This window comes from Rhamphochromis sp. 'chilingali' (assembly GCF_963969265.1).
Source record: "Rhamphochromis sp. 'chilingali' genome assembly, chromosome: 4".
NCBI lineage: Eukaryota > Metazoa > Chordata > Actinopteri > Cichliformes > Cichlidae > Rhamphochromis > Rhamphochromis sp. 'chilingali'.
Window position 1 is genome coordinate 44,966,762 of NC_137948.1, and position 142,960 is coordinate 45,109,721.

General features: G+C 45.0%; 7 protein-coding genes across 16 annotated transcripts; 3 read left to right on the top strand and 4 right to left on the bottom strand.

Moving 5' to 3' along the window:
- Nucleotides 1-3,278: 3,278 nt before the first annotated feature.
- Nucleotides 3,279-7,207, bottom strand: LOC308395255 (glutathione S-transferase theta-3-like). The gene is made up of 5 exons (XM_080880033.1): nucleotides 6,716-7,207; nucleotides 6,361-6,448; nucleotides 6,135-6,285; nucleotides 5,400-5,576; nucleotides 3,279-3,815 (listed from the first exon to the last, which is right to left on the bottom strand). The coding sequence occupies exons 1-5, from the start codon at nucleotides 6,825-6,827 to the stop codon at nucleotides 3,618-3,620; spliced, it is 726 nt and encodes a 241-aa protein (XP_080736159.1). The 5' UTR covers nucleotides 6,828-7,207; the 3' UTR covers nucleotides 3,279-3,617.
- A 9,893-nt stretch (nucleotides 7,208-17,100) lies between these two features.
- LOC308396132 (glutathione S-transferase theta-3-like) lies at nucleotides 17,101-32,796 on the bottom strand. The gene is made up of 5 exons (XM_080881235.1): nucleotides 32,328-32,796; nucleotides 31,965-32,052; nucleotides 31,739-31,889; nucleotides 28,574-28,750; nucleotides 17,101-17,637 (listed from the first exon to the last, which is right to left on the bottom strand). Exons 1-5 carry the CDS (start codon nucleotides 32,437-32,439, stop codon nucleotides 17,440-17,442), a joined length of 726 nt encoding a protein of 241 aa, XP_080737361.1. The 5' UTR covers nucleotides 32,440-32,796; the 3' UTR covers nucleotides 17,101-17,439.
- A 16,069-nt stretch (nucleotides 32,797-48,865) lies between these two features.
- ddt (D-dopachrome tautomerase) lies at nucleotides 48,866-55,135 on the bottom strand. The gene is made up of 3 exons (XM_080879480.1): nucleotides 54,970-55,135; nucleotides 51,174-51,349; nucleotides 48,866-49,213 (listed from the first exon to the last, which is right to left on the bottom strand). Exons 1-3 carry the CDS (start codon nucleotides 55,075-55,077, stop codon nucleotides 49,141-49,143), a joined length of 357 nt encoding a protein of 118 aa, XP_080735606.1. The 5' UTR covers nucleotides 55,078-55,135; the 3' UTR covers nucleotides 48,866-49,140.
- A 2,349-nt stretch (nucleotides 55,136-57,484) lies between these two features.
- chchd10 (coiled-coil-helix-coiled-coil-helix domain containing 10) lies at nucleotides 57,485-59,397 on the bottom strand. Its single transcript, XM_080879479.1, has 4 exons — nucleotides 59,110-59,397; nucleotides 58,151-58,373; nucleotides 57,893-58,034; nucleotides 57,485-57,600 (listed from the first exon to the last, which is right to left on the bottom strand). The coding sequence occupies exons 1-4, from the start codon at nucleotides 59,271-59,273 to the stop codon at nucleotides 57,581-57,583; spliced, it is 549 nt and encodes a 182-aa protein (XP_080735605.1). The 5' UTR covers nucleotides 59,274-59,397; the 3' UTR covers nucleotides 57,485-57,580.
- Nucleotides 59,398-59,967: 570 nt separating this feature from the next.
- LOC308394880 (uncharacterized protein) lies at nucleotides 59,968-70,921 on the top strand. Of its 5 annotated transcripts, none has more exons than XM_080879477.1 (6): nucleotides 60,056-61,047; nucleotides 62,296-62,426; nucleotides 64,154-64,321; nucleotides 68,117-68,183; nucleotides 68,887-69,059; nucleotides 70,094-70,921. In XM_080879477.1, exons 1-6 carry the CDS (start codon nucleotides 60,759-60,761, stop codon nucleotides 70,133-70,135), a joined length of 870 nt encoding a protein of 289 aa, XP_080735603.1. In that variant the 5' UTR covers nucleotides 60,056-60,758; the 3' UTR covers nucleotides 70,136-70,921. The 5 variants fall into 5 exon arrangements, with proteins under 5 accessions (XP_080735600.1, XP_080735601.1, XP_080735603.1 ...); XM_080879478.1 differs by having other exon boundaries at nucleotides 60,060-61,047; nucleotides 68,887-68,988; XM_080879474.1 differs by lacking the exon at nucleotides 70,094-70,921 and having other exon boundaries at nucleotides 59,968-61,047; nucleotides 68,887-69,806.
- A 7,570-nt stretch (nucleotides 70,922-78,491) lies between these two features.
- Nucleotides 78,492-82,952, top strand: LOC308394949 (uncharacterized protein). 4 transcript variants are annotated; one of them, XM_080879569.1, is made up of 5 exons: nucleotides 78,498-79,117; nucleotides 79,242-79,665; nucleotides 80,292-80,368; nucleotides 81,374-81,488; nucleotides 81,571-82,950. In XM_080879569.1, exons 2-5 carry the CDS (start codon nucleotides 79,392-79,394, stop codon nucleotides 82,593-82,595), a joined length of 1,491 nt encoding a protein of 496 aa, XP_080735695.1. In that variant the 5' UTR covers nucleotides 78,498-79,117; nucleotides 79,242-79,391; the 3' UTR covers nucleotides 82,596-82,950. The 4 variants fall into 4 exon arrangements, with proteins under 4 accessions (XP_080735697.1, XP_080735695.1, XP_080735696.1 ...); XM_080879570.1 differs by having other exon boundaries at nucleotides 79,245-79,665; XM_080879571.1 differs by having other exon boundaries at nucleotides 78,492-79,665; nucleotides 81,377-81,488; nucleotides 81,571-82,952.
- Nucleotides 82,953-85,485: 2,533 nt separating this feature from the next.
- On the top strand, nucleotides 85,486-115,764 carry LOC308394948 (uncharacterized protein). 3 transcript variants are annotated; one of them, XM_080879566.1, is made up of 8 exons: nucleotides 85,486-86,083; nucleotides 89,031-89,122; nucleotides 89,214-89,328; nucleotides 91,649-91,788; nucleotides 98,922-99,012; nucleotides 99,293-99,408; nucleotides 110,885-111,293; nucleotides 113,922-115,764. In XM_080879566.1, exons 1-8 carry the CDS (start codon nucleotides 85,762-85,764, stop codon nucleotides 114,551-114,553), a joined length of 1,917 nt encoding a protein of 638 aa, XP_080735692.1. In that variant the 5' UTR covers nucleotides 85,486-85,761; the 3' UTR covers nucleotides 114,554-115,764. The 3 variants fall into 3 exon arrangements, with proteins under 3 accessions (XP_080735692.1, XP_080735691.1, XP_080735693.1); XM_080879565.1 differs by having other exon boundaries at nucleotides 85,491-86,083; nucleotides 98,919-99,012; XM_080879567.1 differs by having other exon boundaries at nucleotides 85,506-86,056; nucleotides 98,919-99,012.
- Nucleotides 115,765-142,960: the final 27,196 nt, after the last annotated feature.

Consider the following 142,960-nt stretch of genomic DNA (forward strand, 5'->3'; position numbering starts at 1 on the left):
TTACACTAGCAAATATTTACGCCCCTAATGTTGATGATGCAGGCTGTATTAAATCATTTATATCCTCTTTACCTAATATGGATACCCATAAACTGATAATTGGCGGCGATTTTAATTTCGTTTTGGATCCTAGTCTTGACAGACCATCACAAAGATCAGCATCTAAATCAAAATCTGTGAAAACTATCCAGGAGTTCATGAAGACATATAAACTGATAGATCCATTTAGAGCTATTTCCCCAACTCTAAGCAATTTTCATTTTTCTCCTCTGTTCATCATACTTATTCTAGAATAGACGTTTTCTTAATAGATCACAGATTTCTTACACAGACCCAAAGTTGTGACTATAAGGCAATAGTTTTATCTGACCATAGTCCAGTATTGCTACGATTAGCAATAGGAGATAGACCTACTGCACCAAAATGGCGATTTAATAATGGTTTGCTGTTAGATAATATTTTAGTAAATGAAATAAAGGATCAAATCAAGCTATTTATTTCAATAAATGACACACTTGAAGTTACGAGATCCACACTATGGGACACATTAAAAGCCTACTTGAGAGGCCAAATCATCTCATTGAGTAGGTATAGGAAAGAGTCAAACATAACAATGGAACTTTTAGAAACAGATCAGGAATATGCCATCTCTCCTTCATCCAAACTTTATAAAAAGAAGGTCTCATTGCAGACAGAACTTAAATTGCTTTATACAAATGACACAACTTCGACATAAGTACTATGAACACGGGGAAAAAACAGGTAGTTTACTAGCAAGGCAAATTAAAGAAGTTGCAGCTTCAATTCATACAGGTAACGAGTGGGGGACAGAAAAGCTTCTTACAGAAGACGTTACAGGTCTGTGAGAGCCAGAGATTTTCCTTGTTTGAGGTGACCAAATACTTATTTTCCACCCTGATTTACCAATAAATTCTTTACAAATCCTACCATGTGGATTCATGGATTTTTTTTCACATTCTGTCTCTCACAGTTGAAGTGTACCTCTGGTGCAAATTACTGACCTCTGTCATCATTTTAAGTGGGGGAACTTGCACAATCGGTGGCTGACTAAATACTTTTTTGCCCCACTGGATATACACATAACATTTGTGATCAATCTGAAGTATTACTCTCACTAGATGCGGAGAAGGCGTTTGACAGGGTCGAGTGGGATTTCCTCTTCTCAACCCTGTCAAAGTTTGGCATAGGCATGTTAAGCTGCTTTACACAAAACCTAAGGCCTCGGTTAACACAAATAATATAACTTCTAGTCCTTTCCTCCTCCACCGCTCTTGAAGACCAGGGTGCCCTTTGTCCCCATTGCTATTTGCACTTGTCATAGAACCTCTCGCCATTCAATTACGCTCTGCAAAGGATTATAAAGGAATAAGGAGATTTGGTGTAGAACATAAGGTGTCCCTCTATGCAGATGATTTGTTGCTATATATCACTGACCCTACTAAATCATTGCCAAAAATTATGACAGATTTAACTGAATTTGGGAAAAATTCTGGATACAAAATTAACCTAACAAAAAGCATATTGTTTCCTATTAGTTCTTTAGAAAAATTAGACAGTGCTACATTGACTTCGTTTCCTTTTACCATCTCAAATACTTTAAAATATCTTGGAATAAATAATAATTGTATAATAAATGTAACCCGTGAATTCTCTGGCCTTTTCAAACATAATTTTATTAATTTATACCATCAAACTGAGCAGAGCTTGGAAAGACTGTCCAAACTGCCCATCTCGCTTGCTGGCCGAGTAAATATCATTAGGATGAGCACTTCACCCAAATTTTTATTTTTGTTTCAATGTAATAATAATGGATTGCATTTATATAGCACTTTTCAGGACCCCTCAAAGCACTTTACAAAGCCACTATTCAGTCACTCTCACACACTGGTGCAGGCAGCTACAGTTGTAGCCACAGCTGCCCTGGGGCAGACTGACAGAAGCGAGGCTGCCATATCGCACCATCGGCCCCTCTGACCATCACCAGCAGGTGAAGTATCTTGCCCAAGGACACAACGACCGAGACTGTCCGAGCCGGGGCTCGAACCGGCAACCTTTCGATTACAAGACAAACTGCCAACACTTGAGCCACGATCGCCAGAATAAAAAAGACACTTCTCCAAAGACCCAAGATTACAGGAGGAATGAGGTTGCCTGGCTTTCAGCTCTATTATTGGGCCTGTAACATACAGTGAATGCAAAAGTATTCGTCCCCCTTGAACTTTCCCACATTTTGTCACATTACAGCCACAAACATGAATCAATTTTATTGGACTTCCACGTGAAAGACCAACACAAAGTGGTGCACACGTGAGAAGTGGAACGAAAATCATACATGATTCCAAACAGTTTTTACAAATAAATAACTGCAAAGTGGGGTGATTCAGGTGTGTTGACCCAGGGTGAGACCTAAAACCTGCAGCACACCGACCTGCATCCTGACTTTGACTTTCTCTCACCTTTATTATTTATTTTAGAACAACACACATGTCCATGTATGAAAAGAACATTTTCAATAACATCCTTTCTTTGAGTACTTCAGTTCACCGTCCATAAATGTACTTTAATGACAATGACTGCCTTGGAGCAGCTGTTTGTATTTGTTCGGGGAAATTACATTCAAATAAATGTATTTGTCATTTCCACTGAGGTGGTGCTGTGGGTACTGCTTTCCAGCCCTCTGCTGTGGATGTTCACCATAATAAGGATTTGCTGCTGCTGCCTCAATCTCCTTTCTTTCTTAATGCTGTATTTGTTAAGTTCTTTATAGACTTTAATCGGTTTTTTAACATCTCTGGAGTAGGTTGGACTCATAGGATCCTTTTCTGTGGATAAAGCAAAATGTCCCTTTTAGACTGGTCAGATGGTGCCAACCCCACCTCTTCAACCCTGGGTGAACCGAGCTGGTTGATAACCAGCCCTGTGTGAGAGATTATCCTGACCACTAATGTTAGAGTAAGTGAATCCAGACAATGAAGACATCCTGGGTACACTGAACTGGCTTTGTAGTGTAGACCTCTGGTAAAGTAGCATGTTGTGGTGGGCGGCCATCTTTGAAGAACAGTCAATTTCTACGTGAAAGGGCCGTCTCTGCTTGTGAGTACAAGTCTTGTTTGTTCTACAGTATGTCTGTGTATTACACTTGCACTGATTACTGTGCATGTAAATATGAAACACTAGGTGGCAGCAGTGCACCGTCATTTGCAAACATCCACACAGATCTGCACCAACACAGTAAACACAAAGGGAGGAAGCCAGGCTGACAGAGTGCTGCAGACACTTTATTAGGCTTGAAAGAAGATTAACAGCAGCTTCATTATATACGAAGACAGAGCTTTTATAACTGTGCATTTATTCTGAAAGCTCATGTTCCACATTCCTCTGTTACATAATCAGGTCTGCAGAGCCATGTCTGCCTGTCTCCATGGAGAAGCCCTGCACTATGCAACAAGAGTGTACTGAGTTTACTTGAAACATCTGGAATGCATACTACATTATCCTGTTAGTACAGACATACATGTAAGACGTTGTGTGTATTTGTTGTATCGACACATATGAGATGAATCCAAGTCGTTTGCACAGAATCGGTGCCGTCCTGTTCACATGAAGAGCCTGAGGATCTTGGGCTTGAAGACCTGCATCTTGCTGGAGTCCATGCTTTTCACACTCTCCTGTGCTCCCAGGATATACTGGTGTGCCTCATCGAAGAGCTCCTTTCCAATAGCTTCCTGGACTCTGTCCCGCCACGCACTCAGCTTGGGTCTCCCCTCAAACACGTCCACGCCGGCGCCCACAGGCTGCATTGAGACAAGCACAAGAAGAGGATTCAGGTTTAGTCCCCACAGAGATCAGAACCGGTTTGTTCATCGACCTCGTTCCCAGCAGCTGTTTCAGCTCAGGAGGAACTCTGAAAACACCGGGGATGTGTGCGACTAGTCAACAAAGTGTTGCTACGGTTACTAGTCGGTACCAGGCGAACTAGTTGTTGGACCTGTTTATATTTTAATTTAAGTATTGTTGGTGAGAAACACCATTGATCTGGATGAACTGGAAAAAGGAAATACCATTGCTAAAACCAGTGGTTCCCAAACTTTTTTTGCTGGGCCCCCCTTTGTTTCACAAGAAAAATGCCCCCCCCCCCACAAAACAAAAAAACCTTCCTCCAATCACACGCCCATATTTTGCTCCACTGCTGTTTATTTCACACCTCAAACATTTAGTGAACAATTAAGCAAATACAAGTAATCTGCAGGAAGTAATAACATAAACTACTAACTCTGTCACGCTGCGTCCGCACCTACACGGGTGATTTTGAACACGCAGCTGTTTCGCCCACTTAAACGGCGTTTCAAATCACTGAAAACTGAGATTTTTAAACTCCTTTTTTGCGTTTACGTGTGGACGAGGAATACAGAGTTCGTCACGCAGCGTCAAAGGTATGTAACTTTTTCCACGTCACGCTGTGGCCACGTTATTGTTTACATGAGATGAACTGCAGAATGGCAGATAGAGACTAAATACTGTTAATCTGACTATCTGCAGGTTTACACGCAGTTACTGTCCCTCCATTTAGAAAGGCAGAGGCGTCACGGTGTGATTATTTTACATGTGGTTGTTTTTTCCTGTGTAATAATGTTCAACATTGCATCAATACATTTTTCTCTCTGTGCAAAATGTGTTCAAAAACATAAACAGCTGTGGGATCCTGTTTGTCTGTGATTTGAACCGGGGGAACAAACTGTGGCAGGATCAGCCTGATGTTATTTGTATCCTGCTGTAACTTTACTGTATAAAGAGCAAACATCTCCAACATGTCAGGAGCAGTTAGTCATTACAACAAGTGTTTGTGAACTAAAGATCAAGAATGTGGGATCCTGTTTGTCTGTGATTTAAACAGCCCAGCGCTGCTCCCGACGAAGGGGAACCTGCAGGGAGACCTACCTCAGCACCTGTGCAGGTGAAGCCAAAGGGCAGATTTGCGTCACCAGATTTTCTAGTCTTTGGCTCAGAATGAAGTTGGTTTGGAAACATATTCAGCGACGCTTCATCTCCTGCTTTGTGTTTGTGTGGGAGCCCCGTCAAAAACCTGTCCACGATGCTAGCAGTGTCCAAACGTTCTTTGTTTTTGTTTTGTTTTTTCCTTCATACCGCCCCCCCTGCAATGGCTCTGCCCCCCCCGCCCCCGGACTGGAAAATACATTTAAAATGTGATTAAAGGGACAATATGCCAAAAATGCACCAACTTACAAAGAAATGACAGATGTGCACTTAATGATGGTGTGACGGAGACCTGAATGAGTTTAAGATCTCGTGTTTGCTCCTCTCATAGTGGGAACACTGATTCTGATTCCTGTTACTGCGGGTACATTTGGGCCGCTCACCTGCATGATCTCCACAATGGCGACCAGATCAGCCAGTGAAATCTGATCTCCAGCGATAAAGGGCCTGTCCTGGAGGAACTTTTCTTCAACGAGTTTCAGGGAGGAGTTCAGATCGTCCAAGGCCGCGTTCATTTTGTCCTCTGGGATTTCCACGCCCATGACCTTGGGAATCATAAGCTACAGGCACAATGGATTCAGTGTGAGTGAAACAATGAGCTTAATGCTGAACACAATCTGATTCAGGAGATGAATGGTGACACGGTGACTCTGGGTTTTTCTTTGAGCAAATTCCAACAAACTAGAAAAGTAGCATCTGTCCCAAAGAGGTGGAAGGAAGTAAAAGCTCGAACACGCCGGGGAGGAGACGATGTCTGAATGATGTGGATTTTAAGTCAACGGCTATGACATCGCATGACTTTAGCTTACTGGCTCAGAGCAGCTCTCTCTCTCTCTCTCTCTGAGCGAGCAGACCAATGAAATGGCAGTGATGAAACTTTACCACAGAGGTGCACAGTAAGAACTGCTGAACTCTCTGTTTTCCAGCAGTGGCATTTATTGCTGATCATTTTCAGTTGGCCCTCACCAGCTGGCCCAGACATGCTCAGTGACATCACTCTGCACAGTGATTTTACTTCATAACCAGACGAAAGGGTATTTCAACAAAGCTAGAACATGATGGTGATAAGATATTACTAATCTAACAGCACCTACAAAGATCAGTGAAGGGGAACGTACCCGGAGCCAGAAGATCTTGGAGCCGTGCATCCGGATGGCCGTGTGCTGCCACGACAGGTACTCATTGACACGAGCACGCTGCTGGAGGTCAGCTGGGTACCAGAATTCGGGAGTCTTAAACTTCTCAGCCAGGTACAACATGATAGCAATGCTGCAGAGAAGACATCACTGTGACCGTCACGGCAGACCAGCGCTTCCTCAGCTCACGACTTTTTGACATAATCACCTTTCAGCCAGGCAGAAGTCTCCATCTCTGAGAGCTGGGACCTTCCTGATCAGGCTGATCTTCCCAAAGTCCTCCCCATACTGGTGGCCTGGGACCAACACACGCGCATGCACACGCACACATTTTAATAGCAGATATTTGGAAGAATCACATGATCATCGTGGACATAACCAGACAGCGTCAGGCAGTCAGTGCGGACCGACGGAGCAGCTGCTCTGCAAGCAACGGAACCCAAGTTCAAAGAAACCCTGATCTACACCCTCACAACTCAGACCTGTGCTCGTCCAAACCTCCTTACTGCTGCTGTGAACGGTCACACTGGCGACGTTCTTCGTGTCTGCGTGCGTGAACTCACCGTCCAGCAGAGAAAGCTTCTTGAAGTCGAAGCTGATGTTGTTCTTCTTGGCGAAAATGTACACGGAGCGGCAGGGCTGCGAGAACAGGTCCAGGTAGAGCTCCAGCGCCATAGCTGACGGTCCTGTGTCGGCTCCTTCTGAGCAGGGTGCGGACACCAAAGAGTTTAAAGCCCTCTAAGATAGTTGGCGCCCCGCCCCCTGCTGTCGTGTGCCTCACCCTGATAGTGGAGTTAATGGCGACGGTAAAAACATAAGCGTGTTTAAAAAGCACACAAAATGTGTTTAAACACACGTTTTAAAGTGTTTTCAAACACAAGGCGTGTCCAGTGAAACCAGCAGCTGCAGAGCACTGGCTGGGTTCACTCTCCTGGAAACAAATGAAAAAATAAACTGCGCTTTGAATCTACACCAGTAACTTTTACCAACAGCCTTACATGAGACGCACTTAGTATCTCAAAGCTGTGCTTGAGGTCCAATCTGTTTCTATCAAAGGTGAAGTGCATTAAGCCAATGACAAGCCTGCATTATTCCCTAATGACCACCAGGGGGCAGGAGAGCCCGGACCAACGTGCCAGAATGTTTCCTTCGGTGGGCGTTGTTGTGTCTTCACTGCTTATGAAGAAATCGCCTCGGAGTCGTCATATAGATTCTTTTATATATATATATATATATATATATATATATATATATATATATATATATATATATATATATATATATATATATATATATATATATATATACACAACAACGCATCCACGCAACTGTAAACTGCTAAGCTAGCACATGAACACACAGCCGGCGTACCTATCTACTTCCGGTGATTTCAAAATAAGAGTTCGAACATTACGTCTCCCTTTAACAAACAAAAAACGCTTCTCTGGTAGTGAGACTATAATAAGATGTAAACAATATACTTCTAGGTTTCAATATGCTATGCTGCTGTATGTGTATTCTAAACATTTTTTATTTATTTTTCAAACATTTCAACACTCTTTTTAGGTTCTGCTGTATAAGTATCTCTCTTTTCTTTTTCTTTTTTTTTGGGGAAGGGGGGTTACAAATCAAGGACCTGCCTTGGCTTGATGGCACGGTCTGGTCTGGATGGGCCTGGGCCCCCTTGCCCTGGTGGGTTCCAGAGTGTGGGGGTGCCTACTGGGGTCAGCGGGGGAGCTGGCCCCAGGGTGGGGCCGCTTGCCCCTCCCTTTCTTCCCTCCCCATCCTCAGCTGCCTCCCTATTCCCGCTCTACCACACCCACCCACACACGCAGGGCTTGGGGTGCAGGTATGTCACCAGGGTGCAGGGGAGGCACGCCCCCTCTGTCCCCTTCTGGCCGCCTGTGCCTCAATTTTATTCTGCAACCTAGACATCCACATTACTCACACTCTCACATAACACATACATATAGGGCCTTGGGGGTGGGCACGTTTTACAGCATCCAGAGGATGGTCGGTGTACTCCAACCCACCTCTGGCGCTGGTGCCCTACCCTCAATTTTAAATGCATATAGACACTGAGGGTTTTCGGGAGGAGCCGTGCTGCTCTCTGATAGGAAGCAGGAACCATGCTCTCCTGAGTTTTAAATGCACTTTAGAACAGCACACAGCAACACTACATATGAGCGGGCGTAGGGAGGTTGGGTCTTAGACTCAACCTCTCTGGGTACATCTCAGGCCTTCCAAAGTACGGAGGCCTATCTCCCCTCACCACACTCCCTGCCGGTGGCTGATGCCCTCAGACGTTGGTGTGTTGGTGGTTCTTGTCGTCTGGGGCTGGGCGCTCATGTATGTACCGGCTCACTCCTGGTGGCCGATTGGCGGGCCTGGCGCCTGTGGCCCGGCTGGGCCCCTTCCGGGGGGTGGGGTGCCCTCAGGCCTCTGGCCTCTGGGCCTGAAGCTCGGTCCTCTCTGGCACAGCTGGCTGCCGGCAGAGCCCGCGGGCACGCCACTGCAACCCCCTCTGGCCTCTGCTCCGTAGCTGCGGGGTGACCTCTCATTTGGGGCTCTACTCAGCTCTTCCCAGGAGGGTGGCACGGTTCCCCCCCTTTTTGGTGGTCCTCCTCGGGTCCTCTGGATGTCTGGGGCCTGGATCTCCTCCATACCTGCTTCATTCCCTGGGGGACGGGGCTGTGGCTCCCCACACTCCCTAGCAGATCGTTACATGGAGAAACCTTTGGAATGCAAGCATGCTGATCCACACAGGTGTACACACAGGTGTGCACACAGGTGTACACACAGGTGTACACACGGGTGTTCACAGACGCGGACTACAGCTTTCTTGGCTGCTGCCTCAAAGCACATTGTGCGCTGTCTATCTTGCGTGCTGCACAATATCGTTTGTTATTTAGTATCTACTGTTATCTACTGCTAGCTAGTTTATTGTGATGGTGCTGTTTTTATGTTGCTCTTTTTTTGTTTGCTTTCTCTTCTGTTTTTTTTCTTCTCCATACAGGTGATCCAGGTGTTTTGTTTGTTTTTGTTTTTTTTGTTTGTTTTTCTTTCTTTCTTCCCCCCTTTCTCCCCGTCTCTTCTCCCCTCTGGTTTTCTTTCTCTTTCTCTCTTTCTTTCATTCTTTCTCCCTGTACTATCCCCCAGTCATGTCTGTCCCGTTTGTAGCAACCGCAAATAAAATAAATACATAATTATAATAAAGGTCAATCAAATGGACCAATATGGCAAGGCCATGATGATCCACTTGGTAAAATAAATCCGCTTGGCATCTTTCTTGGCCTTAAGACAACAATTCTGACGGCTAAAGATCCAAACGGGACAAAAAATAAATAAATAAAAAATAATAATAAACTCAGCCGTCTGCTCCTTGCTATCTAAAATATAACAGGACACTGGCGTAAACTCTCGACCATCTCACACTTCTGTTTAATCAGTTTTCTGTTTGACGTTTATTCAGCTGTGTGAATATCCCGGAGGAACCCAGATGGATTAATAACGTTTTATTTAATCTAATAATCTAATAACTTTGATCTCAGCCAAACCGATTTACTCCGGAACAAATAAAACACCGAAAAATAGGCAAACAATTACATTTTTAAGTTATCCGAGTGACTTATATATCATGTTTAACCTGAGTAGCGAAAGAGCGGGGATCAGAAAATGATGAAGCCGGGAGTCCGCTGCTCTCGCCAGCTCGAGTGACCACTGAACCCCCCGCCTTGCTATCGAGCGGGTGGCTAACAGACATCTCCGAAAACGTCGGCGCACTTTTGCAAATATGCGATGTCTTGATAAACCAAGCAGATATTTGAAATGTACACAACTGCTTTCTCACCTGAAAATATGTTAAAAGTTTATTTTGTGACCCAGAAAGAATAATAAGACTAATTTTAAAACTTAGTAGCAGCCGCCATTGTTGGCAACTGAAATTTGGCTGGGCCGCGCTATGAATTCTGGGATATGGTGGGCCACGAAGGACACACCCGACCCATCCTTCAAAAATGAAGGACGCATTTGAAGGAGTCGACGAATTGGGACAGCCTTTGTCGCCTGACTGTGACGTAATCGGTCTACAAATGGTGCCTCTGGAGGATGCAGCCGACGTTTTGGGACACAGCTCTGGTCTCTGGAACAATGTCTTGAGTGGTTTGCGTGTCATCACAAACGCCAGTTTGTGTGGGATTTCGTGGCGACGTGTCCTGGGCGCTGACGAGGTGTCGGCGATTGCGTCTTAGGAATTGACCGTCACCTGTTTTGATGTGATAGCTGCGTGGGGTCTCTGCTGGTTTGACAATAGTGGCTGGCTGCCATGTCCCATCTTCTTGTTGGTAGCATATTAGTGCTCCAGCCTGCAGTGTCGGCAGGGGTCGGGCGGATGTGTCATAATGTCTTTTCTGACGCAGTTGACATTCCTCTCGTCTTTCTTGCACAAGGCTTTGTGGGGTGACCTGAGGGCGGAGCTGTGTAGTTGTTGAGGGCAAAACGGAGTGCAATCTACGGCTCATGAGGATTTGGGCTGGGGATTTAAGGCCATCAACAGGTGTGTTCCTGTACTCCAGCAAGCTCAAGTAGGGATCCATCCTGTCCTGTTTTGCTTTTGTCAGAATACGTTGTGCAGTTTGGACAGTCTTTTCAGCTAAGCCGTTGCTCTGGGGGTAACGTGGGCTTGATGTAATATGCTGGAATCCCCAGTACTCTGCAAAACGTCTCAACTCTTGTGAGCTGTAACATGGTCCGTTGTCGCTTATGACTTTCTTCGGAATGCCATGTGTGGAGAGTGTGGCTTTCATCTTGTGAATCACAGCTGCTGTGGTGATCTGGTGAGGAGTGATGAGAGGCGCGAGTGGTAACATCTAGGAGGAGCTTCTGTCTGTGTTCACACAGCAGAACCAAGCACAAATGGAGCTGGAGTCTTTAAAGAGCAGCCCCACCGCTGGCTGATGGTCAGAGCATCTGCCTGAAGTGAAGGCATTTCAGGATTGAGATGTGAATGTACTGAAGAGCGATGAGTGTTGAAAAGCTGGAAGAAGTGCTTTAATCAGCTGATGAATGAAGAAAGTGGAGGACAGCTAGGAAGAGCAGAGGATTAGTAAGGAGGAGGTGAGGGCAGCTATGAAGAGGCTACTCTAGAGGACGATCCTGTGGAGTCGGTTGTTTAGGAGGACAGTGGACTAACCAGGATTTTCACAGGAGGAGAACTGTACTGGTACAGATCTGCAAGCACCAGGGTGATGTACAGAGCTGCAGTAACTACAGAGGGCTGATGAGCCACAGCATGAAGATATTCAGATGTCCAGGTGTTCACTGGGAGTGAGCAGGATGGACAGGACTAGAAATGAGTCCATCAGAGGAACAGCTCAGAGTCAGAGAGGCTGGGATGATTTGCACATGTGCAGAGCAGGGAGGGTGGATGTACTGGACACAGGATGATGAAGATGGAGCAGCCAGGCCGGGGGAAAGAGGAAGACCTCAGAGGAGGTTCATGGATGTAGGGGTGTTGGTGTCACACAGGGGGATGCTGGGAGAGGCTGAGACAGAGGCTCCTAAACCGACCAGCTGAACGTCTGAAAAATCACCCGAGATCCTAACTTTGTTCCTCGTTAACTTTTATTATGGCCCTAACCAAAGATCAGTCACGTCTCCACTGATAACTGGTGACCTGCGTGATTACGTTTTTGTCTTGTTCTGGCTGCATTAAAAGTCAGTGTTTCCTGCTCATACACTGTGACGTTTAATATCAGGGGCTCTCTGCAGGTTCGTCTCACAGCTGCTGTGAGCCAGATGATTCAGGGAGTTCAGTCCAACGGGGAGTCCTCGTGCTCCATCTCTCTGCTCTCTGAGCTGCAGAGCACTGGGTGAAAGGTCATCTGAGCATTTACATAACTCAGAGCTATGCTCCTGTTGTTGCTCTTTCAGGGACAGATGAGGGTCAGTAACCTCCTATGACAAACACTTGCTAGCATGGACTGCCTTCATAAATGTACCCGTGTTCACTCAGCTGGTGAAGTCTTACAGCTCATCATTGTGTTAGTCAGGCCAAAGCAGCTTGTTTGGAACATCCAGTTATTCTCTAACCCAGATTCTAGAGACTAAACCCTTCACACTGATGTTCATCACTTAGATTAAACTCACCTTTTCCAGTACATTTCCAACTGTAGGATTGAGTATTACTGCAAATGGAGACGGTCCTCTACCTCAGCCAACACAGGAGCTTTCCTCTGCTCTCACACATAAAGACGTGTTGCTCAGTAAGGACGAGGCATTTAGCCATGTCTTCTTTAGATAAGGAATATTAACACATTTAGGATACACATGTAAAAAGTGGCACCTTTCTCACTGATGTGTGTGAGCCAGGAGCTACGAGCTGTACGTCGCACTTCTTTAACGACTGAAATCACCAATGTGCAAAGATGCACATCGAACCTGCTGAACACACGAAACAATGAACATTTTCAGGTGAAGCTGAGCTTTGAGAATCTGGCAGCAGATGTATAACGTGCAGTGATGGCTCCCACGTGTCTGCTAACATGTGAAAGAAGGCAAACACACACACACACACATAAGTGAACTGTGTTTATTTCATCCACATCACAGTAACATTGTTTCCAGAGGAGCCCTCTGCTACATCAAAACTCAAACTTTAGAGCTCTTTCTCTGTGCGCTTCTTCGTAACAAGTATAGAAACCAAGCGAATGTAACAGTCGCAGAGCTTGGGTTTGGTTCAGACAGCAGAAATGATCATGGTGTGAAAATGAAGCAAGTGACCTTTAAACGACTGTGCAGAGGGGGCGGGTGCTGATGTGGTACAGCCGGTCGTTCAGGGAGGCGAGCCTTCACAGGAAGCTCATGACGGTTCCCTTTTTCCCCACTTGGTGAGGCTCCAGCGCGTTGAACACAATCACAATCCTGCCAATCAAACACAGCAGTCAGTCTGCACATCCACATGAGAGCAGCACACTCATCGCTGACAGCAGCACTAATGCTTACTGTGTTTAAACCATCATCCCAGACAGAAGACTGGCCCTGGAAGCAATCTTTCTACCAAATCAGTTCTCTACATCATCCTAATGGGAAATGCTCCACATGTGTCCAGATGATCTGCAACAACAGGAGGAAGAAGCACAAACACAGCACATCGAACACCTCTGCACCAGTGTTGTGGAGCACGGTGGTGCAGAGGTGAGGATTTGGGCTTGTTTTCTGATTGTTGCGAGTGCTCTTGCTCTTGACGAAGGCGGTCGCACTTTTCTCCTCTCCCTTAGCTTCCCTGCTTAGCCTCTTGTGTCCTTGTCTAGTCTCGTGTTTTTTTGTATTACTTTTTATTACTTTTCCGTGGAACACTCTCACAGTCTGTTCTCTAAAACCTAAAAGAGAATTATGGGTTGGATCAACTGGTCCCTGAATGCAATTGACACCCCTTTCTCAACGAGAAGTCTGGGCTCGGGTGAGCCTGAGTGCTGAAGACATCTACCTATTCAGAACCATGGTAACAGGGTTCTTGCTGATCGGAGCTGGCTTGGCCCTGACTTATCGAAGAATTAAGAAAGCAGAACCGGCTGTTCAAACCCCCACAAGGCTGCCCGCTGGGATTGGAACGATGGAAGAGGCGTGAGTTTCTCAAAATGGGCTCATTGAACGCAGCATGGATAAGATCTTGGAGAAGCTTACGGCTGCTGTGAATACTCAGAATAAGATCTCTGAGCCCAAATTGGATGACATCTCGAGGAGGCCCACTGTTGTGAGTTCTCAGAATCGGCTCTTTGAGCACAAGAATGACAACATCACAGAACGTAAGTATGGCGAAGCTCGCGGCTCTCCAACGGGAGATTGAGAGACCAGTGTTGGACTGTAGAACTGCTTTGAAATTCATATGAGCTGTTCGCACTAAAGTAAAAAGCACCATCACTTCATGCGGGTACCCTCTCGGCGCCAGCTGCAGTCGCAAGGCTGGAGCTGAACAACAACACCCTGATAACGACTGTGTTTAGTCTGTTCTTCCCATTCCATGCAAGGCCACCTGGGTTGGCTGGAAGACTGTTTACTGAGCCTGGCAGGGCGAAGGACACTGTCTCAGCTGAACTCTGGACACGCCCACACATACATATACACTGATATGCACACACTCATCCTCCCTCCCTTTCCAAACGCCTTCGATGCTTGTTGCCTCCTGGGAACACGAGGCGGGTCTGAGCCCGCGCTGGATGGTAGCGCTGGGCAGGATGGCTGCTGTGTTTGCTTCGGATTACTCCTCACCCCCCACCCGACCCTGTGGCTGGTCACGTGCTCCATAATGTTGTGCTGTGGACATTTATGTGCTTCTTTGTGCAGAGGAGTTTTGTTGTTTCCTGTTCTCATGCTGTCCTCCCAGGAGCCCAGCATGAGTAGAGGTCTCTTTTTTTCCTCTTGTACTTTCCCATTGTAGTGTATATTTCAGTGTTTTTCTGTAACGCTACCGATCTCTGACCTGTATCCCCATGTGATGTCTGTGCTATGTATGTATGGACGGGAGGGGGGGTCCTATTTCACTACAGGGCAACCTGCACCCGGCGAATAAAGCCTTGATTGATTGACTGACTGACAGGTCAGCTCTTTCCCCCTCTGTTTCTTGTTTGAACAAGTGGAAACACTTCAGATCTCTGCGTCCCGCTTAGACGTTTCACTAATGTCATTCAGACTTTATCCTGGTCTCTCTTACAGAGACAGCAGGCTGTTGGCTTACACTGATTCTGAATCACTACTAGGGTGCGTATCTTTGATGAATCCAACTGTAACTTTGTGTGGATACAGACCGAGTACATGTCCACACAAGTGTAAGTGAATGAGGCCCAGTGAGCCCCACTACAGCAGCATGGTCAGAGTCCAAACCTCGTAGCAGAGCTGTGTGTGAACAAATAGCTACAAATCTCCATGAATCCAAGGAAGGATGTAAATAAGAGGCACGTTCCTCCACAACAGAGACGTCAACTTAGCTACTGACTCACAGGGTGTCCTCAGTCGCTCCCAGAGACTGTGCTCTCTGCAGAGACGCGAGTCCCTGATGCAAAGGTTTTACAATGCACAGCATTTTCACTTTCCTTCTGCTTGATATGGTTCCAACCTTTCCTGTGACTTTGCTCCTTGACACTCTTAACCCGTCGCACCAGCAGATGAAGCCTGCCACGTGTTCCTGACTGTTCCTTCCCATCCCTACACACCCCCATCCTGGATCCTGGACACCTTTGAAGGTTTATCTCCAAGGCCGAGGTCAGCTGGCAGGTCTAGGCCCAGCGCTGGATTAATAGCTGCAGGGCAAGATGGCTGTGTCTACATCGGCTCACCTCTCACCCCCTTACCCACCCCCATTGCTTGTCATGTGGTTTATGGTGTTGTGATGTGGAGATGTTTAGTTGAAGCCGGCTGCCATTCTTTACAGTTTCACTGCATCTGAAAGGTTTCTTAAGTTCTACCTGCCAGCATAGTGATTTTTCCTAGTGTCACCTTGGAGGTGGTAAATGGACTCATTCTTATAACGTGCTTTTCTACTCTCCTGGAGAACTCAAAGCATTTTATACAACATGCAACATTCACACAAGCACTTCCTGCTATGCTTTCCAGTGCTTTCTAGCTGACATTCACACACATTCGTACTCCGATGGATGGTTAGTATCTTGCCCAAGGATATTTGGTATGCAAGTGTGCAAAAAACCAAAACAACCAGAGAACAGAATGATAAAGACACACAACAGTGCAGTAGAAAAGTGCAACAATGACAGGGGGTGGTGCAAAAGTCTGAGCATTGTGCAAATAGTAGCTTGATGTATGAAGGTAGGTGTGTGTGTGTGTGTGCGTGAGATTGTGCAGATAAATAAAACAAATAAGCAGAGTATTTCTGGCTCTTCTGTGAAATCATTATGAGTGAAAGCAGGTAAAACATCAGCATTATAACAACAGCGTGGACTCTGGCCACATACCCACTCTTACTGTTTCCTTATGTCAGGGGTGGGGAACTCCAGGCCTCAAGGGCCGCTGTCCTGAACGTGTTTTAAAGTTCGCTTGGTAATGAACTAATCGTATGATTCAGGTGTGTTGACCCAGGGTGAGACCTAAAACCTGCAGCACACCGACCTGCATCCTGACTTTGACTTTCTCTCACCTTTATTATTTATTTTAGAACAACACACATGTCCATGTATGAAAAGAACATTTTCAATAACATCCTTTCTTTGAGTACTTCAGTTCACCGTCCATAAATGTACTTTAATGACAATGACTGCCTTGGAGCAGCTGTTTGTATTTGTTCGGGGAAATTACATTCAAATAAATGTATTTGTCATTTCCACTGAGGTGGTGCTGTGGGTACTGCTTTCCAGCCCTCTGCTGTGGATGTTCACCATAATAAGGATTTGCTGCTGCTGCCTCAATCTCCTTTCTTTCTTAATGCTGTATTTGTTAAGTTCTTTATAGACTTTAATCGGTTTTTTAACATCTCTGGAGTAGGTTGGACTCATAGGATCCTTTTCTGTGGATAAAGCAAAATGTCCCTTTTAGACTGGTCAGATGGTGCCAACCCCACCTCTTCAACCCTGGGTGAACCGAGCTGGTTGATAACCAGCCCTGTGTGAGAGATTATCCTGACCACTAATGTTAGAGTAAGTGAATCCAGACAATGAAGACATCCTGGGTACACTGAACTGGCTTTGTAGTGTAGACCTCTGGTAAAGTAGCATGTTGTGGTGGGCGGCCATCTTTGAAGAACAGTCAATTTCTACGTGAAAGGGCCGTCTCTGCTTGTGAGTACAAGTCTTGTTTGTTCTACAGTATGTCTGTGTATTACACTTGCACTGATTACTGTGCATGTAAATATGAAACACTAGGTGGCAGCAGTGCACCGTCATTTGCAAACATCCACACAGATCTGCACCAACACAGTAAACACAAAGGGAGGAAGCCAGGCTGACAGAGTGCTGCAGACACTTTATTAGGCTTGAAAGAAGATTAACAGCAGCTTCATTATATACGAAGACAGAGCTTTTATAACTGTGCATTTATTCTGAAAGCTCATGTTCCACATTCCTCTGTTACATAATCAGGTCTGCAGAGCCATGTCTGCCTGTCTCCATGGAGAAGCCCTGCACTATGCAACAAGAGTGTACTGAGTTTACTTGAAACATCTGGAATGCATACTACATTATCCTGTTAGTACAGACATACATGTAAGACGTTGTGTGTATTTGTTGTATCGACACATATGAGATGAATCCAAGTCGTTTGCACAGAATCGGTGCCGTCCTGTTCACATGAAGAGCCTGAGGATCTTGGGCTTGAAGACCTGCATCTTGCTGGAGTCCATGCTTTTCACACTCTCCTGTGCTCCCAGGATATACTGGTGTGCCTCATCGAAGAGCTCCTTTCCAATAGCTTCCTGGACTCTGTCCCGCCACGCACTCAGCTTGGGTCTCCCCTCAAACACGTCCACGCCGGCGCCCACAGGCTGCATTGAGACAAGCACAAGAAGAGGATTCAGGTTTAGTCCCCACAGAGATCAGAACCGGTTTGTTCATCGACCTCGTTCCCAGCAGCTGTTTCAGCTCAGGAGGAACTCTGAAAACACCGGGGATGTGTGCGACTAGTCAACAAAGTGTTGCTACGGTTACTAGTCGGTACCAGGCGAACTAGTTGTTGGACCTGTTTATATTTTAATTTAAGTATTGTTGGTGAGAAACACCATTGATCTGGATGAACTGGAAAAAGGAAATACCATTGCTAAAACCAGTGGTTCCCAAACTTTTTTTGCTGGGCCCCCCTTTGTTTCACAAGAAAAATGCCCCCCCCCCCACAAAACAAAAAAACCTTCCTCCAATCACACGCCCATATTTTGCTCCACTGCTGTTTATTTCACACCTCAAACATTTAGTGAACAATTAAGCAAATACAAGTAATCTGCAGGAAGTAATAACATAAACTACTAACTCTGTCACGCTGCGTCCGCACCTACACGGGTGATTTTGAACACGCAGCTGTTTCGCCCACTTAAACGGCGTTTCAAATCACTGAAAACTGAGATTTTTAAACTCCTTTTTTGCGTTTACGTGTGGACGAGGAATACAGAGTTCGTCACGCAGCGTCAAAGGTATGTAACTTTTTCCACGTCACGCTGTGGCCACGTTATTGTTTACATGAGATGAACTGCAGAATGGCAGATAGTCAGATTAACAGTTTTATATAATTCCCCAACAGCTTGTGTTAGAACAAATGACCAAACATCCTCCAGCTTCTGTCTCCTGAGGGGCACCAGGCAGGGATGCCCACTCTCCCCTTCACTGTTTGCAATTTTTATTGAGCCACTAGCAGCAGCAATTAGACAGAATTCAGTAATTAAGGGCATAAAATGTAAGAATATAGAACATAAAATCAGCCTTTATGCAGATGATGTGTTACTTTTTCGCCAAAATTCACAAACCAATCTCTCTGGGGTAATTGCATTGATAAATTCTTTCTCAAGTGTCTCAGATTATTCAATTAACTGGTCAAAATCTACAGTCCTTCCGATTAATTGCTCCTTCCATAATTCTTCTTCTACACCACTGCAATCGGGAAATATAAAATATTTAGCTATTAATGTTTCTCCTAAGCTTTCAGAATTAACTAAATTAAACCACATCCCACTTTTAAAGACAGTAGAAGGCGATCTGACTAGATGGAAATCTCTACCCATATCACTCATGGGAAGGGTCGCCACTATAAAAATGATTGTCTTACCAAAAATAAACTATTTATTGTCAATGATCCCAAATAAGCCATCACAAGATTGGTTCAGATCTCTAGACTCGTATATGTCTAAATTCCTTTGGAAACATAAACATAAACCCCCACATTAATCCAATACAAAATATTACATAGAGTGCACTATACATCATAGGATGTTCAAGATGGGCTATACGCCTTCCAACAACTGCTCACACTGCACAGCAAATACACCGGACAATTACATCCACGCTCTTTGGTTCTGTCCACCAGATCAGAAGTTTTGGCGCGAGATATGTGAAGACTTATCAAAGTGTCTGAAATGTAACATTCCAGCCTTTAGTGTGCTTGCTGGGCAACTTGGATGAGGTCAGTGCAGAAATAAACACAGCTCACGTTGTTTTTACGGCCCTATGCATTGCCAAGAAAATGGTCCTCATTAACTGGAAAAATAAAAATAATCTTAATTCTAACCTATATAAAAACCATCTAATCGATCACATTAGTCTTGATACAGCCTCTGCCATCACATTTGATCAATCCCTTTGGGCTCCTTTGATCGGCTTCATCACCTAGTGGGGGTGGGGGGTCATGGTTTGGTCCTGCCTTCGCTATTGTGGTTGATGTGGGGGTAGGGACGGCCTTAGGGCGTCTGGGGAGTCCCAAGGGATGTTTTCCCTGGAGGTCCTAAGCCAGGGGATGTGGCTATGACCTGGTTAGGGGCTCTGGGGGCTCTTAGATGGTGTTTTCCTTGTGGCTGCATACAGCAGAGATGGGGGAGGGTCTGTGCTGGCAGACGTTGGTTACTGGCCTGGTAGCCTGGCTGCCCCTGGGTGGGTTCGGGATGGGCGTGGAGGCTTGGGGGTCTGGGGGTGCTCCGCCCCCGGTCTGGGGTGCTGGCTGGGCCTTGGGTCCTGGCTGTTGTGTCGCCGGAGCTGTGGGCGGGTGGGTGCAGGGGGGCTCAGCCCCAGTGCAGGGGGACCTCTGGTGCATCGGCCCAACTAGGGGGCTCTCTAACTGGTGGGGAGGTTGTTGTATCTTTGCAGGTGGTCTCCTCACTACAGGAGCTCACTCTGCAGGTGGGGGGAGAGATATAGGAGAGGTGGAGAATGAACTCAACCTGGGTGTCTATTGTCTAGAGCCTTCCAGTCTGTTGCACCAAGGCTGTGGAACAGTTTACCACTACAATTACGTTTGCTTGACTCTGTGGATTCTTTTAAAAAAACAGTTAAAAACTCTTCTGTTCAAACAAGCCTTTTGTTGATCTACATATTTTATTTTATTTTATTTTTTTACATTATTTACATTTGATCTTTTACATTGTATATAATGTCTATTGATTTTATTGTTTATTTTAATATTTTAATATTTGTGTACAGCGCTTTGTGATTGCCTGTCTGCGAAAAGCGCTTAATAAATAAAGTTTACTTACTTACTTACTTGTGTACAGGGATTAGGCAAATGAGTATTTTGTCCACATCATCCTCTTCATGCATGTTGTCTTACTCCAAGCTGTATAGGCTCGAAAGCCTACTACCAATTAAGCATATTAGGTGATGTGCATCTGTGTAATGAGAAGGGGTGTGGTCTAATGACATCAACACCCTATATCAGGTGTGCATAATTATTAGGCAACGTCCTTTCCTTTGGCAAAATGGGTCAAAAGAAGGACTTGACAGGCTCAGAAAAGTCAAAAATAGTGAGATATCTTGCAGAGGGATGCAGCAGTCTCAAAATTGCAAAGCTTCTGAAGCGTGATCATCGAACAATCAAGCGTTTCATTCAAAATAGTCAACAGGGTCGCAAGAAGCGTGTGGAAAAACCAAGGCGCAAAATAACTGACCATGAACTGAGAAAAGTCAAGCGTGCAGCTGCCAACATGCCACTTGCCACCAGTTTGGCCATATTTCAGAGCTGCAACATCACTGGAGTGCCCAAAAGCACAAGGTGTGCAATACTCAGAGACATGGCCAAGGTAAGAAAGGCTGAAAGACGACCACCACTGGTTTACTATTCAAAGTCTCGTCTGTCTGAGATTTACCCACAAGTGATGGATCAGTGTGAGAGATGTCATGCCACCCCATGTGACCTAGGCCATATGTTCTTTCTGTGCCCAAGACTCCATGGCTTCTGGAGTCAGTATTCAGTTATTCTTTCCAAGGCTCTTGGGACCCAAATCTGCATGGACCCTTTTCTAGCTGTTTTTGGGCTTCCAGTCAACACTGGTCTAACCGACCCTACACACTTCAAAATTTTAGCCTTTACATCACTTTTGGCTAGACGTTGCATCTTACTCCTTTGGAAATCTTCATAGCCACCTTCAGTTTCTTTTTGGTTTAGAGATGTGATGTCATTTCTTAAATTGCAAAAGATAGGCCTTGTGGCGAAGGGCAAATACAGAGAATTTTATCGTATCTGGGGCCCCTTTGTAGACTATTGCAAGTCATTACACGCTCTACCAGCTGATTAATATCATATCTCTTCCCCCCTTCTTTTTTTTTTTTTTTTTTTTTGTGTGTTTTGGGGTTTGTTGTTTGTGTTTGTTTTGGGTTTCTTATTAGGTTTTATTTTGTTTGTTTATTTAAGCCTGTGTGTGTGTGTTATCGTATCTGTTCATGTAAGAAAAACTAAAAAATATGTGAGGGGAACAGATTGTATTGTCATTGTAAACCACTGTACACTTGTCTCTCAATAAAAATATGAAAAGAAAAAAAAAAAAAAAAAAAAAAAAGACGACCACCACTGAACAAGACACACAAGCTGAAACGTCAAGACTGGGCCAAGAAATATCTCAAGACTGGTTTTTCTAAGGTTTTATGGACTGATGAAATGAGAGTGAGTCTTGATGGGCCCGTGGCTGGATTGGTAAAGGGCAGAGAGCTCCAGTCCCACTCAGACGCCAGCAAGGTGGAGGTGGAGTACTGGTTTGGGCTGGTATCATCAAAGATGAGCTTGTGGGGCCTTTTCGGGTTGAGGATGGAGTCAAGCTCAACTCCCAGTCCTACTGCCAGTTTCTGGAAGACACCTTCTTCAAGCAGTGGTACAGGAAGAAGTCTGCATCCTTCAAGAAAAACATGATTTTCATGCAGGACAATGCTCCATCACACGCGTCCAAGTACTCCACAGCGTGGCTGGCAAGAAAGGGTATAAAAGAAGAAAAACTAATGACATGGCCTCCTTGTTCACCTGGTCTGAACCCCATTGAGAACCTGTGGTCCATCATCAAATGTGAGATTTACAAGGAGGGAAAACAGTACACCTCTCTGAACAGTGTCTGGGAGGCTGTGGTTGCTGCTGCACGCAATGTTGATGGTGAACAGATCAAAACACTGACAGAATCCATGGATGGCAGGCTTTTGAGTGTCCTTGCAAAGAAAGGTGGCTATATTGGTCGCTGATTTGTTTTTGTTTTGTTTTTGAATGTCAGAAATGTATATTTGTGAATGTGGAGATGTTATATTGGTGTCACTGGTAAAAATAAATAATTGAAATGGGTATATATTTGTTTTTTGTTAAGTTGCCTAATAATTATGCACAGTAATAGTCACCTGCACACACAGATATCCCCCTAAAATAGCTCAAACTAAAAACAAACTAAAAACTACTTACAAAAACATTCAGCTTTGATATTAATGAGTTTTTTGGGTTCGTTGAGAACATGGTTGTTGTTCAATAATAACATTATTCCTCAAAAATACAACTTGCCTAATAATTCTGCACTCCCTGTAGTTTGGGAGATGATTGGATGATGGGGTGGGTGCAGTTTTCTCTGGGGTGGAGTCGGGTGGGCTGCCCCGGACTCTGTGGGGCTGGTCGGTGCTGCTGCTGCGGGCCCTGGTCTGAATGGGCCTGGGCCCCCTTGCCCTGGTGGGTTCCAGAGTGTGGGGGTGCATACTGGGTTCAGTGGGGGAGCTGGCCCCAGGGAGGGGCCGCTTGCCCCTCCCTTTCTTCCCTCCCCATCCTCAGCTGCCTCCCTATTCCCGCTCTACCACACCCACCCACACACGCAGGGCTTGGGGTGCAGGTATGTCACCAGGGTGCAGGGGAGGCACGCCCCCTCTGTCCCCTTCTGGCCGCCTGTGCCTCAATTTTATTCTGCAACCTAGACATCCACATTACTCACACTCTCACATAACACATACATATAGGGCCTTGGGGGTGGGCACGTTTTACAGCATCCAGAGGATGGTCGGTGTACTCCAACCCACCTCTGGCGCTGGTGCCCTACCCTCAATTTTAAATGCATATAGACACTGAGGGTTTTCGGGAGGAGCCGTGCTGCTCTCTGATAGGAAGCAGGAACCATGCTCTCCTGAGTTTTAAATGCACTTTAGAACAGCACACAGCAACACTACATATGAGCGGGCGTAGGGAGGTTGGGTCTTAGACTCAACCTCTCTGGGTACATCTCAGGCCTTCCAAAGTACGGAGGCCTATCTCCCCTCACCACACTCCCTGCCGGTGGCTGATGCCCTCAGACGTTGGTGTGTTGGTGGTTCTTGTCGTCTGGGGCTGGGCGCTCATGTATGTACCGGCTCACTCCTGGTGGCCGATTGGCGGGGCCGGGCGCCTGTGGCCCGGCTGAGCCCCTTCCGGGGGGTGGGGTGCCCTCAGGCCTCTGGGCCTGAAGCTCGGTCCTCTCTGGCACAGCTGGCTGCCGGCAGAGCCCGCGGGCACGCCACTGCAACCCCCTCTGGCCTCTGCTCCGTAGCTGTGGGGTGACCTCTCATTTGGAGCTCTACTCAGCTCTTCCCAGGAGGGTGGCACGGTTCCCCCCCTTTTTGGTTGTCCTCCTCGGGTCCTCTGGATGTCTGGGGTCTGGATCTCCTCCATACCTGCTTCATGCCCTGGGGGATGGGGCTGTGACTCCCCACACTCCCTAGCAGATCGTTACATGGAGAAACCTTTGGAATGCAAGCATGCTGATCCACACAGGTGTACACACAGGTGTGCACACAGGTGTACACACGGGTGTTCACAGACGCAGACTACAGCTTTCTTGGCTGCTGCCTCAAAGCACATTGTGCGCTGTCTATCTTGCGTGCTGCACAATATCGTTTGTTATTTAGTATCTACTGTTATCTACTGCTAGCTAGTTTATTGTGATGGTGCTGTTTTTATGTTGCTCTTTTTTTGTTTGCTTTCTCTTCTGTTTTTTTTCTTCTCCATACAGGTAATCCAGGTGTTTTGTTTTCCTTTCTTTCTTCCCCCCTTTCTCACCCTCTCTTTCTTTCATTCTTTCTCCCTGTCCTATCCCCCAGTCATGTCTGTCTCGTTTGTAGCAACCGAAAGTAAAATAAAATAAATACATAATTATAATAAAGGTCAATCAAATGGACCAATATGGCAAGGCCATGATGATCCACTTGGTAAAATAAATCTGCTTGGCATCTTTCTTGGCCTTAAGACAACAATTCTGACGGCTAAAGATCCAAACAGGACACAAAAAGAAAAAAAAATGTCGTGGTTCCCAAACTTTTTTTGCTGGGCCCCCCTTTGTTTCACAAGAAAAATGCCCCCCCCCCCCCCCCACAAAACAAAAAAACCTTCCTCCAACCACACGCCCATATTTTGCTCCATTGCTGTTTATTTCACACCTCAAACATTTAGTGAACAATTAAGCAAATACAAGTAATCTGCAGGAAGTAATAACATAAACTACTAACTCTGTCACGCTGCGTCCGCACCTACGCGGGTGATTTTGAACACGCAACTGTTTCGCCCACGTAAATGGCGTTTCAAATCACTGAAAACTGAGATTTTTAAACTCCTTTTTTGCATTTACGTGTGGACGAGGAATACAGAGTTCGTCACGCAGCGTCAAAGGTATGTAACTTTTTTCACATCACGCTGTGGCCACGTTATTGTTTACATGAGATGAACTGCAGAATGGCAGATAGTCAGATCAACAGTATTTTCTCTCTATCTGCAAGTTTACACGCTTACATATAAACACGCAGTTACTGTCCCTCTATTTACAAAGGCAGAGGCGTCACAGTGTGATTATTTTACGTGTAGTTTTTTCCTGTGTACTGATAGTCACTGCTCACCTAATGCGGAGTTTTTAATGGTCAAATGCAGACCTTATTACCTCCCCAGAGAACTCACTTCGATCATACTCACTGCCGTGTATATCCCCCCCGACGCTAATGCTAGGTTGGCCATGAAAGAACTTTCTGCAGCCATTAACAAACACCAGAATAAACACCCCGAGGCTGCTTTTATTGTTGCTGGCGACTTCAACCACACCAACTTAAAGACAGTCCTCCCCAGATTCCACCAACATGTCTCCTGCCACACCAGAGGAGACAAGACTTTAGACCATGTGTATTCCAACCTGGCTGGAGCCTACAAAGCCACACCCCTCCCCCACATTGGACAATCGGACCATCTCTCCCTGTTCCTCACACCTCGGTATTCACCACTCATCCAACGTGTGAAACCTGCTGTGAGGACAATTAAAGTGTGGCCAGAGGGGACAGACGCAGTGCTCCAGGACAGATTTAAAAACACAGACTGGAATATGCTCACCCACACAGACCTGGACCAGTACGCCTCATCTGTACTGGATTACATCTCCGAAACCACAGACAGTGTCACCACCCAGAAACGGATCACCATGTACCCCAACCAGAAGCCTTGGATGAACCGGGATGTTCGTCTCCTCCTGAAGGCCCGCAACACTGCCTTTAGGTCAGGAGATGCACACGCCTACAGCACAGCCAGGGCTAATCTAAAGAAGGGCATCAAAAAAGCCAAACACATTACAAAAAGAAGGTAGAAGAACACTTCTCCAACTCCAACCCCCGACGCATGTGGCAAGGACTCCAGACCATTACAGACTACAGGACCACCAAACCCTCTCCCGCATCCTCTGATGTCTCCTTCCTCAACGAGCTCAACAACTTTTATGCTCGTTTTGAGCGAGGGAACCCCACAACCACAACCAAAGCAGACATGACGCCAGACCACCAACCTCTGACTCTCTCCCCCACCGATGTAGGAGCGGTGCTGAGCAGGATCAATGTCCACAAGGCTGCAGGCCCTGATGGCATCCCCGGGCGTGTTCTCAGAGCGTGTTCTGGGGAGCTTGCAGGAGTGCTCACAGACATATTCAACCTGTCCTTGGCCCACGCTGTGGTACCGGCCTGCTTCAAATCCACCTCCATCGTCCCCATACCCAAAAACTCCAACCCATCTTGCCTCAATGACTACCGCCCAGTAGCACTCACCCCCATCATCACTAAGTGCTTAGAGCGACTGGTCCTAGCACACTTCAAATCCTGTCTCCCCCCCCACCCTGGACCCCCACCAATTCGCATACCGCCAGAACAGGAGCACAGAGGATGCAGTCTCCATCGCACTGCACTCTGTCCTCTCACACCTGGACAACAACAACACCTACACCAGAATGCTGACTTCAGTTCAGCATTCAATACAATCCACCCCTCACAACTCATCAGGAAACTGACAGACCTGGGCATCAGTTCCCTCATCTGCAAATGGTTACTGGACTTCCTGACCAACCGCCCCCAACATGTCCGGCTGGATAACCGCTGCTCATCTACCATCACAATGAACACCGGTGTACCACAAGGCTGTGTGATGAGCCCTTTCCTCTACTCCCTCTTCACCCACGACTGCAGACCTGCTGATGGTTCCAACACCATCATTAAGTTTGCAGATGACACCACGGTGATTGGCCTCATCAGTGACAACGATGAGGCCGCCTACAGGGAGGAGGTGGATCGTCTGGCTGAGTGGTGCGACAGAAACAACCTGCTGCTTAACACCGAGAAGACCAAGGAGCTCATCGTGGACTACAGGAGGAATGCTGACCCACATCCACCCATCCACATTAAGGGGACGGCTGTGGAGCGTGTGAGCAGCTTCAAGTTCCTGGGAGTCCACATCTCCGAGGATCTCACCTGGATGACCAACTGCTCCAAGCTGGTCAAGAAGGCTCACCAGCGCCTCTTCTTCTTGAGGACTCTGAGGAAGAACCACCTGTCCTCAGACATCCTGGTGAACTTCTATCGTTGCACCATCGAGAGCATCCTGACCAACTGTATAACAGTCTGGTACGGGAACTGCTCTGCCTCGGACCGGAAGGCGTTGCAGAGGGTCGTGAAAACTGCCCAGCGCATCGCTGGAGCACCACTTCCTGCCATAAAAGACATCTACAGGAAGCGGTGTCTGAAAAGGGCTGGGAAAATCATCAAAGACCCCAGTCACCCATCACATGGACTCTTCACCCTCCTGCCCTCTGGGAGGCGCTACAGGAGCCTCCGGACTAAGACCACCAGGTACCGGAACAGCTTCTTCCCCACAGCTGTCAGACTCCTGAACTCTGCCTCCTGACATCTGACCCACGTTAACACATGGACTGAACATACACACACCCACAATGGACAACTGTACCCTCAAACACACAATAATAACATGGACTGAACCACCACTCACAACCACCAGCACTTTATAGCCTCTGTAGAAACTATCTACACCCTCACTTATCTTAACTGCACTACTGTATAGCTCTGTGTAAATAATCATTCTGTACATTCGATAATTTTTAACCCTACAACTGTTTACAACTTGCATAGTTCCCATTTCTGTATAGCTGTATATCCCAGATTCTGTAAAGTTATTTATTTCATATTCTGTATAGTTTTTCATATTTATATCCTGTTCATAGCCTGTACATACTTATAGTTATAGAATATTCACAACATACTTCATACCGTGTGCATTATAACATACCATAATAGACCTATTTCTGTAATATACTCACATATCTATATTATTGCTAATATATATTGTAATATATCTATATCACTAAAGCACTTCTGGATGGATGCAAACTGCATTTCGTTGCCCTGTACCTGTGCATGTGCAATGACAATAAAGTTGAATTCTATTCTATTCTATTCTAATAATGTTCAACATTGCATCAATACATTTTTCTCTCTGTGCAAAATGTGTTCAAAAACATAAACAGCTGTGGGATCCTGTTTGTCTGTGATTTGAACCGGGGGAACAAACTGTGGCAGGATCAGCCTGATGTTATTTGTATCCTGCTGTAACTTTACTGTATAAAGAGCAAACATCTCCAACATGTCAGGAGCAGTTAGTCATTACAACAAGTGTTTGTGAACTAAAGATCAAGAATGTGGGATCCTGTTTGTCTGTGATTTAAACAGCCCAGCGCTGCTCCCGACGAAGGGGAACCTGCAGGGAGACCTACCTCAGCACCTGTGCAGGTGAAGCCAAAGGGCAGATTTGCTTCACCAGATTTTCTAGTCTTTGGCTCAGAATGAAGTTGGTTTGGAAACATATTCAGCGACGCTTCATCTCCTGCTTTGTGTTTGTGTGGGAGCCCCGTCAAAAACCTGTCCACGATGCTAGCAGTGTCCAAACGTTCTTTGTTTTTGTTTTGTTTTTTCCTTCATACCGCCCCCCCTGCAATGGCTCTGCCCCCCCGCCCCCGGACTGGAAAATACATTTAAAATGTGATTAAAGGGACAATATACCAAAAATGCACCAACTTACAAAGAAATGACAGATGTGCACTTAATGATGGTGTGACGGAGACCTGAATGAGTTTAAGATCTCGTGTTTGCTCCTCTCATAGTGGGAACACTGATTCTGATTCCTGTTACTGCGGATACATTTGGGCCGCTCACCTGCATGATCTCCACAATGGCGACCAGATCAGCCAGTGAAATCTGATCTCCAGCGATAAAGGGCCTGTCCTGGAGGAACTTTTCTTCAACGAGTTTCAGGGAGGAGTTCAGATCGTCCAAGGCCGCGTTCATTTTGTCCTCTGGGATTTCCACGCCCATGACCTTGGGAATCATAAGCTACAGGCACAATGGATTCAGTGTGAGTGAAACAATGAGCTTAATGCTGAACACAATCTGATTCAGGAGATGAATGATGACACGGTGACTCTGGGTTTTTCTTTGAGCAAATTCCAACAAACTAGAAAAGTAGCATCTGTCCCAAAGAGGTGGAAGGAAGTAAAAGCTCGAACACGCCGGGGAGGAGACGATGTCTGAATGATGTGGATTTTAAGTCAACGGCTATGACATCGCATGACTTTAGCTTACTGGCTCAGAGCAGCTCTCTCTCTCTCTCTCTCTGAGCGAGCAGACCAATGAAATGGCAGTGATGAAACTTTACCACAGAGGTGCACAGTAAGAACTGCTGAACTCTCTGTTTTCCAGCAGTGGCATTTATTGCTGATCATTTTCAGTTGGCCCTCACCAGCTGGCCCAGACATGCTCAGTGACATCACTCTGCACAGTGATTTTACTTCATAACCAGACGAAAGGGTATTTCAACAAAGCTAGAACATGATGGTGATAAGATCCCAGATAGCAAGGAGACATTGAACAAATGTTGATTTTCCATCTGAACCATCAGAATCGTCAGGATTGAAATGTCAACACAAAACCAATGTTGAAACAACAAACCTGACACTGACATTGAAATAACATTGATTCACTGTTGTTCTGTCATCGTTGATTGTTGATCTATTTATAGTTGACAAGGTGACAACAATCACGTTGAAAAACCATCGATTTATGGTTGAGCGGGAAATTAAAGCTGCTACCACTTGGACTATTCCATAGCACCCCCTCTCACAGTGGTACATCCCGCCAGGTAACCATTGTCTTGTACAGTACAGCGGGACATTAGATTTACTCTCAGCGGAATTGACCGGAGAAGGCATCAGTTCATGCACTGCACTGGCCTGCACCACGATTAGTATAAGGTAAGAATGAATGACTTTTGTTCTATTCGTTATTTCCACGGTTGCATTTGAATAACAGTAAAAAAACCAAAACAAACTTGTTAATGTAAAGTTTCGGATAAAATGTGGGAGCCCGAAATTGTGTCTACTTTCATCTTACAATCCGGCAACTAATAAATTGCACTGCAAACAAAGTCTATCAACAAAGAAAACATTTTCGTTTCATACTTTTCCGTTATATTCCCTTACAAAGCTAGCTTTAACGCTTCGAGGGTTCCTTTGTTCTTGCCGTTGCCTTGGCGCTTGACCCAGACTTTCACTCTGTAGTTGCTTTTTAGCATAGTACTACAAAAAATTGTAAATCTGTGATATATGATTGATAAACGTAAAGGTAACTGTATAAATGTGTTCAATGACTTTGTTACTTTTAATGATTGGAGAGCACCCGCTTCGATTCGCACTCAATTCAAACTTTACGTTGCACGCTCACCTACCTTGCGTTTGCACCTTTTGTCCACACGTAAACTGCGTTTTATTATTTATTTATTAGTTTTTCGCCTCTCACTGCTTAAGCCATTAATATTTCTAGAATTGTTTTTTTTAAACAGATGCGACCTCACAAAAGATGTTAACTATGCTGTCTGACCTGACGAGAGCTGTTAACGAACTCCGTGAGGAGGTCAGAGCCATCCGCCATCCCTGCTGCAATGAATCTGTAGATGCTGGGGTACTGCCTCTGGATTTGCCCTTGCACAACATTGAGGAGCTAAACAATGCAGAGCCAGCTCTTCAATCACAAGAGGCAAATAAGGCAATGGTAAGTATATAAAGGTTATGTACACTTTGTAACTATAAAGTATAATAGCTGTCAGATGTGATTTAAATACATAACAACGGCCTGTTGATTACACACACAAGCACTTGCATACACATTAAAGACATGAGACACGCTAATTCCATCTCTTAAAATGTGTCTATAGGTGAGACGCTTTGCCTTGATTGGAGGGACCACACTGGAGGTGCAAGTCCGCCGTGTAATGGCTTATGCCATTACAAACGAGCTGGCCTCGGTACTAAACTGGGCAGGGGAAAAAACCAAGGACCAGACAAAGCAAAAAAGGGCATTTAAAGATACCAAATATGCATTTGCAGAGCGCTGTAAGTTTTACCGTTTTATTGCTATATTACTTTTTCTTTCTTAATAACAAGACTTTCATGTCCAGTTAATCTGGAGATGGAGTCTTTGGTCTTTGGCTTGTTTAGTCCTCGGGTTGTAGTTTGTACAGCCCGAGGACCCCATGTTTATTTTGTTTTAAAGGATACACGGTACACCATGCTAAGACTTATCACTTTTTCCGCTCATAGCTCTTTGGGAATCAAATGCGGCAGTTTGCAGATTTACGCCTGGTGACTTTCATGTTTATCAGCCTAGGAGTTTACATACTTTCTCCCAGCTGAAGACAGTTAACAAGAGCTTATTCATGTGCTCTAATTCACTTTTTTTTGTGTGTGTGTGTGTGTGTGTGTGTGTGTGTGTGTGTGTGTGTGTGTGTGTGTGTGTGTGTGTGTGTGTGTTAGCAAACGAAACATGCCTATTGACCTTTTTTGGTTTATTTTTTTCTCTGTTACATCACATGCAATGCTTTCTTATTTTAGGATATTAATATTGACATGATACATTGTGAGACATTTGGGGTTTTTTTATAAAGGGTGTCCAATTTGAGGAATAAGTACAATTATGTGTTTAGGTGGTTGAAGTATTGATGGAAACATGCAGTAGTTTAGTATTGGTTAAAATACCTATAAAGAAAGGTAGATTTCCAGTCATGATTTAACTGTTGTTTTAATAAAAAGCAACTGTGCGAAAGAGGTGGAAAATCAACACCATAGCTCAACAGTGTTTCAATATCAAAACCTGACGTTGTTTCAACGTTAAAAAAGGGTGCAAGAGTGACGTTAGGTCAACGTCACACTTCAACGTTGATTCAGTGACACAGCCTGATATTGACTCAACATTGTTTCAATGTTTCCTTGCTATCTGGGATATTACTAATCTAACAGCACCTACAAAGATCAGTGAAGGGGAACGTACCCGGAGGCAGAAGATCTCGGAGCCGTGCATCCGGATGGCCGTGTGCTGCCACGACAGGTACTCATTGACACGAGCACGCTGCTGGAGGTCAGCTGGGTACCAGAAGTCGGGAGTCTTAAACTTCTCAGCCAGGTACAACATGATAGCAATGCTGCAGAGAAGACATCACTGTGACCGTCACGGCAGACCAGCGCTTCCTCAGCTCACGACTTTTTGACATAATCACCTTTCAGCCAGGCAGAAGTCTCCATCTCTGAGAGCTGGGACCTTCCTGATCAGGCTGATCTTCCCAAAGTCCTCCCCATACTGCTGGCCTGGGACCAACACACGCGCATGCACACGCACACATTTTAATAGCAGATATTTGGAAGAATCACATGATCATCGTGGACATAACCAGACAGCGTCAGGCAGTCAGTGCGGACCGACGGAGCAGCTGCTCTGCAAGCAACGGAACCCAAGTTCAAAGAAACCCTGATCTACACCCTCACAGACTCACAACTCAGACCTGTGCTCGTCCAAACCTCCTTACTGCTGCTGTGAACGGTCACACTGGCGACGTTCTTCGTGTCTGCGTGCGTGAACTCACCGTCCAGCAGAGAAAGCTTCTTGAAGTCGAAGCTGATGTTGTTCTTCTTGGCGAAAATGTACACGGAGCGGCAGGGCTGCGAGAACAGGTCCAGGTAGAGCTCCAGCGCCATAGCTGACGGTCCTGTGTCGGCTCCTTCTGAGCAGGGTGCGGACACCAAAGAGTTTAAAGCCCTCTAAGATAGTTGGCGCCCCGCCCCCTGCTGTCGTGTGCCTCACCCTGATAGTGGAGTTAATGGCGACGGTAAAAACATAAGCGTGTTTAAAAAGCACACAAAATGTGTTTAAACACACGTTTTAAAGTGTTTTCAAACACAAGGCGTGTCCAGTGAAACCAGCAGCTGCAGAGCACTGGCTGGGTTCACTCTCCTGGAAACAAATGAAAAAATAAACTGCGCTTTGAATCTACACCAGTAACTTTTACCAACAGCCTTACATGAGACGCACTTAGTATCTCAAAGCTGTGCTTGAGGTCCAATCTGTTTCTATCAAAGGTGAAGTGCATTAAGCATGTGAGTGAAGTTGGCCCCCCACCTTCTTCAAATCCAACAAAAGTGGTATCAAACGTTTGTGCTGCAAACATCTTTGTTTGTGCTGCTATCATTTTAAAAATATTAATAACATAACATCTTGATGCGTGCTTAATCTTCCAGGTAAGTAAATCCCAAAAGGTTGGTTCCACACGCATGCAAACAGCTCGTCTCCACTGCTTTAACTGTTAAACAGAGGCAACACTGCGGCTGGCAGGGTTTATTATGTGGAGCAGCAGCTTGTTTAGTTTAAACAGTCTGCATTAAGCTGGGCAAACACTGCGATTTTTTTCAGTCCCGTTATTCAGCTGCTGCTCAAACTGTACAATTGAATCTCAGGGGTTAGAAGTTCATAGGTCACGATGCAGGTCTCACACTATACGGCCTGATGCTCTGATGCGACCTGAGTGCTCACACTGTGCGTCCGTAACATGAAGCTTATCATACAAAAGCTGTCTCTCGCTCTCCCTCGCTCTGTCTTTCACACACACAGACACACACACACCATCAACTTTGCAACGAACAGGTGTACCTGGCAAAGTGTGTGTAACCCTCAGTGTTACTGACATGTTCCACACTGATGCACAACAGTACTCTGGGCCCCACACTGTTTTATTAAGTATGTCTAATCACTGTAGACATTACATGTACCTTCTTAAAGGAGAGGTCAAAGGTCAGCTACCTTTATAGGTTCCTGCTATATGTTGTGACATATACACAGCACAGTTGTAGGAATGATAGTTTCTAAGTTCTAAAGCTTTTTGTCAATTTTCAACCAATAAATCATCAAGTTGACCTTGAAGACCACAAGTTTGAATGGATTGTTAACATGACCCCACTCCACAACACAATCCGGACTGACTTTAACAAATGTGCTATAGGCTCACCCGGAAAATAGTGAGCTTTACAAGACTGATTTTGTTCCAAAGGCTTGCACAGACCTCAACCAATCCTAAGGCTAATTAGCACGGCTAGAATTTTAAAAACATTTGTTAAATGTTGTCATTGCTAACATATACCTGTTTTAGAGCATGGTGAGTAGCCAGAGTGCAAAGTTATTTTTACCTCTAAAAAAAATGTGAAGATGTGATATTAGCATGTACGGAGCCCCTCTGATGACACGGTCCAAAAATAAATAAATTGTGGCCACAAAATACTACTTCGTGGCCACGAAATGGGTATAACGTGCGCACGAAATACTTATTTGTGGGCACGAAACACTTGACCGATAACCGTGATCCTTCCCAGGCCCAGTTGGTTGACAATAAAATCTACCCCAACGTCCGGATTGTACTTACGTCTGCAAAGCAACTGGGCTCTCAATATCCTGTTTAAATGTCTCTCCATAATAATGATTCCTTTCAGTGCCAGGCTTTTCAAAATGCATCTGTAGCTCAGTCCCAGCCTAAAATTGTCAGGGATCTGGGTCTGAGGGACCTAGACCTATTATTGTATATTGTTTACTTCACTGTAAATAAACGCACTGCATTAATCCGCATTTTGGGTCCTCCTTCCCCACACACCCACGGTCTGCCACGCAGACCATGACAAAAATATGCCTGTTTCTCCATCACAGCTCTGATGATCCAGTAAGGACATCTCCTGGTTTCATCTTCATGTTTCCCTCTCACCACATATCCAAACCGACATCATGACCAGCAGCTTTACAGCTGTGGCTCCAGCAAACATCAGCTGATACTAGAAATTAATATTAAATAAATTCTGACAACAGCTGATCAAATGTGCTGCTGTTGTTTAGCGCGACATTTGCTGGTTTCCTCTTTCTGGCTCGAAATATAAACAAACAAGAGAGAAAAGCGATCAGCTGATCACTGATCAGTTTCATCATTTAAGTAGCAACAGGAGAGGGAGGGGGGAGAATGGGAGAAGAAGAGGCAGCTGCAGCGTAAAGACACAGAATAACTCCAGCTTTGTGTCTTTTTTTTCATTCAAGCTGAAGTCTGGACAAATCACCTTCCTTTTCAGCCCAATACGAAACGCGGCCGGTCCGGCGGCCACCACGGGTCTCTCCTCCTCCTTCCTCCCCTTTCCCTCATCCACCTGCTGTACTCAAAACTTGTACTCAAGTACAAGTACTGTTACACTGGTTAAGTTGTACTCAATTACAAGTAAAAGTACTGGTGTTAAAAAAATACTAGAGTAAAAGTACAAAGTACTGTTCTCAAAAACTACTCGGAGTATTAATTACTTTTTAACAGACTGATGTTTTATTCTGTCGTCAACAGCAGGCATTCGACTCGATTCACCAGTATAAATATTTATGTTCAAAGCACATTTCTCAGATGAACAAGGTATAGAAAGGTAACTTGTTTTGTAAATAAATGTAGATATAAAAGAAGGAATTTTGTTTGTTAAAACAATGACAAAAATGTTTCTGAACATGCGTAGAACCGTTTAAACTTTTCCCCATACACTGAACAACAGGCAGGTAAGTGTCTTAAAGTCTTAGCGTTTCTGTCACACTTTACTTTCTGAACCTTTTGTTCAGTTTCAGCACGAGCTGGTTTTCTAAATTAACAGAGGCAATCCGACTTCGTTTGGCAGTGAAGAGTAGACCAGCACAGCTAAAAAGTCGTTCACACGCAGCAGAAGCAGGCAGAGCTGTGTTCAGTTTAAGAGAGAGGCTTTTGATGGCTGAGAAGGAGTGCAGCAGCTCCATGGTGTCTGTGGCACAAGCAAGATAACCATCAAGCTCAGCTGCACTTTGGTCTGGAGAAGAATTCATCTTCATCAGATGACTCTTTGCTGATCCTCACTCTCATGCTCTGTCGTTTCAAGATGTTGTTTGATGTATGTCAAGGCTGTAATTGCAAGTAGATAACACAATTTTGTTATTTAAATTTCAGTGATTATTCCTGAACACAAATTTAAAATCGGCAAATTCTCAAAAAGGATTGTTTAGCATTCAGGACAGACCATCAATAACTTACAACGTATTAGGTGAAATACTCACTTAAGCATGTGTTCAAATGTAAGATTACACAAAAGTGGGATCACATGAATCCTTACCAGCCTCTATTACATCTGCTCTGTCAGTCCAGGAAGTCTTGAACTTGGGTAAGAGGACTGCAGCTGCAGCCAACTCTGGATCCTCCATCATCGCTCCAAAACGCTTTTGAAGGCCATTTTGCAGGGCTCTGATGAGTGGCACGCATGTCGTGCTTGATGTCTCCAGCCTGCTAAGTTTGGACAGTAGTTGTTGGATTACTGGCAGGAGCCATCCCATAAAGGAAGTGGACTCAGACTGAAGGATGTTTGCAGCTTTCACCAGTGGCTTCATGGTGGTACAGTACTCCCTAAGGAATGCAACTTCTGCAGGACTCAACCTGTAAGACACAACAACAAAACCCACCATGACTATAATAGGGATCTTCTGATTTAATATTAAGAGTCTGCTCACGTTTTTAACCATCCATTAAGGAAAATTCACAAAATTTGCAACCATATTGGTAGGTGTCCAATCAAATCAAATCAAATCAAATCACTTTTATTGTCACATCACATGTGCAGGTACATTGGTACAGCACATGTGAGTGAAATTCTTGTGTGCGAGCTTCACAAGCAACAGAGTTGTGCAAAATACAAGAACGTAAACAAGCAAAATACAAGAATGGCTACATCTGAAACTAATAAATATATGTACAATATATAATAGTATATGCATTTCTGGATGTGTATACTAAATATTTTTCTACGTGTGTGTGTGTGTGTGTGTGTGTGTGTGTGTGTGTGTGTACACATATTTTACAAATTAAATAGAGTCAATAAATAAAATATATAAAATATACAGAGTGAGACATGTGCAAAACAGTGGCGTTACTGTACAGTATGGAGTGCATAATGTTAAAGTTCCAGTAGTGGAGGTGAGGTGTCCAATTTTACTCACATTTTCACCTTGAACTCCTCACAAATGCTCCTGATGGCATCTTCCTCCTTCTCATCAATGATGCGTATTATCCTTTCAATGGCAAGGTAGGTTGAATTCCACTGTGTTGCATTGGGACAGATGATCTGTAGCTCACACTTGTCCTCTACCACTTCATTAGCCAAATGAGACCGGCCAGTTTTGTTCCAAATGGCCTGGCATTTTGCAAAGCTTGCATGGGAGAGCCTCTTGTAGGTGTCACTCATGCTCTCTGCTAGGGCAGCGTCAGATGTTGCCACAAGGTTTAGCAGGTGACATGCACATCACTGATGAGGCGGGAGTTGATACTCCAAACCAGAGTCTTCATCAAGAATTGCACCTGCCTCATGGTAGTCAATATGGTCAGTCAGGTCAAGAGTTTCTGGGTCTGCTTCATCTTCAGCTTCATCTGCATCATTTTGTGCCCCAAACATGTGGAAGGCCTTGACAGAGTTGGATCCATTATCAGTTGTGTTCTTACAACTTTGCCTCTAATCTTGTATTGGCAATGGATATCATCAAGCGCACCAGCAAGCATGTCAAATGTGTGAGACCCTCTCAATCTTTTGCACGCTAGTGCTGCAGACTCTTCCTCTATCCAATGGCATGTGACTCCAAGGTAACTTTTCTGATGAGCTGACCAACAATCAGTAGCAACAAATTTGACTTTATCGAATGCTGCAACCAAAGTCATCTTCATGTGATCAGCAGCTTCACAGATTCTGGCACGGACAGTGGGTCTGGAGATGACTTGAGGTTGTAATGTGGTAACCAATTCTTTGAAAGATGGCTGTTCTACCACTGCAAATGGCTGTAGACCCTCACATATGAAATTGATGACAAGCTTGTCAACAGTTGCTTGTGGAACATGTTTGTTTGCAGCTCTCAACATCAGGTCTGGTAACTTGTGTATTTGCTGAGAGCTTGTTTGGTGTGGCTGTGGTCTTTCGCTGACGAGATGTTGATGCCACAGTGATATTGCACTGCTCAATCTTCGATGGATGTTTCCTCTGTAGAGATAAATATTATCATATGTCAGGTTCATACATTACTTCATAACCTCACTGTGATTAACACTAAAAGAAAACACATTTTTAAAACATCATTCAACTAGACATGAGCTAATCTTTGATTGTTGAGCATAGTATAAAAGAGTGGTGAATTGGTCAAATTTTGCAGATATATTGCTGTATTTATTCACAAGTGTAAACCAATTTTGAACGATCATTGCAAAAAACATGAATTTCTGTATACATTCTAAGTTCTGTAATCTGTATACTATCTGTAAAAAGAGTATCGACCAATGTATCAGTATCTAAATTTTTAAGTCCTTTTTATCAGTATCACCCTAAAGTTTTCAGTATTAGTCAGGTCCTAAAAATACTAAGAGAGCAAAATATGTGTATCTAGCAAATCTAATTTAAGAAAAGGGATCACATACACAAAAATGCTGCCCATACAGCTAACAAATAAAACCAATCCACATTATGTTCTTTAAAAAAGATATCATATTGGGAAACATATAACCCTACTGATTAAGAGCCACGTCACTATGATAGACCTATATCAGGCCAATGATCCTGATCAACTGATCCATCAATCGGGCTCTGGTACGTGTCAGCTGAGAGCTGGAAGATTAATTTGAGATGCAGCTCAGCACTGTGTTCAAGTTTTGTTTTTTATATAGGCCAGCTGATTGTAGGCCTGTGAGTTTTAAATGACTACAAGTTTAATTTATTGTAATGACGGTGGTTATCCAAATAATAAGCTAAAACATGCACACACACACGCACATTAGCTAGCTCCGTCTTATTTTAATATCAGGCTAACCAATGGCGGTGACAATATCTTAGCCAAAATAACCTTAACACACATGGAAAATAAGAAAGCAATATCATACACGTATAGTTGTAAAACCTCTTACCTCAATGTGTGTTTTTAAGATTAGACGCTGAAGTCTTGTAAGCTGAAATGACTGTAGAGGTCAAAGTTGGCACTGCATCTGGACGCTGTCTCCGTTTCTCCCTCTGCACATGAACAATCCCTCCAGGTACGGCCACGGGCACGCGGGTATGGCCACGGGCACGCGTCCTCCGTCTTTTCTGCTCGTTCTCATGGTTGACAGTGTTGTCCTCTGTCTCCGTTTTGGCTTCTTTGTCTCCAAATCTTCGGTCTATAAAGTAGTTTGTACTCCACCATTCAGCACCTCCAGACTGTGCCTGCTGCTGCAGCGGAGTTTATTCTTTGCTTACGTCTTAAATTGGCGCGGTTGCGATTGCAAAAATGCAGACGAAAGGTTTGAATATTAAGTCAAATTGTGGGCGTACTCAGTAGCGACTTTTGATTTTATAAGTAGCGAAGTAGATTACATGGTGTAAGTTGTACTCAAGTATGAGTAAAATTACACACTTGAAAAATTACTCATAGTACAAGTACCCAAAAAAATCTACTTAATTACAGTAACGTGAGTATTTGTAATTCATTACTTCCACCCCTGACAGTAAATGACCATAAATGAACTGTAAATTACACCGCGGTCAGCTCCATTCATATAGTTCTATCAGTGCACGTGTACACACGTTGACAACCGTAACCATGGCAGCCGAGGGTATTTAAACGCTGCACGAGGCTCCAATCGTCCGTTTACACTTGCTCGTGGACTTGTTTCGACCTGCTCCAACCTCAGCCTGTGGAAAGCTAAGTTTTGCAAAACATTTGACTGAAAGCGGATATAACTTGAGAGCACAACAAGTACTTCATCTGTTTGTACTTGTTTCTGTTTTTCAAGTTTGAAGATGGCTCGCCGTGGACCCGGACTCCTCGACTGTCACCTGGACTTCGCTGCAGGTACGTTTGAAAATTTCTTTAACTTTAAATGACTGTAATAATTTAACAAGTTCCAGTGTGAATATCAAGTTTTAACGTGATCAAATATGTGTATTCAAGATTGTTTCCCGTAAATTGTTTGTATGCTTTAAATTTTCCGGGAGAGGTGTAGAAATTATTAACGACCGGTGTATGAATACGAAAAAAAGGTGTTACTTTGATGTGAAGGCTTCAAATTTGACACTTTTCTTTAAAATGAAATGGTTAAAAATAGCTTAATGGACTAAAATTTGTAAAATGCCCAAAAATCCGTTTCTGTGGTAACGGCATCTTCAAGCTGTCATGGCGTCAGAACACGCAGGCGTAAACACACAGATCCAGGTCCCCTCCTGACATCCTTTTCTTCTCCGGATCAAAGGCTTTAATGACAAACGATATTTCTTCTCTGCTGCAAAACACAAAGATAAAAAAAAAATACAAATAAAATAATATGAAAAGAATATGAAAACAGTAGAAATAATGGCATTAAGACCCATCTTCTGTTACGGTAATGCTTTTAACCTTATTGGATAGCAGAGAGAGATATTGTACACGGGGATATTTCCACAGGGATATTTCCACAGGGGTAGCATGTTTACCACAGATTAGATGTGTCTGTCCTTATGGCAGATACAGTCCTTGTGCACATTTCTAAAAATGTGGATTCTGAGTTAAGAGTTTCTGTTTGTTTGTTTGTTTGTTTTTCACTTGACCATCATTTTCAGACATACCTGCAGAGCTTTGTGTGTGCAATTTTTACTCTTGCCAAGGAGGTTGTGTTTTTATTTAAAAAAAAATGCGATTGGTACATGTGGTCTAAATGTTACATTATGGTTTGCATAATGTAACATTGCTTAGGCTGCTGCCCCCGCGACCCGGCCCCGGACAAAGCGGATGAAGATGGATGGATGGTTTGCATCCACATATTTAACCTCTGAGCTTTTTTCAAAATGTGTGACATCGTGAATTGTAAATAAAACAGGAGAATGAGCTGCATGGTTAGTTCTAAATGTACTGTAGTATATTTATATAATAAGTTACTCATGTTCGGCTATTTACAAATCAATACTTATTATCCATTACCTATTCCAACATAGTGTTTGCATAAAGGCTTACAAAGAACAAATAAAACAAATTGAATGTACACTAAATACAGTGTCAATATAGTGTCACCTTAAAAGTACACAGAGTGAGCTGCCTTGGTGGAGGTTTGGTGGTCTTCTATTAAAAAACTTCACTTAAAGATTGAACAAGTAGAAGTGTCATTCAGTCTGACATAAAATGCTTTTCTCTCATGCTCTGCTCAAACTAACAGATGTAGGTCTGTTGCTTTAACACTGGGTGTCTATTACATTCCTAATCTTATTTTAAAAATTGTTTCCTCACAGGGCGTCTTGACTATGTGGTTGAACGCCCTGCAGAAGAAGGCCTTCCTGAAGTCATCAGGATCCTGGATGACAGTCTCCAGAGCACCACCTCTTCTGGTGAAGCTCAGGACACTGATACCCAGCGTATCAGCAAAGGTGAGTATGGTGAGTATTTTTCCCCTCTCTCACCCTCACCCTCTTCTGATGAAGCACCAGATGCTGATGACGGTGAACAGCAAGGTGAGTATGGTGAGTACCCCCCCTACCTACCTGTAGATGATGAAGAGGTGAGTGAACAGACTGACAATTCATCTGACTGGAACGACTCAGAAGAGTGGGGGGATTGGCTTAGCGATGACTCGGGGTATGACACCATGGATGAGAGAGATGATTCCCCTCTCATCCGGGAGCACCCTCCAGGGCCGTTTTGGCACGATTGGCAACATCCTATTGCTCCAGGTGCTGCCCCCATCGCCATGCCGCCTTTTGGCCAGGCCAACGCCCCACTCTTCTCTCAAGTTGTTGCCCCAGTTGGTGACCCGCCAGCTGCTCCTCCCTCAGCTGCTCCCTCTGCTGTTCCTCCCTCAGCTGCTCCCTCTGCTGTTCCTCCCTCATCTGCTTCCTCTGCTGCTTCTTCCTCATCTGCTCTCTCATCTGCTTCTTCAGCTGCTCTCTCTGCTGCTCCTTCCTCAGAAAAGAGAAGCAGAGAAGACATCTGCACCGAAGAGGTAAGTGCAAAGAGGTGCAAGGTAAGTGACCAGTTTGATGCCCCTTCAACATCCTCAGGTTGTTTTGGAGTCAGACGTTTCTGGGAGAGGCTTTTTAGCCTTTCCCTTGATGACAGTGACTCTGATTAGTTTATGTTAGAACGTGTTTTTAAACTTTGCCTTTGTGTTTTTGTTTTTACAGATATAAGAACATCTGACTCACACATGTGAAATGTATTGTTTTTTTCTTGAATAATATATGTTTTTCCCAAGCCCTAATTCACCATGCAGGACAAAGGTACGTCTGTACTTAATGTCAACACAAATAAGTAGAAAAGGTTTAAATATGATGCAGTGAACTGACTGTAGTCTCTTGTTTTTACATAAGGTATAGCCTGTGGCTAAGAATTCAACACTTCAGACGCTCAACGTCCAAGATGGAGCAAACACCCCACCCAGAAGACAGCCTTACCCCGACCAACCCGATGAGAAGGATGGATGACCAAGTGAAAAACGGGAGAGTGGTGCTGTGGTCCAACTATGTAAGTTATCACCTCACATTGACAACAAACTGTATTGAAGGCGAAATTCTTCCAATAGTTGGTATAAATCATCATCCTCTGTCAGCAGCACTGTAGGTTTAGGTTTATTTATATTTTTCATGTGTATACGTTGGGTTTAAAATTGCTTTTTAACAACATACTGCAGCTGCCAACAATGGAAATGCTGTTTTGTGTTAAAATGACAGCTTTCTTGTGTCATTGCTTTGCAGGGCAGCTGAGAGTGGACAGAGCTGCACAGAGGACCAAAGATCCACTCTCAGCACTTCATACCTGACTGGCCACAGCACCACCCCTCCTCACCCAGGGTGAGGAGGGTCCTGACCCCGCCTGCACAGAGGGAGTTGTGAACATGCACTTCTGTGTCGGTGGGTTTAGGATCCTCCTCACACTCACACTGATGAAGACTGTCACTGGAAGATGTCTCCATTGCATCAGCAGGACGTAAGCATTTGTAAAATATTACAGTTTGTGATGTTTTATACATATTTTTATTGCATCATTTAAAACTATGAGATATAAAATAAACCAATTTTCATAACATTTTCTGTGTATTTAGTTGTTTTCTTAATAAGTTATTTGGAACATCATCACAACCTGTCAGCTTTTTATTGAGGATTTAGAAAGTTGCTGGTGGCCCGAGTGTGTGGAGTGGGGTGTTGTTTTTGTCACATGGTGAAAGTGACCTCAGGGGGAGCAAATAGAACAACTGCACAATTTGGGGATTCACAGACTTTGGTAATCGCTAAAAACAATTAATAAAAATTGTTCTGTGTGTACTAAAAGCTCAAATATAAACCATCCTGACACACTGACACAAATGATCTGCTGTTTATAAGCAGGACGGTGTTTTCATGAGCCTGGGTGAAGCTCATTTGCATGAGTTTAACCTCCTGGTCAAAAACTTGCATGACTCTGATATCACTCTAACTTTCTTCTGTTTATTTATTCATTTCTGCTAATTGTAGTAGATTAATATGTTCACCAGCTGATTCTTGGCCTGAATGTTTGAATGTTTGCAGTTTCAGGTCCTACTGATCAGTTTTAAGTATTGTAGAAAGTGAGCAGCAATTCAATCGAGTCCTGGGATGAAATGGGACAAAAGGGTAATGTGACAGCCACATTAGTTCCCTTCCCTCGTTTAACAATGTGTAAGCAGACTGCTTTAACCTGCAATTTACTGCATGTTGTTAGGCTGCATGGTACAACCACAGGCTGCTAACCACCCGTGGTGATCGAAGGTTTTGAGGTCTTGCTTGAGCTACTGATGAAGTTTTATCAAAGCTTGTTAAGTTTCCCAACCACATTTCATCCTGATGGTCCAAGGCTTACATCTTTATGCTCACAGACGTACTTCTGTAATTAATCAGTGACCGATTTATTACTTTAAGTTACAGTGTGAGGGGCATTAATGAACATAAATCAGATTTAACTGGATTATGTGTTTAGGTCAAGAGACACAGACCTTCATCTTTAAGAGGCTCTTCCCGAATGTCTAATCACGATGTTTGTGTTTGTCTGCAGCAGAGAGGGTATAACACAAGGCCACAGTCATGTGGTATTCTTATTCTTATGTATAAAAAGGGTTCACAACTGAAAGTAAAAAGTAATACAGTTAATGCACATTCATCTTAGTTGACATAAGCATAAAGACAATGTAAATAAGATATGGAAATATTTTAAAAGTTATTATTTTTCATGTTGCATCAGTGGTTGTCATTTTATTCACCAGAACTGCGATCTGTACAATACTAATCGGCTAGTTTCTGGGATCGATTGGTAGTGTCTCCAATCTCCACTAGGGGGCTTTCGCACATTCTCCTCATTGCATTAAACTACTCTGTGAGATAACAACACAAAATCACTTGTGATTCTTTCCTTCCTGTTTTCAGGGGTGTAATAATGGCTGCATTCACTGAGGAACGTAGAGGAACAGTTAATATATGACAGCCTATATTTAGTAACATCGGGTCAGTGCAACACAACCAGGCACCTTTACATCGATAGCTCAATTGTGTCCAGCAATATTGTCAGAAACGTTTTGATACACAGACTTTGCTTATCTCATATAAATGATTGACATTAAATGCAGTCATGGGGGATCAGTTGGGCTTCAGAGGTGCAAACATAGTGTCATCAGCTGTAGTCTGTTATGTTGAAGTTGCCTCGTTCTAATGTTTTCTCTGAGGCTGCTGTAAATGTGAATATATTTACTGTGGGTTTTGCTTGAAGAAGCTTTACGTTGTGAAAAACTGAAATCTTAAATTAGAATTGTTGTGCCTTATTTTGTGGATCTTTTTACATATATTTGAAAATACTAAAATTTGTATATTTATGTATTTTTGTTTGTCTGATAGCATTGATTTATAAAATAAATCAGACATTTCAAACAGTTACTCGCTACTTACTCAGTACTTGAGTAGCCTTTTCACCAAGTACTTTTTTACTCTTACTCGAGTAACTTTTTTGACGACTACTTTTCACTTTTACTTGAGTAATAATATTTTAAAGTAATGATACTCTTACTTGAGTACAATTTTTGGATACTCGACCCACCTCTGCATCCAAGTGACTTCTTCAGTCTCAGCTGACTGCAGGTTTCCCCAACCTTACAAACACATGTGAGTGAAGTTGCCCTCCAACCTTCTTCTAATCAAACAAAATTGATGTCAAACATTTGTCCTGCAAATTATTTTGTTTGTGCAGGTTGTGTTTCTCTAATTTTATACACAGTACATGTACAGTGAGAGAGAGATGTTACATCTGTCTTCACTTGCATCCCAGTCATAGAAGCGTTGGAGGTCGTTCTTTCTCCCACTGAAAATGTCCAGATGAACAGAATCAACCTTTTGGGATTTACTTACCTGGATGATTAAGCACGCATCAAGACGTTATTTTATTAATATTTCTAAAATGATCGCAGCACACACGAACATTTTTGAAGCACAAACCAGCACAAACGTAGCAGAAACGTTTAACATCGTGTTTGATTTGGGTAATGTGGGGGGGCTGGTTGACCTTTTGACCTTTACATTTTCATTAATATCTTTAAAACAGAAGCAGCACAAATGACAATTTTAGCAGCACAAACCAGCACAAACATAGCTCAACTGATTAACACCAATTTTGTTTGATTCCATTAATGTGGGGGGGCTGGTTGACCTCTGATGACCTCTAGAAATTTTTATTAATATCTTTAAAATGATAGCAGCACAAACCAGCACAAACGTTTGATACCACTTTTGTTGGATTTGAAGAAGGTGGGGGGGCAACTTCACTCACATACATGAAGCCAATGACAAGCCTGCATCATTCCCTAATGACCACCAGGGGGCAGGAGAGCCCGGACCAACGTGCCAGAATGTTTTCTTCGGTGGGCGTGTCTAAGATATGACCACACTGCCAGCATAAGAGGAACTGGTATAACAGCAGTTTCATCACACAACATATCAGAATCAGAATCAGAACACTTTATTCATCCCGAGGGAAATTAGGGTTACAGCAGGCAGCACGCTAATGGCGCATGCGCACTTACAAAGGAACCTTCTGACCAACTTTACACAAACATCACATTGGGGAGACATGTCAGAAGGTAGGCTGATAGGAAAAAACAACGAAAATACATAACATGAGGTAAGAGGAGGAGAAAAAAACTCCACTCAGACTGAGCTCCTAGTGGGAGAACAGTTTGATAACAGAAAAAACACCTCAGCACAAAAGCACATGACTATCAATACACCATAGAAACACAAGACCAGCAACAGGTAAAGGGTAAGAGAGAGCCGGTGTACACAGCGCATCCGGTCCTGCAGCATCTGCGCTGGTCCAGTTGACTGCTATCATCCCCGGTAGGGCACAAGCATCGAAGGCGTTGGAAAGGGAGGGGGGATGAGTGAGTGTCTATCAGTGTAAGTGTGTGTGTGTGCGTGTCCATAGTTCAGCTGAGACAGTGTCCTTCGGCCTATCAGGCTAAGTAAACAGTCCTCCAGTCAATCCAGGTGTCCTTGCATGGGACGGGAAGAATAGCCGTAACACAGTCGTTATCAGGGAGTGATTGTTCGGCTCCAGCCTTGGGCCTGCAGCTGGCGCCGTGATGGGGATCCGCAATGTTCATGTTGATTTTGTTAATATATATTTTCAGTCATATTTTGATGTGTTTTGTTGTTTTCATCACTTTTATTTGGTCTTTTTAGTTGCAGAGGTAACCATGGTTCTATGAATGAGTTTATTACAGCTTGAGACACGTTTAAGGACCAGGCAGGACAAATATTTCACAATATACAGCAGGTCCCAGAATATTCCTCAGTCTGATGAAGGCAGAGAGGTGGTTGGTATGATGGAGAGAAGGAAGACACATGGATGTGGGCACGCTGAACTCCAGCTGAGCCACCCGTCTGTCATCATTGCTGCACTGCTGGTAGTGCCTTGCTTGCATTAGCTTGCACCTCCTTCCCTCTGATTCATTCCTAGAGAGTCGTCTGATTGTTTTGGTAGGAAGCCAACATGGGCAGTGTTTCGGCATCAAACCTGAGAGTCAAGTTCAACAGACATCTGGCTCTTATGTGGAGCGTCAGACAAACTGAGACTGATGAGGAAGTCTGGCTAAAGAACGCTGGAATCTCCCACCTCGACTGATTCATGGATAAATAATCTACCTGTGGATCCTGGCAGATGTTTGAATGTGAACTGAGAGAAATCCTTTTGACTGTGGTTTTGTGGTGATCTCATTAACCTTTTATCACCTAAGTAGCATACAGGCGACCTGGAATTATTTTGTCATTTTCACTGTAAAATTCTGAGTCCCATTCTTCAGGAATCATCTGAATTTCTTCTCTAGCTCAGAATAGTTGAGGAGTGATGAGAGGCGCGAGTGGTAACATCTAGGAGGAGCTTCTGTCTGTGTTCACACAGCAGAACCAAGCACAAATGGAGCTGGAGTCTTTAAAGAGCAGCCCCACCGCTGGCTGATGGTCAGAGCATCTGCCTGAAGTGAAGGCATTTCAGGATTGAGATGTGAATGTACTGAAGAGCGATGAGTGTTGAAAAGCTGGAAGAAGTGCTTTAATCAGCTGATGAATGAAGAAAGTGGAGGACAGCTAGGAAGAGCAGAGGATTAGTAAGGAGGAGGTGAGGGCAGCTATGAAGAGGCTACTCTAGAGGACGATCCTGTGGAGTCGGTTGTTTAGGAGGACAGTGGACTAACCAGGATTTTCACAGGAGGAGAACTGTACTGGTACAGATCTGCAAGCACCAGGGTGATGTACAGAGCTGCAGTAACTACAGAGGGCTGATGAGCCACAGCATGAAGATATTCAGATGTCCAGGTGTTCACTGGGAGTGAGCAGGATGGACAGGACTAGAAATGAGTCCATCAGAGGAACAGCTCAGAGTCAGAGAGGCTGGGATGATTTGCACATGTGCAGAGCAGGGAGGGTGGATGTACTGGACACAGGATGATGAAGATGGAGCAGCCAGGCCGGGGGAAAGAGGAAGACCTCAGAGGAGGTTCATGGATGTAGGGGTGTTGGTGTCACACAGGGGGATGCTGGGAGAGGCTGAGACAGAGGCTCCTAAACCGACCAGCTGAACGTCTGAAAAATCACCCGAGATCCTAACTTTGTTCCTCGTTAACTTTTATTATGGCCCTAACCAAAGATCAGTCACGTCTCCACTGATAACTGGTGACCTGCGTGATTACGTTTTTGTCTTGTTCTGGCTGCATTAAAAGTCAGTGTTTCCTGCTCATACACTGTGACGTTTAATATCAGGGGCTCTCTGCAGGTTCGTCTCACAGCTGCTGTGAGCCAGATGATTCAGGGAGTTCAGTCCAACGGGGAGTCCTCGTGCTCCATCTCTCTGCTCTCTGAGCTGCAGAGCACTGGGTGAAAGGTCATCTGAGCATTTACATAACTCAGAGCTATGCTCCTGTTGTTGCTCTTTCAGGGACAGATGAGGGTCAGTAACCTCCTATGACAAACACTTGCTAGCATGGACTGCCTTCATAAATGTACCCGTGTTCACTCAGCTGGTGAAGTCTTACAGCTCATCATTGTGTTAGTCAGGCCAAAGCAGCTTGTTTGGAACATCCAGTTATTCTCTAACCCAGATTCTAGAGACTAAACCCTTCACACTGATGTTCATCACTTAGATTAAACTCACCTTTTCCAGTACATTTCCAACTGTAGGATTGAGTATTACTGCAAATGGAGACGGTCCTCTACCTCAGCCAACACAGGAGCTTTCCTCTGCTCTCACACATAAAGACGTGTTGCTCAGTAAGGACGAGGCATTTAGCCATGTCTTCTTTAGATAAGGAATATTAACACATTTAGGATACACATGTAAAAAGTGGCACCTTTCTCACTGATGTGTGTGAGCCAGGAGCTACGAGCTGTACGTCGCACTTCTTTAACGACTGAAATCACCAATGTGCAAAGATGCACATCGAACCTGCTGAACACACGAAACAATGAACATTTTCAGGTGAAGCTGAGCTTTGAGAATCTGGCAGCAGATGTATAACGTGCAGTGATGGCTCCCACGTGTCTGCTAACATGTGAAAGAAGGCAAACACACACACACACACATAAGTGAACTGTGTTTATTTCATCCACATCACAGTAACATTGTTTCCAGAGGAGCCCTCTGCTACATCAAAACTCAAACTTTAGAGCTCTTTCTCTGTGCGCTTCTTCGTAACAAGTATAGAAACCAAGCGAATGTAACAGTCGCAGAGCTTGGGTTTGGTTCAGACAGCAGAAATGATCATGGTGTGAAAATGAAGCAAGTGACCTTTAAACGACTGTGCAGAGGGGGCGGGTGCTGATGTGGTACAGCCGGTCGTTCAGGGAGGCGAGCCTTCACAGGAAGCTCATGACGGTTCCCTTTTTCCCCACTTGGTGAGGCTCCAGCGCGTTGAACACAATCACAATCCTGCCAATCAAACACAGCAGTCAGTCTGCACATCCACATGAGAGCAGCACACTCATCGCTGACAGCAGCACTAATGCTTACTGTGTTTAAACCATCATCCCAGACAGAAGACTGGCCCTGGAAGCAATCTTTCTACCAAATCAGTTCTCTACATCATCCTAATGGGAAATGCTCCACATGTGTCCAGATGATCTGCAACAACAGGAGGAAGAAGCACAAACACAGCACATCGAACACCTCTGCACCAGTGTTGTGGAGCACGGTGGTGCAGAGGTGAGGATTTGGGCTTGTTTTCTGATTGTTGCGAGTGCTCTTGCTCTTGACGAAGGCGGTCGCACTTTTCTCCTCTCCCTTAGCTTCCCTGCTTAGCCTCTTGTGTCCTTGTCTAGTCTCGTGTTTTTTTGTATTACTTTTTATTACTTTTCCGTGGAACACTCTCACAGTCTGTTCTCTAAAACCTAAAAGAGAATTATGGGTTGGATCAACTGGTCCCTGAATGCAATTGACACCCCTTTCTCAACGAGAAGTCTGGGCTCGGGTGAGCCTGAGTGCTGAAGACATCTACCTATTCAGAACCATGGTAACAGGGTTCTGGCTGATCGGAGCTGGCTTGGCCCTGACTTATCGAAGAATTAAGAAAGCAGAACCGGCTGTTCAAACCCCCACAAGGCTGCCCGCTGGGATTGGAACGATGGAAGAGGCGTGAGTTTCTCAAAATGGGCTCATTGAACGCAGCATGGATAAGATCTTGGAGAAGCTTACGGCTGCTGTGAATACTCAGAATAAGATCTCTGAGCCCAAATTGGATGACATCTCGAGGAGGCCCACTGTTGTGAGTTCTCAGAATCGGCTCTTTGAGCACAAGAATGACAACATCACAGAACGTAAGTATGGCGAAGCTCGCGGCTCTCCAACGGGAGATTGAGAGACCAGTGTTGGACTGTAGAACTGCTTTGAAATTCATATGAGCTGTTCGCACTAAAGTAAAAAGCACCATCACTTCATGCGGATACCCTCTCGGCGCCAGCTGCAGTCGCAAGGCTGGAGCTGAACAACAACACCCTGATAACGACTGTGTTTAGTCTGTTCTTCCCATTCCATGCAAGGCCACCTGGGTTGGCTGGAAGACTGTTTACTGAGCCTGGCAGGGCGAAGGACACTGTCTCAGCTGAACTCTGGACACGCCCACACATACATATACACTGATATGCACACACTCATCCTCCCTCCCTTTCCAAACGCCTTCGATGCTTGTTGCCTCCTGGGAACGCGAGGCGGGTCTGAGCCCGCGCTGGATGGTAGCGCTGGGCAGGATGGCTGCTGTGTTTGCTTCGGATTACTCCTCACCCCCCACCCGACCCTGTGGCTGGTCACGTGCTCCATAATGTTGTGCTGTGGACATTTATGTGCTTCTTTGTGCAGAGGAGTTTTGTTGTTTCCTGTTCTCATGCTGTCCTCCCAGGAGCCCAGCATGAGTAGAGGTCTCTTTTTTTCCTCTTGTACTTTCCCATTGTAGTGTATATTTCAGTGTTTTTCTGTAACGCTACCGATCTCTGACCTGTATCCCCATGTGATGTCTGTGCTATGTATGTATGGACGGGAGGGGGGGTCCTATTTCACTGCAGGTGTAAACTTTGCATGTGACAAATAAAAGGCTTGATTGATTGATTGACTGACTGAGTGCTGCAGTGGCATTGATTAGTGCTGGGCTCTGCTGGGATCGGGCCCAGTTTGACTTTATAGCATTCTGCAGAGTAGTAAACGTACACGCTCTTCTTTCCAAAGTATATTTATACAACAGCTGTCTACATTCAGAAAAGGCTCAGCGGCTCATGTCCGTTAGTTTATTCAGTTAGTGAATCATTAACATTCACAGCCTTTACATGTGATCACTGTCAAGCTGTTAAGGAGACAGCCTCAGTAAACAGGTAACTACAGCGAGTGTGCACAGCAGACTCACCTGTCTTGGCTCAGATCGAGCTCCTTGGTCAGAAACTCAAAGATCTTGGCGCTGTGCTCCTTGTTCTTCTCGGCGGTGTCAGTCACACCGATAGCAGACACTGACAGGATCACACACGGAGAGGTGGAACCTGCCATCAGCATCGGCAGCCCCGGCGTCACCACCACGTTCATCCGCTGGACCAAAGACACAGACACTCGCATTGAAGCCCGACTGAGAAAGAAGGCTGCACGGGCGAGGCTTCATCAAACAAACTAAGTGTGCTTACTTCCACAGAGGGCAGCACAGGTGCACCAGTTACTCCTCTGTGTCCTCGCTGCACACGCAAAACATGACGTAGCCTTAAACACGGTCACGAGCATCAGTGCAGTTAATCCACTGAATAATACAGTGTTCAATAGTTTGGTGTTATCAGACTTTGTGCAAAGGTACAGTTCGTGTTTCTCTAAGCAGAGTCACATTCTTTCATGTACATCTCTGAGGGGTAAAATATTAGTGTTTAAAAGTTGTGGAGGTGGACACAGTAACTCTGACCTCTGACCTCCTACAGTGGCTATGACCCTGACCGAAGGTGAAGCGACGCCCTGTACGAACATTCTGCTCTCCATACTTCTGCGTTGTTTGTTGGCAAGTCTTTCTTATCTGAGAAGGTTTAAATTTTTATCATTAGCTTTTCCTTCTTTTTGAGTTGAGACAAAGCTGTGTGAAATTAGCCACGTTCCTCGCTGCTAGCACAGTAACCTGATCTGCTGGATGAAATGTATATTTTCATAGGTATTTGAAAGCTACTTGTGGCACATTGAACTGCATGCTGACAAGCCCTGACCTAACACAGTATCCCAGTTTAACTGCTCTCCTGTAAACTGGTGAGACATCGTCCTCTGTCCCGGCTCCAGATGTGAGCGGTCTCTGCCAGCATGTCATTAGGTTTGGTAAAAAACAAGAGTTCAAGCAAATGCACATACATGTTAATATTATCATTGGATCCCGATACACACGACATGCTGATTAAAATGCTGTTCATGTGTTTGTGCTCCATGGAAACTAGTTTTAGCAGCGTGCTCTTCTTCACTCGGTCAGTCACAGTTCTGTTACAAATGCAGACAAAAACACTGACAGCAGATCTCCAGAACATCACCTCGACATCCAGGTTTGTCCAAAGTCTTTGTGTTTCTCTGATGAGCATCAGTATTAAATGTGGATTCTTATTAGCAGCTTCACTGCTTGTTGGCTTTAAAGCTTTTATAGCTCTCCAAGCCTGAGTGGTCCTACACGGAGTGCGTTTGTAGCTGCTGGCTACAGCTGGAATAGGGCATTTACTTTATTCTTTACATCAGAGCAGGTGTGGGGAACGCCAGGCCTCGAGCGCCGGTGTCCTGCAGGTTTTAGACGTGTCCTTGATCTGCATGGCTAAATGACCTCCTCAGCATGTCTTGAGGTTCTCCAGAGGCCGGTGTTGTGCCAAATAGTGATTGTCTGCCAAAAACTGATTGGTCGTATTTAAACTAGAGATGGCACGATACCACTTTTTTATGTCCGATACCGATACCGATATCATAAATTTGGATATCTGCCGATACCGATATGAATCCGATATAGTGTTTTTTAATCAACAAAACTGTTTTTTAAAATATCTTGCTGCATTTTGCAAGTCTGCAAGTTCATACTCAAGTTTAAAACAACAACTACACTAAAGCTATTCTGTTATACCTGTATACAAAAAAAATATTTCATAGTTCAGCAATACTGATCAATCTAATAAACTTAAACCTACACCATCCTCCCTATTCTGGTATTTTAAAGAGTACTTAGCATAAATATTAAGCAACCTAACTAATAGGGTTCCAACTCCCAGCAACAACAAAAATAAATAAATAAAAAATAGGGAACCACCCCTCACGCTCCACCTCATGATGCTTAATCGACGTAATCAACCTTAATTTGATGCAGTGTGAAAAAAAATACACAGAAATCAATTATTTTTCAAGAAATATTAAATAGATTCAACATCTTTCTTCAACAAAATTGCAGACTGCACAGATGGTACCTTCCCAAAGTAAAGAGTACTATAGCTTACTAGGGTATATATATTAGACTTAATAGTTACTATATACAGTAATGGACTTCTATTCATTTTACATCAAATTAAAACTTTGGGTGTCAGATAATTATTTATTAAAAGCTAGACATTTTAAATGAGAATAAGAAAGAAAAGTATGTCTTTGTGCCCCCTTTTCCCAGTTAATGGCCTATCGGCCCCCCTGGCTAAACTTTGCTAGATCCGCCCCTGCACAGTTACCAGCCGTCAGCTGTAGAAAAAGATCCTCGAGTAGAAAGTAATAATAAATAAATTCTAACAACAGCTTATCAAGCTTAAACGTGCTGCTGTTGTTCAGCCGCTGGTTTCCTCTTTCTGGTGCAAAGTGGACCAAAAACAAACAAGAGAGACTCACGACAGAAAAGCCGATCAGCTGATCATTTAAGCAGTTTCATGATTGAAGTAGCAGCCGGAGAGCGAGAGGCAGTCGCTTGTTAAGCTTAACGCAGGAATGCTTTACAAACATTCAGAGATGGACTTACACACTTGCTTTACTTCTCTCGGGGATAACTTTGTCGGAGATGAAATGCCAGGTTGCTAGCGAAGCTCCAAATGCTATCCAGACCACCGACAGGTCCCGCATGCCACAGCCGCTCTATCACGTGATGCATACTGCTCCGACGTGCTAACGTTCTGAGGTGAGTTACGGCGTGTTGCAAGTTTTGTGAGGTGCTTTCGTGATATTTAATGGATCGGATTACATTTTTTTATTTTTCTCCGATATCCGATCCAGTAATTTAGGTCAGTATCGGACCGATACCGATACGTAATATCGGATCGGTCCATCTCTAATTTAAACTGCTATAAATAACTTGTTGGGCTATAATATGTGAAACATATGTCAAATGGATCCCTCATGGATAACATAAAGCCATCTTTGGCCACAAACAACATTTGTGTAACAAGGTAGAAGCCGCAATCAGTTTTTGGCAGTGACTTTTATATGACCTTTATTTATGCAATTCTCATTAACATTAAAAGTCTCTTGTAAGAGTAAGTTGGCCAAGAGGACAGCAGAAATGGCAGCAAAAATTACAATAGTTCTGTAAACATATTTTAAGTGGGGCTAAAGGACCGAATTTGTTATAAAGTAACTACAGTAACACAGAGTTATACAGATACTTGAAAAACTGATAATTTTTTAATTCAATTTATAATCCTTTTGTAAACCCTGTTCACCGAAGTCTATTACCAACACATGTAAAGATTTTACTCATAAAAAATACACAGACACATTGGAAATCCGTTTTTGGCACAACACCGGGTAACAAACTCATCGTGCGATTCAGGTGAGATCTAAAACCTGCAGGTCCCCACGCGTGATCCAGAGGCTGCAGCTGCAAGAATAGAAACTACACCCTCGTTTCAGACACGTGACTATAATCCAGCGCTATCAGCCTGTGCTGTGTCCTGCTGATGGAGCTGTGATACTGAATCAACTTTGTTGACAAAGCGGCTCTTCGACGCGTGTAAAAACACTTTTGACGCTCTTTCACTGCGCGTGACTTTCACCGATTCACGCGTCATATCCAACTCTTCCCGATCGGTGCTTGTGATTGGTCACCTGTCGTACGTGGATCAGGGCTGAGAGGGTGATGAGAGAGCTGATCAGCGGACACGTATCCTCGGTGTGCGGCGCTCGCTCGCGGGCCTGTCAGCCTGGAGGTCGGGCTGGGTTCGTGTGTGTGCCGTACTCACGTCCTCGGGTTTCCCCAGAGCCGCCGCGGTGCTGGAGCACAGCCTCTTCAGAAAGGCCTCCGAGAACTGGCCGGCGGGCAGGTTGCTCTGTAGCTCGATGAAAGGCATGTTGCTGGAGCTCGCACGGACGTGGCCGTGGGAGGCTGAGACGGATGTGTCGTAAGAGCTGGCGAACCCGGAAGTAAACATGTAAAACCTTAACTCTTTACCTGGGCTGGGAAACTACAACTGTGATTGATGACGTCAGGTGTCATCAATCACAGCCCCCCCACTCACATGACTGCCCGCATGTTGGATCGTCGGATCGCTGGTTGGGGTCCAGAAAGTGATGTGAGCACTTTGGACAGAGCCGCTCTCACTTCTACAAACCTGGACAAATGTGTTTAAACATAAACGAGACCGTCCACGGCTGCAGTGTGTGTGTGCTCCCACGCTTCAAGTCAAAACGAAACAAGCGCGAGCACTCACGGAGACCAGGTAACTTCAGCGTGGACTGTTAAACATCAGGTTCTTATGAAGCCCTACGGAGCCTCGCACGGGACTGTCCAGAGCACTGTTAAATCAAATCAAATCACTTTTTATTGTCACATCACATGTGCAGGCACACTGGCACAGCACATGCGAGTGAAATTCTTGTGTGCGAGCCCCACAAGCAACAGAGATGTGCAAACACAACAACACAAACGAGCAAAATACAAGAATGGCCAACCTGAAACTAATAAATATATGTACAATATATAATAGTGTATGCATTTCTGGATGTGTATACTAAATATTTTCCTACGTGTGTGTGTGTGTGTGTGTATACACATTTTTACAAATTAAATAGTAAAAAAATAAAATAAAATAATAATAATAATAATAAAATATACAGAGTTGAATATGTGCAAAACAAGTGGCATTTATATACAGTGTGGAGTGCATAATGTTAGTGAACTTAACCAAGACTGACAGGGAAGACTTTGTCCCGGACGGCTGGTTTAATGTGCTCATAGTTCAGGCCAAGCGGCCGTGTCTTCCATCGCGGTGGTTGTTTCCGAGGTCTCAGTGCTGACCTGGAGGCACGTGGACTTAAAACACTCTTGCAGGATCTCACACAGCTTCAGTTCCTTTCTCTAGTGGACCTTGCGGGGCTCCGTAGGAGCTCGTTTCCTGTTTGTGCTGTAAAGAGAAAAGTGGACTGAATCACAAAAATCGCTTTCAGGGATGTTCCAGATCAGACCTTCACACAGTCATTAGGGAGCGTTTGCATTTTAAATATATTAACCCCCAACCGGTCGCAGCAGATGCCCCGCCCCTCCCTGAGCCTGGTGCTGCTGGAGGTTTCTTCCTGTTAAAAGAGAGTTTTTCCTTCCCGCTGTCACCAAAGTGCTGCTCGTAGGGGGTCACATGATTTTGGGGGTTTTCTTTACCTTACGATATAAAGCGCCTTGAGACAACTGTTGTTGTAACTTGGAGCTATATAAATTAAACGGAGGACTAGCGCTATCAGAAAGATTTCATAAATCCTTATTTGCTATCATTTTTGCTCCAGCAGTTGAATGATGATGGAATTTGGTAACAAAGAGTTTGCAGTGGCTGGGAGGAACAGACTCCTGCATGAGAGTAAGAGGGCTTCAGGGGGGATGACATGACCTATATGTATCCTGGGACGACCACATCGACAGGAGGGACGAGCAACACAGAGGCTGCAACAAGAAGGTGATGAGGTGTTTGCTTTTCAGTCACTGCGGGGAGATCGGCTCACACCAACAAACTGAATGAAGGCTGCCTCTGTGCTGCAAACTGGAAGCTGTGGTGGGGAGCAGGGCCCTGAACAAACTGGTATCCATCATAGATGATCTGCACCAACCTCTGAACAGGCAGTGCAGCAGACTCAGCTCTGCTGCCACACAGGACATCATTCAGACACACAGCACGTGTGTCGGGCAGAGCTGCAACGATAACGATCTGTTAGATTCAGTGTTTCTGGAGTTACAGTCAGTCTTATTTTGAAAGCAGTGTTGTGTGGCTCATGCTGGGAGCTAACACACACAGACCTCTGTGCAACCTTACTGGCTGCTTCTTTCAAACAAACATCTATACAGGGACGCTCAGCTGTTGTTTGCAGATCTCACAAAGGCTCGATTCATTTTGTGGGTTTTTTGCAAATTTAACGGGACTATTAAAAAACACCTGGTGAAATTTAAAATGCAGCTTTCATGTGAAAACATTTCTGTAATGTTCAGATCTGTGTGCTGTTTACATTAGTGCAGTGTGTGGCACACACACCTGTGAGTATCCAGCTGCTAGCAGACTTACAGCACCAATCCAGCAAACAAACCTTTAATGTTCACAGTGTTTACCCACCATCATCATCATCATCAGTTTCCCACACTGAAAATAATCAAAGCAGGAAGTGAACATTTGTTTCGCTGCAGCATCCCAAAGTAGGACAGACCAACACGTGACGTCAACAGCAGCTATTTATTAAAGAGTTCATCACTGTTGTACAGTCAACACACACACACACACACACACACACACACACACACACACACACTCTCTCTCTGAAGGACAGCGCTCCCGTTGGTGTCACGTGATCTTCACCATGATTGTGGGGGTCCGTTCATCACACCAGCGATGTCACACCTGCACAATCACAAACAAACACGAGTGAGCGCCCTGCAGACATCAGTCGTCTCCTGACACCATCAGCGCACTTTGTTTTAAAGGGAACTGCTCCTAATGAGGGAACCAAAATAACCAGGATCGATTAGAGGTCCTGAATGTTTGTTTTCCACTGACTACCCACCCCCACTGATCACGTGACTGCACACTCAGGGCAATCACATGAAGCCGGTGGGCTGTTGTTGCAGGTTTTCGTGGCGTGCTCCCAGTAGAGCTGCAGTATGAGGCTCCACGCCTCCTTTACCAGACTTACCATGGGAGAACTTGCACTGTTTGAGCGCCTCGTTGAAGCCCTCACAGAGAGTGAGGTCTGTATGGTTGGTGGCACAATCCAGAAACTGTTTGACTTCAAAGTGACAGGGGCCTGGCTGGGCTGGAGCAGACCGGGGGGGCTCCTGAATGAGAGCATAAAGAAATGTCACACTCGTGGCATTTCAAACCACAGCAGCTGCAACATTAGAGCTGAGGCATGCTGGGCGTTGTCTGGGCGGCATTTCCAACCACCTCTTACCTGGTATGTAGCTTTGGCTGGTTCTGGACTGCTGCTGCTGCCCCCACCGAATGCTCCCGTGAGGGCGCTGCCAACCACGTGGCCCACAGCTGAGCCAACAGCTACTCCTGCAGCTGTGGTAGCCATCTGGGCCATGAGTCCTGGACCCTGGGACTGAGCAGGAGCTGGGGCCAGCGAGGCCGGAGGTGCATGAACAGGAGCTGGAGCGTGGGATGGAGCTGGGCTACAGACAGGAGAAAAACAGTCATGCAACACTGCTGCTAGCAGGACAAGAGCTTCCAGCTGCTGAACGCTCTCTGTGCTGCTGTTAGTTTCTGAGGGTAGGCTTCACATCAGAGTTAGCAGGTTTGGAGTTGGTTAGCATGCTGTGTGGATTTGTGATACGTCATCCGTCGCAGATCAAGTTCTGTTGCAATTCAAATTCCCAGATGTGCTCCGGCTCCTCCCGTCCTATCCAGGATGCATTGATGGCGGTTGCCTGCGTGGACTCAGTGCAGCCAAACATCCCAGAATGCATTCAGTCCAGAAGTCACACGTCACTTCGCTCATTCCTAAATGTTAGTGTTTGGTTTCTTTGCTCCTGACTAAAGTTCAGCTTCATAACTGGATCATTTTATTTCATTTGGAGAGGTGTCAGTACATGTTGAACTGAATATTACATCAGATATGACAGGTGAAAACTGTGCTGTTCTTATTTCAACAGCTGAATTCAGGCTAGCATTAAACACATTTTAGTTCAGAGATGATCAAATTATGTTTTTAATATTTGTATAATTGTCCAAGCTCAGAGCTGTTAGCTGAAGCTGCTTCACTCACCTTTTGTGACGCAGAAAAATGTCAGCAGTGTTTCAGGCGCACGTCACCGTGAAAGTCACGTGTACGGCGGGATCAGCGCTGCGTTTGCACTAATGCAGCAGCAGCGCTGAGATATTAACACACAGGTACTGTGACAGTCTCACCTGGCTGGAGCCGAGGGACGGCTGCGGCTTCCTCTGGCCATTGGAGATGATTTAGCGGACAACGCAAAGCCTGGACACGCCGACCTGCTCGCCTCTACACCGGCTCGACTGACCTTGTGCAACTCGCCTGTAATCCCCCCCAAAGAGCAACTGGAGGCAAACATCGCGAGATTTAGGCGTTACTTTAAACTCCCGTAGTGTCTCCTGGCGGGGAGGGTGGGGGGGCTGCACTTCTTGGGTTTTTAAAGTTTCATTGGAGGTTGGTAAACAGCAAAACGGCGCATTAGCGCCATCAGCTGGTATGTGGATGATCCAGCATGTTCAAAACCAGCAACACTAAATCTCAGCTGCTGACAAGCGTCCATGGCTGCAGAGCTCCGTTTGCAGCAGCTCACTGAGATCTGGCCAGTGTTGGCCAAGTTACTTGAAAAAAGTAATGAGATTACAGTAACGCGTTACTGCCCATCTCTGGATCTGGCTGCCTCTTTGTCTTCTTGTGGTTTTGGGTCACTTCAGTGACGCCTGTCCTTCGCACAGTGGTCACAGGGCCCTGAATGAAAACTGTGCTGCTCCCTCCCGTGCGTCTCATTTCTCTGTGTTTGCTGGATTTTCTGAAACCATTGTCCTTTCCTTTCTTGCTCCTTTCGTTAGAGTTTGCGCTCTGATGTCTGAGCTGCAAACTGACCCGTGGTCTTGTATCGTCGTCCGGCTGCAGAGCTCAAAGAGCCCATTGCTGATCCTTTTCCCTAATCTGACATGAAACTGGGACAATAAATCACATCACTTTTTTTATTGTCACATCACATGTGCAGGCACACTGGCACAGCACATGCGAGTGAAATTCTTGTGTGCGAGCCCCACAAGCAACAGAGATGTGCAAACACAACAACACAAACGAGCAAAATACAAGAATGGCCAACCTGAAACTAATAAATATATGTACAATATATAATAGTGTATGCATTTCTGGATGTGTATACTAAATATTTTCCTACGTGTGTGTGTGTGTGTGTGTGTGTGTGTGTGTATACACATTTTTACAAATTAAATAGTAAAAAAATAAAATATAATAATAATAATAATAATAAAATATATAAACGCTGTGTGTGAGGCAGTACAGATGTGGACAGAACTGTAACACTGGTCCATGTCTGTGTGACTGTGTGCCGGTGTAGAAAAGAAGCAGTAATGGAAGATACACCCCACGGCAGTGCTGCTGTCTGGGCGACTGTCCACCCACAGCTCTGTGCTTCTCCTCATTTTCACAGGTTTCTGTAGTTTGATGTCATAACCAAGGATTTCATCTTTTCATTCTGTCCCTTTACAGCTGTTCACTGTTACACACAAATCATGAAAGCAGCCCGTGACTGCAGCGTGGGCTGGCTGTGTGCTCTCGTGCAGCAGCGCGGGGAGTCCTCTCAGCTCTGGCTGTGGTGAGCGCTCACAGGCAGTACCGCCCCTGACCGCAGGGGGCGCTGTGTGCTGATCGCCGGGGTTCCTTCTGGAAAAGCTCCGTCGACGTTAAAGCTTCCGAAGAGCGTCCGTCCTGTGAGCCGAGGTGCAGGTGGTGGTCCCGGGTTATGCATGTCAGATAGCAGCAGTAACAACGCACAGGCTCCGCCTTCTGTGAGAGGGCCGAAGGTCTGAAGATGTCTGCCGCCGTGGACTTCCACTCTCAGATCGCCTCCATCATGGAGGTGCTGGCTAACGCGGCCGTGGCGGAAATCTGTAAAGTTGTGGACGATGGATACGCGGTGGTTCACCTGGAGATGTCCCGGAGCCAGAAGGAGAACGAGTTCCTGAGGAGGAAAATCAAGCTGCTGGAGCTGCAGATCGCCCGGTACCGAGCGGAGAGGGTGAGGGGGGCAGAGGGCTCCATCAGCAGCCGCTTTCCCGGGGTTCGCCTCTTCAGCCGGCAGAGCAGGGACTCGCAGGCGGGTATGTAGCACCGGCACCGGGTGGTGAAGCATTACCGTCATAGGACAGGCTGGCAGACACGATCAGGACGCGGTGGGAGGGCAGTGTGCCGTGACTCAGCGTGACACAGTCCACTGGGCACTCGGTGATTTTCGTGTTTGACCACGGCCGCGGGCCTGTCCTGTGTTTGGAGCGTCCTCCTCTGTAGCTTGGTGGACTCGAGTGTCAACGCCACGGGCTTATTATATCCAGGCGTACTCACACCCGAGGGATATGTTTGCAGTTCCACTGTTTCTGTGGGCTGATTATCGTGTAGTCCATAGTAAACACACCGCTGACCTCTGACCTCGGTGCCTGAGTCAGCGATTTCACTCCTGTCTCTGATTCGTTGGCTGCCATTGGAGGAGAACGTACTGGCGGCTGCGCAGTAACAAAGCAGGGCAGGGCCCAACAAACCCACGACCCTGGCTTCCCTCATCCACGGTGTGGACAACATGTGACCAGTCACACTGGTTATTGTACTAGCAGCTGATTGGTTGGTCCAGTTAAAGCACTCAGTAGAGTGGGGCGGAGCTACTGTAGCCTCAGTGCTGATTGATGGTTTGACTGTCAGTGATAAACACAACACACAGGTTACAACTACGTGCTGTAAAATAGTTTGCAGCCAAGAGAAAACAAAGTTTCCTTTAAGAATTGATATCAGACGTTAGAGCAGGGTCCCCAATCCCAGGCCTCGAGGGATTACATCTCACCCTGGGTCAACACACCTGAATCACATGATTGGCTCATTACCAGGCCTCTGAAGAAAGTCAAGACATGTTGAGCAGGTCATTTATACATTTAAATCAGCTGTGATGGATCAAGGACACATCTAAAAACCTGCAGGACACCGGCCCTCAGGGACTGGGATTGGGGACCCCTGCGTTAGACTGTCGGCACACACGTCTCAGGGATCTCCCAGGAGTGGCTGTTTTCTGGAGATCTGATTGGTCAGTAGGTGGTGATTTGTACCTGTTCACCTGTGATGAAGTCTGTTTGTCCAAACACTCAAATCCAGTTTAGCTGTTACGATGATCTACTGCGTCAGCCGTCGGTGTAAGGAGGGCTGACTCGGAGCGGCGAGCCTCTGACTCTGTGGACATGCAGCTTTTTAATACATAACGTGCACATGTGTTTGGCACGACATTAAACACCTGATTGTTTATATGAGTCTTTATTTTGAATGATCAGACTCACGAGCCTCTAATCATTCTTCTGGTATCCCATCAGGCCCCTCTCTGCAGGGCAGGACCAGGTTTCTGAACCGAGGGCCAGGAGCTCATCAGTCTGTGCAGAAGATCCAGCTCGTCAGTCTGGACCAGGATCCTGATCAGGAGGTTGTGACCACCACCAAAGCCGAGGTAAATCCTCACCCACACACGTCCGTTTACACACCAGTCCAAACTGTTCACACTTACAGACTGTCACACAAAGTTTTTATAGTTTTAAGTTGTTTTTAAATGGTCATGGCTGGATCTGTGACTGCGAGTGACCACAGTGGCCCCGGCAGACCTCCCTTTGTTACTCTACCCCCGTTTAAAACATACGATCCATGAAGGTGTAACACAGACAGGCTCAGAGCAGATGCCTGATGTAACCCACACACCTCACCACCGTCTCCTCGTACGTGTCCTGCACCACCTCACACACTGCTCTGACACTGCTGACCTCCATGCAGCACCACAGTTCCTCTCTCAGCAGCCTGTCATCTGCTTTCTCTCATCCTCAAAGACACAGTGAAGCTGACCTTCTCTGTTCTTCTCCATCATCACCCTCAAAGCAAACATCTTCTGCTCACTGATCTCTGTAACCTTGCTTCAACAGCTCTGTCCCACGTCTGCCTGCTGTGGCTCATCGTCCCTCTGTAGTTACTGCAGCTCTGAACATCAGCCTCGTTCTGGCAGATCTGTACCAGTACAGTTCTTCTCCATGCTTCAACAGCCTCTCACAGACACCTTCATACCTGCAAAGGTCATCTGGACCAAGTGTATTTCCACTCTTCATCCTCTTGTAGCTGACCTCACTTCCTGCTTATTATTCCTCTACACTTCCTGATTCACTAACTTCCCCCCACCCTCCTCCTTCCATCGCTCTCTGTTTTTCCAGTCGTGGGAGGAGCTATGAGGACTCCCTGGGCTTGCAGGGAACACAATAGAACAGATGTAGACATTTCTATAATAGAGTGTGAGTGTCTGTGACCACAGTCACATGTGCTTTAGTTCTTTCATGGTGTGTGTGCTTCAATGCACTCTCTAACAGAGTGTACTCACACTTCTGTCCCACTGCCTGTGAACACTTTCCCCTCACGATGTGATGTTTCTTAGCATGTCTGACGTCATAACGTCCACAGACAACAGTGACAAACATTATTGGCTTTGTCTTTCTTCCGGTGCGTTTTCATTCAGAGGTGGTAGCAAGAACACCTACAGCAACAGGAGCTAATGTGTCTGCATTTAGCAAAAGCCTGTAAATGCTCACTTGTCTCTGTTTTCCAAGCCAAATTTCTTCACTGGCAAAATATGTGAGGGTTTGTGTTTGCAGCTACCCTCAGTTGCTGTCCACAGCTTTGCTGTTAGCGTCCTCCGTGATACGATAGCCCTCCAGCTAGCTGCTGCTGTCATGTGGTGCGTCCCTCATTTAAAGTGAAAAGTGTTCTTGTCGTTGTTGAGCGTGAATAAGAAATCTAATGTTGGGTCCATAATTATCTGGAGGATGACGGCACAGTAGAGAAGCAGCACAACGTCTCAGGGAGGAAACGCAGTATTTGTTGATGCCTGTGGGCTTCAGACTGTCGTCATTCACTGCAAACTAATACAAACAGTCCTAATATTTAAAATGTGCACAGTCTAGTTACCTGTCTGCCTGTGAAAATGGGCCTTTAAAACCAGAAACCAAAACATCACGGTGGGTACGTGGAAGTATCAGCTGGATTCATGCAGACAGGCTGCAGCTTTGCTCTGCATGGAAACAGTTATGTAACACGTTACTATGTAACTATTTATTTGGACGTGTGTTGTAATGATTACATTTGAAATAGTTTGATGATGTGAAGAACAGTGTTGTTCTCAAAGTGGGTGTGTCCTCTCAGTCAGCAGAGCCTGAGGGGGAGGGCGAGCTGCTGATCGTCAAGGTGGAGGGAGCAGTGGACGCTGGGTCTGTTGACCACAAGCTGCCGAGACGAGATGCTGCCTCCACCACTGCTACGTCACTCGGCGTCAGCGACGGCCAGACATCCAGACACCTAAGAGGAAAAGAGGTCAGTGGATCCAGCGTCGTCGGCTTTGTTGACGGTGGGACGGCTGAGATTGAGGGCGGCGACACTTTTCACAGTTCCCAGCCGCAGCAGACCGGAGCAGGGGACCGTCGGCCTTCGAGTAAAGGTGCTGACACCGGGCTGGGTACAGCTTCCTGTGAGGACCACAGCAAAGATAACCAGGCGGCGTTGGAGCCCTCCAAGTGCCCGCTGCCAGAAGTGATCGTCATTGATAGGGGAGGGGCATCGGACAAGGAGACCGCAGGGGAGGGGGGTGACTCGTCAGATGCAATCCAGACAACCAGAGGACGAGACGGACACAAGGACGCGACTCGGTCCTCGGGTCTGTGCTCAGCCGGAGATGGGTCTGTGCTTCCTCACAATGACCCTCCAGGAACCTCCAGCATCAACTCCTCCAGTGACACGCACCTCCTGACTTTACACCACCCTGCGGTCCAACACAAAGCCCTCCCTCTGTCCTTCTACCAGGCCGTCACAATGGAGCGTCCGTACGGCTGCACCATCTGCACCAAACGCTTCTTCATGGAGTCGGACCTGCAGAAGCACATGGCCAGGCACACCAGGGAGAAACCCTACATCTGCCTGCTGTGTGGCAAAAGCTTCGTATGCCAGAGCCAGCTGGATATCCACCGCAACGTGCACACCGGGGAGAGACCTTTCAGCTGCTCCGTCTGCAACCGGCGCTTCTCCCACCCCAGCAACCTCAAGAGGCATCAGAAGATCCAGCACTGAACCCAAAGACGAACTCTCCACAGCCCGCTGCACCACAGCTTCTCCTCCAGAGGCAGGCTTATACACTACTAACCTTCCTCAGCCTTAACTTCATGAAACAGGACTGGATGGTGGGAATGTTAAACCAGAATATTATCACATGAGCTGCTGTCACGTCACCCACACAGTCCTCTGCAGCACACAAAGGACACACACTGTTGTTGATGAGGGACAGGATGCAGTATGTGAGTGTGTAAGGATGAGTATGGAACAGCAGCGCACACACAGACACAGACACAGACAGACACAGACACACACACACAGACACAGACACACACACACACAGACACAGACAGACACACACACACACACACAGACACAGACACACACACACACAGACAGACAGACACACACACACAGACACAGACAGACAGACAGACAGACACACACAGACACAGACTTACACACACAGACAGACAGACACACACACACAGACACACACAGACACACAGACAGACACAGACAGACACACACAGGCGCACAGACAGACAGACACACACACAGACACACACAGACACACACAGACAGACAGACAGACACACACACAGACAGACAGACACAGACAGACAGACAGACAGACACACACACACAGACAGACACACACACACACACACACAGACAGACAGACAGACAGACACACACACACACAGACAGACACACACAGACAGACACAGGCACACAGACAGACAGACAGACACACACACACACACACACACACAGACAGACAGACAGACAGACAGACACACACACACACAGACAGACACACACACACACACAGACACAGACAGACACAGACAGACACAGGCACACAGACAGACAGACACACACACACACACACACACACAGACAGACACACACAGACACACAGACAGACACACACACACACACACAGAGACAGACACAGACACACACACAGACACACACAGACACAGACAGACAGACACAGACACACACACACACACAGACACACAGACAGACACAGACACACACACACAGACAGACAGACAGACAGACACACACACACACACACACACACACACACACACACACACACACACACACAGGCGTTTCCATGGAAGTATCCAATCAGACCATGAACACTGTGAATGAGCTTGTAACTCCTGAACTGTGAGCAGCATGAATCAGCTGGCACATGGCAGACACATCATCATCATCATCATCATCATCATCATCATCATCATCATCATCATCATCATCTCTAGTCCTTTATGAGCTCCTTGCAGACGGCCGGTACATCAGAAATGATGTCACAACTGTTGGTGTGTGGTGCACTTGTTGCCGTTAGTTTGCTGCACCTCTGTCTTTTGTAACCTGCTTCCTGTGTGTGTGTATTTACATGAAGTCTAATCAGTTTAACACAAATGTTCTGCAAAAAGCACCAAAGCAACATGAGCGTCAGCTGGGGACGGGCACAGACTGAGTGATTAACTCCATCACTGAGACCTCCTGTATGTTCTCGCTGCCTCTGCTGTGAGAGGCTGCACCGTCTCTGAGCAGCACATCAGAGACGTCACATCATGCAGATTCATTGCACGCTGTCTGGTCAAATGTTTGTCATGCTGGAGGTGTTTCAGTGTCCCACACACCAACACAAATCCCAGTGACGACACATGTGATGTTTGTCTTAGTGTTTAGGTCTGAGCACTTGATCGTCTCAGGTAGAAACGGAGGCTGACTGCTCGTCACGTTGTTACCTGATGAAGGCTCTGGCTGCTGGTCTGGGGTCAGCACACACTCTGCTGTAGCATCACTCTGGGCTCTTAGCTTAGCGTTAACATGCTGCCTGTGGTGTTGGCTGTCTGCATCATGCTGACACTCAGACACAGGATGCTGGCAGTGGCTGCGCTCATCATCCTGGTGCCTCTACACTGATGAAAGAACTAAAAAGGTTTCTGTGCTCATAAAAACACGGCCACGTCTGATAAGCAGGTCAGTTTCAGATCCAGCAATCAACCAAGAACCATCATAGCTGCTGCTGAGCTGAGCACCTGTATGGACATCAGACTGACTGAATCCAGACACATTAAGTGTACAAAGGCACAGCTGCTGTCTTTAGCAGCAGAGGCTAACTTGCTAACCCAGCTGCTTTCTTCTTTTGACTGATGAAAGTTTCTGTGAACTTGTCGAGACTTCATATATAAACCTCCCCCACCTTTAAATCTATCATCACACCTCATGGCTGTCCTGGTGAGCTTTGTCCCCATTAATCTGCAGCGTTGACTTTAATATCAGATTATTAGTCCACACCAGGTTAACGGGAGCTCCTGACACGCCCCCTGTGTGTAACGGGCTGTGTGAGTTGATGGCTGCAAAGAAGCCTTCGTTTGGTTTCCTTCATTTCTTTCATTTGGGATATGAGCCAAAGTCATGACATCATCACGAACATCTCCCTGTTAACGTACAAACTTCGCTTCACCTTTGAAATGAATTCATGAAATCTGAGCTATGAGTTCAACAAAGAAGAGAGAAACATTGTCACTGCTTTGTACTCGTGAATATAGTGACATGTAAATTTGCTAATAAATTGTATTTTCAAACACTTGTATTTTGTCGTTTCCTGTGTCGTACGCTCTGGACTCAGTGGTCCTCGGCCGAGCTCACGCTCGCTGTCGGCACCGGAGCGGTGCATTAGTGCCGGTCTAGCTTGGATGGGTTGTTTTAAGCTGGCCTGTAAGCAAAATAGATGCACAGATTCCTGCAGCTACAAAAACGAGACTTAGTGGAGAAAAACCAAACGCTCCTCCAGGAGCTCCTCCTCCTTCACTGCTCCAGGGCTGTGCAGGTGTACTGTCCCCCACAGCCCTGCCGTTAGGACTGCACCGAGTCAAATACAAGTATGAGATGTGATGGTGCTGTGAAAGCACGGTTCATGTCACAGCCATGTTGACGTCAGTTGACGTCCACAGCCTGTCATGACCCCCCCCCCACTGTGTGAGCGCCCCCTGGCTTCTCTGTGTCAGCTAAACGCCTCCCTCCTCTTTCCAGGGTCAGGGGAGTCTGAATAACACGAGCAGCTCTCAGATCCCGGAGGAAGACGTGGATCAGGTCCAAGGTATCATCTGTTTCTCACTTACATTGTTTCACGTGCTGCCAACCCCACGAAGGCTGTTCACCGACTAACCATCGGCCCTGGTCACTGCATAGACGAACAGAGCAGCCAGTGGCACCACGATGTCTGTAAGAAACCAATATTTGAAGAATTCATTACATTACAAATGATTGTGGTAAAAACCCGAGTCAGGAAACACAGATCCCAGAGAGGTGATGGTACCTGAAGCTTCATCGTTAGTACTCAGCAGCACGGTGTGTGGGACTGAGCCAGGAGAGAGTATCATCCAGTGCCAGGGTGGCTGAGCTCTAACACACTCAAGACTAACATACACCCAGAATAATGTGTATTTTTCATCATAGGACTCTCAGCTGTAGGCAAAAACTCCACACTTGATTTCAGTCTTAGTGCCTGTGTGAGAGCTGGGACAGTTTGGGTGAGCATGCACGCTGCTGTGGAACATCCTATCCTATGGTTCATATTCTTTCTGAATGAAACTATCATGAAACCTAGAGACTGTTCGAGTGTTCAGAACTTGCAGACGTTGTACCGGCGCACTGGAAATGTAAGGCTGAGACTAAAAAAGTATCCAGATCAGTTAACAAAGCACTTTGGCGTCTCACTGAAGGTGAAAAGGAGAAACTTGTCAGGTATTAACCTGAAAAATGCCGTTTCTAATCCTGTTTCTTTGCTGTGGGCTCCTCAGGCTCCACTCCAGGGAAACAGTCCCTCCCAGGGGCAGCTGGATTGGCAGGAGGACATCAGGACACAATGTCACCAGGAGACCGAGGCCCTGTACAGGCTCTTGGTAAATGCATTGAGGAAATTAATGACTGGTTGTGCCACAATTTTCTCCAGCTAAACAAAAACAAAACTGAAGTAATAGTCTTTTGCGCCAAAGAAAAACGATTACAGGTCACCAGAGAACTTCAATCTATACATCTAAAAACCACAAACCAGGCGAGAAATTTGGGTGTAGTGATGGATGCAGACCTAAACTTAGAAAAACACATTAAGACAATAACAAAGTCAGCTTACTATCACCTCAAGAATATTTCAAGGATAAAAGATCTGATGTCTCAACAGGACCTGGAAAAACTAGTCCATGCATTCATCTTTAGTAGGCTTGATTACTGTAACAGCATCTTTACAGGTCTACCTAAAAAATCAGTCAGACAACTACAGCTCATTCAGAACTCTGCTGCTCGAGTCCTCACTAAGACCAAAAAAGTGGACCACATCAGTCCAGCTCTGAGGTCCTTACACTGGCTGCCTGTCCGTCAGAGGATAGACTTTAAAGTTCTGATGCTGGCCTATAAAGCTCTGAATGGTTTAGGACCAAAATACATCAGTGACCTCCTGACCCAGTATGAACCTTCCAGATCCCTCAGGTCATCTGGATCCGGTCTTTTATCAGTTCCCAGAGTCAGAACCAGACACGGAGAAGCTGCATTCAGCTTTTATGCTCCTTATATCTGGAACAAACTCCCAGAAAGCCTCAGATCAGCTGAAACACTCAGTTTATTTAAATCCAGGTTGAAGACTCACCTGTTCTCAGCTGCATTTGAATAAAGCACCAAATCCACACTTTAAGCTTAAATTTCAAAACTTACATTTAACTACTGATTTTATCTATTGTTCTGATTTTATCTGTTTTGATTTTATATACTGTTGTTTGTTGTTTGTTTGTTAATTAGTTAGTTAGTTTATTTGCTTGTTTTAATCAATTTTAAATCATGCTTTTTATTTGTTTTTGTTTCTAATGTCTCTGTAAAGCACTTTGAATCACCTTGTTGTTGAATTGTGCTATACAAATAAACTTGCCTTGCCTTACGGAGCAGCATCCTGTTCTAAACTCAAAATTGCATCAGTCAACCAAATCAGTTCAAAGCCAGCCTCTGGTTTTCCACCAGGTTCCAAGATGGCTCAGAGTGGAGCTCTGCTGCGAAGCTTGACGGCGCTGCAGTCGGCTTGCTGCCACGTGGGGCTGACAGACGTGGTGGGTCGTGGGTAGGAGGTGGAGACGAGGGAGCGCCTCTCAGCAGAGCTGAGTGCTGACATCATCAGCCGGAGGTGTGGGGTTCAACGCCTCTCCTGTTGCCATAGAAACAGTGGACTCCCAGGTCCAGCTAACATGGCCATCGTGGTCGCAGATGCAGCAGATGGACAACTTATCGAGTCCGAGCAGCAGTCAGGAGCAGGGGTCTGGCTCTCGCTTGGTGTGTTCGGAGCGATAATGCTTCTTTTGCAGTGCAGCTGTCTTTGCACCAGTCTTTCACCGATGTAGTGTGTGGACTGTGTGTGAACCAGTATGTGACTCAACACCAATGGGCTATTTACTGACAGGGTGTAGCCTTCAGATCGTCATCACCAGGTGTTCCTAATACACTCTGGGGTGACCCGGCCACTGTGACAGAAAACAGCCTTCATTTAGTTTTCCTGACACGTTCAAAGGTGACTCTGTGAATGATGGTCAGACTTTCTACCTCAGGACTTTCTGGTAGAGAGCAGAATTCATGGTTTCATCGATTACAGCAAGTCTTCCAGGTCATGGAGCTGCAGTTCACCCCAGAGCAGGGGTCGGCAACCTTTCTGATGATGAGTGCATCTAAACTTTCCTCAAAAGTCAGTGTGCCATATGACTGCATTAGCAATAAATGTAATAACGCTCTATACTAGCAGTCCTTCACAAACAGGGAACAGTCTGTCTATTCTCTCCATCTGTCAGCTGCTGCTGGCTCTTCCTCACACACTGCTGAGTTTGTCCTGGTGGATCATCAGGGCTGCAAAGCCTCACAGATGATGTGCAGCAGTGGGTCCCTCAGTCTGTCCTCACTCTGGACACTTGCAGTCGTCACACATGGAAATCAAATGTGTGATAAGCTGCAGGATTCAAACACAAGTGTAACTTGCTTCAAGGAGTCCATCATTGTTCCTGTCCCGAAGAAACCCCACCCTGCTTCTCTCAATGACTATCGCCCTGTAGCCCTCACCTCAGTAGTGATGAAGTGCTTTGAACGCCTGGTCAGAGACTTCATCATTTCTTCACTACCAGACACACTGGACCCACTACAGTTCGCTTACCGTCCAAATCGTTCCACAGACGATGCCATCTCTCATCTCCTCCACACATCACTCACTCACTTGGACACTAGAAGGGGGAATTATGTTAAAATGCTCTTCATAGACTACAGCTCTGCATTTAACACCATAATTCCCTCCACACTCACCACCAAGCTGGAGCATCTGGGACTCAGCTCATCTATGTGTCAGTGGATCTCCAACTTCCTAACTGGCAGACCACAGGCAGTAAGGATGGGCGGACATGTCTCAGCCTCCACCACTCTCAGCACTGGAGCCCCCCAGGGGTGTGTTCTGAGCCCCCTGCTGTACTCTTTGTACACATATGACTGTGTGGCCACTACCAGCTCCACCACCATCATCAAGTTTGCTGACGACACCGTCGTGGTGGGCCTGATCTCTGATAACAACGAGACGGCCTACCTGAAGGAGATTAGGAATCTGGAGAACTGGTGCCAGAGGAACAACCTCCTTCTGAACGTCAGTAAGACAAAGGAGCTGATAGTGGACTTCAGCACTAAGCAGGAGAGGAACTACCAGACCCCCGTCATCAACGAGTGCCCAGTGGAGAGAGTGGACAGCTTCAAATACCTCGGAGTTCACATCACGCAGGACCTGTCATGGTCCTGTCACATCAACACCGTGGTGAAAAAGGCCCGTCAGCGTCTCTACCACCTCAGACGCTTGAGAGACTTCCAACTGCCCTCCAAGGTGCTCAGGAACTTTTACTCCTGCACCATAGAGAGCATCCTGGCGGGAAACATCTTAACCTGGTTCGGGAACAGCACCATGCAGGACAGACGAGCTCTACAGAGGGTTGTGTGGTCAGCTGAGCGCACCATCCGCTCCGAGCTCCCTGACCTGCACTCAATCTACAGCAGGCGGTGCTGGACCAAGGCCAGGAAGATGGTGAAGGACCTCAGCCATCCCAACAACAGACTGTTCTCTCTGTTGAGGTCAGGAAAGCGATTCCGCTCCCTGAAGACCAACACAGAGAGACTGAGGAGGAGCTTCTTCCCGCAGGCGCTACGGTCTCTCAATCACACCACCACACAGTACTGACCCACACATATGGTTCTTACACACACACTGGACTTTCTGGACATTGTTTTTGCACAACACTGGTCACTATATTCTTCATTTCCGGTTAATACTTGTACAGCTGCTGTTATTGTGTATATATTTATTTAGATTTCTTCATACATTCTTATATAGTTCTATATTGTGTATTTTGTTGTACAGTTATTTTATTTTCAACTTAAATTTATATATTTTATCTTATTCTTCCCAGTTAAATTTACCCTTTTTAATTTTTCATATTTATTTCCTATCTTATTCATAGCCTTTTCCTTTTTTGTTTTCTTTAGGTCACGAGCAGTTGTCCAAGCATTTCACTACATATCGTACTGTGTATGACTGTGTACGTGACAAATAAAATTTGAATTTGAATTTGAACTTATAAACACATGTTCATACTTTTATTCCACAATCAGAGAGAAAGAAACAGAGAGAGAGTGCAGGACAGACAGACAGGTGACAGTCTCAGGTGTACACACTGCTACACAACAGCACCAGAGAAGCAGGATTTAGTGTTTGTGTTATTACGAGTGTAAACAAGAAGAGTTCCAGATGGTGCAGTGGACACATGTGTGACTGCTGTGATTAAAGCATCTTTCTTTCAGCTTAACGAGTGAACCGTCAGCTCGTTCAAACACACGTTAAAGTGCGTTTGGCTCGACACCACCGAACAGAGGCAGCAATATAACACAGCTCACATTAACAGTGCAGTGAATCCTGCTTGTGCCGTGATGTTCAGGACTGCAAACCGAGCAGCATCACTGACTTTCAGCCTGTTGTGTTTGTGGATATATGACTGACTTTAATTATCCACAAAATCATCACATTCTCTGTAAGATTAAGGTCGACTATTGTATTATATTTTAAAGGCTTTAAAACCAAGTAAACGCTGAAAGTACAAACATCGCTAATGTCACATAACTTTGCCGACATGTGGCCAACAGGAATGTTTTAATGTTCCTCATTATTAAACATTTGCACATAAATAAGTGACATAATATTCAGTACTTACTTTTAACAGTTTACTCTTCGGCCGCTCCACCTCCACTTCTGCAGCTGCCAGTCAAAGCTGCTATGATAACGTTTCACCCCAATTTAACATCACCGCGGTAGGAATTAGAATCAAACTTATGGGAGAGGAGACTCATTGGACATCAATCAGCGTGATGAGAACTATTGATAACAAAAGAAAGAATCTTTGGAAAAAGTTTTTCTTAGGAGAATTAATTTATTTTAGTCTGACCACAGTCCCATCCGCTAACATAGAGGAGGCGGGGTTTATGACCTATACTGCAGCCAGACACCAGGGGGCGATAGAGACGTTTTGGCTTCATTTTTGGGACGCTGTCACGTCATCCATCTTTATTACAGTCATTGGTGGTGATGAAGGAAAACGCTGGGTTGGCATGTAAAGGGGCATTTATTCCTTTCAAAGACCTGCAGTTCAAAAAAAGCGCCCCTCGACAGCCAAACCCATCTGTTCTCTGATTGGATTGTTACATTTGTGATTGACATGACATTGACCAATCAGATGAAAGGAAGAAAAATAGGGTTAAAATTCGTACTTGTAACTTGCAGGGTTTTTTGGCTAAGTCCACACACAGATTCTTTTTACACATACAAATCCTGATTTACATGTACAAAATATTTATGACCCAAGAGCGTAGATTTGGTTTGGGCATTGGTGGGGACGGATGATTCAACCACCGAACCCTGCCCTGTTTTTGTTTTTTGTTTTTCCTTCTTGATTAACAAAAAAGGAGAAATATACTTGCCTACATATGCTATTCTACGTGTTTTTAAACCATTTAAAATTACAATTCATAGTTTTATATGTGAATTATATAATGTTAAAGTACTATTAAACAAATGACTGAGTATTTCAGGCTTTAGTTTACTTCAGCCATATTCCATATAAATCAGGTATCATACAAAAATAAAAATAGCTTCAAATACAGTCATGACAATAAAAGAATATGACTTTAAGGACTTAACAACATTACTTCAGTTATAGTACACCAACATCTCTGATACATCAGCACTAAGGGAACACTGAGTGACCTGCTGGTTTTTGTCCATAAAACTACTCGTCTAAGATGACCACAAAGTAACAGATCTCTCAGCAAAATGATGCAACGTTTGAGGCACTATTGCCCCGATTAACTCAGTGAGCTGCGATCTTTTATTCTAAACATGAGCTACTGTTACAGCAACAGACATGGACTACATGCCCCACACAACAACTCAATGTCCACTATGTGAAGCAGCCAAACACAGGCCTGCTCCTCTCACTAACTGAGATAAACTGCTGGCATATTGGTTTTACATCTATACTGTCCGGTCTCTCCTGGTGGACATGGCAACACGTTATTCATGGTTACATACAGTTTTAGACTGATGTGGGCCAAAGCCTGGCACATACTTGCCAACCTTGAGAACACAGAATTAGGGAGACATTCAAACACACACACAAAACTTGAATTTTACAATGTTTATTTATCGGATAAAATAAGTTAAATGTCACCGTTATTATTGGCCGGGGCCAGAAACAGGATGGGGGTGTCCAAATTCAGAGGCTGCGTCCACCTGAGAACCAGGTGTTGTGATTGCCTGCCAGAAACTGATTGCTTGTATTTAAACTGCTATAAATAACTTGTTGGTCTATAATATGTGAAACATATGTCAAATGTATCCCTTGTGAATGATATCAAGTCATCTTGAGCAACAAACAACATTCCTGTAACAAGGTAGAACCTTCAGTCAGTTTTTGGCAGTGACTTTTATGTATCCTTTATTTATGCAGTTAAAAAAATTCTTGTTTACCTTAAAAATGTCTCTCTTAAGAGTAATCTGGCCAAGAGGACAGCTGAAATTGCAACAAATGCAAAAATAGTTCTGTAAACATATTTTAAGTGGACAAAAGGAAGCTGGTTGATTATAATGTAGGTACAATAACACGGTTACAAAGATACTTGAGGAACAGGTAATTTTTTTATTTTATATATAACCACTTTGTAATACCTGTTCACAGAAGTCTATTTAACATCATATGATATTACACATAAAAAACACACGAAAACATTGGAGGTCAGTTTTTGGCACAACGCCGGCTCAGATATTTGAAGTTTAGAATCAGAATCAGAATACTTTATTCATCCCGAGGGAAATTAGGGGTTACAGCAGGCAGCACGCTAATGGCGCATGCGCACTCACAAAGGAACCTTCTGACCAACTTTACACAAACATCACATTGGGCAGACATGTCAGAAGGTAGGCTGATAGGAAAAAAACAACGAAAATACACTACATGAGGTAAGAGGAGGAGAAAAAAAAACTCCACTCAGACTGAGCTCCTAGTGGGAGAACAGTTTGATAAAAGAAAAAACACCTCAGCACAAAAGCACATGACTATCAATACACCATAGAAACACAAGACCAGCAACAGGTAAAGGGTAAGAGAGAGCCGGTGTACACAGCGCATCCGGTCCTGCAGCATCTGCGCTGGTCCAGTTGACTGCTATCATCCCCGGTAGGGCACAAGCATCGAAGGCGTTGGAAAGGGAGGGGGGATGAGTGAGTGTCTGTCAGTGTAAGTGTATGTGTGGGCGTGTCCATAGTTCAGCTGAGACAGTGTCCTTCGCCCTATCAGGCTAAGTAAACAGTCTGCCAGCCAACCCAGGTGTCCTTCATGGGACGGGAAGAATAGCCGTAACACAGTCGTTATCAGGGAGTTGTTTTGGTGGGCTCCAGCCTTGGGCCTGCAGCTGGAGCCGTGGTGTCCAAATGTAGAATATTGTTGATTTCTCCTTTGTGAGCAGCTCGAATTCTAGCACTCCGAGGCTGGTCTCTCGATCTCCCGTTGAAGAGTCGCGAGCCTCCCCATGATGGTATCAAACTTCTGTTCCGTGGTGTTGTCAGTCTTTTGATTCTGAGACCTCACAACTGCAGTGATCCGTTCCGCGATGTTTTCCAACTGTCGCTCAAGGGTGTCATTTTGAGCAGGCCTCTCTCTGATGTTTCCCCTCATACGCTCAATGGTGTTGTTTTGAGCCTTCACAGCAGCAGTAAGCGTCTCCAAGGTGTTGACCATATTACGTTCGTTGTGAGAGGTCGCACCTCGTCCCGTCGCTTCGAATCCAGCGGGCAGCCTTGTGGGGGTTTGAACAGCCGGTTCCGCTTTCTTATTTCTCTGATAAACCAGGGCTAAGCCAACGCCGATCAGCATGAACCCTGTTATCATGGTTCCGAATAGGTAGATATCTTCAGCGTCCTCGATCGACAGTCCCGCCAGGCACACGGTCCTCCAGTTCTGCCACCCGTCCATCATGTAACCGGCAGGGAAAGTCCCTCCAGGGCACTCAGGCTCTCCCAAGCCCCGACTTCTCGTTGAGAAAAGGGTGTCAATAGCACTCAGAGACCAGTTGATCAAATCCATAATTCTCTTTTAGGTTTAGAGAACGACAGTGAGAGACTGTTCCAGGAAAAGTAAATTCACACAAGACAAGACAAGGACATTCTCGCCTGAAAATATGTTAAAAGTTTATTTTGCGACCCAGAAAGAGAAATAAGAGTAATATTAAAGCTATGTAGCTGCAGTAGTAGTAGCCATTGTTGGAAACTGGAATTGGCTGGGCCAATCTGGAATATGGTTTTTCAATTTTGTTGTCCGGGTGGAAAATCGGGAGAAATTCGGGCTCCGGGAGACCTTCGGGAGGGGCACTGAAATTCGGGATTCTCCCAGAAAAATCGGGAGTGTTGGCATGTATGGCCTATAGCCTGTAACGTTATTGTGACACATTTTATGAGTGAACTTGGCTTTAAGTGACTCACAGGTTTCTTTGAAAAACACTTTCTTATATCCAGCTTCTTCCTCTTTGCTGCCGTCCTCCTCTCCTCCTCGCAGCGCAGGTTTTAGTGATGGGTCGTTCGCGAACGAAATGGCTCTTGGAGCCGGATCTTTGACGTGAACGACGCGAGCCGGCTCCTTATCGCGAGCCGTCACGTGTTTTTTTTTTTTTTTTCCTTTCTCTCAGCCTCTCTCTCGCACTTTTTTTCCGCTTCACTCTGCACGCGAGCCTTGTGCTTTACGCTGGGCAGAGGGGGGAGGGGCGGTAGTTACACTCAGTAGCACAGGAACAGAGCCAGAGAGAGAGAAAGAGAGGCAGGGACAACAACATTAGAAAGGTATAGTAATCATCCACAACTATTTTCGGTTGCAGATGATAAAGGATTGAGAAAGTTTATTCATGCAGGTCCATATGACAGAGAATATGCATGTTCTTTTAGTTTTCATATTATAATTTATATTTAATTGTGTTGTGGTTTGCAGGTGTTCTTTTCACTTTAAATTTGTGAAAGGAAAAAGCTGAAAATTTAAATAGTTAAAACTTGAAATGTGAATAGTTGATTTTTGTATTATATGATTTATTTATTACATTTTATGTGGAGTGAATAAATAAAAGTATATTTACGGTGGCCCCTAGAGACAAAGCACATACAAACTTCAAATCACGTACGAACTCTGAAGCATGTACAAACTCCAAAACACGTAAAAACACGTACAAACTCCAAAACACGTAAAAACTCCAAAACACGTAAAAACACGTACAAACTCCGAAGCACGTAAAAACTCAGAAGCACATAAAAACTCAAAACACGTACAAAAGACAACAGAAGTGCTCCAGGATGCTGGGCGCAGTGTTGAGCCTTTGTTATCTTGTGGCTACACAAGCCAGCAAGTACCAACGACCGGATTTGGTGTGTGGTAATAACAGGTAAATGAACTTTTTTTTAAATTATTTGAATATATATATGAGTGCCTGTGTATAAATACACAAACAATACACACATGCTTTCAATTGTGTAATTTAAGTGATCTAGTAGCTCTGCTTTGGAAGTTCAGTTCATGCTAGAAATGTGTTTTGGAGTTTGTACGTGTTTTGTCTCTAGGGGCCACCGCATATATTTATATATAAACATATATAAATAAAACCACTTGTTTTTACGTTAGTAATTCCTTTTGTGCATTATTTTATATTATTGTTAATAATAAATTAATTAAAGCAACAAAACAACCTGAAGAGCCGGTTCGGAACCGAAAGAGCCGGATCTCTAAAAAGAGCCGGAAATCCCATCACTAGCAGGTTTGCCGCTGCTGAAACTGAACAGAGCTCCCTGAAAGGCTCAGCCAATCACATTGGCCATATTTGTCACATGACGTAGGACTCCAGTAGAGGACGTGATTTAACTCTTTTTGCACCGCTGGGTGAATCAGACGCTGACGGATCGGGTTTTTTTTAATCGGGTTTGTTTTTCTTTACTCGAAGAGATCAAATTATTGGTGGGGACAATTCAGTAATCGCTGGATATTGGTGGGGACGTGTCCCTTCCGCCCATGACAATCTACGCCCTTGTTATGACCACATTTTGAGCCCATATAATCGGCCTTAAAATGCAGCTTTAAGGCTGCAGACCCTGAATTGGGATACAGCCAAGGTTTCAGGTGAACCCACTGTGAAACCTGGCACCGCCCTATCATGTGATTTCCTGAGGTTAGATGGCCCATGAGGTGAGTGGGCGTTAAGGCGTCAAGAAGGATCTCAAACTGGATTACAGATGGCAGACTTGTGTAGCAGCATGAGACGCTGCAGAGGTGACCCGCGTGTGTGTGATGAGCCATCACAGCCCCTCCACAGCACACACGCACCTGCATCTTGCACAGGAGTGCCATGGTAACACTTCCTGTCAGGATTTAGACCTCAGAACGCCTGATGATTAAGGTCTGTGTCTTTAACACACACACACACACACACACACAGAGGTGGTTATTTTTGTGACCTGATGCTGTCACATGTGGGGCGGCAGCCTGCGACATGATACTAAACAACAAACTGACGTCATCAGCAGGCGACTCCCACCTGACAGCGCCCAGGAGGCCGACGGGGAGCCTGTGCATGTCTTCGGCCACACATCAGTGCGCGGATCTCCTGACGCCCGTGCACCGCAGCGTCTGCCGCGCGCATCTGTCCGTGCACTCCGACAGCGCGGGCCACGATGGCGGACTGCGTCGGCTTCCAAGCGCAGATCGCCTCCATCATAGAGATGCTGGCCAACTCGGCGGTAGCCGAAATTTGCAAACTGGTGGACGACGGTTACGCGGCGCTGCGCTCTCAGATGGAGCAGGAGCGGGAGAAGAGCGAGAAGGAGAACCGAGCCCTGCGGCAGAGGCTGCGAGACATGGACGTGAAGATGCGGAGCTGTGAGAGGAGGATGAGGAGACGGAGTCAGCGCGAGGAGCATCACACGGCTCATTTTAGGCCGCCCAAAGGTAGGGGAGCGGGACACCCTGCACATCCACCCATCCAGCTGTGAGCTCAGTAATGATTATACTGCTGCATCCAGCCCCGTGTGCTAGTCGGAGAAATTCGTCCTGTCTCCCATGAAGAGCATGGTAAAAGATGGCTCGCATGTTTTGTCCCAGCAAACCTGATTCAGGTGTCCTCAAATGCTGGTTGGTGTAACATGCACCTGCTGATCTGCTGGGCTCTTCCTGCACAGCCACCTGTGGAGTTCAGCAAAAGGCAGAATATCCAGTGAGTTCTCCGGGTGAAAAGGTGTAGTTGATGTTAGAGCAAATCAGAGCTCGTTACAACCGAGGTATGCAGAAGAGCGGGGCTGAGTGCACAGCACATCGAACAGATGTGCTACAGCAGCAGAAGAACAGGAAGCCACTGCTCACACAGGCGCAGCAAAACTGGAGAAGAGTGGAAACACTGCCAGGTGTGCCGAGTTTCTGCTGCCACACGGTACAGCTCGCCGTGCGTCAAATATGACGGCAGATCATAGACATCAGACGTGGGGATGCGTGGCGTGTCTGTCTGATAATGTGGCTGCGTGACACACAGCTGAAACACGTGGGGGAGCACATGTTCAATGTCCTGTGTTATTTTTCAGGACCTGATGACCATCAGCCCCTGGCACCCCCTCCTCTGGCTCTTTCTGAAGGCAAACCCTTTCATCCAGTTTCAAAGGTAAAGATGAATCGTGCACTAGGCTAGCACGTTATATAACCTCAGCTCTCTGCACTTTGTGAACCTCTAATCCAAGATCAATCTGTTTTTGTTAATACAAGAATCCAACATTATTTTCGTCAGTGTTGATCTGTGACCGTGTGACAAAGAAAAGGTCCACATCCTAAGGTTAGACTCAGATGTGTCTGAGTCCACCCTCTAACATATGTTTCATATGTTATTCACTCTAAAAACATTACTTTGTTAGGTTCAGGATCTTTAAAGGGTTCTATTGGTTTAGGCCCTAAAAAGGAACAGTTGGAGTTAGGAATACAACATAAACTGAATTAGAAAAAGCTCATGGTTTGGGTTCAAATTCTGCTTTATTTATACAGCTCCAAATCACAGCAACAGTCACCTCAAGGTGCTTTATACTGTGAGGTCGACTCTACAATGACACAGAGAAATCACAACAATGAGCAGCACTTTGGCGACAGTGGGAAGGAAAAACTCCCTTTTAACAGGAAGAAACCTCCAGCAGAACCAGGCTCAGGGTGGAGCCGCCACCTGAGACCAGTTAGGGGTGAGTGGAGGAAGACAGGATAAAGACATGCTGTGGAAGAGAGACAGAGATGGATAACAACTAAGGATTCAGTGCAGAGAGGTCTATTAACACATAGTGAGTGAAGAAGAAACACCCAGTGCATCATGGGAATCCCCGGCAGCCTACGTCTATTGCAGCATAACTAAGGGAGGATTCAGGGTCACCTGGTCCAGCCCTAACTATATGCTTTAGCAAAAAGGAAAGTTTGAAGCCTAATCTTGAAAGTAGAGATAGTGTCTGTCTCCTGAATCCAAACTGGAAGCTGGTTCCACTCACAGTGTGCACACGTGCAGTTATTTCTATTTTGGATGCAAAAAGTCTTGAATGTCTTCCTTCAGCGTCCGCAGCGTCTTGGCTGCTGTGTGGGACAGAAATGATTGATGCAGTAGCTGAAACTGTGAGACTCGTTTGTCTTTTCTCAGCAGGAGGAAGCCAAGATGTTGACACTGGTGAAGCAGGAAAAAGAGGAGAGAGATGACTGCAACTTGGATGTGAAGGTGGAGGTTAACATAAGGGCGGAGTGTGGCCTCTCTGCAGGTGAGTGTGGCCCCCACACAGTTACATCAGTGTTTTGTTGGCTGCTCACATGGTTTCAGTGTTACTGTCTGTCCTTCTACAGCTTTGGAGCCCAGCGAGGAAAGCCCCCCTGCTGACACTGTCCTCGACACCAGCGTCAGCAGCCTCACATCCTCCACATCACAGCTGTCCTCCTCTCCTGCTGATGCCACGATGGACCTGACCTGCAGGCCTCGAGCAAAACGTAAGGCTGCTAAGCCCGTAGGCAACACTGAGGGGGTCCATGCCTCCGAAGCGGCTCGCAGGGACCCTTCGGGGAGCCTACCTGATATGGCTCTGAAGCCAGAGGTCCAGACAGATGAGCTCACAGAAGATGACCTTCATCCCTCTCAGCTGTCGGCCACTATAGCCTCTGATGAGTCGAGCTGCGACCGCCTCAACAGCCTGGGCCTGGATCTGGCCTGGATGCAGGAGCGTGTCAGCCATCTGGGAGCAGCCTATGCAGTAGCACAGCTGGGTTTGGGGAACACGGACAGCGGGCACCCTTCTGCCTCCTTCCCCTCACAGGGAGGGGGAGAAAGTCTCGACGGCCCCCCGACTATGCTCTTTACAGGCGGCGCTCACGAGATGGCTGCTTTTGCTGCCTCCTTCGACATGGCTGCTGCTGCCGCCGCCGTAGTAGCTGCACCCCCTCCACCTCCGCCCCCTCCCCCTCCTCCGACAGCTCCCACTGGCACTGCCAGCAGCCAGAGGCGGCCTTACAGGAGCAGCACCGCCGCCGCAAAAGAGCCGGTGGCGTGCGCTGTGTGCGGACGTGTGTTCCCCAGCACGGCCGGCCTGGAGTTGCACCAGCGGGTGCACACCGGGGAAAGACCTTACACTTGCCCTCACTGTGGGAAGGGTTTTGCCCAGCCCAACAACCTGCGGGTTCACCTCCTCATCCACACCGGTGAGAGGCGTTATCGATGCACGCTGTGCGGGAAGAGTTTCATCTCATCGAGCCATCTGAAGAGGCACCGTACAGTTCACACACAGGAGAAACCCTACAGCTGCTCGCGCTGCGGCCAGTCCTTCAGCCAGATGTGTAGCGTCCGCAGACACCGGCAACAGTCTCAGTGTGGCCTGTAGCATGAATGCTGTAGCAACATCTGATACACTCGGGACTCTGAATGGTGAACATTTAAAGATGGTAGCTTGAGCGTAGATGAGGTGATGTCATGATGACGTTCAGAGTAAATGTTTGTAAATGTTTGTCCTAAATCAGTTCTTCGGTTGGTCTACCCCACACTGTCTTCATATTGGTGGTTTGACAGTGAGACACGGTCACACAGGTGAGTTTGTGATAGACTCTGAGACTAGACTCTGAGACTAAACTCTGAGACTAGACTCTGAGACTAGACTCTGAGACTAGACTCTGAGACTAGACTCTGAGACTAAACTCTGAGACTAGACTCTGAGACTAAACTCTGAGACTAGACTCTGAGACTAAACTCTGAGACTAGACTCTGAGACTAAACTCTGAGACTAGACTCTGAGACTAGACTCTGAGACTAGACTCTGAGACTAGACTCTGAGACTAGACTCTGAGACTAGACTCTGAGACTAGACTCTGAGACTAGACTCTGAGACTAGACTCTGAGACTAAACTCTGAGTCTAACAATAAACTCTGAGAACTCGTTCGAGTGAGCTGTGACGAAAACCCCTCCTTAATAAAACCGCGATGTCGAGAGCAAATAAAAGGGCAGAACCTCTATTTTAATCTCGTGGCCCAAGGAGCATGACTGTGTACCAGTTTGGCTCATGCTTTTATCAAACATCGGTGTTCATGACTAGATGAAGCTGGAAGCTGACAGTGCAGTGTAGTGGCAGCGACACGGCTGCTGATTCCAGCATGTTGTATTTCATGCTGTCAGCAGCTGTAAGTAGCAATGACAACAGAAAGTCTGACTTTTGCTGCGCAGACTCTCCACCTAACTGTTGTTACCTGGTGCTATGTACATAAAGCAGTGATGGCAAACAGCATCTGCACATCTGTTGAAGGTGATCGCTCTATTTAGAAGAGTGGACTTTATTCCATCCATTAAATATTGGTTGATAAAGTTTGCAAACACAGAGCACTTTCTTTAGTCTAACATCAGAACATCGGTCATTAATGGGACTCTCAATATGCCAAATTCATGTTTGAATGTATTATTAACATAATGAACATTAGTCAATCCTGCACACAGAGAGTGTGCTACATGTGGCACAGTAACAGTACCTTAGTTATGTCTCAAGAACCAAGAAGGGAAATCCCAGAACGTTGTCTGTGTTTGTGTGGATGCTGCGCTTTGTTTGGGAGAAACGTTTCACGGCCCATCCGGGTCAGGCTGCAGCTTTCCCACCGTGCACACAGCACAGCTGACACGAGCACCACTAGCTCCGTTTCATAAACATTAATATGCAAATTGTCATGAACATTGATCGCTGACCACGAGTGCGATTCACAGAGTCAGGACTGGCAGCATTCACGGCGCTGACTCTCGTCCCGTGGATGGGCTGCAGCTTTCCTCAGTCCTGTTGGGATAATCGCCTCGATCTCTTTGACGGTCCTTTTCTGGGCTCTGCTTTCCAAAGTCCAGAGTTCCAATCAGAGGTCTTTATGGCCCGGATAAGGTGAACAGTCGAAAGGAAAAGTGGACATAGAAGGCACGTTGTAGCGGGACAGTGGGTTTCATCTTATTTTAGCTGATATGAAGAAGACGCGTGTCCTGGTTTGATGGGAGGAGCTGCGAGGGGCGGGCTGCTGCAGGAAGGCTAGGATACCACAGCTGTGCAGCGGCTAGGAGTCCATGTTGCTGCACGATTACAAAAGCTATAACAAACTGAGTAATGTTGTTGTAAAAAAATTCCAGACTCTTCCGTTGAAGCACTTTAAAGGTTCCCCTTTGTTAGAAGGGAAAAACTGGAGTCGCGGTTTGATTCCATGCTCTCTGTATCAGCGTCATCATGACAGTATCGTGGACGAGTGGCCTTCTCAGACCTGTGCAGTGACTCTGACGTGTTGGCACTTTGTTGAAACACATCTTGTTGCCCAAGCTCGCACCTCCTCGTTGTGCTGACTACATTTATGTGTGTGCACTTCACATTCATATTGAATTGATGGAAATGTAATAAGCTGTTGTGAAGAGAGGGCATTACATTTGGATTATTGTTATTATTATTTTTGGATGCAGAGCCTGACTGGAGAAGCTTTTTCCAGGTCCATGCCTGAAGATGAATCTTTTAATGTCAGACATTCATTGTCCACATTTCAACACATCACAGGACTGTAAAAAGATGTAAAGTGAAACATATATATCAGAGTCGTGTTAGTGTGTGTTGGTGTCTGACTGTAATCGGCTGTAGCAGCTAAAACAAATACTTTGCCTTCGAGTATTCTTTCATGACATGTTTCAGTGTTGATGTCATTAAATATGTAGGAGGTTTGCAGTGAACCTCGCCATGCTGTGCTCATCATTTCTGCTGTGTGCTGTCACTTTGTCATTTGTATGTTCCAGAGCTGTCACTTCAGAGGTGGCTACACTGACTTGACCCGAACCACCGTTTACCTGCACATCCTCTCTGTGGAGACATTCTGCTTTATGTACGAGACGACAGCAGTTAGATCTTTGTGCGTGTCTCAGTGTTCCACAATTGTAATGATTACATTTGCATACACACCCAGTTATCATTATTTTTTATAATTTAATAGATAAAAACATGACAGCAGAAGGTGTTGTGCTTAGCAGTAGGTGTGGCTGTAGCTCAGGAGGCAGAGATCACTTACTAACAGGAAGGTTGCTGCTGTATCTTTATGTGTGGCTGGACAAGTTGTTTTTAAAACTATCAGCACAGCCAGATGAAATGAAGTTGTGTCATACAGTACACTCATACCTGAGATTATAAAAGATATTGAGATATTGTTATCCAGCCACAGTCTGATGTTTCTCTGTTATTTTAGCCGCTGTTACAGAATTAGACAAATTCAGAGTCGTAGCTAAATCAGGTGATCTGGTGACAAACACACATCTGAACAAGTTGGAGCTTTAGTGCCACCGAGCTACGAGCAGCATTACATCCTCCGGAACAGAGGGTGGCGCTGTTACGGCAAACTGGCTGTGAGCCGCCGTCAAACAGGAGATGCACTTTAGCGGTGAGGTGCTAGTGTTTACCTGCTAGCTGTGCTGCAATGCTGTGAACGACCTCCAGTAGTTTCTTAGTCCTACTCGAGCAGTGAAAGAGCAAAGACCGAGCAGCCAGCGGCTAACAGCCATGTCCAACCGCCTGGCCTTCCAGACCCAGCTGGCCTCCATCATGGAGGTCCTAGCAAACGCAGCGGTGGCGGAAATCTGTAAGCTGGTTGACGACGACTACGCGGTGGTGAGGTTGCAGATGTCTCAGTGCCAGAGAGAGAACAAGGCCCTGAAGAGGAAACTACACCTGCTGGAGCTGAAGATGGCCCGGGGAAATGCCGAGAGAAGGCTCCGGGAGAGTGCCCTGAACAGCAGCCGGCCGAGGGTGCAGATAAACGGCAGCGACAGGCCCCGAGAGCCCTCCACCCCCGCCGGTACGGTCAGCACGAATAATCCGAGCAGTAAGAAGAGTCCAGTCTGAAACCACATCAGGCTTTCTTCACTCACACGTTTATTATGTTGTAAAAAGTCTGGGCCCTGGATAGAGCCGGGGCTACAGTGTGCCTAGCTCGTTTTTCCGGTGTGCAGAGAGGGCACAAAGTGGACACACGAGCATCTCTGGTTCATTCATGCAAACTCAGAAACCTCTTCATCGAGACTCGATGAAATGAACGTCTCCGCCCATCAGCTGTTATACCGGTACATTACAGAGCACATGTAGAAGCCTCCTACATCAAATCTGCATTTACATATAACCCCATCTTCTTTTCTGATCGGCTGTTTTCAGCTTATTTGTACCTTGTGACAATGAGCCTCCCGTTCTTGGCTTTGGGACAAACGCGATCTTGGTTCATGTTTGTCACCCTGCGCTGTGATTTCAGACACGTCACAGGGCTCTGACTAAGGCTTCCCACGGTTGCACTGGTGCGCCTAACGGTTTTTCTTAGCTGCACCAGGACAGAAGATAGGTGCAACTGCATCACTTAACACCGCAGTTTTACATGTTGACTTAAAAAAATTGCTGTCCATACAGACAATATTGATTTGTAAATGATTAAGTTCTTTATTTGGAGCTCAGTTCTACAAGAAACACAAGTTACTGACAAAGTGCTTAAAGCGCTTCACTGAGCTGAAATTTAACCTCAAAACATCTCAAGACATTCAATGAAAAGAAAATCTAAAAGGACCTCAAAGTGTCTCACGGGCTTCAAACTGAACATCTCGGTGTCGGCACAGCTTGATATCTTATGGACTGTCCTCCATTGCAGTCACATGGCCCTCAGATGGCCAACTCCTGTGATTTGGCCTTTTTCTTCTTTTCATCTTTTCTCATTACCCACAGCTACATCTGCTGCTGTCAGGCCGAGGCTGCTCACCTCTCTGTATCCGCCTGCACTTTCAAACGTACACACACACATAGGCCTACAGGAATATCTGGACCATGGCCAATCAGAGACTATCTTTGATTGGTTAGACCATGATATGGGCATAATGTGTGTCTGTTGTTGACCGCATGGAGACTTTCAGTGTTGTGGGGACTGGCTGGTCTCACCTGTGTGACCTAGGATTTTTTGTTTGAGAAATTTGGTCGCACTCTAGAGCCCTGAATCAGTTGAAAAAGAGGTGCAGGTGGGAAGAGACTACAAACAGCAGAGGAGACGAGAAGATGGTCACACAGACGGTCATTTGGCCAGCCCTCGTTACATGGATATGACAGCAGAGGACTCTAGTGTCCCCCTGCAGTGCCTGGCATAGATGTGTGTTGTAATCTGTTGGTGCTACACAGAGCTTTGGTCCCAAGTGACACCAACACGAACCTCTGTCCTAATGAGGACACACATGTGATCTTTGTCTTAGTGTTTAGGTCTGAGCACAGAGCAAAGATGGAAACCAGCACAGAGACTTCAAAGTGATTCAGGTAGAAACGGAGGCTGACCGCTCCGATTCTACCTGGGTTGCTCGCTTGGTTGCTGTTTTGATCACGTAAACGATGTATATCTCTGCCCCCGTCCTGATCCAGTTTGAAATCGATGTGGAAGAAGTGCAAACTGAATCCCAGCCCTTCTCCATGAGCTATCAGTTAGTCAGATTTTGTTGCTCTATAAAATGACTGCTCAACATAAACCAACCATGATGTAACCTTTTTAAGCTTTCTAACCAGCTGTTTAAAGTCTCTGGTTCCCACCATTTGAATCAAATACTTGGCAAAACACTTGAGTAACCACGTCGCTCGAGTGACGCTCGGTGGAGTCCTTTATTTACATTTGGGTGGCACATTAGTGGCTGCTAGTATCTCCAGCTTCATAGCCTGCACTCCACGCTGTCTTTTTGCCTCAGGTGGTTAAACAGGGCTTTGTTGTTTCCACGGTTGTGCGTGTCATGCGAAGTGCCGTCAGGAGAACGTTGACGTAGATCCTTTGAAATAAATCTGCCTCTGAGGCTGACGCGTTTGTGTCATCGTTCTGTGCATTAGAGAATGTAAATGCCATTATATCACAATGTGACACTTTATTAATCACATAGTGTTGGCCGTGCTGCAGGTTAGCATCTGAAAGTGTGTTTGAGATGGAGAGGAACAGCTCAACACTTTCACTTGGATCAGGAAGTGTACACAGTTTAAATGGCAGGAATAATCAAACACGTGATTTATGCAGAACGCCAGCTGATGTTTGAGTGTGAATGCATGGCACGTGCACAAAAATCCCCAGCAATGTACACATCACATTTTAGACAAAATCAAACTGAAACAAATGTTTAGCAAAAAAACATAGTATTACATAATAAGACTCTTTTTTTTGTTTGTTTGTTTTCTAATTCAGTTTTATTTACACAGCGCCAAATCACAACAACAGTCGCCTCAAGGTGCTTTATATTGTACAGTAGATGCAGAGAAAACCCAACAATCATATGACCCCCTATGAGCAGCACTTTGGCGACAGTGGGAAGGAAAAACTCCCTTTTAACAGGAAGAAACCTCCAGCAGAACCAGGCTCAGGGAGGGCGGGGCCATCTGCTGCAACAGGATAAAGACATGCTGTGGAAGAGAGACAGAGGTTAATAACAGGGATGATGGGGAAACAGGAAGATGAATATTATGGATGCATGTTCTCAAAATACTTCAACTGTAACATTGAAATATTGAATAAAATAAAGTTTCTCTGGTAAAATGCTGATACAGCTGAACACAGTAAAATAAGTAACTTGTGCCTGTCAAACACACCGTCACACCCACATCATGGTTAAAATAAACAGGTGGGCTCTGCCATTACTGCCCTATAGGGACGGAGGGGCGGGATCTATTTACACTGACACAGAGCCGTGTTAGCGTTCACTTCCAATAGTGTAATATGTGAGCCAAACATGAGAATAACATCGGCATTTGAAGACAGCTGCTTTTCTGTCGTGTAGGTGACGTGTTTGACCAGCAGAGGGAGGTGCTTCTGTGGCCCAGCGGAGACGCAACCGGTGAACTGATCCTGTCTGAAAGCATGCACAGTAAGGTAGGCACATCATCACAGGTTAGCGTATGTGCACGCTGCTGTGTGAAGCTGCTATTGGCTGACTGAGAGACGATTCCGTGTTGCTGTGCAGTCTCCAGATGTGGAGCTGGTGGAGCCGGAGGCAGTGCTGGTGAAAGAGGAGAAGGTGCAGGCAGCCACGTCTCGAGATGAAGCGGAGCAGAGTACGTCACTTATAGGAGATGATGGTGAGTACAAACAGAAACACTAAGGCTGCTGAGTGGACGAGTACTGACACTGGGACATTTCCACGCAACATGCCGTGCTGCAGTTTAAAAATCTTAACACCTTCGATCAAATCGGTCGTAGTTTAAACCGCACATGCACGTGGTTGGAGGCGTCGCCTCAGAGGAACAAGGCTCGGGGTTTGCTCCTCCCACAGTCCACACACATGCATGTTAGGTTAGTTGGTAATTCTGAAGTTGACCGTGGACATAAAGCATGAGTGGTCCCAACACAGACACACAGCTGAGCGTGTGGGGATTCCCACTGGGAGAGCACTCAGAGTGACCGTGATCAGATAATAACAATACTAACCCATCCAAAGAGACGGCACACAGGTCTGTCATGGTGAACAAATGAATGAATGAATGAATGAATGAATGCTTTATTGGCCATATGCAGGTTGCCCCACAGAGGAATAGGACCCCCCCTGACTTACACACACAACAACAAGACATCACATGGGAATACAGTCGGAGATCGGCAGCGTTGAGAGAATAACACTGAAAAAATTACACAACATTGGGAAAAGTACAAGAGGAAAAAAAGAGACCTCTTCCCACGCTGGGCAACCTATGGGAGGACAGCATGAGAACAGGAAACAAAAAAACTCCTCTGCACAGAGAGCACATTAATGTCCACATCACAACATCAGAGCACATGACAAGCCACAGGGGATGGATAGGGGGGTGGGGGGTGATTCGAAGGAACACAGCAGTCACTACTGTCATTTAACTGGATGCAACATCTGTACAACATCTGTACAACTGAACCCTTTTATGTGTCATTAAAATGATACTTTTTAAAGAAAACGTCCTAAATGAGTAAATAAGTGTGTTAGTGAGTGACAGGTGTGACCTGTAGGTTTAGACGCTGGTGTGCACAGACAGTATTCAGGTTAGGATGTAGGTGTCAGTAAAATAGTTTCTTGGTCACATTTGTGTTTGGATTGAAGCACTCAAGTCCTCAGAAGGCAAAGCTTTACATTTGTAGAGTAGGTAGGCTCACATCGTACACATTTGTAGCTCTGACTGTACTCGTACAGCCTAAACTCGGACATGAAGACGGTGCTCTGTCCTCCTGGAGGAGTTTTACATGAAGAGGAGGAACAAAAAGCTCAGATCTGCTGCATCAGATCAGAGTGTGTGTGTTAGCCTCACACAGAGCGAGCGTGTGGCTGCTCTCAGGTTTGCTGTGCGGTTGCGTGTTGTTGTACGCTCCTACAGCAGGTCTGCTTTTAGGCACAAATGTAAACTGCAGCTCTAAGCAGCGTGCTTACAAGCTGCGCTCTGCATCAAATGCATCCAAGCAAAAACAATGCATTGAGGAGTTTTTATAATTTCTACAACAGAGAGGTTCACATATTTCAGGACATGAGTGCTGCAGGTAGAACAGAGCACAGCAGGGTTTCATATCCTCTAAAGCTGTTTGTTTGGATATGAAACATGTTTGACCATGAAAGAGTTAAAACACTGTAGAACAGCTCGTATATTAAAAACATTAAAACAATGCAAAGCCAAACAGGACACGCTGTTACAGCCATGTTGCTTCATAACAGCTGTGACTCCTCCCACACCGAGTGTGATGATGAGCAGGGGCAGGTAAAGTTCACATGTGAAAGTCGGTGGACATTTCCTTGCATATTTTATATCCTGCTTAGACCGTCATGGTAAGAAAGTCGTCTCTTATTTCTGAGATTTGATGTGTCGTGTTGTGAAACTGCAGAGAGCTCAAACAGCAGTAGTTTCTGGTCTTAGGCTGTAAGCTCAGATATCGATGTGGTCTTCAGTTCTCCAGGCTCCTCTGTCAGGTTTGAGCCCACGCTGCTTCAGTAACGATGGGCGGTGTGACCGCCCAACAATCAATATGCTGCCAGTCAGACTCTGTGCAGATCTGCTAAAATATTTTCATACAAGAATCTATTTAACATATTAGAGACCTCAGAGGAGGTTTCACAGTGTGGTGGTTAATGGAGTCACTCACAAAGGGAATGATTGCTGGTTCTTTCTTTGGCCCCCGGTGAGGAAGGCCATCCGACAGAAAGCTTCCGTGGCGACTCTGTGACGGCAGCAGCCAACGGTATCTGTTAGAGACTTTGGAGAAACGTTGTTGTGCCTCGTTCTACATCTGTGACTCTGAAAGTCGTCTCCCTGTTTTCCCTGAGAGTGTGCAGAGCTGCGTATCCACACGTGTTACAGCCAGTACTTAAATAGCAGTTAGCATTATAGAATAGTGCTCTACTAATTGAGTGTAATGGTAAACTGAGTTTTCTTTCTGTGTTTGAAGGGCTGATGGAGTGTGTCCCTCATGGAGCTGAAGGTCAGATGCCTGGCCCCGAGGACCAGGACGCCCAGTCCGTGTCTACTCGATCCCAGTCGCAGAGCCAGGCGTGCAGGACGAAGCTTACCGGCAGCAGGGGAGTGGAGGTCAGTGGCTCCTCTCCTCTTAAGTGTGAACTCACTGCTTCTGTTGAAGGCAGAGACTCGCTGCAGGAAGTGGCGATCCCACACCGGTACGTCGACGATGGCAGCAGCGACTCAAAGTTTGACGTCTTGTGTGACATCGATAAAACCGGTCACTCGTTGGTCGGGGAGTTTTTTGACGAGCCCTCAAATGTTGACGTGGAAGGAACGAGTCCGTCGTGTTCGTACTCGATGGCGGCCGTCGATTTGCCGTCAACTTCTTCCGGTGTTAATGGCTGGAATCGCTATGACAACGTGTTTTCCTTGCCCCGGCCCTTCACTGACGGCAGCAAAGCGTTCCCGCGCACTGGCAGGGAAAGACTGTTTGCCTGCAGCTACTGCGGCAAAGCTTTTAACCGGCCCAAGAAAGTGGAGATACACCAGCGTGTCCACACAGGGGAGAAGCCTTTCAGCTGCTCCACATGCGGGAAGATGTTCTCAGAGGCCGGGAACCTGAGAAAACACCAGAGAGTCCACACTGGGGAGAAACCGTACACCTGTGGGGTGTGTGGCAGGGGATTTGCCTGGATAAGAAACCTGAAAACACACCAACAAAAGAGCCACGCTGACGTTTACAACGCAGAGACCTGGGAGGGTAAATGAGCTGCATTTGTGTGAAAGGTGCAGAGACACTGGAAGGCCGCTTTGTGCTGGACAGAATGGAAAGTAAATCTGTGGCGACTACAGTCGTTGTTTTTACACGAGTGAAATTTACACTCCTCCCACATGATACTCAACATTGGAATCAGGGCAGTGTGTCAGCTAGCCGTTACAGCAGAGCTGTAAAGCAGAGTGAAGCTCTGTTTGCTTCCACATCTGTGTGTGTTTCTGTAAAAGCAGGCAGCCAGGCCTCCTCTGATTGGTCAGGTCCAGTGTCCTGGTTCTCGCTCTGCTGGTTTGTGTATGCCCCCGTGCAGGCGTCGTCTGTAAGCCAGACGCTGTGGTGTTATAGATGTATGATTTGTAAAAAAACACATCAACATAGCATTTTGTTTCATGGCGTCTAAAATAATAACTTTATGATAAAACAAATCGTAGTTTACAAAAAGATGCTTGAAACATTTTCAGGAGGCTGAATAGAAAAGGTTGAAGTTACATCTCCAGTCGTAGAACCAAAATCAGCACCCAGGCAGGGCTGTAAGACAGGACGCTATGTCTCTGATGGCGATATAAAAACGTCGTTTCATTTTACACTGTCGTTTGTTTCATGGTGTCACACAATAAAGTGTTTACAGCAATATCATGGTCCTGATGGTCGCTGTAGTGGCTACATTCATTTCTTAACGTTCTCTGTTTCTCTTATATTTAATATAACCACACTACGGACGGACAAGCGCCTGTTTTTACATGTTGTCGTTAGCAACAACGACGGTAAACCCAGCATGAGGCTCCGCCGTCCTCTTGTTTATTTTCCACATAAACCTTTCACAATAAAGCTTAAGATCCTGTTGAGATTTTTCAAAATAAACTGAAATGATGACAAACAGAAGGACCAGTCCAAACAAATCGAGGACCTTATTGGTAACCGAGGGGCCACCTCTGTAGCACGGACGTGGTTTGGTTATGAAGAGTCTGACACGGACCAGAACAATCATGGTGCAAACTGGTCTCAGACTCAAACATGACAAACCTCTTCTACCACCTACTGTTACGCCCCTGTCGAGGGGTACAGGAACGAAGCATAAGCTGAAAGAAGAGTGACCCCGCCCTGGTCCCCAAAACCACACCACAGCCGATTTAGATGTGAAAGTGGTTTATTGTGCCTAAACTGAAGCGTGACTCCGGGCTGAACAAAGGCCAAAATAACAAACAAAACCAGTCAAGGGGGTGCTACCTGAACCCTACGTGATAAAAAGAACAAACCAAAGACAAATGCCCCAACTGAATAAACAGGAGAAAATAATACAGAAAATAACAAGGCAGCTCACCCTTCGGCTTCAGTGACTATTTACACGTGACTCTAAACTACACACTACATACAGAAGCTCAGCAATCCTCAGGAGCACACACGCGAGTAACACAGGGTCTGGAGGCCAAGCATGGGTCTGCTGCTGCTGTCAGTGTTGCCAACTCCTCAGTAAGGAAAATCGCTATTGGCTGTCCTAAAAGTTGCTAGAAGTCGCCAAATGACGTCATCGCCTAATCTGCATAATTGGTCATGCTAATGTAATTGTAACCTATGCTGTTGGAGAGAGAAATAACATCGTGGAAGAGACATAAAGTGAGTAAAAAACGTCCTAAATGCAGTTAGAATTTATTTAGAACTACGAATTAAATTTCTTTTAGCAGTTATTGTTTTTTAATGTCACAATTCCAACCCTGCTCCTTTACCCGGGCTTGGACCGGCAAAAGTGACCCGAAACAGGCACTCTGGTGGAGTTACTTTGTGTGTGTGTTTATAAGTAGTTTTAAACCTTGTGATCCACAAAACAGCATAAGAGTAAAAGAAGAACTGACTGCGTTACAGTCAGTGCGGGAGCAGCGGCTTCGCTCATACGCGATTCATTTGCCGTTTGGATGCACAGGTGTGAACATCTCCTGCCCTGATAGCAGCTGGGGAGGACTATCGTCCGCCCGTGAGCGCTTTGGCACGGGTGAGGTGTCCACGGCAGCACCGCTGCTTGTTGAGAAAAAGAGCGATACGCATTTTCACGTCAAAAAGTCGTCATAAATAAGTCTCCAGTAACACCAGAAAAAGTCGCCAGATTTGTCGCTAGTCGCTTTTTAGAAAAAATGTCGCTAAGGGGTCTGAAAACTCGCTAAATATAGCGACGAAGTTGGCAACACTGGCTGCTGTCAGCTGCTGGTGACAGATTTTCAAAGCAGCCACATGATCAGGGGACCAATCAGCAGCCGTCAGCTTCTCCAATCAGGGACCTGCAGAGACTTTTAAAGACACAGACAGGCAGAACGAAAAACAGCCACCACGACACATTATGGCCAGGGCCGTAACACCTACACAAGAATCCCCTGACAGAGTACGGAGAGAGTTTACGGACGAGAAGCAAAAAGAGCCGTCAGGTGCTCCAAATAAACCTTAGACTCTCTACACTCTGCAGGCTGTTTAATGCATCGGTCTAAACACTCGACTGCAGGTACACGACGCCCAGCTGAAAACACTTCACGCAGGTCGAGTCGGCCGAGATTCACAGAATTTACAGCAAATTCACTATTTTGTGATATATATGGTTGTGATTTGGGATTTTGGTCATATCGCACAGCCCTACACCCGGGTTAAGAGCACATGTTGTTCAAAGGCTCAGCACTGTGCTACCTTTACCTGTGCTGCTGTGGATGAAGCTGCATTAGTTTGATCAGTGAGATGTGCAGACAGCAGATTAATGTGTGTATCACTACTGTACCAGGGGACAAACTGCAGCGCGCTCTCGGTAGTGAACGAGCGCGTCAGCCAGTGCAACGACGTGACTCGCCCTCACTGTGGCACAGAGGAATACGATGTGTGACGAGACCTGAAACCGTGCTGCCGTCAGTGCACGTAGTGACCTGCTGTCAAAGGTTTGTGGCCCACAAAAGCACGTTTACATCAGCTGTTACATTAAAATGTGTCCAGTCACATTTACAGACTGGCTGTTTTAACCTTTGGGAGGGAGGCTGTGCTAAGCATGAACACTGCTAACCTAGCAGTTAGTAACAGTGATGTTTGTCACACGCTGTTGGGTTGGAATTGATCTGAAATGGCTTTGTTTGAATTGCAAAGTATTTTAGTTACCGAGTCTACATTTGTTTGTAGCTCATGTTAGCGTCAGAGCATTGCTCATTTTGGTAGGTTTCCACTTTCTGCATGCATCATTTCATTAAGGAATAAAATGTTGTCTTTTACCTCAAATGCGTGGGTTATTTGTTTTCAGACCCTGCAGAAACATTACAGCTGATAAATGATAAATAAAGCTTCAGATGTAACCCTTGACACCTGCATGAAGGCGTCCTCGGCTGTTGTACTGCATACTAGGCTGGGTATCGTCACTGATTTCTAGAATCGATTCGATCCACGATTCCATTCGATTTGAGTCGGGGAAATTTTGCCTCAGACAGTCAGAAATATTATAAGTCAGATCATGCATCAGTACATTTCCATATTTTTATATCTATAAAAAGAAAGCTGACACTTGTGAGACTTTATCAAAGGTGTGAGCATCACAGCAGAGGCCTTTGTGTCAAAGTAGCTGAAGATAAAACACAGAAAAGCATGAAGGAGATTTTCCTGCCCTGGATTTTATAAAAATATTCTGCAGTAGATCAAAAATGAAAGAAGACCATGAATCAACACATGAACATTACCTGATGCTGCTGAAGTGAAACAGAGCAAAGTTACAGAGGTTTTAGAGACACAGCGTTTTGCAGTTTTGCATAATTTTAAAAGTTTAAATTTGTTCAGTATTGAACGGCAGAAATTAGGTTTTCTTTTCGGAAGTAAGTAAAAGGAAAAAAACAGCGTCCGACAGGCTGTAAACAACGGTAGACTTGTGCGTAACAAGCAAGCGAATAATGCAGAAAACAGATTTTTAGACGGGAAACTGTTGTTGGAGAGAGAGAGAGAGAGAGCTGTGCATCGTGGTGGAAGCAAAACAGCAAAAGTCAGAGTGAATTCATGACGATGTTTATGTGAAGCGTAGTTTGGATCTTCTTTTGCTGCTGGTTCGGTCAATATTGTTTGGAGAGCGATAAAACTAACAGCTTCAGAATCAGCGCAAAAAGGGCGTGAACACAAAGCTCGACCCGCCGACACATCAGACTCAGCGAGCTGTCGGCTTTCAGCCCCGACCGTGTCCGTGCCGTCAGGTGAGAAAGGCGACATCTCACTGATCCTGATCCGTCGGCGGGTCGAGCTTTGTGTTTACGTCTTTGTGCAGAATCCGTGTTCCTGCTCTCATTTACTGTTTGAGCTGTTTGGTGGTTGTTGGAATTTTGTGAGGTTTAACCTGAGATTCTGGCGTTTCGGGCAAAATAAATTTACATTTAAAAATCGATTCAGGATTTTAATGAATCGATATCACATTATCCAAGCCAGAATCGATTTTAATTGATAAATCGATAATCAAAACCCACCCCTACTGCAGAGGTTACTTCAAATCAGTGATAATAACACAGAAATCACATTTGTCCATTCATCCATTTTCTAACAACTCGTGGGGGTGGCAGTCAAGCAGAAAACCCAGATCTCCTGCTCCCTGGCCATCCAGAGGTGCTCCCAAGCCACCTGAGAGAGGTTGCAGGAAGTCACAGCTCTACTCTAGTGCTTCTCTACGCTGAGCACTCAAAGATTTTTACACAGCATCCATTCATTCAAGCATTTTTACTATACTTAAGTGCTTTGTATCTAACAATTACGCTGAAGAGCAAGTTAGTATCCTGCCCAAGGATACTAACTAGAGCAGGCAGGGATCACCGCCAACCTTCCAATTCGGCAGTAGAGGAGGAGGATGACCTGCTCTACTTCCTGAGCTAAAGCCACCACATGACCTCTTGGGACCACCAAAAAATATACCTTCCAACAGGGACGGCTCAGGCAGGCAGTATGGACCAAGCTGTCACTGCAGTTCTGAGGGACTAAATGGACCAGACCACATACTCCTGAAGCCCCGCCCACAGGATCCCCTGAGGGACGTGACTGAATGTCTCTCCCACCGAACACCTGCAGACTGATTGGACAAACTCCCTCAAATAACCTGAAGAGGATAACGAGCTAGTCCGGTTTTGACCAAGGTGGAAACCAGTAAATTGTTGTTTACTCATATTTCTTGACCTCCGCGCTGCGTTTGATTCTGTTACCATAATATTTAATAGGCTCAGTGTTTTGGCTGGTATCTCCAGCTCAGCACTAGACTGGTTTTCTTCTTATTTATCTGGAAGGACATTGTATTTGGGTGAGCAAGTTCTCCTTTTATACTGCATCTCTAAGCTGTGGGGCTCAAAAGGTTCAGTGTGGGGCCATTGTTGTTTTCCTTTAACGTCCTTTTCTAGTGTTTCTTGTTTCTGTGGCGCAGACAAATGTTTGAGCCTCAGCAGCTGGATAGGCTGTCCACACTAGTTCACTGTTTATCCCAGAATTGTGACCGCCTCTCCAATAATAAATATATATATTATCTTTAGTTCCAACAAGACTGAGGCTACATTATAGCTCCTGCTGATATGTATTCAAGAATCAGCTCCTCTGTGAAGACCCGTTTTCCTAATCTTGATGTCATGTTTAATTCTGAACGTTGGCTCACATGTATAGGGTCGATGTCACGCTCCTGTTTCTTTTCTACTCTAAACTGTGAGCTGTAGTGTTGTGCTCTGAACCAGAGGAAACCGTTCATGCGTCAGCGTGCCTAGACCACTGTAATGCTTTTTACCAGGATATGTGTATCGTCTCATTCATGCCTCCCAGTCATACAACATGCTGCACCTAGCAAGTTCACATTACCCTTTTATTAATTTTCAGGGGCTTTCAGTTGATTTTAGATTTTCAAATTCTCACACTTACATACAGACAAGCTCCAAAATACTTGCTGTCTGCGGTCTTTGCTCACAAGCTCAAAACCTAATAGTTTTTGCTCGTATAAGACTGAAGACTGGGCGGCACAGAGCGCTTGAGTCTGTTCCCGGCTCTGTTCAGTCAACTCTGTGGAGTCTTTCAAAACACAGTTCAAAACTTTTCTGTGTAATCCGGCTTTCTGCTGACGTCCTTCGGTTTGTTATTCAATTCAGTTTTATTTACACAGCGCCAAATCACAACAACAGTCGCCTCAAGGTGCTTTATACTGTAAGGTCGACCCTACAATACTACATACAGAGAAAAACCCAACAATCATATGACCCCCTATGAGCAAGCACTTTGGCAACAGTGGGAAGGAAAAACTCCCTTTTAACAGGAAGAAACCTCCAGCAGAACCAGGCTCAGGGAGGGGCGGGGCTTTTTTCATGGTTCTGTATTGCTATTAATTGTTTTGGAGTGATTGTACAGTACTTTGTGACTTTGATGTCTAAATAAACTTCACTATACTTGAGTTCGTATTCTTTTTTCACAGTTTTCACTGGTATCGTGTTGTGTATTGCATCAGACAGTTCCTATGTTTTCTTTGTGTGGGCAGAAGGATGAGGAGCCAGATGTGGTGCTGGTGAAGGTGGAGGAGGTGGAGCCAATGACGAGACCTCGGAACCGGCCGTGCCTCAGCATACAGGAGGGTGAGCAGACCCGTTCACTGTGAACTGTAGATCAGTTTAGGAAGTGTTCTGACTCCGACTACAGCAGCCTGATGACATCAAACGTGTCCCCTCGAGGGCTACTGTTGCTGTCATTTGGTGCTATATAAATAAAATAGAACTGAGTCGTCAGTCATCATATTGCATCATCTGATGTTTTGCCCTACATCAAGGATTCTCGCTCCAGAAAACCCTGTGAGAATGTTGAGTCCATTTAACCCTAGCTGGGTGAGAACTTGACTCTGAATCTGTCTGTGTCCAGGGTTGGTGGAGTCCAGTACAGACGACTGCAGAGGAGTGCTGTCCTTTGATGAAACCACACAGATGTCCACCAATTGGCTGTCCGACCTGCAGGACTCTGGGCGGGGCTTCTCAGAGGTCAGCTGTGGCCATTCTTCGCTGTGGACTAATAGGGGGGGCGGTTACAGTGAGAGCCTTCCAGGGCTGTCCTCACACTTCGCTCCACTCTCATACTTGCCTGGCACACTCACTGGAGGAGAGCCTGGCAGCTCTGGGAGGGGATCGGCTGCTGAGAACGCAACAGAGAGGGGATCAGCCGCTGAGAATTCTAGAAAGTTGCCCACTTATCCCTTTGAGCAGAAGCTTCCTGTTATTGATCTGTCAGATGAGTCCAGCCAAAGTCAGGTGTCAAGTCAGACGCAAGCAGGACACCTGTCAGTCCAGGGGTCTCAACAGTATCTGCACCCAGGTCCAAGTCAGGGCCCAAAAAATCCCACGAAGAGGGATTGTGTCTGTAGTTTCTGTGGGAAAAGGTTTCCTGCTCCAGCAAATTTGGAATCTCATATGAGAACCCATACTGGAGAAAAGCCATATGGCTGCACCATCTGTGGTAAAAAATTCTCCCAGTTGTGGAATTTGAAGATCCACAGGAACATCCACACAGGGGAGCGACCGTACCAGTGCTCGCTCTGCCCCGAAAAGTTTTCTGACCCCAGCAACCTGAAAAAACACCTAAAGAGACACCATCCACAAAACATGGCCATACAGTCAGGAACATCTTAGATGAAAGGGCTAACACACTGTTAATGAGTACTGTATTTTTCAGACCATTAGGCGCACTGGATTATATTATAATAATTATATACTCATTCTTCTTGCTTCTTCGACGTCCGTACCATTGATTCATTAATGCTGTATTCAATCACAGCTGCTCTATTCCCATGTTGTTGCAGTATATTAATGACTAACCTCGTATTGTGGATGAATAATCTCAGTTGTTCTCCTGGCTGAAGTTTGGTCCTTTTACAGCATCCTGCCATGCGACTGCATTTGTCTCTAACTATCAGGAACCCTCACATTAACTTTTATCGAGTGGAAAAAAGTTAACATTCATCCTCCAGCTTCACTGTTTATATTATGCTAACATAGCTGTGTTGCTAGCAATCACGTAGCACATCATTATATACCAGCTAGCCCAACTTCAGTAACCCTACAAACATCACTGCTGTTTAGTTTTCTGTCCTCATTTATGTTGGAAGTGATAGCAGAGCTGTACGTTTGAATTTGTTTCAGAAATCTCTCAGTCAGAACATGGTATGTCATGTTTAGGTGGAAGCTAGCGAGCTAACTTCCTGCTAACTTCTAGCTTCATTAAATTTTAATAAATTTTGTTTTCATGGATGCCAGGATGTTAAACTTAATTGTTGCACCTGGTAAAGCAACAAAGCTGATGATTTTATTACAGATGAAAGAATTTAGACAGTTTTTAACTCTCAGTGATGCCGCAGTGTTCGTTTGACTTTGGGACCTGAAGTGGACGGAGTTTAGGACCCAGATTACTCTGCGAGGCTCCTGACTACGGTAGCCGTAATGCTCCAAGCGGTGCGCCTTCGTAGCTTACCAACGTCGTACTAAAACACTTTTGACAGATTTTCCAGCGCCGTGTAGCACATAAAGTCGGATCAGGTCAGTAAGCACAACCAGAATTCATACATAAGGCGCACCAGATTATAAGTCGCGCTGTCGAGTTTTGAGAAAATTAAAGGATTTTAAGTGCGCCTTATAGTGCAGAAAATACGGTAGCCTTATTTTAAAAATCGTGTCCTGGTGTGATTAGTGGGGATAGGTTAATTGATTAATCTAAATTGCCCATAGGTGTGAATCTGTGCGTGAATGTGAGTGCGAATGGTTGTCTGTCTCTGTGTGTTGGCCCTGCGACAGACTGGCGACCTGTCCAGGGTGTACCCCGCCTCTCACCCTATGACAGCTGGGATAGGCTCCAGCACACACCACGACCCTGGAAAGGATAAGTGGAAGTGGATGGATGGATGGTGCCCTGAGGTTAAAATAGGCTTCAGGAAATGTAGCGTGTACCCTGGCTGTTAGTGGTGTAAATTGACTCGTTCTTAGGTAGTGATTCTCTATTCAAAGCACTTCTACTTTTTCTATGCTTAAGTGCTTTCTGTCAAACATTCACTCCAAGGGATGCATCAGAGAGCAAGTTGGGTTAGTCCTGTCCAAAGCACGTAGACTGGAGCAGCCTTCACATGATTGTGTCCTGCTCTACCTCCTGAGCTACAGACATCCTAAATAATATATTGCATTTAAGTGAGACACTCAGTAAGGGCATTTGTTGGGGTTTAGCATTGCTTTGCTTGGTTTGGCCTGTGGTCTCCAAAGTCAGACGTTTACCTTGAGTATATTAGCTTCACCTTTTGAAAACACAACACTTGTTTTGTTTCAGCTTTAGCATGCTAGCAGGTTATTAGGCCTCTAAAGATGCAGATCCAGTTTTTTATGTAACTCATGTTGTGTAAAGTCATGCTAAGTGTTGCTGTGTGTGCCCAAGGGCAGTTCCAGTCAAATCTATTCCATACTGTTGACAGGAAGTGAAAGCAGTAAGTGTTCATTCTCACAGCTCTAAAGCTCACCATGAGAACATTTGACTGAAAGTTTTTGATTCATTTTTTAACTGAAGCCTTTTGGTCATTAGAAAATGTGTGTGCTTTAGACCGGAGTGATAAGTGAGCCACTGTTCAACATTTACAATTTCAAAATAAAAGCAGAAATCTTTATTTTATGTATGTGTGTTTTATCCATGTAATAGATTGTTAGCCCATTCTGGTGTCATGAATACAAACTCTTAGGAAGCCCTTGTGAGTATTTCTTGAAGATTGGCACACATGTTTACTGGGACTGGTGGTCAGAGGTCAAGGTCACTGTGATCTGACAACACAGATTTTTGCAAGCACAAAAATTCATACACTAATTCTGTCAAATGTGTATCTTATGTTTAAAAGTAATAACTGAACTTTTCTGGCTGTTTGTCTGCATCATAATCCTATTTCACATTTGGTCTTATATTAAATTGTTGACCTTAATCTTTCTGCCACTTGGAGGTGACTGTTGTTGTCATTTGACACCATTTAAATAAAATAAAATTGAACCTCGTAAATTCATTTAGTCTTTACTTTTACAAAAGTCTGGACAAACATGGACACAAACTGCAGCCTTACTGGTTTCCAGTGGTGTGCAATAACCTGGCAGTTCTCCCGTTTCTACTGCTCTCTGCTTAGAAAACATTCAACTTTGAGCTATAACATTGCACATACCCATTAATTTATGTTAGATTACACGTAGTTTCATAGGTGTCGCGGTTGGTGGTTAACATGAAGAGGACCAGATGATGGAAAAAAACAACCACAACAGACTCGAGTCGTTTTCCAGAGCTCTGAATATATTTCTCTTACAGATACAAAGGTTCAAAACCATCTTAACATGAACACCCCAACTCTGCTCCCCACCACACACACACACACACACACACACACACACACACACACACACACACACACACACACACACACACACACACACACACACTCCAGCTACAAATAACATATACAGTGAAATGCTGCACTCATGTTAACACACCACACATACATCTGACTGAAGGAACAATGGGCTGGGAGGTCAGTTCCTTCATTAATATGCAAATTGTCATGACCATTGATCAACAACCACTGATCAATAACCATGAGTACCATCCACAGAGAGTTGGGGAATGGCTGCAATCACAGCATTGTAAGATGGTGACAGATGTACCCAATTAGGCCCCCTCCTCAATTCAGAGATGGTCTTTCCCTTATCATGGTGTAAATGGCCTTGTACTGATGTATAGCAACTTGAAATACTCCTAAAAATGGCACTACAGCATGTAAAAATATAAAGATAAGCTCTGGCTCTTGGTTCTATGATGGCGCTTAAAGGGTTAACTCATTGGTGTGTGTTATCTGGCTTCATGGACAGATAGAGCTGGGTGTCATCTGCATAGCAGTGTAAATGTATGCTATGTCTTCTAATGATGCTGCCTAAGGGAAGCATGTATAATGTAAACAGAATTGGTCCTAGCACTGAACCCTGTGGAACTCCATAATTAACCTCAGTGTGTGAAGAGGACTCTCCATTTACATGCACAAACTGGAGTCTATTAGATAGATATGATACAAACCACTGCAGCACAGTACCTGTAATACCTACAGCATGTTCTAATCGCTCTAATAGGATATTATGGTCGACAGTATCGAACGCTGCACTGAGGTCTAGCAGGACAAGCACAGAGATGAGTCCACTGTCAGAGGCCATAAGAAGATCATTTGTAACCTTCACTAAAGCTGTTTCTGTGCTGTGATGAGCTCTGAAACCTGACTGAAACTCTTCAAATAAACCTCTGCAGATGATCTGTTAGCTGTTTGACAACTACTCTTTCAAGGATGTTTGATATGAAAGGAAGGTTGGAGATTGGCCTATAATTAGCTAAGACTGCTGGGTCTAGAGATGCTTTTTGAGTAAAGGTTTAACTACAGCTAGCTTGAAGGCCTGTGGTACATAGCCGATCATTAGAGATAGGTTGATCATATTTAAGATCGAAGCATTAATTAATGGCAGGACTTCTTTGAGCAGTTTTGTAGGAATGGGGTCTAAAAGACACGTTGATGGTTTGGAGGAAGTAATTATTGAAGTTAACTCAGAAAGATCAATTGGAGAAAAAGAGTCTAACTTAACATCAATGGTACTAAGAGTAGCTGTAGATAATATTACATCTGTGGGATGATTATTGGTAATTTTTTCTCTAATGATAAAAATTTAATTCAATTCAATTTTATTTATATAGTGGCAAATGACAACAACAGTCGCCTCAAGGCGCTTCATATTGTAAGGTAGACCCTACAGTAACACATGCAGAGAAAAACCCAACAAGAAGAAGAAGAAGAAACCTCCGGCAGAACCAGGCTCAGGGAGGGGCGGGGCCATCTGCTGCCACCGTTTGGGGTGAGAGAAGGAAGACGGGATAAAGACATGCTGTGGAAGAGAGACAGAGATTAATAACAGATATGATTCAATGCAGAGAGGTCTGTTAACACATAGTGAGTGAGAAAGGTGACTGGAAAGGAAAAACTCAATGCATCATGGGAATCCCCGGCAGCCTACGTCTATTGCAGCATAACTAAGGGAGGATTCAGGGTCACCTGGTCCAGCCCTAACTATATGCTTTAGCAAAAAGGAAAGTTTGAAGCCTAATCTTGAAAGTAGAGATAGTGTCTGTCTCCTGAATCCAAACTGGAAGCTGGTTCCACAGAAGAGGGGCCTGAAAACTGAAGGCTCTGCCTCCCATTCTACTTTTAAATACTCTAGGAAGAAGTTCTTGTGGACTTCTTCCTAGACTTTTATTTGTGAAGTTCATGAAGTCATTACTAGTTAACGTTAAAGGGATGGTTGGCTCAACAGAGCTCTGACTGTTTGTCAGCCTGGCTACAGAGCTGAAGAGAAACCTGGGGTTGTTCTTATTTTCTTCAATCAGTGATGAATAGTAAGATGTTCTGGCTTTGCGGAGGGCTTTCTTATAAATCTCTGTTGGAGTAGCGTTCAGATAGCTGCTCTGCTCTATGTTGGTACAGGGCATTGAAGATGATAACAGTGGGTGGATTATATTCTTAAACTTAGTTACAGCGCTTTCAGAAAGACATCTACTTTGATAAAGTCTACTCTCCACCGCTGTGTAATCAATTATTGTAAATGTAAATGTTATCAGGAAATGATCAGACAGCAGAGGGTTTTCAGGAAACACTGTTAAATGTTCAGTTTCTATGCCATATGTTAAAACAAGATCTAGAGTGTGATTAAAGTGGTGGGTGGGTTCTTTTACAGTTTGACAGAAGCCAATTGAGTCTAATAAATATTTTCACTCAGACAGTGAGAAATATTATAATTCTGATCATTTATCAGTACATGTTCATATTTTTGTATCTATGTATAAAAACAAAGCTGACGCTGTGAGACTTCAGAGGTGTGAACATCACAGCAGATGTCTTTGTGTCAAAGTAACTGAGGATAAAACATGAAGGAGATTTTCCTGGATTGGCTTTTATAGCAGATAACCTTAAAAATATTCTGCAGTAGATCAAAAACTAAAGAAAACCATCAATCAACATATAAACACAGTGTTGGTCAAGTTACTTGAAAAAAGTAATCAGTAACTTCCCCCAAAAAGTTATCCCATTACTTTACTGATTACTTATTTTCAAAAGTAATTAATTACTTAGTTACTTAGTTACTTTTTAAAAACACGATTTACACCCTGAGTAGGTGATAAAGCGATAGATCTTTCAGCCCAATTCTACTTTTTCTGCATAATCCATCATACAAAATGTAATCAAATGGAAAAGTCTCTTTTTAAAACTTGTTTTATTAGTTTTAATCTTTTAACTTTATGCATCAAGCAAACATTAAATTATATGCAACATTCTCTGACTGGAAGAAATTAGTTTAACATTTAAACCTATTTTCTGCACATTCCAGCTCATAAAATAAAATATTTTGTGTGTTTACACTCAGTCTTTCAAATAGATACAAGTGAAACACAGCAGAAAATAAATAAAGTCAAAGACTCAGCGGTCCTGTTGCTCTATTTTCACCTGTAAAGCAGGAGCAGGGTAGGCGGAGGTTTACCCTGGTGCAGGTGTGCAGCGGTCAGTGGAAGAATCCGCGAGTTTCTCTGTGAGTTTCCCATTACGTCGTAGCTACTCGGTGCTTGTTGGAAGTTTAGGGGTTTTTTCGCTGTAAAAAGAAGTTTTCTTCCCACGCACAGCGGACACTAATGTTTTTGTCACTTTTTATGGAATCAAACTCAAAGTAAGGTCAGTACTTCCACGCTTTAAACGCTGCACGCTCATACTCTCTCCCGCACTCGATATATGATCCATTGTTGATCTGCACACAGCTGTTGTCACGAACGGCGCACTCGCTTACGTCACTGTCATGAGACATTCTCGCAAAAAAAATCACGGTTTTAGTAACGCAGTAATGCAGCATTCCTACGGGAAAGTAACGGTAATCTAATTACCGTTTTTGCAATAGTAATCCCTTACTTTACTCGTTACTTGAAAAAAGTAATCGGATTACAGTAACGCGTTACTGCCCATCTCTGTATAAACATCACCTGATGCTGCTGAAGTGAAGCAGAGCAAAGTTATAGAGGTTTGATTACAGACACAGCTGAGTGTAAAGTTTCTATTTCTTCGATCTTAAACTGCAGAAATGAGGTTTTGTTGTCAGATGTCATTGTTGAGAAAAAAACAGGTGCCAACAGCACTGAAAAGAACTGTAGACTGATGCCTAATAAGCAGAGAGTAATGCAGAAAACAGATTTGAGACGGGAAACTGTTCTTGAAGTACAGAGAGAGAGAGCTGTGCAGGAAGTGTGATTTTATCGTGGTGGAAGCAAAACAGCAAAGGTCAGAGATGACGATGCTTATCAAACATGAAGTGTAGTTTGGATCTCCTTTTGCTGCGGGTTCAGTCAGTTTTAGTCGGAGTTACTCAACCTGCAGCATCAGAATCTGTGAAATTTTCAGCCCTGACAGCTTGTCCGTGTACGTGCTGCCGGGTGAACGATCCACGGTGAATGAAATCCATGTACCTGCTCTCATTTCCTGTTTTAGCTGTTCGGCGGTTGTTCAAATAGTTTTGTGAGCTTTAAGCTGAGATTCTGGCATTTCTGGAAAAATACATTTATATTTAAAAATCGGTTCAGGATTTATTGAATTGATGTCGCTTTATTCAAACTAAAATCGATTTTTTAACCCGCCCCTACTAATAACAGATTAAATGCCATGTTGAGGCTGTCATTTTTAGCATCTACATGGATGTTAAAATCACCCACAATAATTATTTTATCTGAGCTGAGCACTAAATCAGATAAAAACTTTGAAAAATCAGACAGAAACTCTGTGAGGCCCAGGTTGTCACGTCTGAAGGTGAAGCAGACGGCGTGGAGTGAGACCCAAAAACATGATGGAGGCAGAGTGAGGTGATGAACGAAACACAAGCCGTTATTTGGCTGAGCAAAAGTACAAACAAAAGCAAAGAGAGAGAAACTAACAAACACCTAAACTGGGGTAAGCTAAACATTACACACTACCTGAAACATCGAACTAGAACCTGGGATTCTGAGATCTGATTTTCACCCAGGTGTCATCCACATACCTGAACCAAGGACTCGGTGGTGTTCCAGTAACATCTGATGGGAAAACACTGTGAGTCAGGCCTTCATAGTGGAAGTGCTTCAAGGAAACCAGTACTGATGGTGAGAAATGGAGAGAACAACGTACTGGACAAGTTGAAATCGATAATTATGATGACTCCAAATGTGATGTTTGATTGAAGCCGTCATGTCTTTGTGAGGCAGAAATAAGGTGGACACACAAAATCTCCCCTGTTCTAAGCATGGAGCAGAGGCTGTAATGGTTCTTGGGGATTGGCACTGTTGCCCAGTTAATTATAGTCCCAGTAACCACCCTCTGCAAACACATCGCTGATGTCTTCACAGCATCATCAGCCTCACCCTATCCCAGCATCGCCCTGCATCTCCTCCTTCACTACATCCATGAACCTCCTCTGAGGTCTTCCTCTTTCCCGCTCCATCTTCATCATCCTATGTCCAGTACATCCACCCTCCCTGCTCTGCACATGTGCGAACCATCCCAGCCTCTAGTCCTGTCCATCCCGCTCACTCGCAGTGAACACCTGAGCATCTTCAGCTCTGCGTCCTGTCTTTGTGTCAGTGCCACCGTCTCCACATCATACATCACAGCAGCTCTCACTGCCATCTTCTAAAACCTTCCCGTTCACTCTCGCAGCTATCCTTCTGACACTCTTCTCCACCCACTCCACCCTGCCTGCAGCTCTCTCTGGATGGTCCCAGGTATTTAAACTCATCCTCCTTCACTGTCTCTGCTCCTTACATGTTCACCTTTCCTCTGGTCTCATTCACACACGTTTCTGCTGACTTTCATTCCTCTACTCTCCAGGCTCTCCTCCACCCGCTCCCTCATCTGCAAACATCACAGTCCACAGAGACTCCTGCCTGACCTCATCAGCCTGTCCATCAGCGCTGCAGGTCCCTGATGTAATCCCACCCCCAGCTCAAGCCCACCTGTAGCTCCTCCCACACACAGTACCACAGTTCAGGCCGTCTCTCCCTTTATACTCATAGACCTCACACCTCCACACTCCTGCTGTTCCCTCTGACTTGCTGCCTGTCTTCACACTTTCATCTCCGTCTTCATGTTTGATGTGGTGAAGGTTTTAAGCTGGATGACCTTCCTGACACAACCCTTCTCACTTGTTCAGGCTTCGGTGTGCCTCCACCCACACGTATCAATGATTTACACTGTAAACCAGTAAAGGAAATCTAAAAACTGTGGTTTTTATTATCAACCATATCTTGACTTGTTTGTGTTTGGACACAGACAGAAATATCACCCTCACCATAAACCTTCAGCCCCTGTTCTGTGTGCTGTAGTTGGTTCAGATGGTTTACAGTGACCTACAGTCAAACAAACAGAACTGCATGCAAACATACTAGTTTACTCAAAACACTGCAATACTCTGAACTCCAAAAGTAAATGGATTTTGCAGTTTTCAGTCATCTTTGGTCCTGTCCTGTACAGGACAGCTTTCATCTGTGTTTGTTATGCGACTGAACTCTGACCTGTGAATCATTCAGGCATGAACCAGGGTTACATCTACACACAATAGTCAACCAATTGTAAAGGGAGGCTGTCACTAAAACCAAACAAATGTCAAAGATGACAGTTTCACAGGCGTAATATATTTTTGTTGTGTCAAGAAAATTCTCAAAGATCTTTTAGCCAGTAATTTTGCAAAGTGTGGATGACGAGAGAGGAAGTTCCAAACCTAAAAAACTGCAGCAGATCAACAGTATCTGAAAGCCATGTCAGTAAGACATGGGACCTGAGAGATGCATCTGGACCTGCACCTGACCAATGACTGGTCACTAAAGCCTCACCAGAAAAGGTTTCAGTGGCTGTAAAGAAGCCAGAGAAAAGGATCAAGTGTGAACATTAAACAGGAACTGGACTGAAAATCAGTCAAACAGGTCTGATGAAGTGATGACTTTTACATGCTACTTAAACCTCTAAGATCAAATGGATGTCACTATGGAGCAGGTCAGGACAGAGGTACAACAGTGAGGGTCTACAGCCATCTGTAAAACACGGTAGGGCTTCTGGCGTGGTATGGCTACATTTCAACCACTGGTGTTGGGATCTTGTCAAATTGGTGTAATTATAAAGACAGAAAAGTACCATAAAATTCAGACCAACCATGCAGTTGCATCTGAAGAGCATCTGATGGACAGTAGCTTCATTTTTCAGCATGGCAGTGATCCCAAATATGTGAAGTAAAAGCATATCTGGATAGAAAAACACAACGCTGTCAGTCGTGGATGGACCTCCCCATAGCCCAGACCTCAACATCACTGAAGCAGTTTGGGATAGTCTTTTACAGAACAAAAGGCAGAAACATCCAAAGAAGAGCTGTGGATGTCCTTCAAGAAGCCTAGAGAACTTTTCCTAAAGACTACTTATAGAAATGACAGAAAAAGAGGAACATAAATGTGCTCATACCAAATATTGTACTAAATACTTCAGCATCATCAGACTTGTACAAACTGTGCTAAACTGGGAAAATCGAAATAGGTGCAGCAATTTTCAATAAATTTAGCACTGTTAAAGTGCTGAACTAGTGCCATGTTATCGTAAACACAAGTTAAATTGAATTGCAGTATTTTCTAGATATTTCCCACCAGGACCTGTAATGGAAAGTTTCCAGGACTCATTGTAATCCAATGGCAAAACCCCCTGACTCCTTTTAAAAGGAAGAAGCAGCTACATTTTCCTGAAGTCTATGTCTGAGAATCTCCCTTTGTCTGAGGAAGAAACGTCTACCAGGTCCTTGGTTCCAACCTGGACCAGGGCAGGGCTCCCTATGCTCTAGGTGCTCCAACATCTCCCCCATCAGAAACATTCCAGCTTAATCCTCTGGTCAGTGTACCATTGACCACAGAGCTGGCTGATAGCTGGACTCCGCTGTCACTGCGTTATGGTTTATGATATAGATATAGAAATGAATTTTCCTGTAGGGATCTTCATGACCTCATCTTTTTTTCTCTAACCAAAGCAGTCCGGTGTAACACTGAGTGAAAAATAAAAGTGTTGTGCTGTCTGTGGCATCGTCATCATACACAGACGGCACTTTCGCTCTAATTAGAGGACACGCGACTCAGCCTATACCTTCTGACTACTAAAGTAACCACACTGTGACTGTTGTGGCAGCTCTTCTGTCAGTGGAGCACGTACACAGATTAGTTTGTGGCTTCTGTTACATTTTCTGTTACATTTGTACAGAAACTATAATTCTCTGTACATTCTCTTAAGAAAAGGATGAGCAAACTTCTGTTAGTTTCAAACTTTCAACCCAGTCCTGTAAGCCTGTGTCATGAAGCTTGGTCCTTCTTCTGCTCTCCTTCCAGGTTGCAGTACCTCAAAGGACCCCTGCAGAATCAGAAGATATCAGCAGCATTGTGGCGGCCCAGCTGAGGGTACCAGACACCAACATGCCAGCCAACCCAACCAAGCAGCAGCAGCAGCAGCAGCGATGCAGCAACAACCCCACGAGCTGTGACTACTCTCTCTTTGAACTGGAAACCTTCTTCACCCGCTGGGCCCCTGATAGTGACCCTGTGTCAGCTCCTGGTGGCTCTTCATGTGCATTTGTTCCTAACAAGTCAACTGAACGTGACCAGGATAGAGTTGTTATCATAGACACTCGTCGACAGCCTTGGCAAGTGCTCGATCCACCACAGACCTCGACGTCCTCGGCGTTGAAGCCGAGCGGAGGGCAGAGTTTCTCCTCTGCAGGCCGGCTGTCTGCATCACAGGGTAACACTTTGTCTGCTTTCCTCAGTACGGCCTCTTAATGCTGTTGTTTTGCCCTGCCTGTGTACACCTTCAGATATTTGGATCACTTTATTGATGTTCCATCAACGTACTTAAAACCAGTAGTGTGTGCTGTCAAAGCTTCCACTGGTGCCACGTCGGAGTGGTCATCAAAGTGATAGCAGACAGGTCGACAGCAGACGGGTGATTGTGTGCTGGACTCATTCTTGAGCCACACAACTGCACTCACATTTAACTAATAATAATCTGTATGAACAGTTCCAGTCCCGCAGCACTGAAAGAGCGCTTATAAAAATAACCAATGATCTTCTTATGGCAGCTGACTCTGGTTTACTTTCCATTCTTATTCTCCTCGATCTGAGCGCTGCTTTCGACACTATTTCTCACTCTATACTTCTCAGTAGGTTGGCCTCCATCGGTCTCTCCCATACTCCACTAGCCTGGTTTAAATCGTACCTGTCTGATCGCACTCAGCCCTTTCCTCTGACCACTGGCGTGCCCCAGGGATCTGTCCTGGGCCCCTTCTTTTCATTATCTACCTTCTTCCACTTGGACATAAATATAATATCCAGTTTCACTGATAGGCCGATGACACCCAGCTGTATCTGTCCACTAAACCTGATGCTGCTCTTCCCCCATCCTCCCTCACCCTCTGCTTAGCTGAACTAAATTCATGGTTCTCTTCTTATTTTCTTAAACTCAACAGTAACAAATCCAAGCTCCTCTTGGTTGGCTCTAAATCTACATTATCCAGAACCAACAGTTTCTCTGTTACTATCAATAACTCGCTGGTCTTCGTTTCTTCCTCTGTGAAAAGCTTGGGTCTCATCCTCGACAGTACTCTATCTTTCAATTCAAACATTAATAATGTCACTTGGTCTGCATATTTTCAATTGCGCAACATTATTTGTCTCCGTCCTTTTCTCACCCCACATGCCGCTGCCATTCTTGTCCACAGCCTTGTTACTTCCAGGATCGATTACTGTAATTCACTTCTTTATGGTCTTACTCAGAAATCCGTCCACAAGCTTCAACGCGTCCAGAACTCTGCTGCCCGTATCATCACCAGGACCTCTTCTGTCCACCACATCACTCCTGTCCTGCAGCAGCTTTACTGACTCCTGGTCAAATATCGTATCAATTTCAAAATACTCTTGTACACATTTAAGACTATTCATCATCTCTCCTCATCTGGTTCAGATCACCGCCCCATCTCGGTGTCTCAGATCTTCTTCTTCTCTTTCTCTCTCCGTCCCCTCCCCCTGTTTTGCCACCATGGGGAGCAGGGCTTTCAGCTGCTCCACTCTGGAATTCCTGACCTCCTGATTTAAGAAATATCACCTCCTTCTCTCTCTTTAGGTCCCAACTCAAAACTCGTTCAAAACAGCTTATCCCACATAACCTCTCCACTCTGCTATTTTAAATTTGTTTTATGTCTTATGCTTTTATGATTGTGTAAACTGCTGGCTTTTATGTTGCTTTTGTTATTCTGCTGTGTGCAGTGTCCTTGAGTGTTCTGAAAGGCGCTTTCAAATAAAATGTATTATTATTATTGTTAGTTAAGCTTTCCTTTACACACTGAGGTCATTGTGGCAGCTGTTATTGCTGAAGCCTGACAAAAAGATACTGGTGATGAAAAGTCTCTATTGTACTATTGCATGCTTTAGGGTCTGAACATGCTAATGTCACAGTCTGTGGACCAGCAGAGTGAGTGCAGTGAGTAGGACGCTGAGTTTAACAAATCAGAGTCAGAAAGGGTTTTATTGCCAAATGTTGAGCAGGTTTACAACATTAGGAAAATTGCTGCGGTACTTAGTGCAAACATACTGTCAGATAACGCTTAAATAAACAGTAGATAGATATACACATGAGTGCAGGTGGTGATCAGTGCCAAACATGGAATGATGCAGTGAACACAGCGTAGGGTCATGTGTTAGTGGTGGGAACAGTCATACGGTTATTGTTCGTGTGTCCAACAGCAGAGGGGAAGAAACTGTTCTTATGGCGAGAGGTTCTGGTGCGAATGGACCGGAGCCTCCTGCCTGAGGGGAGCAGGTCAAACAGACTGTGTCCAGGGTGAGAAGGGTCAGCTGAGATCCGAGCTGCACGCCCCAGTGTCCTGGAGGTGTACAGGTCCTGCAGAGATGGGAGTCTGCAGCCAATCACCTTCTCAGCAGAGCGCACAACACGCTGCAGTCTCTGTTTGTCCCTGATAGTGGCTCCAGCGTACCACACGGTGATGGAGGAGGAGAGGATGGACAGCCATTTAGTCGCAACATGAAGTTCAAACTGAGGGATCAACAACCTTTGTGTGCGTGCGCACACTTGTTTTAGCTGCTCTCGTTGTTGATTTGCGTGTTTCTGCCGTATGAATTTGTTGTTTTTCCTTGTATGTTTTTACTGGTGCAGCCATTGGTGCTTTTATTTTTAATATATATTTATATTTACTTGTATTACACAGAAATACCATTAAGAGAAATGAGTAAATACACGAACAAGACGAGCCTATAGAGAATTAATAGCGCTCATCTTGGAAAAGCAACCATCACATATAACTGCCTGGCTCCGAGTTTAGTGACAGCTGATTCCTTGTTTTCTCTGGTTCCTCAGGGACTTCTGCACCCACGTCTTTGAGAATGCAGGATCCAGGATCTTCCCAGCCTTCCTGGAGGAGAACACCAGCACAGGCTCAAGTGCAGCAGCTTCAAAATGGCAACACTTACTCTCAACAGGAAAGCACCGTCCCTCCCTCACGAATCACACCGTCCTCCAGCACAGGTGCTGTTAGTAAAACAGGTAAAACCAAGACAGCTGGGGCTCCACAGTCCTCTCTATCAGTCCGGGGAGCTGTAGCACCGCTGGCCAGCACTGAGGTGGCCATCGCCCCACAGCATCGGACAACTCTCCTCACTAACCTTAATAAAAATCGTGCCGCATGCACTTTGCCCACAGAGCGCCGCAGGAAGAGTTACGTATGTGGAGCCTGCGGAAAAGCTTTCTCTGGCCTGTCCAATCTAGAGGTCCACAAGAGAGTGCACACAGGCGAGAAGCCTTTCCGCTGTGACACTTGTGGGAAGCACTTCTCTGAGGCTGGAAACCTGAAAAAGCACCAAAGGGTTCACACGGGGGAGAAACCCTTCAGCTGCAACCAGTGTGGGAAGAGGTTTGCTTGGATCTGCAACTTGAGGACACACCAGCAGTCTGCCACAGGCTGCGGAGCACAAGCCGGGGCAGGGCTGTAACTGCTGATGCTGTTATTATTGATTCAAAGGGTAGTATAACTCGGCCCAGTGACAGTTTTTTGTGTCCCTGGTTATAGTCGACCCAGTTTAGCTCTTTCTCTGTGTTCCTGTGGGCGTTTTGAAACTTTTCCTTTGTCTCCTGGGTCCTCGGAGAGCCTCTCCATGGATGCATGGCACAACCTAAAGAGAGTGCCAGCTCTCCAGGACGTATACACTTAAAGAAAAGAAGAGAAACTGGAAGAGCTTCACTGAACAGAGGGGGTGGCTCACGACAACAGCTATCAGTGGCCTAAAATGCAGGGATTTCAACCCCCAGTCATACCCTGGCTCCTGTGACTGTAATAATGCCTTGGCTCATGTCCATTAATGACCCATATGATTACAGTAAAAGGCTCTCAGGACCACCGCTGAGGTGACAACCTACATCTTTAACATCATCTTTACCAACCAAAGATTTCCACTTTCCAAGCCTGCGGAGACATTTTGCTAAATATTGTATTTTTGAGCCTGTATATAAACATGTGACCCAGTGAGTGTTACAGGAAATCCAAACTAAACTCAAACTCTCGTTTTTCACTCACTAAAGGTGTATGCTGGACAATTATTTCACCTCAAAAAAGAAAAGTACGCAGAGTCGATTACATGACATTCATCACCATGATGAGTAGTTGGAAACGTTTGACCACGATGTGTATTTGACCACAGTGGGAACACAATCAGACTGAATTAAAGAGCATATAAAGTCTCCTGTGACCAACCTCATCAGATCTAATGTGGTGCTTTCAGCTCTTTTCATTCTTTCCTGTGTGATAGTTGCCCTCTCTCTCTCTCTTATTCTGTGGTGAAATCTTCCACTTTCACAGAGTTAATAAATAAATTGGATGTGTAGGCAGAATTCATCTAGAGGGGTGCCGCGTTAAACTCTTCATCCACGGAAGCCTGAAGTCTGTGCTGTAAAGAAGAACACAAAACAATATTTATCAGTGCTAGGACCAATTCTGTTTACATTATACATGCTTCCCTTAAGCAGCATCATTAGAAGACATAGCATACATTTACACTGCTATGCCGATGACACCCAGCTCTATCTGTCCATGAAGCCAGATAACACACACCAATGAGTTAAACTGCAGGAATGTCTTAAAGACATAAAGACCTGGATGGCCGCTAACTTTCTGCTTCTTAATTCAGATCAAACTGAGGTTATTGTACTCGGCCCTGAAAATCTTAGAAATATGGTATCTAAGCAGATTCTTACTCTGGATGGCATTACCTTGGCCTCCAGTAACACTGTGAGGAACCTTGGAGTCATTTTTGACCAGGACATGTCCTTCAACGCACATATTAAACACATATGTAAGACTGCGTTCTTCCATTTGTGCAACATCTCTAAAGTTAGAAATATCCTGTCTCAGAGTGACGCTGAGAAACTAGTTCATGCATTTATTACTTCCAGGCTGGACGACTGTAATTCATTATTATCAGGAAGTCCTAAAAACTCCCTGAAAAGCCTTCAGCTAATCCAAAATGCTGCAGCAAGAGTCCTGACAGGGACTAGAAAGAGAGAGCAGATTTCTCCTGTTTTGGCTTCCTGTTAAATCCAGAATTCAAAATCCTGCTCCTCACATACAAGGTCTTAAATAATCAGGCCCCATCTTATCTTAATGACCTTGTAGTACCATATCACCCTATTAGAGCACTTCGCTCTCGCTCTGCAGGCCTACTTGTTGTTCCTAGAGTATTTAAAAGTAGAATGGGAGGCAGAGCCTTCAGTTTTCAGGCCCCTCTTCTGTGGAACCAGCTTCCAGTTTGGATTCAGGAGACAGACACTATCTCTACTTTCAAGATTAGGCTTCAAACTTTCCTTTTTGCTAAAGCATATAGTTAGGGCTGGACCAGGTGACCCTGAATCCTCCCTTAGTTATGCTGCAATAGACGTAGGCTGCCGGGGATTCCCATGATGCATTGAGTTTTTCCTTTCCAGTCACCTTTCTCACTCACTATGTGTTAACAGACCTCTCTGCATTGAATCATATCTGTTATTAATCTCTGTCTCTCTTCCACAGCATGTCTTTATCCTGTCTTCCTTCTCTCACCCCAACCAATCACAGCAGATGGCCCCGCCCCTCCCTGAGCCTGGTTCTGTTGGAGGTTTCTTCCTGTTAAAAGGGAGTTTTTCCTTCCCACTGTCGCCAAAGTGCTGCTCACAGGGGGTCATATGATTGTTGGGTTTTCTCTGTATCTATGAAGCGCCTTGAGGCGACTTTTGTTGTGATTTGGCGCTATATAAATAAAATTGAATTGAATCCTAACTCATCCGCATATTGAAGTTCCACAGTAACTGCATTATTTGTTTTTTGTCTTAGTGTATTGCATTGCTAGATATTTGTTAAAGACAATACTGTATACTGTACGATCCAGGCATGAGTCTCATTAACTGTTGTCTTGAGAGATCCTTCCACGCTGTGGATCACCGACACTACCTCACTGATTTTGGTGATTTGTGGTGTTGCAGAGCTGTGTCACTGCACTTGTGCTCATTATGGACCAATTTCTAGGTTTTGACTAAAAATCTTAAACACTGAAAATCTGTCAGTTCACTTTAAAACTATCTTGCCTGCAGGCGTCTCATGCTACAAACACATATTTCAAACATATTAACTGCAAAAGTAATTGTATCCATGTGTCACGGTGAGGACTCAAAGATAAGACTCTGAGCTAAAGTCAGTTAAATAAGTTTTATCGGCGAAAGAACTTCAACGCTGACGGGATCACAGGAGCTCTGAGAGGGAGAGAGGGAGTGACTTGTGATGGCGGGTGAGTGTGTGTGTGTGTGGGGGGGGGCAGACTGCTGGCAGGTGGAGGAGGTAGTGAGTGGACAGGTGGGAACTGAAGCAGTTCAAAGAGTGCCGGTAAGTGTTCTTCCAATCTTCCAAACAGGAAAGGTCCAAAGTGGCCTCCAGGTGGGATAACTGCTGGGACGCCAACAATGTTCCCTCTAATGTTTCATGTGTCTGAACACAAACTCCCTGAGCGTCCCTTGGACCACTGTGAGCAACAGCAGACGTGCGCACTGTGGTCACGCCAGCATCCAATCCATCCAAATTACATGTTTATTAAAATAATCAAATTACAGCGTTTACATTTATGTTAGACGACTCTTAATTACCTGCTTTTGCCCACTTACAATGAAAATTAAAAAAATCTTGTTCATGACCTGTGCAGCATGTTAACACTATTGGAAGGAAAAATAACTTCAACTCCAATTTTGAAAACACAACTTTCTTTTCTTTTATATATATATAAAGCTCTGACTGTATTATGAGTCTGTGGTCTGGGAGAGAGTCTGTAACTCTGTCTGCAAGTACAGTAAATAATGACCAGTGTTGGGCAATTAATTATATACTTACTTCTTCAAAAAAGTAACTGAGTTATGCAAACAACAAAGAGCAACATAATAAAAAAAACGGCACCATCACAATAAACTAGCTAGCAGTAGATATCAGTAGATACTAAATATTAAACGATATTGTGCAGCACGCAAGATAGACAGCGCACAATGTGCTTTGAGGCAGCAGCCAAGAAAGCTGTAGTCTGTGTCTGTGAACACCCGTGTGTACACCCGTGTGGATCAGCATGCTTGCATTCCAAAGGTTTCTCCATGTAACGATCTGCTAGGGAGTGTGGGGAGCCACAGCCCCGTCCTCCAGGGCATGAAGCAGGTATGGAGGAGATCAAAACTCCAGACATCCAGAGGCCCCCAGAACACAAGAGACCAAGGAAGACCAACAGAGGGGCAGCCGCGCCACTGTCCCAGAAAGAGCTGAGGAGAGTCCCAGATGAGGGCTCACTCAGCAGCCGCGGAGCAGAAGCCAGGGGGGGTTGCAGTGACGCGCCCGTGAGCTCCGCCGGCAGCCAGCCGTGCCTGAGTGACCGAGCCCCAGGCCGAGTGGCCCGAGCGAGCCCCAGGCTCCAGGCCCTGGGGGTGGGCGTCCGGGTACACACCGGACGCCCACCCCCAGACACAAAGAACCACCAACGCACCGACACCTGAGGGAGTCCGCCACTGGCAGGGGAAGTGGTGGTGGGTGGAGATAGGCCTCCAAACCTTGGAGGGCCTGAGATGTCCCCAGAGAGGTGACGTCTGATACCCAACCTGACATATAGACACAGACATACAGGCACACACAGACACAAACATCCATTCCCACCCTCATGCTCTCATATGCACTCACTCCACACTCAACCAACGTGGAGACAGACATAAAGAGACGCTGTACACACGATCACACTCCCCAAGCGTACTCTACAAACCGGGTCTAGGTACCCTTGCCCCTGGAGGGGGGAACTGCACCCAGACCCAGGTGGTGTTACCCTTTTCCCTGCGGTGGGGAGAGGCAGACCGCCCCGACTCCGCAGCAGCAGGGAGGCCCCACACTCCAGACCGCAGTCGGACGGCCAACTCCTCCTAGCCCCCCCGCTCCAGCAGGCAGCTGGAGATGGGGAGGGAAGGAAGCGAGGGGCAGGTGACCCCTCCCTGGGGCCAGCTCCCCCGCTGACCCCAGTAGGCACTCCCATACTCCGCGACCCGCCAGGGAAAGGGGGCCCAGGCCCATCCAGACCGGGGCCCAGCACAGCAGCGCCCCCCGGCCCCACAGAGCCCGGGACAGTCCACCCAACCCCACCACAGAGAAAACTGCACCCACCCCACCATCCACTCATCTTCCAGACTACATGAGACAACAGACGCCCAGGCTGAGATCTTCCTCCACCTCTCCTGTATCTCCCCCTCCTGCAGAGAGTTCCTGGGGAGAGGAAAGCTCCTGCTAGGTGTGACCATCTCCCCCACCAGTTGAAGAGCCCCCCAGGTGGCTCGACGCACCGGCGGCACCCTGCGCCAGGGATGGGCCCCCATGCACCCACCCGCCCACAACCCCGGCAACACACCTACCAGGATCCAAGCCCAGTTCATGAGGACTGTTTTCTTGGCTATGCATAGGGCAGTGAAAATCATATGGGCTATATTCTTTTCTGAAGTGACATTATCTAAGCTGCCCAGTAAACACACTAAGGGGGAAGTTGGAATGTTACATTTCAGACACTTTGATAAGTCTTCACATATCTCGCGCCAAAACTTTTGCACTGGTGGACAGAACCAAAGAGCGTGGATGTAATTGTCTGGTGTATTGCCTTGACAGTGTGAGCAGTTGTTGGAAGATGTAAAGCCCATCTTGAACATCCGATGACCTGTATAGTGCACTCTATGTAGTATTTTGTATTGTATTAATTGCAGACTGGGATTTTTAATCAATTTAAAGGTTTTTAAGCAAATCTGAGACCAGAAGTTTTGGTCTAAGCTGACTGATAGATCTGCTTCCCACTTTGCAATAGGAAGGGATATTGATTCATCTAATTTAGAAAGTGTTCTGTATATTTTAGATAATAATTTGGGGGATTTAAGAGTAAGGAAATGTGCCGCACTTGGTGGTGTTTGTAATTCAACTTGACTGAGGTTAAATTTCTTTTTTACTATGGATTTAATTTGTTGATATTCTAAAAATCTTTTCTTGTTGATCCCATATTGTGCAACTAGTCTGTCAAATGGAATAAATTCTGTTCCCTCTAATATATGTTCTAAGTATTTAATTCCTTTACAACTCCATTCTGGGAAATTAATCATATTATTGTTTTGTAATATGTCAGGGTTATTCCAGATAGGTGTACATTTGCATGGGATTAATGAAGACTCCGTTATTTTTAGAAACTCCCACCATGCTGTCAGAGAGAAGCTGATGTTGATACTTTTAAAGCATTCATGTCTTTTGATGTTTGAGCTAATAAATGGTAGGTCTGAAATCTCTAGATCCTTGCATAGTGCCTGTTCAACATCTAGCCAGGGCTCAACTAAGAAGGTATGTTTTGACCATTCTGAGATGAACTGAAGCCTGTTGGCTAAGAAGTATTGGTGAAAATTAGGCAGATCTAATCCTCCTCTATCCTTGGTTCTTTGTAGCGTTTTTAAGCTGATACGCGGGGGTTTATCTTTCCAAACGAATTTGGAAATATATGAATCCAGAGATCTGAACCAATCTTGTGATGGTTTGTTAGGGATCATCAAAAATAAGTAATTTATTTTTGGCAAGATCATCATTTTTATAGTGGCGACCCTTCCCATGAGTGATATGGGTAAAGATTTCCATCTAGTCAGATCGCCTTCTACTATCTTTAGAAGTGGGATTTGGTTTAATTTAGTTAAGTCTGAAAGCTTAGGAGAAACATTAATACCTAAATATTTAATATTTCCGGATTGCAGTGGGGCAGAGGAAGAGTTATGGAAGGAGCAGTTAATGGGGAGAACTGTAGATTTTGGCCAGTTAATTGAATAATCTGAAACTCTTGAAAACCAGTTTATTAAAGTAATTACCTCAGAGAGGTTGGTTTGTGTGTTTTGCAGAAAAAGCAACACATCATCCGCATAGAGACTGATTTTATGTTCTATGTTCTTACATTTTATGCCCTTAATTGTTGTAGCCTGTCTAAATGCTGCTGCTAGAGGTTCGATAAAAATTGCAAACAGTGAAGGGGAGAGTGGGCATCCCTGTCTGGTGCCCCTCAGGAGACAGAAGCTGGAGGATGTCTGGTCATTTGTTCTGATACGAGCTGTTGGGGAATTGTATAATATTCTTATCCAGTTTATGAAAGAGTTTCCAAAACCAAATTTGTGTAAAGTTGCAAATAAAAATTTCCAGTTAACTCTGTCAAATGCTTTTTCTGCATCTAGAGACAATATTATGGTTTCGATGTTTTTATTGTATGAGTAGTCTATTAAATTAAGTAATCTACGAGTGTTTGTTGAGGAGTGCCGACCTTTTATGAAACCAGTTTGGTCAGGATGAATTAAGAGGGGGGTTATTTTCTCTAATCTCTTTGAGAGATCTTTGCAGATTATTTTAAGGTCTACATTTAAAAGAGAAATTGGACGATAGCTTGAGGGAAATAAAGGGTCTTTGCCTGGTTTTAGCAGGAGACTAATGTTGGCAGAATTCATATTTGGTGGTAGTCTGCCATCTTCCTCGATTTCCTGCAACATTCTGTGGAATACTGGTGCCAAAATTATCCAGAATTTTTTGTAGAAATCTGCAGGGAAGCCGTCTGGACCTGGAGCCTTATTATTGGGCATACTTATCAGAGCTTCCTGGAGTTCACTTGGCATCAGTGGTGAATCCAGTTCCATTGCTTGACTATCTAGTAATTTTGGAAGAGTTACGCTGTCAAGAAACAGATCAATTTCATTTTTAGATGGGTTTATTTGTGGTGAGTATAAAGTTTCATAGAAATCCCTAAAAATGTTGTTTATTCTTCCAGGGTCATATATTGTGTTCCCCGATAAATCTTTAGCAGCACATATAGTTATTTTTTCTTTATTTATTTTTAGCTGGTTAGCTAGAAATCGACCTGATTTGTTACTGTGTTCAAAATTCTGCAAAGCGAAGTCTTTGTATAAGGAATTGTGTTTTTTTATTAATAGTTTCATTTAATTCTAGTTTTGTCTTGCGTATTGTGTTCAATGTTTCCTGATCTTGGTTGCACGCGTAGGCTTCTTCTAGTGATTTGATGGTTTTTTCTAATTCCTGAATATTTTTGTTTCTTTTTTCTTTTTATGTGATGAGAAAGAAATTATTTTACCTCTCATCACAGCTTTCCCTGCCTCCCATAGAACAGAAGCAGATATTCCGGGAGTGTCATTAAAGTCTAAATATGAAGTCCATTCCTTTTTAAAATATTTAATAAAGTCTTCATCTTTAAGCAGTGATGTATTAAATCTCCAGTTTTTACTTGGCGTAGTGTTATTCTTGTGCATTAGTGTTAAAGATACAGGAGCATGATCGCTGACAGCTATAGGATGAATCTCAGTGTCTGAAATGTCACACAGCAGTGAGCTGCTGACCAAAAAATAATCCAGACGAGAGTAAGAGTGATGAACATGCGAGAAAAAAGTATATTCCTTACTGTTGGGGTGAAGGGAGCGCCATGCATCGCAAAGACCAAAGTCGCTCATATACTGTTTGATTATATTTGTGGACTGCCAATTGCGCTGAGTTCCTGTTGTGTTGAGCCTATCCATGTCTTCATTTAGTCCAAGGTTGAGGTCACCGCCAAGAATGAGTGTGCAATCAAGGTGTTCAGAGAGTGCACTAAAAAATCCGTGGAAGAATGAGGGTTCATCAACATTTGGACCGTATATACTTACAATACATAGTTTTTTGTTCAATATTGATAGTTTAGTAATTAGAAATCTACCCTCTGGATCTATAACTGTATCGAGTACTGTAAAATTAACATTTTTATGTATTAAAATTGCTACTCCCCGTTGTCTAGAATTATAACAGGCTGCAAACACGTTAGGAAACTCAGGTGTTTTAAGTTCGTTTAAACCTGTGACAGGTCTGTGAGTTTCTTGTAATAAAACAACATCTGCCTGTAGTTTTTTAAGCTGGTTAAATATCTTTAACCTCTTTCCTCTGGTGCCAGCTCCATTTATATTCCATGTGACAAGCCTCAGAATGCCCATAATTGTGTGTGTATGTCTAATGATGTACGCTGGGTGTTTCGTTTAGACAGGTGGAGAGAATGTGGAAACATCCCTTGTTTGTAAATAGAAAGAGAAAAAGAAGTGTGGTGAGAGGCTCCATAAGTCTGACTATGTGTGTGAATATTCACTAATATGAACAAGCGTGGCTTGCTTATGTGTCCTGCAAGTCTGTGCGTGCTGTGAGGCTGTTGTGAATGTGCTGCCGTTGAGCTGATGTGTTTGCGTGATCGTGGTGTGAAAATATGGAGAAATAGAGGGTGTTGTTTGTAGGTGAGTGGGGAAGTAGGTGATCACAGCAGTGAAAGACAAGAGAAAGAAAGAAACCACATGAACTGTGAGCGACAACAAAAAAAAAGAAACGAAACGGAAACATTCCAATTAAAGCAATGACGGAGGGTGACGGTGTTATATCTGCTATGACATCATATTGATATTACTAGGTTAAACCCATGTTAAAGGAGAGAGTGTGAATGAATAAGAAAAGAGTGTAGCGGGTTCTTATCTGGAGTGCAGTCAATATAACCACGGTGTGGTGCTGGGGTCGCGGTACAGCTGTCCGTCCACGTAGAGCCGGTCCACGGCGATGACAGCACGGGAGCCTTTCTGGATGAAGCTACGTCGAACTGGGAACAGGACCTTGCGTCGTTCCAGGATCTCTTTGGGGAACTGGTCATTCATGCTGAAGTCCGTTCCTTTCAGCTCTCTGCTGCAACTCTTCACCTGTTCCTTCTGTTTGAATTGACTGAATTTGGCCACAATAGGCCGTGGTCTCCTGGTCCGCTACCTCACGCCCCCCAAGCAATGTACTCTATCGAAGTCGATGTTCTTTACGGTGTCCTCCGGCAGCTTCAGGTGGATTTTGATGAAGTTTTTCACCGTTGCCTCCGCGTCCTCTCCGGCAGATTCTGGAATACCAGAAAACACAAGATTATCTCATGATACGGGCTTGTAGATCGATAACGGACTCTTTTATTTGTTTATTTTCAATGTTTAGCTGGGTCACGTTATCGGTAAGAGATTTGACCGACTCCCGTAGCGTGGCATTTTCAGCAGCAAGCGTTTCCACCTGCTGCTGGCTGAATTCCAGGGATTCTCTCAGAGATTTAAATTCCCGGTGTAAAATCTCCACCAGGGACAGCCTCGCATCGAAACTGGACAATCGCTTGTTGATTGACTCCAGGATGTCTGCGATGTCTTTGCCGGCAGGCGATGTTGTACTGGGGGAGTCTGCCGGGCGACATCTCTTCAATGACGGCGTCTCAATTTTGGCCGCGGAGGATGCACTCTGGGCCTTATGCATTACTAAATCTTGAAAACAGCGGTCGATGTAATCTTGGAGAGCGTCTAAACTCTCCCCGTTGTCCTCCAGGGTGTTAGAGATTGATTACTATATTTGGTAATACTGAAGCTTGAAAAACCTTTGTTAAAGTCTATGCTACCATTTGCTTTTTTTCCGCCAATTCTCCGGCGTCTGACGTCACCTACAACATGGGTCGCTTACCTTACTCGTCACTTCCGTCACTTACCGTCCTCCTCCTCCGACATTTTCAAGACAAGGAAGTGGTGACCTTTCACCGTGGTGAATGTCTGACACCAGCTGTTCTTGATGCCAGCACTTGGCAGCTGAAACAGTGAGAAGAGACCCCACCAGAAAAAGAAAACCCTCTCTTGGCGTTAAATGAGGGATTTAACGCAGAGGCACAGCTTCAGCTTTGTGACTAAAGGTGTGGGCGCATCAGGTGTTTTAGTGGCCTTATTGCTTATGAATTTGTAAGAGCTTCCCTTTCACAGCACAGAGTCTTGGGTGGACAATATTTAAATGACTGCAAATGTGAGGCTTAGTGGTCAAATAATGCTTAAGAACACGTGGTATTGTGGTTGTGGGATATAGCTGGAGGGTTCATTCATTTGGAATGAGTGGGATGGTCCTGGGTCTCAGAGCCAGAGGTTTCCTCAGAGACAGCGAGAGAAAACAGGGAGGACCATTTAGGGACCAGAACTGAACTGAGTTTCAGGTTTTGTAGCTGCATGCACAGAGATCACTACTACTCTCAGCAGTGCACATGCAGTGTGTCATGGTCCTGGGTCATCTGACCCAATGTTTTGTGTTTATTATTATTATGATCTTGTGTTCTAGTGTATTTTTAGTTATTAGGGTTTGGGTTCTGTGCTCCCTCTGTTCTCTCTGTGTACCGTGTCTCTGAGTCCAGTCTGTGCATTTCCTGTTTTACTTTGAAGGTGTCTGATGTCAGTGTGTTCAGTTTTGCGCTCCCCCTGTTTTGTCATGTTGATTAGGTTCAGTCTCCCTCCTGTGTGTATATCTATTGTGTGGTTACCATCTGTGCATTATACCTGTTAGTCAAATGTCCGTCAAACTGCAAACTGAATCTTTAAATATGTAAACAATACTTTAAGAAGTTCCCATCAATAACATTTGGTTTATTAACACACAGAGGTCTTGGGATCTGCAGTGCACCATCATACTAATTTTCTCTGTGCCTTTCAGTCATAAGAACTACACTATTAGTGGTGCATGTACATCATGATTACAGTTTAGGCCAATAGGGTCTCACAGCTGAGGACAGGACTGGAGTGATGAACCCAGGGCTTTCAAACTGTGTGATATTGTGTAGCAGCCAATCATCAGTAGACACCTTGACAGAAAAGTCCATGAGTCAGTGTATTCAGGAGGAGACCTGCAGAGGGGTAGTGAAGTACACAAGAAAACAGAAACAGAAAATAAACTGGGTCCAGTAAGTCCAGGAACAAAGCACGGTGACCATGATTACTTTCAGTGTGTCTTTTATACAGCGGTAAGAAAAAGTCTTTGCCCCTTAAAACTGGCTGTGTCACCCTAAGCAGCAAGAACTGCAATCAAGCATTTGCAATAACAGTGACAATGAGTCTTTACAGCACCGTGGAGGAACTTTGACCCACTAAACTTTGAAGTGTTGTAACCCAGCCACATTGGAGGGTTTTTGAGCACAAACCACCTTTAAAGGTCGTGCCACAGCATCTCAATCGGTCGTGTCAGGACTTTGACTAGGCCACTCCAAAGTCTATATTTTGGTTTTCAGCAAAACAGCCCCAGACCATCACACTAACACCAACATATGTTACTGTGGTGTGATGTTCCTCTTCTGAAATGCTGTGTTGCTTTTACACCAGAGTGTTTTTCCAAAAGTCTTGGAGATCATCAAGATGTTTTCTGGTAAAACCGAGACGAGCCTTCATGTTCCTTTTGCTCCGCAGTGGTTCCATCTTTGAAGCATGTAGGCCATTGTTGCCCAGTGTCTTTCTTATGGCAGGGTCATGGACACATTCTTTATCAGCTCACTGTAATGATTAACAATCAGTTAAAGGACCAATACACTGGTCTGAAAGCTTTAGCTAATAATAACATCAATATTCCAACTCATCAGATTTTTTGAATAAACTATTTTCTGAGAACCAGGGAGAAGAAAGAGCGAACCCCCCCAAAAATGCCAATGGTTGAAGTGTCGGGGCCAGCTGGGCCCATTTTGGTACACAGACCGTGGACGGCTTCAGATGTGAAAGAGGCCACCTCTCTCCTGCCAGATCCGACTGTTTCCGGTGCAAAGTTTGGAGAGCAGTTGCTCATTTTCTGCCAGGAGTACAGACCTACGGGCTCGGAGGTTCGCAGGGCAGTTGCGGTAAATATGAAGCCCGCGGACGCATTTTCAAAGGACTGAGACCTGACATAGAAGCCGAGGTCAAGTGATCCTATGTGGGGGGAGAGGATGAGCCGAGGTGATGGGCATGATAGTGAAGAAAACAGCTAAGGAAGAGAAGCAAAGCACTGACTTGCACAATGCAGCACTAACACTACTGTAGCAAGTGGGGGTGCAGGCCAGCAGGGGAATGGAGAAAGAAGGAGGCGCAGAGGAGGATGTGGAGAGATGGCCGCGACCGTGACCGCTGCTACTTTTGTGGGGGAGCTTTTGGCTGAGAGGGGGGGGGTGTTTGTGCCATGGTGGATCCTCTGTGTTTTTATACCTAATAACACGGCTCAGGATGGCTCTGTAGCCAGGGCACTGGAAGGGTTGAGAACGCTGTCCACCCAAATACAGATGATTATGGCATAAATAATCCCTTGGATGATTGGTTCACTAATCATTTTGGTAAATATAAAGCCATAGTGGTGTCTTTGTTGATGTCCATGGCCACATTTGTTGCCATACTTACATGCTGTGGCTGTTGTTTCATACCGTGCCTTCGCACCCTAGTGAACAGGTTGATCATGACTGCACTGACCAGAGAAGATGAGTCTCCTAAATGTCAGTTACCCCTGTTGCAGACTGAAAATAGGGACAGTGATGAGTGAGAGTGAGGATGAAAATTAAGATATGGAATTGTCTGAGACTGACACTGTAGAATGATGCACATTGTAAAATCTCTTTTGAGTGTGCAGTGATGTTGATGTTACATACAGCAGTTAGGAACAGTTTGTTTTAATGTGATTTAATGGGGTTGTTATCACAAAGGGTGGGCATTGTGCTGGAAATTTCTTTATTTTATGTATTGATCACATATTTTAATCATATCACTTTAGTATAGCAAAATCACTCCTGACACCTCTTTGTATACATACATGTGGAATGTTCTCACAAGTGGGCCTCAGGTTTTATTGCACCTCACAGAGGGTGCATTGTAAACTTGAAGATCTCCAGAGCATCCTGCTCTTAGGGAGGTGACGGGTGGTCATAACCTTTCTTAGAGTAGAGTGGGAGAGGCGCAAGGATGAGCTGGACTGAAGGTATAGAGATGTATGATGTGCTGTGGAATGTTCTTTGTTTGTGTTCTGGGAGGTATAAAATGGTTCAGGGCGGTGTCCTTCTTCAGAAATTGTTTGCTGTTTGACCTGTGTCAGGTTTGTATAATGGATTGTCATTTATGCTTAGAAATATCTACTCATATGTGCTTAGAGTTTTATAAAAGATTTTCTTTTCTTTTTTAATAAACCTCATTTCAAAAGACACGCTCGCCTGGTGGTTGCATTTTTAATCAAGATTTTCCTTAACAACTTGTTAATTCAGGGTACTGCTAAAGTCAAGGAGACTGGGAAATTGGTGCTAGTAATAGTTGGGCAGCACAGCAGTAAAGTGGTTAGCACCAGGGGTGGGTCTTGATTATCGATTTATCCATTAAAATCGATTCTAGCTTGGATAACGTGATATCGAATTATTAAAATCCTGAATCGATTTTTAAATACACATTTATTTTGCCCGAAACGCCAGAATCTCAGGTTAAACCTCACAAAATTTCAACAACCACCAAACAGCTAAAACAGTAAATGAGAGCAGGAACACAAAAGACGTAAACACAAAGCTCAGACCCGCCAAAACATCAGAATCAGCGAGATGTGACTTTCTCACCGACGGCACGAACACAATCGGGGCTGAAAGCCGACAGCTCGCTGAGCAGAGTGAAGCTGACCCCCCACCCACTTAAAAAGTAAAGGCAAATAGGCGGAGCGGTTAGTGCTACATTTGTGCAGGTTTGTGCAGGTTTGTGCAGGTAAAATTAGCGTTTGTGCTGCTACGGTTTCTGAGATATTAAACTTTATTATATAGGTCGTTCAAAGGTCACCATCCTCCCAGACTGCTCCATAACAGACCAAAATGGTCGACTTTTTTAGTGCTACGTTTGTGCAGGTTTGTGCAGGTAAAATTAGCGTTTGTGCTGCTACGGTTTCTGAGATATTCTGTTATGGTGTTACTGCTGAAAAATGTCTTTTTCAGAATCAGAATCAGAATCAGAACACTTTATTAATCCCGAAGGAAATTAGGGTTACAGCAGGCAGCACGCTAATGGCACATGCGCACTTACAAAGGAACCTTCTGACCAACTTTACACAAACATCACATTGGGCAGACATGTCAGAAAGGTAGGCTGATAGGAAAAAACAACGAAAATACATAACATGAGGTAAGAGGAGGAGAAAAAAAACTCCACTCAGACTGAGCTCCTAGTGGGAGAACAGTTTGATAACAGAAAAAACACCTCAGCACAAAAGCACATGACTATCAATACACCATAGAAACACAAGACAAGCAACAGGGGCGGGTAAAGGGTAAGAGAGAGCCGGTGTAGACAGCGCATCCGGTCCTGCAGCATCTGTGCTGGTCCAGTTGGCTGCTATCTTCCCCGGGAGGGGACAAGCATCGAAGGCGTTGGAAAGGGAGGGGGGATCAGTGTGTGCACATCAGTGTATATGTATGTGCGTGCGTGTCCATAGTTCAGCTGAGACAGTGTCCTTCGCCTCGACAGGCTAAGTAAACAGTCTTCCAGCCAACCCAGGTGGCCTTGCATGGGATGGGAAGGACAGTCATAACACAGTCGTTATCAGGGAGTGATTGTTCGGCTCCAGCCTTGGGCCTGCAGCTGGCGCCGTGATGGGGATCCGCAATGTTCATGTTGATTTTGTTAATTTCCATGCGAGCAGCCCAGGAGAATTTTCAGGCTGCTCTTTAACAGTCTGACACTGGCCTCTCGATCTCCCGTTGGAGAGTCGCGAGCCTCCCCATGATGGTATCAAACTTCTGTTCCGTGGTGTTGTCATTCTTTTGATCCTGAGACCTCACAACTGCAGTGATCCGTTCCGCGATGTTTTCCAACTGTCGCTCAAGGGTCTCATTCTGAGCAGGCCTCTCTCTGATGTTTCCCCTCATACGCTCAATGGTGTTGTTTTGAGTCTTCACAGCCGATGCAAGCGTCTCCAAGGTGTTGACCATATTACGTTCGTTGTGAGAGGTCGCGCCTCGTTCCATTTCGATTCCAGCGGGCAGCCTTGGGGGGGTTTGAACAGCCGGTTCCACTCTCTTATTTCTCCGATAAACCAGGGCTAAGCCAACGCCGATCAGCAAGAACCCTGTTATCACGGGGTAGATATCTTCTTTCAAATGACCTTTCACTTTGTGTGTTCATTTGTTCAATAAAGTTCTGTTAAAAAAAAAATCTTATTGTATGTAATCAGCTAAATTTGTAATGAGTGTAGTTTGTTTCTTTACTTCGATCACTTTTCGTTCATAAAACTACGATGCACATGCTTGAGGATTTATTTTTTTTAGAGTGGATTAAAAAAACTTTATTGAAAACTACATTTGAACATTTTACACTCCCATGAACACGCTTTGAGAAAAGAACAAGCTAGCAGTCTTTTGCATCAAATACACATTTTTTGGCAGAAAAAAGTATTATTTGGCACTACTGTGTCTGAAGGATTCTTAGAACAGCGTTCATCTGATTTCTGAACAAGGTGAGCTTACATTTAAAATACTGAGGTTTTAGTTACATGACACAGCTAACTGTCTGGATCAAAGGGATTTTTTTTCAATGTTAAACATTTTCAAAAATACAGCAATTGCAAATTTGCAAATCCAAGAAAACTTAAAAAAATGTTTTTAAAGCGCTTTAAAAACACTCAGTACACTGGACTAAAGTGCTGTACAGTACATGTTAATGGATTAAACACTCAAGTCAATAAAACTCATAAATTCAATAGCTCCATCTTAAAAGCAAGAATTCAACAAAATATGAAAGTGTAGATTGGTGGGGAACTTGGGGGAGGGGTTACTCCTGGCTGAATATATAGGTCAGAAATCACGTTTTGCTCCATCATAATCATAGTGTTTTTTTTCTTTTATTTAGATGCCTCAAAAGCCATCTGTAGACAAGGTTTCCACTTTTTCAATTCTTTGCAATTCAAAAGAGGCCATAGTCCAAAATGGCAAAATAGCCCCTCCAGCTGCACCAGTCTGGAAAGAGCTGAGTCAGCAGCTAGAAGACATGATGTCAGCAAAGGCCCTGTACACTTTTGTGAAGCTAAATAGACACAACATCTGGTCAGCTTTGGAAATCAGTGATCAGGAAAGTAATCAGGAAAGTAATAGTGAAGGAGAATTAGATTCACATTGCATTTCTCCTGGACAAGAAAACTGTCAAGCTTTTGAACTAGACGTCCCTTTTGAGGACTGGGTTAAATTTATTCCTGAAAAGGTTGAATACAATGACAAGTTTTCTCCTTCTCAAAAAAGGGAATACACAATTTTGAAGCCTGGCACTTGGACTCATATCATCAACGATCTTATATGGAAGAAGATCAAACATACATGTACACTTGTGTTCCAAAGAGCAAAGGTCCAAGGTCAATTCTCTGGACATTGGAGACGACTGTAAGGAGTGTCGTGGCCAGTTAGAAATGTCATGTGACAGACAGACAGCAATTAATAGTCCAATGGTGCCCCAGTGTTTCATGAGAAATACAGATCTCCCTGCACACTGGCCACTCCAAGCGGTTCATGTCTGGAAACCTGCGTGAACAGATCGCTAAAGAGCTGCGTGAGGGCAGAATGGGACCGGCTGCATGGAGCTCAGCGAAGCCAGCAGATTTGATGGGGATCCTGAGCCAAGCCACCTTCCAAATTTGGCCACTCTACAAAAAGCCAAACTTAAGTTACTTTAAAATAGTAACTTAGTTACATTACTAGTTACTTCTATCAAAAGTAACTCAGTTAATTCAAGTTACTCGTTACTTTCAATGTAACTAGTTACTAGGCAAAGTAACTTTGGTTTTATTTAGAATTCTCTTGTTAATGTGTTGCTTCCATTACTTTGCAGTCTTCTAGCTTGCTTACATGTTAGCACTATCCTGCCACAGTGCACTGTGCCACCTACCAATAGAAAGGAAAAGATAATTTGCACATTTCCACGAGAGAAATCCCACGCCTGGACCGTCGTTGACCGCCGCCATGATTCTAGCCTACATCACAGCGTCATGTGCGCCTTTTACATCCAACACAAAAACTGCAGTCGTGGTGCTTTGATTGCACTCCGAACTCGGAAATTCTGCCTTCTGAATAGGAAGATGTAGGTAACACCAGACTGCAGATGAGCTGCATACAGGGCTGGACTGGGACAAAGAATCAGCCTGAGCATTCTGACTAGAGACCGGCCCACCATTATAGGAAAAATCATAAAAATCTACAGGAGGAGGGCAGAGCTGCTTAGTGTAATGTTTGAAGCTGTCTCGTTGAGGTCTGCTGCAATCCAAACCGATGCTCAGTGCGATATCTCCGCTGTAATTGCTAAGACAATGAGGAACATCTCAAGTGTTTATTTTACCAAACACTGCTCTTCACAGCACTGCTACCTCAGCAAAGGGATGACAAGGGAAGTGCCATTTGTTCCTCCTGCTATCTCTGTCCTCAAAGAGTCTGCTATGGCTCATCCTGGCACTGCTGTGGAAGCAGGACTTGGCCTACCTGAGTCTACCTGCCTGTGGCCACTCTCCAGTCCATCTCTGGAGGCCAAACAGAAGACAGCACCACAGGAAATGAGCTCTGTGCAGGGACAGTTACTCACAGCTACAACATTGGAGATATCGTGTGGATTGATACTGACCTTGCAAACCAAACAGAATTTCCACTGAATGAATTTCCCTCCAACCTGGTTCTCCGAGGAAAGTGGTTCACTTTGAGGGCATTAATGCTTTCCATGGAAAGGTGGTGGTTTGGGGCATTACACTGCATACTGCAGGAGAGCTCCATGTGTGTGGGAGTGCTATGATGACCTGGGAAATGGAGTGACAGGAGCATCTGAAAAGAAAAAACCCCATACTGTGTTATACACAGTATAATGAGTGCTGCCTGCATTTTTCTGTTTTATTTGGTTCATTACAGTTACATGTGTTCAACGTGGCTACTGTGTGTTAAAGTTAAAGTTCTAAATTAAAAATCTTTTAACACTCTTTTCTTTGTCAGTCTGATGTATATTTGCTTTTACACACCCAGTCACCTTCACCCGTAGCCTTGAAAGTAACCGTTCCATTTTTCTGTATTTGTTTTGTGTTGACCTGGTGGCTTAAGTCAGGGGTCAGCATCCTTTTCAGTTCAAAGGGCCCCTTTTTCCCTGCTGCTACAAAACCTGTCTGGAGCCTAAAAAAAGATTTTATAAGAAAATGAATCATCAAACCTTTATAACAGAAAAAAGTATTTGTTAAAATGAAGCCAGCTAAGTGACTAATTCCATAAAAATTGAAAATTAGGAAAGATGGGCAACCAACTTGAAAATTACAGCAAACAGATTTGAAGCTAAGAAACATTAAATCACTTTTAAAAGTCTTGTACATTCAGTAAATAGTCAATGCAGATACAGTGGGGCAAAAAAGTATTTAGTCAGCCACCGATTGTGCAAGTTCCCCCACTTAAAATGATGACAGAGGTCAGTAATTTGCACCAGAGGTACACTTCAACTGTGAGAGACAGAATGTGAAAAAAAAATCCATGAATCCACATGGTAGGATTTGTAAAGAATTTATTCAAGTATGGGTAAGGTAAGGGTAAGTGACGGAAGTGACGGACAAGGTAAGCGACCCATGTTGTAGGTGACGTCAGACGCCGGAGATTTTGGCGGAGAAAAAGCAAATGGTAGCATAGAGTTTAACAAAGGTTTTTCAAGCTTCAGTATTACCAAATATACTAATCAATTGTCATATAACTAACAACATCTGTTTTATCATCTCTAACACCCTGGAGGACAATGGGGAGAGTTTAGACGCTCTCCAAGATTACATCGACCGCTGTTTTCAAGATTTAGTAATGAAGAAGGCCCAGAGTGCATCTTCCCCGGCCAAAATTGAGACGCCGTCATCGAAGAGATGTCGCCCGGCAGACTCCCCCGGTACAACATCGCCTGCCGGCAAAGACATCGCAGACATCCTGGAGTCAATCGACAAGCGATTGTCCAGTTTCGATGCGAGGCTGTCCCTGGTGGAGATTTTACACCGGGAATTTAAATCTCTGAGAGAATCCCTGGAATTCAGCCAGCAGCAGGTGGAAACGCTTGCCGCTGAAAATGCCACGCTACGGGAGTCGGTCAAATCTCTTACCGATAACGTGACCCAGCTAAACATTGAAAATAAAAAAATAAAAGAGTCCGTTATCGATCTACAAGCCCGTAGCATGAAAGATAATCTTGTGTTTTCTGGTATTCCAGAAACTGCCGGAGAGGACGCAGAGGCAACGGTGAAAAACTTCATTAAAATCCACCTGAAGCTGCCGGAGGACACCGTAAAGAACATCGACTTCGATAGAGTACATTGCTTGGGGGGTGTGCGGTCGCGGACCGGGAGACCACGGCCTATTGTGGCCAAATTCAGTCAATTCAAACAAAAGGAACAGGTGAAGAGTCGCGGCAGAGAGCTGAAAGGAACGGACTTCAGCGTGAACGACCAGTTCCCCAAAGAGATCCTGGAACGACGCAAGGTCCTGTTCCCAGTTCGACGTAGCTTCATCCAGAAAGGCTCCCGTGCTGTCATCGCTGTGGACCGGCTCTATGTGGACGGACAGCTGTACCGCAACCCCGGCACCACACCGTGGTTATATTAACTGCACTCCAGATAAGAACCCGCTACACTCTTTTCTTATTCATTCACACTTTCTCCTTTAACATGGGTTTAACCTAGTAATATCAATATGATGTCATAGCAGATATAACACCGTCACCCTCCGTCATTGCTTTAATTGGAACGTTTCCGTTTCGTTTCTTTTTTTTTGTTGTCGCTCACAGTTCATGTGGTTTCTTTCTTTCTCTTGTCTTTCACTGCTGTGGTCACCTACTTCCCCACTCACCTACAAACAACACCCTCTATTTCTCCATATTTTCACAACACGATCACGCAAACACATCAGCTCAACGGCAGCACATTCACAACAGCCTCACAGCACGCACAGACTTGCAGGACACATAAGCAAGCCACGCTTGTTCATATTAGTGAATATTCACACACATAGTCAGACTTATGGAGCCTCTCACCACACTTCTTTTTCTCTTTCTATTTACAAACAAGGGATGTTTCCACATTCTCTCCACCTGTCTAAACGAAACACCCAGCGTACATCATTAGACATACACACACAATTATGGGCATTCTGAGGCTTGTCACATGGAATATAAATGGAGCTGGCACCAGAGGAAAGAGGTTAAAGATATTTAACCAGCTTAAAAAACTACAGGCAGATGTTGTTTTATTACAAGAAACTCACAGACCTGTCACAGGTTTAAACGAACTTAAAACACCTGAGTTTCCTAACGTGTTTGCAGCCTGTTATAATTCTAGACAACGGGGAGTAGCAATTTTAATACATAAAAATGTTAATTTTACAGTACTCGATACAGTTATAGATCCAGAGGGTAGATTTCTAATTACTAAACTATCAATATTGAACAAAAAACTATGTATTGTAAGTATATACGGTCCAAATGTTGATGAACCCTCATTCTTCCACGGATTTTTTAGTGCACTCTCTGAACACCTTGATTGCACACTCATTCTTGGCGGTGACCTCAACCTTGGACTAAATGAAGACATGGATAGGCTCAACACAACAGGAACTCAGCGCAATTGGCAGTCCACAAATATAATCAAACAGTATATGAGCGACTTTGGTCTTTGCGATGCATGGCGCTCCCTTCACCCCACCAGTAAGGAATATACTTTTTTCTCGCATGTTCATCACTCTTACTCTCGTCTGGATTATTTTTTGGTCAGCAGCTCACTGCTGTGTGACATTTCAGACACTGAGATTCATCCTATAGCTGTCAGCGATCATGCTCCTGTATCTTTAACACTAATGCACAAGAATAACACTACGCCAAGAAAAAACTGGAGATTTAATACATCACTGCTTAAAGATGAAGACTTTATTAAATATTTTAAAAAGGAATGGACTTCATATTTAGACTTTAATGACACTCCCGGAATATCTGCTTCTGTTCTATGGGAGGCAGGGAAAGCTGTGATGAGAGGTAAAATAATTTCTTTCTCATCACACAAAAAGAAAGAAGAAAACAAAAACATTCAGGAATTAGAAAAAACCATCAAATCACTAGAAGAAGCCTACGCGTGCAACCAAGATCAGGAAACATTGAACAAAATACGCAAAACAAAACTAGAATTAAATGAAATTATTAATAAAAAAAACACAATTCCTTATACAAAGACTTCGCTTGCAGAATTTTGAACAGAGTAACAAATCAGGTCGATTTCTAGCTAACCAGCTAAAAATAAATAAAGAAAAAACAACTATATGTGCTGCTAAAGATTTATCGGGGAACACAATATATGACCCTGGAAGAATAAACAACATTTTTAGGGATTTCTATGAAACTTTATACTCACCACAAATAAACCCATCTAAAAATGAAATTGATCTGTTTCTTGACAGCGTAACTCTTCCAAAATTACTAGACAGTCAAGCAATGGAACTGGATTCACCACTGATGCCAAGTGAACTCCAGGAAGCTCTGATAAGTATGCCCAATAATAAGGCTCCAGGTCCAGGCGGCTTCCCTGCAGAATTCTACAAAGAATTCTGGATAATTTTGGCACCAGTATTCCACAGCATGTTGCAGGAAATCGAGGAAAAGGGCAGACTACCACCAAATATGAATTCTGCCAACATTAGTCTCCTGCTAAAACCAGGCAAAGACCCTTTATTTCCCTCAAGCTATCGTCCAATTTCTCTTTTAAATGTAGACCTTAAAATAATCTGCAAAGCTCTCTCAAAGAGATTAGAGAAAATAACCCCCCTCTTAATTCATCCTGACCAAACTGGTTTCATAAAAGGTCGGCACTCCTCAACAAACACTCGTAGATTACTTAATTTAATAGACTACTCATACAATAAAAACATCGAAACCATAATATTGTCTCTAGATGCAGAAAAAGCATTTGACAGAGTTAACTGGAAATTTTTATTCGCAACTTTACACAAATTTGGTTTTGGAAACTCTTTCATAAACTGGATAAGAATATTATACAATTCCCCAACAGCTCGTATCAGAACAAATGACCAGACATCCTCCAGCTTCTGTCTCCTGAGGGGCACCAGGCAGGGATGCCCACTCTCCCCTTCACTTTTTGCAATTTTTATCGAACCTCTAGCAGCAGCATTTAGACAGGCTACAACAATTAAGGGCATAAAATGTAAGAACATAGAACATAAAATCAGTCTCTATGCGGATGATGTGTTGCTTTTTCTGCAAAACACACAAACCAACCTCTCTGAGGTAATTACTTTAATAAACTGGTTTTCAAGAGTTTCAGATTATTCAATTAACTGGCCAAAATCTACAGTTCTCCCCATTAACTGCTCCTTCCATAATTCTTCCTCTGCCCCACTGCAATCCGGAAATATTAAATATTTAGGTATTAATGTTTCTCCTAAGCTTTCAGACTTAACTAAATTAAACCACATCCCACTTCTAAAGAAAGTAGAAGGCGATCTGACTAGATGGAAATCTTTACCCATATCACTCATGGGAAGGGTCGCCACTATAAAAATGATGATCTTGCCAAAAATAAATTACTTATTTTTGATGATCCCTAACAAACCATCACAAGATTGGTTCAGATCTCTGGATTCATATATTTCCAAATTCCTTTGGAAAGATAAACCCCCGCGTATCAGCTTAAAAATGCTACAAAGAACCAAGGATAGAGGAGGATTAGATCTGCCTAATTTTCACCAATACTTCTTAGCCAACAGGCTTCAGTTCATCTCAGAATGGTTAAAACATACCTTCTTAGTTGAGCCCTGGCTAGATGTTGAACAGGCACTATGCAAGGATCTAGAGATTTCAGACCTACCATTTATTAGCTCAAACATCAAAAGACATGAATGCTTTAAAAGTATCAACATCAGCTTTTCTCTGACAGCATGGTGGGAGTTTCTAAAAATAACGGAGTCTTCATTAATCCCATGCAAACGTACACCTATCTGGAATAACCCTGACATATTACAAAACAATAATATGATTAATTTCCCAGAATGGAGTTGTAAAGGAATTAAATACTTAGAACATATATTAGAGGGAACAGAATTTATTCCATTTGACAGACTAGTTGCACAATATGGGATCAACAAGACAAGGTTTTTAGAATATCAACAAATTAAATCCATAGTAAAAACATTTAACCTCAGTCAAGTTGAATTACAAACACCACCAAGTGCGGCACATTTTCTTACTCTTAAATCCCCCAAATTATTATCTAAAATATACAGAACACTTTCTAAATTAGATGAATCAATATCCCTTCCTATTGCAAAGTGGGAAGCAGATCTATCAGTCAGCTTAGACCAAAACTTCTGGTCTCAGATTTGCTTAAAAACCTTTAAATTAATTAAAAATCCCAGTCTGCAATTAATACAATACAAAATACTACATAGAGTGCACTATACAGGTCATCGGATGTTCAAGATGGGCTTTACATCTTCCAACAACTGCTCACACTGTCAAGGCAATACACCAGACAATTACATCCACGCTCTTTGGTTCTGTCCACCAGTGCAAAAGTTTTGGCGCGAGATATGTGAAGACTTATCAAAGTGTCTGAAATGTAACATTCCAACTTCCCCCTTAGTGTGTTTACTGGGCAGCTTAGATAATGTCACTTCAGAAAAGAATATAGCCCATATGGTTTTCACTGCCCTATGCATAGCCAAGAAAACAGTCCTCATGAACTGGGCTTGGATCCTGGTTGGTGTGTTGCCGGGGTTGTGGGCGGGTGGGTGCATGGGGGCCCGGCCCTGGAGCAGGGTGCCGCCGGTGCGTCGAACCACCTGGGGGGCTCTTCAACTGGTGGGGGAGATGGTCACACCTAGCAGGAGCTTTCCTCTCCCCAGGAACTCTCTGCAGGAGGGGGAGATACAGGAGAGTTGGAGGAAGATCTCAGCCTGGGCGTTTACTGTCTTATGTAGTCTGGAAGATGAGTGGATGGTGGGGTGGGTGCAGTTTTCTCTGTGGTGGGGTTGGGTGGACTGTCCCGGGCTCTGTGGGGCCGGGAGGCGCTGCTGCACTGGGCCCCGGTCTGGATGGGCCTGGGCCCCCTTTCCCTGGCGGGTCGCGGAGTGTGGGAGTGCCTACTGGGGTCAGCGGGGGAGCTGGCCCCAGGGAGGGGTTACCTGCCCCTCCCTTCCTTCCCTCCCCATCTCCAGCTGCCTCTCTCTTCCCGCTCCACCACAACCACCCACACATGCAGGGCCTTGGAGTAGGGGTATGTCACCAGGGTGCAGAGGAGGCTACCCCCCCCCCCCCCCCCCCCCCCTGTCCCCTTCTGGCTGCCTCTGCCTCAATTTTATCCCACAACTTAGACATTCACATTATTCACACCCTCATTACACATACATATAGGATCTTGGGGGTGGGCACAATCACGGAGTCCAAATTACCATCAGGGTGTACACCTCACCCCTAACGTCGTTGCCCACCTCTCAATTTTAAATACACTTAGACATTGAGGGCTATCAGGAGGGACTATGCTCTTACCTGCTGCTCCTTGGCAGGTAGCTCCATGCCCTCCTGGGTTTTAATTGCACCTTAGAACACACATGCATCAACACTACAATGAGCGGGTGGAGGGAGGTTTGGAGTCTTCTCCCACCCCCATTCTCTGCGGCCTGCTGGAGCGGGAGGGCTAGGTGGAATTGGCCCTCCGACTGCGGTCTGGAGTGTGGGGCCTCCCTGCTGCTACGGAGTCGGGGTGGTCTGCCTCTCCCCACCGCAGGGAAAAGGGTAACACCACCTGGGTCTGGGTGCAGTTCCCCCCTCCAGGGGCAAGGGTACCTAGACCCGGTTTGTAGAGTACGCTTGGGGAGTGTGATCGTGTGTACAGCGTCTCTTTATGTCTGTCTCCACGTTGGTTGAGTGTGGAGTGAGTGCATATGAGAGCATGAGGGTGGGAATGGATGTTTGTATCTGTGTGTGCCTGTATGTCTGTGTCTATATGTCAGGTTGGGTATCAGACGCCACCTCTCTGGGGACATCTCAGGCCCTCCAAGGTTTGGAGGCCTATCTCCACCTACCACCTCTTCCCCTGCCGGTGGCGGACTCCCTCAGGTGTCGGTGCGTTGGTGGTTCTTTGTGTCCGGGGATGGGCGTCCGGGTACACACCGGCTCACTCCTTGGCGGCCGCTTATCGGGGCCTGGAGCCTGGGGCTCGCTCGGGCCCCTTCGGGGGTGGGGTGCCCCCGGCCTCTCGGCCTGGGGCTCGGTCACTCAGGCACAGCTGGCGGCCGGCGGAGCTCACGGGCGCGTCACTGCAACTCCCCCTGGCTTCTGCTCCGTGGCTGCTGAGTGAACCCTCATCTGGGACTCTCCTCAGCTCTTACTGGAACAGTGGCGCGGCTGCCCCTCTGTTGGTCTTCCATGGTCTCTTGTGTTCTGGGGGCCTCTGGATGTCTGGAGTTTTGATCTCCTCCATACCTGCTTCACACCCTGGAGGACGGGGCTGTGGCCCCCCCACACCCTCTAGCAGATCATTACATGGAGAAACCTTTGGAATACAAGCGCGCTGATCCACACAGGTATGCACACGGGTGTTCACTGCTCGTAGACCCAAATTACACCTTTCTTGGCTGCTACTTCGAAGCACATCTGTCCTGCGTGCTGCACAACAACATTGAATATTTAGTATTTACTGCTGTTTACACTTAGCTAGATTAATGCGATGGTGTTGTGTTTAGTATGTTGCTTTGTTTTGTTTTTTTTTGTCTTTTTTTGCTTGTTTTCTATTCTTCTCTCAACAGGTGATCCAGGAGATTTTTTTTTTCTCCCCCCCTTTCTCACTGTCCCTCTCCCCTTCTGTTTTTCCTTTCCTTCCTCTTTCTTTCTCCCTTTCCTATCTCTCACTCATGTCTGTCCCGTCTGTAACATCTGAAAATAAAATATAATAAATAATAAAAACAAAGATCGACCAAATGGACCAATACGGCAATGCCACGATGATCCATTTGGCAAAGTAAATCCATTGGGTATCCTTGTTGGTCTTCAGACAACAATTCTGATGGCTAAAGAACCAAATGGGACAGGCGGCAAAAAAAAAAAAAAAAAAAGAAAAAAAAAAAAAAGAATTTATTGGTAAATCAGGGTGGAAAATAAGTATTTGGTCACCTCAAACAAGGAAACTCTCTGGCTCTCACAGACCTGTAACGTCTTCTGTATAACATTGTATAACAAGATAAAACGCAAACTCCCTCTTAACTAACTGAATCCTTTCATTGATCTACCAAACAAACACATTGGTCCTCTCTGTCTGCCCACATACGTGGTAGCACTTCTGCTGTCGTTATGTTCATATTTAACAAAATAAAATGCAGACATGAGCGTACACATTAGTTTGTGACTCTCACTGAACTGACACAGTCCTCAGCATGTTTGTACTCTCTGCTCATACAGTGGGGCAAAAAAGTATTTAGTCAGCCACCGCTTGTGCAAGTTCCCCCACTTAAAATGATGACAGAGGTCAGTAATTTGCACCAGAGGTACACTTCAACTGTGAGAGACAGAATGTGAAAAAAAAAATCCATGAATCCACATGGTAGGATTTGTAAAGAATTTATTCGTAAATTAGGGTGGAAAATAAGTATTTGGTCACCTCAAACAAGGAAAATCTCTGGCTCTCACAGACCTGTAACGTCTTCTGTAAGAAGCTTTTCTGTCCCCCACTCGTTACCTGTATGAATGGCACCTGTTTGAACTCATCATCTGTATAAAAGACACCTGTCCACAGCCTCAAACAGTCAGACTCCAAACTCCGCCATGGCCAAGACCAAAGAGCTTTCGAAGGACACCAGGAAAAGTATTGTAGACCTGCACCAGACTGGGAAGAGTGAATCTACAATAGGCAAGCAGCTTGGTGTGAAAAAATCAACTGTGGGAGCAATCATCAGAAAATGGAAGACATACAAGACCACTGATAATCTCCCTCGATCTGGGGCTCCACGCAAGATCTCATCCCGTGGGGTCAAAATGATCATGAGAACGGTGAGCAAAGATCCCAGAACCACACGGGGGGACCTGGTGAATGACCTGCAGAGAGCTGGGACCAAAGTAACAAAGGTCACCATCAGTAACACACTACAACGGCAGGGAATCAAATCCCGCAGTGCCAGACGTGTTCCGCTGCTGAAGCCAGTGCATGTCCAGGCCCGTCTGAAGTTTGCCAGAGAGCACATGGATGATACAGCCGAGGATTGGGAGAATGTCATGTGGTCAGATGAAACCAAAGTAGAACTTTTTGGTATAAACTCAACTCGTCGTGTTTGGAGGAAGAAGAATACTGAGTTGCATCCCAAGAACACCATACCTACTGTGAAGCATGGGGTGGAAACATCATGCTATGGGGCTGTTTTTCTGCCAAGGGGACAGGACGACTGATCCGTGTTAAGGACAGAATGAATGGGGCCATGTATCGTGAGATTTTGAGCCAAAACCTCCTTCCATCAGTGAGAACTTTGAAGATGAAACGAGGCTGGGTCTTCCAACATGACAATGATCCAAAACACACCGCCCGGGCAACAAAGGAGTGGCTCCGTAAGAAGCATTTGAAAGTCCTGGAGTGGCCTAGCCAGTCTCCAGACCTCAACCCCATAGAAAATCTGTGGCGGGAGTTGAAAGTCCGTGTTGCTCGGCGACAGCCCCAAAACATCACTGCTCTCGAGAAGATCTGCATGGAGGAATGGGCCAAAATACCAGCTACTGTGTGTGCAAACCTGGTAAAGACCTATAGTAAACGTTTGACCTCTGTTATTGCCAACAAAGGTTATGTTACAAAGTATTGAGTTGTATTTTTGTTATTGACCAAATACTTATTTTCCACCCTGATTTACCAATAAATTCTTTACAAATCCTACCATGTGGATTCATGGATTTTTTTTTCACATTCTGTCTCTCACAGTTGAAGTGTACCTCTGGTGCAAATTACTGACCTCTGTCATCATTTTAGGTGGGGG

Excerpts from the sequence above, each read along its gene's own strand:
- LOC308395255 (XM_080880033.1), bottom strand. The coding sequence starts at position 6,827 with ATGGCGCTGGAGCTCTACCTGGACCTGTTCTCGCAGCCCTGCCGCTCC. Across the intron at positions 6,286-6,360 it reads GACTTCTGCCTGGCTGAAAG|CATTGCTATCATGTTGTACC; the intron begins GTGATTATGTCA and ends TCTTCTCTGCAG. Across the intron at positions 5,577-6,134 it reads CCAAGATCTTCTGGCTCCGG|CTTATGATTCCCAAGGTCAT; the intron begins GTACGTTCCCCT and ends TTGTGCCTGTAG.
- LOC308396132 (XM_080881235.1), bottom strand. The coding sequence starts at position 32,439 with ATGGCGCTGGAGCTCTACCTGGACCTGTTCTCGCAGCCCTGCCGCTCC. Across the intron at positions 31,890-31,964 it reads GACTTCTGCCTGGCTGAAAG|CATTGCTATCATGTTGTACC; the intron begins GTGATTATGTCA and ends TCTTCTCTGCAG. Across the intron at positions 17,638-28,573 it reads CCATTGTGGAGATCATGCAG|CCTGTGGGCGCCGGCGTGGA; the intron begins GTGAGCGGCCCA and ends GTCTCAATGCAG.
- ddt (XM_080879480.1), bottom strand. The coding sequence starts at position 55,077 with ATGCCTTTCATCGAGCTACAGAGCAACCTGCCCGCCGGCCAGTTCTCG. Across the intron at positions 51,350-54,969 it reads CTCTGGGGAAACCCGAGGAC|CGGATGAACGTGGTGGTGAC; the intron begins GTGAGTACGGCA and ends TCTTTGGTCCAG. Across the intron at positions 49,214-51,173 it reads CTCGATCTGAGCCAAGACAG|GATTGTGATTGTGTTCAACG; the intron begins GTGAGTCTGCTG and ends TTTGATTGGCAG.
- chchd10 (XM_080879479.1), bottom strand. The coding sequence starts at position 59,273 with ATGTTTGCCTCCAGTTGCTCTTTGGGGGGGATTACAGGCGAGTTGCAC. Across the intron at positions 58,374-59,109 it reads CGTCCCTCGGCTCCAGCCAG|CCCAGCTCCATCCCACGCTC; the intron begins GTGAGACTGTCA and ends TCCTGTCTGTAG. Across the intron at positions 58,035-58,150 it reads CAGCCAAAGCTACATACCAG|GAGCCCCCCCGGTCTGCTCC; the intron begins GTAAGAGGTGGT and ends GCTCTCATTCAG.
- LOC308394880 (XM_080879474.1), top strand. The coding sequence starts at position 60,759 with ATGTCTGCCGCCGTGGACTTCCACTCTCAGATCGCCTCCATCATGGAG. Across the intron at positions 61,048-62,295 it reads GAGCAGGGACTCGCAGGCGG|GCCCCTCTCTGCAGGGCAGG; the intron begins GTATGTAGCACC and ends GTATCCCATCAG. Across the intron at positions 62,427-64,153 it reads TGACCACCACCAAAGCCGAG|TCAGCAGAGCCTGAGGGGGA; the intron begins GTAAATCCTCAC and ends GTGTCCTCTCAG.
- LOC308394949 (XM_080879568.1), top strand. The coding sequence starts at position 79,392 with ATGGCGGACTGCGTCGGCTTCCAAGCGCAGATCGCCTCCATCATAGAG. Across the intron at positions 79,666-80,291 it reads TCATTTTAGGCCGCCCAAAG|GACCTGATGACCATCAGCCC; the intron begins GTAGGGGAGCGG and ends GTTATTTTTCAG. Across the intron at positions 81,489-81,570 it reads GGAGTGTGGCCTCTCTGCAG|CTTTGGAGCCCAGCGAGGAA; the intron begins GTGAGTGTGGCC and ends GTCCTTCTACAG.
- LOC308394948 (XM_080879565.1), top strand. The coding sequence starts at position 85,762 with ATGTCCAACCGCCTGGCCTTCCAGACCCAGCTGGCCTCCATCATGGAG. Across the intron at positions 89,123-89,213 it reads CTGAAAGCATGCACAGTAAG|TCTCCAGATGTGGAGCTGGT; the intron begins GTAGGCACATCA and ends GTTGCTGTGCAG. Across the intron at positions 111,294-113,921 it reads CCGGCTGTCTGCATCACAGG|GGACTTCTGCACCCACGTCT; the intron begins GTAACACTTTGT and ends CTGGTTCCTCAG.